Source organism: Schistocerca serialis, chromosome 2 (genome assembly GCF_023864345.2).
Source record: "Schistocerca serialis cubense isolate TAMUIC-IGC-003099 chromosome 2, iqSchSeri2.2, whole genome shotgun sequence".
Taxonomy (NCBI): domain Eukaryota; kingdom Metazoa; phylum Arthropoda; class Insecta; order Orthoptera; family Acrididae; genus Schistocerca; species Schistocerca serialis.
Window position 1 is genome coordinate 647,667,252 of NC_064639.1, and position 130,745 is coordinate 647,797,996.

The following is a 130,745-nucleotide window of genomic DNA, read 5'->3' on the forward strand; positions in this document are numbered from 1 at the left end:
TGACCTTGATGTAATGCTTTGCTGTGCTGGGTTGCACGCTAGCCTCCTAATATACCCATTGTTGTGTTGCCGGTCAACTTCACCTGTGCTGCTTCAACCGCTCTTAAGCTCATCCCACTCCCGCAAGCGCTCACATAGCTATAGAAAAGAGAAGCTGTTGAGCCCGCTATTGACATTTCCTTGCAGGACACACCACAAACACGACATACACTATTACTTGTAAACATATGAATACTCTTTGGAGTTTGAACTTTGTGCTTCTTACTGAAATGCTTATGAATTGATGAGAAATATTTTAATGTTCACACACCTGTTTATGACAAGTGTCTCTCTACAAGAGTTGGCCTGCCTCGGTACCCGAGCGCTTTTAGGCGCTTCAGTCCGGAACCACGTGACTGCTACAGTCGCAGGTTCGAATCCTGCCTCGGGCAGGGATGTATGTGATGTCCTTAGGTTAGTTAGGTTTAAGTAGTTCTAAGTTCTAGGGGACTGATGACGTCAGATGTTAAGTCCCATAGTGCTCAGAGCCATTTGAACCATTCTAGAAGACTTGAGAATATTTCTACCTTTTTCTTTGTACATATTTGCTTATTTCATCTGATATCTGGTTTATAGCTGCACTGCAGCAATAGTTTTATAAAATAAAATTCAATACACATGCTAATAAAACACTTTCTGTCAACAGATCCATTAAATAATAATTTAATGATACACATTCTTAAAAAAGAGCACTTCGAAAGGAAAGAACAATAATAAGAAGAAGGGACTGTGAGGAGAATTTTTACCTTATTGGCCAGCAGCATAATACTTGAACTTTGTGTGCATCTTCTCTATTTGCTAGTGTTAATATAAAAAATTTTAACAACTTAGTCTTGGCCACTGCCCAAAACAGTTCGTAAAATTTTTTAGGGGAGCAGGGAGGCTATGTAAGTAGCCTGTTTGTATTTTGGCAGCACTGTAGACTGTGTTAATACTGCTGACAGCGCTCTGTGCAAGAGATTGTGTGCTTGGACAGACCAGCTGTTAGCGAGAGGGTAGAGAAGTGTATGGATATGATTTTCTTAGTGGAGACTCCGTGTTGGTAGTACATGCATTCTAAAATGAGGATGGACGTTCTTGGTAAAGTTTGGGTAGTGGAATTATTGAGAACAATTTAATTTTTGGAAATGGATATCAAATGAATTAGATAAAATTTTCTAAATACATTGTTTGCTCTTCAACAAAATCTTTCTCTTGCTAACCATTTGCCTCCTAGTAGTTAGAGTCTATAGCAGTTAGAATCTTTTTATTTAGCTGGCTGCAGCTGCTGCTTGCTGTAATTGTAGTAGTTCATGTTATGAAGTATTTCTGTGAGGTAAGTCACTCATAAAAAGAAAGGGTTTCCCATTATTGTAATTCAAGATTGAAATGAGTTTAGGAGATTAACAGATTTTGAGGTAGTTTCATATTTATTTAATTTCATATTTTATGGATTTGTATTGTAGTTAGTATTTCTTGCAACTCAGGGCCATTCTTTTGTGTTAATTGTTAGAAGTCATGTTGTCAGTGCATAACAGTCAGATTTCGATGGGCTTGTATATTGCGTGTAATAAAGGAACAGGTTAAGCTTCAGTTGTCTTTGTCAGGGCAAATTCTGTAGGTCGCTGTTAAAATGATAAAAATAAGTAACGACACAGTTTCACTGTCATCAAGCAGCACCTGTGAGACAGTAGTTTGTGGACAATAACATTACTGAATTGTTAGTGAAAAACCACTCCAATGGCTGTGAACAATTTTATTTTGTCCATTACCGGTCTCGGACTTTCTATTATGCCATTTGCAACTGGTTCTAAAATTGCCATAAATACTATAATATGAAAAATAGCAGTCAGCAATAATTTCTGAAATGGACTGGCCTGCACAGGTTCCCAACGTGAATCCTATGGAACATCTTTCTGATGAGTTCAATCCAGATCCCACCGTCTATCACAACTACTTTCCCTGGTTTTGGCCCTAAAGAATAGGCTGAGATTCCTCCACATTCAGTCTGACATCCCACTGAAAGTGTTCCCAGAAGAGTTCAAGCCAACACAGAGAAGAGAGGTCGACACTCCCCATGTGAATGTCCACTAATAGGTGTGCAGATTCTTCTGATCAGATTGTGTATTGAAAAAGACGGTCTTTTTTGAACGAGTGCCATTCGTGCACCGCTGAATTATACCACACGCGCTACAAAAATGAATCACAGACATTCAGTCATGGGTCTCCTCCTTCTTCAAGAGCAAGGTAGACTGTTCTTGTTGAAACAGAAAAGTTCGGGCCCCTCTTACAAAAAACTAAGAGAGCTCTGACCAATTATAGCCAATGAACACGCTAGGCGGCAAAACCCATTTTTATTGCACTCTACTTTGCTGAACAACGACATTTCTTCCTTATGTGTGACTCAGGGGGAACAAGTTGTAGGAAACAGCTTTGTAGACCCTTTTATTATGTGATTATGAACACATTCGACTAGTAAACTTGTGTACAATGGCGAGACCGCAGCACGTCGCAAGCACTGTAATAGCTTTCAGCTGGTTGGGAACCAAGATAGTGGTCAGGTTACGTAAAGTAGTGTCTTTTCCGTGTGTCTTTTCACGTGTAAATTTGACATGCAGAATATTGGATCTTCGTTCACATTTAGAGTTGCTTTAGGGCACTTTCTGATCTGAATCTGTCTTTCTCAGATAGTGGCATCTGGAGAGTATTAGAAGCGATTTTTTCAACAACGAAATTACTTGCTTTGTGATTCTGAGATTATCTTCGGAAGTAATGTCAAATACTTGGACTCGACGTTTATTCAGGGGCTCTACTGCGCATTTTTATGACTAATCTACTGGTAAATTATCTGCTACATCTAGATTCACGATTTCATTAATTTGTACTTTTTGTTGAATTACCAATTCCCGCCGTGTCTGTTTGTCTGTATGCTAGAGATTTTTCTTCAGTTTCTTGCGGTGGCGTCTTCCTCGCATTTGAGGTGCATTTGGTTTTTGGATAGAATGCACATGCGTTCCCTACTTGAATGTCTTCTTTTGTAAAAGTTCTTCGACAATCAGTTTAAGTTGGCACTGTGGAACAGTTTTCATTAATTTAACACACAGCTGTTCAATCAGTACATCCTCCGAACATGAAGGAACTGATAATTACAGCAAAAATGTTTAATCAGCAGATGAACTCCACCCTCTTGTTTGAAGTGTTCGCTTTTACTGATAATTCTATATTAAACTCTGTTTATAGCTTTGTTTTTGTGTTGTTGATGGCATTACTTGTTTTCCATCAGTAAATGTAGTTCACATTATCTTAATCGTCTTGCTTATCACATTTTAGCCAGAGTGCCTCTTCGAATATCGTTAAAGTGGTTGCATCAGGAAAGTAACTTGTCAACGATTATAAGATGAAAGGAATTGTGCCTATAATAGTAGATATGGATCACCCTTTCGACAATTTTGTGTTCATGATGTGCAAGACTAATAGTGAGTGACTCATACCTACAAAAATATCTTCTGCAGTTTGCAGATATTTTAATATTCGGGAAGTGGGAGTGCACTTAACCAATTGTTCTAAAGAGAAACAAAATCATCTGCACATTAAGAATTAGACGAATGTTAAACGTTGCAAGTTTATGTCTATGGCACAGAAAGTGACAATAATGACAAAACTATTACAAAAAATATGGGTTGTTCGACCAGGTGCCAGTGATGTACTCTTCGAGTCAAAGGCAAAAGCAATCATTTACAACTTTCTGAGCATCTGGAGTAGACTCTAGGACTAATTGATGATCCCTTGTCATTCTAATAAAGCTGTCTACATTGAACGTAGAGCTGAATGTGGAAGCCGAGACTGCAAATTTATTTTATTGAAGACCGATCCTGGTACGCTAGTATGCTGCCTTTGTTTTCTCCTAGACTGTGTGATTCGTGTCCAAGAATTTCAGATGTATCTATGTGACGGAATTATAACCAATGTTTACCTTTTACAGTAGTATCTGTTCCTAAGACACCATCAGACTACATTGTTGTACACACTTTATAGAAGAATCAGATCTTAATAATTTAGACACAAAGGAATTACTGTCATTAGCTGCAAGTGAGGACTGATTGAAATCAATGAGGAAAGTTTAAAATTTGATCCAGACCGGAATTAGAACCAATGTCTCCTGTTTACTAATTCAGATGCTCTGACCACTAAGCAATGCCAATGTTGTCAATGCTGCGAGTCTGAGGACAATGGGCCAGAGGCATCACATTAGTAGTTTTGTTGATAAGTTGAAAATTTTGTTATGAGGGAAGGCATGCTAGGGTAGTCAGTGCAGTTGCAATGAGCACTGTGTCTGGATGGTTTAATGATGATAGCATCTGCCTAATAAGCAAGGTACTTGGGATTCACATCCTGGTCCAGCACCGTTTCCAACTTTCCCCACTGGTTTCAATCAATGACCGTTCGCAGCCACTGGGTGTAATTCCCTTGTGTCTTAATTCATAATGGCTACTGGATCAAAAATTAATAGTTGTTAATACATATCTTAATAATTTACCGAAAGTTGAGGAATGAATATATATGTTGAGTACAATAGATTTCTTGAATAAAAATGTAATAAGACAAAAGAAAGCTATCTAACACTAAAAAAAATATACAGAATCCAGATCGTATGTTTCACTCTACAGCTAACTGTGCATTGTTTGAATCATTCTGATACATTAACACCAACAAATGCATGTTTTACCTTGTTACACAAACTACTGTGAAAATTGATAATCAGTGAGTTCTTTTAGTCGATTATCGAACTTCATCAAAAATAGCAGGATGTGCTAGGTCGCAAAATTTTATTTATTTGTTGCTCCAACCGGAATATCGGTTTATATGTAGAAAATTTATGTAAATGCAGTTTCACAGCGGTTTCAGATTATCTAGTAATTTTGTTTTTCTTACAAAGCATTCGATATCTATCGTTTCTAGACAAATATCCAGGATTGACACCATTATTTCCTTGCTTATATACGTAGTAGGCCATATGCCTGTATAGTTATTTGTACGTTATACAAATAATAATAATAATAATAATGATTATAAGACATCCAATATTCCACATAACACCTTCACTTTATATTTTTTTCCTTCTTTTTCCTTTTGAGAAGTACTTACTACCAAGCTAAGCATAGTGCAATACTAACACCTTTTCCATTTTCTGAGCTCAACATCTCAGTCATTATGGAGGGATGCTGACTCTGTTTTTCAGGATAGCAAATGGGCAGTTGCGGTATAGAAAATGGCCCAGAGATCGCAAGTGTGTGTGTGTGTGTGTGTGTGTGTGTGTGTGTGTGTGTGTGTTTGTGTGTGTGCGTGTGTGTAGTGAGTGAAGTGTTGTGAAACAATGTGTGTGTTTTGAAATGTCCCCTTTTGAACAATTATACAAGACTGTGCTTAAACTGACACACAATACTTTTAGCGCAACGCAATCTGACTTTCAAAAATCCCTACGAAAGAATGGCCCTGACTAACATTAACCTATACCTTTCACAAATCACTTACCTCACAAAAATCTTCGTTACTGGAACTACTGCAATACAGCGAGCGCCACTACTGCCAGCTAAATAAAAGATTCAAACTACGGAAGGCACTAACTACTGATAGGCATAGTTAGCAAATGAAAGATTTTAATAGAGAACAAACAATGTATTTACCTTAAAAGTCATAATATATATAGCAGTTCATGACAAATTACAAAACTCCGCCATCTCTCTCCCCACATCCACCACTGCTGGCGGCTCACCTCCAATGTGCAACGCTACGTGCTGTTCACATCCAGCTGCCACTGCCCAACACTACAATGGCAGACAACAATGCAAACTAGCCACAGACTGCACACAGCACAGCCAGTGATTTTCACACAGAGCGCTACGTGGCGTTACCAATAAGAAAACCTAAACAGCCTACTTACATAGCCCCCATGCTCCCCACAAAAAATTTTACAAATTGTTTTGGGCAGTGGCCACTAATGATTTGAAAAATTTTTTCATAATTACAATAACAAAGAAATCAAATGCACAAACTTATTGATACAATGTTGGTCAAAAGCTAAAATTTTGTCACAGTCCATAAAGACAGTCCTGATCATTCATCATAATAGTAATTACAGTTTTTTTTTCACAGTCTCATTAGTAAAAGAAATTGCACACAGAAGTAGTGGATTTCAATGCAGTCTTGAAGAAGTAGTGTTGTCCTTCCAACGGAAAGACAGCAGAGCAAACCCACAGCAGAGTCAGTTGAAGTTTTGAAGAATATTGGTAGGTAGGTCATCACAGAGCAGACAACTGTAGTCCTGGTAGAGATTACGGTATTGGTGGGCCACCAGAGGTGCAGACCCACTGCAGTCCTTGTAGAAATAATGGTACTGGTGAGTCAGCAAAGGTGTAGACCCACTGTGGTTCTTGTAGAGACGGCCAGCAGCCATCCGTTGCGACTGTGCAGGTGCACAATCACCATCGAAGATTCTTGTGGAGAATATAGCAAGTCCATAACCACCACTTGTGCACTCACAAAGTGTTTGGAATTGTCCTTAGAACCAGCAATGCTGTTATCCAGTCCCTTGCTGAATTATTAACACACGTGCAAACACTAACAGTCCCTACTTCTCACATATTGTCCATATACTATGACCAACAGAAATGTGTGCAGTGAAATGGAACTTACAAGTTACTGAATTTGATGAACTGGTGTCAAGTACATTTTTATAACATAAGAACACAATAACAAAGGTACAAAACGCATCATTAAAAACATAATAATACAGATAACATTTGTAGTAATAGGGGCTTTACAAAAGAATAGAAATAAACATATAAATCAGTGTTACAGGAATTATGACATAAGTAAATACATAAAAGATTAGAATAACTTTTGAAACATCACCTTCACATATGAGCAACAAAACAGAATAAATAATGTCTCAACATCTTTACAAAGTAAATAACATAGTATTAGGAAAATTCTACAACATAGCTCTCATCAGCTAAACACATAAAGACAGGAAAAACACAAATACACAAGGGTGCACAAACATATAAAGGGATGACACAAAAGGAAAGGACAGGGTTTGTTTTACTGCAGTATTTTGCATGCAGATCTCCCTTTGTTCATCAGTATTTTTCTCCACTGTACACTACTTTTTTTTGTTGGCCAAACCATTTTCTTATATCTTCTCAATGCATTTCTTCCAATTCATCACAGTTAGTTTGTTATATAGTCTACCCCCTCTTAAGCTAACTTAAATCTACTGAGCTCAGATGCTAAACTAAGGGACGCGGCAATGCAGCAGCACAAAACAATTAACACAAACAGCAATGATAAAAAGTACAAAGCCTGGCAATCAGCAGCAGAAAATTAAATAACTTATACCTAAACATGACAAAGCTCAAGGAGAAAAAATAGTACACTAAAGACAACAATGCATATAAGGGAAATGTCTATTCACATCTTAATGACTATGTAATTAAAGTGGTGCACCACAACAACTTATTTTAAAAAAATATTACCATGTACTTGAAAAGAAAATTATGTGTCCAGTTACTGTTACTAGTCCCTTCTTATTGTACTTTCCTTTCCAAGTGCTCCTTTTTTTTAAGAATGTGGATTACAAAATTATTATTTAATAGATCTGTTGACAGAAAGTGTTCACATTAGCAAATGCATTTTATTTTATAAAAGCAATGCTGCAACACAGCTGGAAACCAGATATCAAATGAAATAAGCAACTATGTACAAAGTAAAGCATAAGAAAATCATTCAGTAGTCATGAGGCATTTCATAAGTTAGTAGAAAAATCTCTCAACTAGAGAGACAGTAGTCATAATCAGGTGTATAGACATAAAAATATTTGTCGTCATTGCATTAGGCATTTCAGTAAATATCATAAATTAAGAGCTCCACAGTGTAATCATATGTTTTCAAGTTCGACAATGTCGTTTTTGCGATGCTTTCTACAAAGGAACGTCAATAGCGAGGATAATGGCCTCCCTTTTTTTTTCTCCACCTGTACCTCTGAAAGGGGCACACGCTAATGGCTTTTTTCCAGGCAACTGTCGCCCAGCTGGGTGCCCACGACCAATTACGTGCAGGTGGTCACTTAACTTTCTTACCGAAATATTTACGACACCAGTTTCCGCTACAGTGACCGTCTCATATAAAAATATTTCACAGGTCAAGAATTTGCATTACAAATCTGTAGAAACAAAATCCTGTAAATATAACAGAGTCCAAAAAATTTTCAGTGGCATTGTAATACATTCACGCATTTACATACATTTCATAACTCTTAAAGTACGATTCTTGGTTTCCAACAACCTTTTTCACAAACCAGAGTCCCTAACCACTACTCATTATTCCTTACCTTATTCGTCGACACTTCTTCAATATTTCATCATAACAGATATGTAGCATACTCAAATAACTCAAATAGCATCAGCTTATTGATCATAAACATACCGCAACAGCATAATACACATAGTCATCGTAATAACAACATCATAACACCTCAGTCAACTCTCAAAATCGTCGTAGCTTCCTCCAATAATTAAAAAAATTCTCTGCTCATGTCAAAAGTGTCATCTGCCTCAAACGTACTTTAAAAATCGTGATCCCATACCAAATATATCATTCAAAGTTCTCATAATATCACAATGGGTCTGAAAAAATATGAACGGTTCACAAAGTACAGACAAAATACAATTTTGTAAGTGTGAAGTTATACAACGGTGTAATTATGTAAACATCTGTCACTGCCGTAGTAAAAAGGTTTGTCTCTCTCAGTTAAATGATCAAAGATAGCTGTGTAATTATGTGTTAGAGAAATATGGTACTGATGTGTAAAGTTGTGTAAGCAAATACCATATTAGCTATGGCTCCTTGTGCTTGCCAAACACATGATACACAAAGTAAGCGTGTACCCCCTGAGGATTAATGTAATTATACCCTCAGGTGTTACAGATTACAGCAATGGAATGAAATCGATCATGGAAAACTTTCTTTGTAATTCAAAAATTTTTAAAAATAAATGTTTTAAGCACAAAATTAATCACTGAAATGCGTGTCCTGTAGTGCTAAACTGTGCAGCTTGTTCTAAGATAATCTCTGTGGAAGTGTCGTAGTTATCGTCCTCCGAAAGCTAAGTTCCGCAAAAGTCAATGTACTTACCTCATGATAAACAAAAGTGAAATGCTTTGCGTATAGATATCGCAGTTATTATGTTTATTGCCGTGATGAAGAAAGAACTGTGTTGTAACGTATTGTTGTGCTACGGAAAAGGCTGTCTCATTGTAGCTACACCTCAAAAGTTACTACTAAAACATGTGTTACTTTCCACAATAATAGAGAAAAACTGTGCAGATCTAAACCAGATACACCGCAAAAGCAACATTGTAAATTGTCACTCATTAGTAGCGTCGTGATAAAATCGTGTAGCTGTCACATAAACTAACCTCTGTGTCATCTGGTATCTCTCAGAAAGCACTTTAAATTCAGAATGTATTTTAAAATTAATCAAAATGTTGCATTAAAATCTCATTAGCAGTACTGGTAAATGTTCTAAGTATGTGAGCCTTATAGTCGTTACGTAATCGTGCAACTAACAAGCAAGAATGCACACACACAATAACACTGTGTCATCTGTTCACAATAACAATGCATTCGTAATTTCATTTTAAACAAGTTCTCTTGGTTCTTGACTGGATATTTAACTTCAAACATTGTTGCATGTTAACAGTTTCTTAAGTCTGACAAAGCATACTAGAAATGTGAAGTGAAAAGTTTTATGACAAAGACAAAGTAAAAAAGCAGATTATCTTTCAATAAACGGTTTTACATGTGAAATGTGGTGTAAACCTTTACTCTTCCTAGTGCACAGAGTTTCAACTTCAAAGCAATTATCATGTTGTATACATCGGTAAAGAATGCTAAAATTTTTCTCAACGCTAGCGTCTTATGTTATTTTTCTCGGAGCCAGCGGGCGCACGCGGCTGCTGCTGTGCGAGTCATTGTCTGTCTCTTTGTTGGTGCGCGCCGTTATTAGGATTAGGAGACCTAACTTCTACAAATTCACTCTGACGAGAAGGCCCTGCCCTGTTAGAATCCCGCCAGTTCTGATGCAATTCAGGTCTGTCGTTACGAATATATCATCTGTCGTCATGTCGGTAGATTCCGTAGTTTCTTCCTTGTCCGTCACGTGGTGGAGAATTTCTCCCTGAATCGTAACTGTGCACCGAACTGTTGCGTCTGAAGTGATTCTGCCTCCCTTGATAGCAATTGTTTTGGTTCCCATATTGTCTGTTTCTCTGATTGTCTCTGTGATAGTCATTACTACGGAAATGCGATCTTTCTCTGTAACTATTATTACTCTGCCAGTGGTTGTCATATGGGTGGTGTCTGTTTTGGTCACGATTTTCGTTGTAAGAATACACTTGTCGTGTCCAGTTATTGTTTCTGTCGTCACGGAATTGTGACGGATGTGACCTGTAGTGATTGTTTTCCTGTTTTCGCATCCCGCGACTATTTGTGTCAATTTCTAATTCTTCTAACAGTCCCTGAAAAGCTTCAATGTCGTCTTTGCAACGTCCTGCCAAAATAATATGTCGTAAGTGTTCAGGCAATTTGATTAATTTGTATTTCCCGGATTTCTCTTTGGTGTTGCGTATTAATTTGATTCTGATTTTGTTTGAATTTCCTAATTTGTTTGCACTCTTCTGTGTCATTCAGATTATCATCTACCTTCGTAGATAAATTAGTGACCTGATCCGAAAGTTCGGCTACTTTCTCCGATAGTGAACACATTTCCTCAGTGTGTTTTTCTGAACCAAGTTTCAGAGTGTCCATTTGTGTTGAAATCGAATCTACTGTGTTCTTTAAGTTTTCTTGAGTTTTGCAAGTTGCGTAACCGAATCGGTAGATGCAACTGAGTCAATTTTAGCTTGCAAGGTGTCGTGATTTTCATGAACAATAGTTTGCAGTTCTTTTATGGCTGCTTCGTGATTCTGTAATGCATTTTCATGACACCAAAAAATAGGTTGGAAATGCTCACAAATTTGTGTTTTTACGTCATTACAGACTTTTTGACATTTCGATTCGATGTTATGTAACTCAGTAGTTAAATCTTCACGTGTTTGTTCAAGCGTGGTGTCTAACTTTTGAAGATTTTGTTCCATTGTGTCTAACTTTTTAAGATTTTGTTCCACTGTGTCTAACTTTTGAAGATTTTGTTCCACTGTGTCTAACTTTTGAAGCTTTTGCTGTGTTTGTCTCTGATTTTGTTCCATTGTGTCTAACTTTTGAAGATTTTGTTCCATTGTGTCTAATTTTTGTAGCCTATGTCCCATTTGTTGCATTAACTGTAATAACAATGCACTGGTGTCTGAAACATGTTCCTCAGTGCATTTCGGCAGTGAAGTTGCACCGGCAACATTCACATTTTGACAAGCAGAAAATGTTTCTTGACTCATTTGAGAAAACGGTGAGAACCCAAAACCTGAGTCTACAGTATTTGCAGTATTGTGTTCTGTCATCCTCGATTCCTGAGGCGAGCTGTTGCCGATCGATCGATCGATAATGCTTCCCTGTTCACTAATTGTTTCACTGCCTACGCCATTGTTTGCCGCCAGCTCCATTTCCCTATGCACAATTACCAAGTTACTATGTTTAACATTAGTTAATTCATTACACAGTGGCGCTAACACACTGCTTTCGTCTTCGCTGTCATTTCTCAGTTTACTTTGGAGCCTAGTGTAACGTTTTTCACACGCCTTTATTGTCACAATATTTCACACGACAACACAGAAAAACACAATTTGAAGTGCAAAAATAGGGGAAAACATTAACATAGCACTGAAAATAATATCTAGTTAATTGCAAGCGCAGTTGCGAAATACTTGCTGCAAATCTACATGCATGCCACAACTGTTTTACTGTACAACAATGAAAGACTGCAACTACAAAGGAGATACTTTCTACAATTATGTGCTAGCAATAAACAATAGCTACACTAATTACACAAACTACAAGAAAAAATCAGAAGATTCCAGTGAGGTATCCTCGGCTAACAGGGTCGCCATATGAAACGTCCCCTTTTGAACAATTATACAAGACTGTGCTTAAACTGACACACAATATTTTTAGCGCAACGCAATCTGACTTTCAAAAATCCCTACGAAAGAATGGCCCTGACTAACATTAACCTATACCTTTCACAAATCACTTACCTGACAAAAATCTTCGTTACTGGAACTACTGCAATACAGCGAGCGCCACTACTGCCAGCTAAATAAAAGATTCAAACTACGGAAGGCACTTACTACTGATAGGCATAGTTAGCAAATGAAAGATTTTAATAGAGAACAAACAATGTATTTACCTTAAAAGTCATAATATATATAGCAGTTCATGACAAATTACAAAACTCCGCCATCTCTCTCCCCACATCCACCACTGCTGGCGGCTCACCTCCAACTGCGCAACGCTACGCGCTGTTCACATCCAGCTGCCACTGCCCAACACTACAATGGCAGACAACAATGCAAACTAGCCACAGACTGCACACAGCACAGCCAGTGATTTTCACACAGAGCGCTACGTGGCGTTACCAATAAGAAAACCTAAACAGCCTACTTACAGTGTGTGTGTGTGTGTGTGTGTGTGTGTGTGTAGTGAGTGAAGTGTTATGAAACATGTGTGTATAGTGTGTGCAGTGACTAATAGTGAGATATGAGTGAAAAGTGTGGCATTACATTATTTAATAAGTTATTTGTAAAAAAGTATTTACACCAGAAGTAAATCAAATGGTTGTCTCTAGCTAGAAGTCTGTAAATACTTATGTATACGAATCAGCTCATTTTAAATTGGTCTAAACTTGTAAATACTTTGACATGTTCTATATTCTTGTAAAAGAGATCTACAGATGAATAAATCTACTACTTTTACTACTACTACTACTACTACTACTAGTAGTAGCAATTGGCATCAAAGTCATAAATTTAGGTTTAGAAATACTCATTTTTCATATATATCTTTTATAGGCTATTTGTCTCTTAATTTAATATTTAGTTCAATAGAAAATGTAATATTCGTTGTCTTATGCAGTGTTCATTGTCTACTGACGAATATTTCCCTTAAAAGATGAACGCAAAAGTCATTGTTAATTTTTCTCACAATGAAGCACACCAAGGAGGACTATCTTCAGGAACGACAATCATGTTTTTGCTCCAGTGGTGATGCAGCATTTAAATCCATTAAGCTTATGTAAATACGTGTATCTGTACACTCTGATGGTATATACACATACGAAAGAGAGCTTGTACCAATTATCACCTAACGATAGGAATATCAGCAAGTGAGGTGCAGTGCAGAAGACCTTATTAGATAAGTGGTGCTACAGGCATGATACAACTATTATGCACTTACTGGAAGAAATCGGTTATATTTCATGTATTTATAATGAACTACTTGGTGCAGCTTATAATAATACGATAAGCATGACGCTCAGAAAAAGGAAATCATATTGTTAAAGCTCTACAAAATGTCAATGTCAAATATGAGTCTACTAAGGAAAGAAAGTGTTGAGATCATTACGTGATCTTCATACGATTTACGAAGTGTGTTTATGCCTGTGAATATCTGTGGGTAACAAATATTTCTAATTTTTCTGGGTGAAGTTTTCATAGCATTTCAAACACCAATGACACTTTTCGGTATTTGTTGACAGATTAATAGAGACTTTGTATCGCAAATATACAAAAGCAAATAATGTGTGAAGAGAGCAGTGCTTGTATTAATTACGTCGTCGTCGGTTTGAAATTGTTATTACATAGTTTTAGTGCCTACAAAATTTGCACGAAAATTTGAACAGTTCTCAAATAAAATATTTTTCAGTTTCTATTGCGGGTAAGAGAACGCAAGTATGAAGAAATGAGAGGCATCAGGAGAAGACATGTCTCGTTTTACCATTTCCTTGAACAGTTAAGTGGCTGAGTCACTTAAGTGCTCTAAGCTTATCAGTCGCGCCCACTGTCTCGCCTCTCCAAAGATGATGTCGTTTCCCACATGCTATTATCACGCCTCATACTCAGACGACGGGAAATACAGATGAGATAAACCAGATTATATCTCCTTTGTTTTTATATAGTTTCGAAGTTAAATGCCTAATAATTAGTCGAATATGTTAGAGAAAAATAACAAAATATGTACTGAGATAACTGCCGATATTTACTGAACTTTTCAAATTTCATTAACTCGAAGCTTTTATTGCACTTCCTGGAAATCATTGGCTTTTGCCCATTACAATGACTGACAGTGAGAATACATTCTCAAGGAGTTCATAATTTTGTCTGACAAATTGTCTGGGAAACAAATTAAAAATAGTTTCAATCTCCCTGTTATAACCTATGTAGGAGGTTCCACTGATCGTACACTACATTTCATTCGCAAACATAGTTATCGATGGGTAACTGTCTAGGAGAGGTAGGGCTGGTTACAGTACTCTAACGTTTCCAGACTATTACAAATATACCTCTGTTTTTTCACATATTACCCATAACTTAGCTATTATTTGCGAGAGGAGATGTAAATATAGGTGGTCGTATACTAAGAGTCAACTTTCACCCAAGACATTTCAACACCACAATAAATTGTCTTCTTAGGATTTGTGGCAGTCTACTTCATTCGTACGTCATACTTCCGTTTAAGAGGTCCTAAGTTTCACTCTTACATACTGCTGCACAATACGCAACGGTATTTTAGAACACTTAGCCTGTTGATATATATTTATTTTGCATTAGAGAGCGCTAACCAGCAAAGCAAACAGTGTAAGCAGTTGAATGTTATGCCAGATGGAAGATACCTGTGATGGTATATACAGTGCATTACTACTTTAATTGGTTAGTGTTAATTTATAATAGAAATGTGTAACAGTGTCGAATACGAGTGACGTGGGTGCACTAGATTGCTCAGCTATTTACTAGTGATTTACGCCTCTTAACATTAAACTAAAATCATGTTGTTCGTACGTATATTATTGTCGGTTACTACGTTACAATGCTGACTAATGATAGCACCACAGACGTCGACACCTGAATGAGCAACCTTCTTTAAGTTACAAATGTCAATGATACGGCTCTGAAATATGAGCAACACGTTGCCCAACGCTGAATACTCTCTCTGGGCAAAATAACTCAGAGGAGTGTTCGGTTGTTGTGTGGTGTCATGAATGTGGTAACTTATGCCTGCATAGTGAGATAAAGAACATATTAGTTTTGTTGTCAACTACGTGATATGCAGCTCGGCTTCTGATTTCGCTAGCTAATACGGGAAGGAGGGGGACGTATTCCAGTTTCCCATGCATAAATCTTTTAGTATGAGTTTCTGCGGAGTTGTCATTGGGAACACAAAGTGGTATGCGAGACCAGCAATTCCCATGCGGTATACCCTTCATATAAGTGCAGTTCCGTGGTTCACGTTGTACTTGCTATTACTCTAGTGTTCATGGAATGTCGATGTAGTGAGTAAGAGCGGATTTGAGGTAATTAATTGTCTATAAAACTTGAGATGTAGTTTGCCATCGTTGCCCAAAAGTAAATATATTTCGGCATACCGAAGAAGATGAGTGAAGAACTTAATCTTTGTAATGCAATGATATGCTCTGAATACATTCCTTCCCTCATTAAACAGCTATTGTCAGTAAATGAGAGCGGTGAGAGCAATGCCCTTCTAGAGGCACTTTGTGATACTCTTATGGGCTACAGTGAACTTGAACCAGATGCTTGTTACAACACACCTTCATGATAGGCATGCTGTTGGCACTACCCATCCTCTGAAATGAAAACATCAATATTCACAAGGTTGCAGGGGTAAGTTTCAGGTCTGACCAAGACTCAGCCATGCTATTTCCTTAGAGTGGAAAACTGCCACTAAAGGCCAAAGAATCACCTTAGATCAACGGCATGAGGGTGCAAAAGTCAAAGGAAACCACTGCATTAAAGACAAAATACTTGTATCCACAAGGTATGTGGCCTGTAATTGAAGAATTCTCATGATGTCCTCTCCGTTGGTAAAATATTGTAGAATCGTCCGCCATTTGGATCTCCGGGACGGTCAGAAGCTTCAACGTCGTAGGGAAGTTAGAAAATGCGAAAGGGAAATGCTAAGGTTCAATCTAGATATAGAAGGATTTCTGGTCAGATGAGTATAGGGTAATATCAACAGCAGCAGAAAATGGTGTAACGGAGGTGGGTGCGTTATAAACAGGAAGGTAGGGCAGAGAGTGTGTTCCTTTGAACAGTTCCTTAATAGGGTTGTTCATATCAGAACTGCCAGCAAACAAAAAATGGTTCAAATGGCTCTGAGCACTATGGGACTTAACATCTATGGTCATCAGTCCCCTAGAACTTAGAACTACTTAAACCTAACTAACCTAAGCACAGCACCCAACACCCAGTCATCACGAGGCAGAGAAAATCCCTGACCCCGCCGGGAATCGAACCCGGGAACCCGGGCGTGGGAAGCGAGAACGCTACCGCACGACCACGAGATGCGGACTGCCAGCAAACCAACACCGACAACGATAATTGAGGTATTCATGCAGACGTCGCAACCTGAAGATGAGGATATAGAGAAAGTATATGAGGAAACTAAAATGAGAATACAATACTCAAAGGGAGATGCAAATCTAATAGTCATGGGAGACTGGAATGCAGTTTTAGAGGAAAGAGCTGAAGAAAAGGTTATAGGACAATATGGGTTATACACAATGAATGAGAGAGGAGAAAGACTAATTGAGTTCTGTAACAAATTTCAGCTTGTAACAGCGAATACTCTGTTCAAGAATCACAAGAGGAAGCTACATACTTGGAAAAGATTTCAATTATTACACCACGGTCAGACAGAGATTCCGAAATCAGATACTGGATTGTAAGGCGTACCCAGGAGCAGACATAGATTCAGATTACAATGTAGTAGTGATGAAGAGTAGGTTGAAGTTCAAGAGATTAGTCAGGAATATTCGATACGCAAAGAAGTGGCATACAGAGGTACTAAGGGACGACAAGCGAAATGCAGGAAGATCTGCAGCGGATAGGCACTTGGTGCAGGGAGTGGCAACATAGACAAACGTAATGTATTGCGAATTCATAGAAAGAAGGATCCTTTCTTGTATTATTATATGATAGGGGAATAAACACAGGTAGCAGTTACTTCTGCAAAACATCTTGGAGTACGCATACGGAACGATTTGAAGTGGAATGATCATATAAAATTAATTGTTGGTAAGGCGGGTGCCAGGTTGAGATTCAATGGGAGAGGCCTTAGAAAATGTAGTCCATCAACAAAGGAGGTGGCTTACAAAACAGTCGTTCGACCTGTACTTGAGTATTGCTCATCAGTGTGAGATCCATACCAGGTCGAGTTGACAGAGGAGATAGAGAAGATCCAAAGAAGAGCGGCGTGTTTCGTCACAGGAATATTTGGTAAGAGTGATAGTGTTACGGAGATGTATAGCGAACTAAAGTGGCAGACTTTGCAAGAGAGGCGCTCTGCATCGACGTGTAGCTTGCTGTCCAGGTTTCGAGAGTGTGCGTTTCTGGATGACGTATCGAATATATCGCTTCCTCCTACTTATATCTCCCGAGGAGATCACGAAAGTAAAATTAGAGAGATCCGAGCGCGAACGGAGGCTTTCCGGCAGTCGTTCTTCCGCGAACCTTGCGCGACTGGAACAGGAAAGGGAGGTAGTGACAGTGGCACGTAAAGTGCCCTCCGCCACACCCCGTTGGGTGGCTTGCGGAGTATAAATGTAGATGTAGAAGACACGCTTGAAATTCTCTAAGGCTATAGATACAGCAATAACGAATAGCTCAGCAGGCAGTACAGTTGAAGAGGAATGGACATCTCTGAAACGGGCAATCACAGGAGCAAGAAAGAAAAACATAGGTATAAAGAAGGTAACTGCAAAGAAACCGTGGGTAACAGAAGATATACTTCAACTGATCGATGAAAGAAGGAAGTACAAAATTGTTCAGGGAAATTCAGAATACAGAAATACAGGTTGCTGAGGAATGAAATAAATAGCAAAGTACAGGGAAGCCAAGACGAAATGGCTGCATGTACAATGTGAAGAAATCGAAAAAGAGATGATAGTCGGAAGGGCTGACTGAGCATATAGGAAAGTCAAAACAAACTTCGGTGAGATTAAAAGCAAGGGTGGTAACATTAAGAGTGCTACGGGAGTTCCACTCTTACATGCAGGGGAGAGAGTGGATAGGTAGAAAGAGTACATCGAAGCCCTCTTTGAAGGAGAAGATTTGTCTTACGGGATAGAAGAAGACACAGGAGTCTATTTAGAAGAGATAGGGAATCCAATGTTGGAAGCAGAATTTAGGAGAGCTTTGGAGGACTTAAGATCAAATAAGGCAGAATAGGTAGATAACATTCTATCAGATTTTCTAAAATCATTAGGGAAAGTGACAACGAAACGACTATTTACGTTTGTGTGTAGAATGTATGAGTCTGGCGACATAGCATCTGACTTAAGGAAAAATATCATCCATACAATTCCGAAGACTGCAAGAGCTGACAAGCACGAGACTTACCGCACAATCAGGTTAACAGGACGTGCATCCAAGTTGCTATGAAGAACAATATACAGAAGAATGGAAAACAAGGTTGAGGATTTGTTGGCTGACGATCAGTTTGGTTCCAGAAAAGGTAAAGGCATCCAACAGGTAATTCTGACTTTGCCGCTGATAATGGAATCTACACACACAAAAAAAACCAAGACACATTCGCAGGATTTGTCGTCCTGGAAAGAGTATTCGATAATGTTCGAAATTTTGAGAAAAATATATGTAAGCTATAGGAAGAGACGGATAATAATATACGACATGTACAAGAGCCAAGAGGGAATAATAAATGTGGACGGCAAAGAACGAAGTGCTCGGATTAAAAAGTGTGTAAAACTATAAAGTAGTCTTTCCTCCCTGATGTTCAACTTGTACATCGAAGAAGCAATGATGGAAATAAAAGAGGAGAGGAATTTAAATTCAAGGTGAAAGGATATTAATTATACCATTCGCTGATGACATTGCCAGCCTGAGAGAAAGTGAAAAAGAATTACGTGATCCGCTGAATGGAATGGACAGTCTAATGAGTACAAATATGGATTGAGAATAAATCGAATAAAGACGAAAGTAATGAGAAGTAGCAGAAATGAGAACAGCGAGAAACTTAACATCAGGATTGATGGTCATGAAGTAGATGAAGTTAAGGAATTCTGATACCTAGGCAGCAAAATAACCAATGACGGACGGATCAAGGGGGACATCAAAAGCAGACTAGGATTGGAAAAAAGGGCATTTCTGGCCAAGGGAATTCTACTTGTCAAACACAGGCCCTAAGTTGAGGAAGAAATTTCTGAGAATGTATATCTGGAGCACAGTATCGTATGATAGTGAAACATGAACTCTGGGAAAACCGGATCAGAAGAGAAGCAAAGCATTTGAAATGTGGAGCTACCGGCGAATGTTGAAAATTAGGTGGACTGATAAGGTGAGGAATGAGGAGGTTCTGCGCAGAATGGGAGAGGAAAGAATGTGTGGAATGTACTGACAGGAAGAACGGACAGGATGGTAGGAATGTGTTACGACATCTGGGATTGACTTCCATGGTACTAGAGGGATTTTGAAGACGACAAAAACTGAAGAAGAACACAGAGATTAGAATGCATCCAGCAAATAATTGAGGACGTAGGTTGCAGTGCTACTCTAATATGAAGAGGTTGGCACAGGACAGGAATTCGTGGCGGGTCGTATCAAACTAGTCAAAAGACTGATAACCCCTAAAAAAGCACTAAACAAAAGACGAATAAGCCTTCCACTGTGTGACATACCCAAACTGGCTACATAAGACTAGGTTGAAGTCCAAAAGAGGCATAAAATTCCAAATGATGTATAACACTCTCCTCTTCATTCACGAAGAAGGAGGATGTGCCCTCACTTACTTTAGCCGTTTCTCTCTGGTGTGAATATAAAATACTCAGCTCCTGCTGAGCACCAGGCCACAGAATCATCTGGGGCCTCCATACCGGATTAGTAAATCATGTGTTAACAGACAGGTCCTATTCGGAAGCGGGTCACTGTGACTTCATTCTCTGGGAGTGACCGATGTAAGGTACTGTTCGCACAAAAGAAGTTGGCACAGGCGACGCGAAATGTGGTACGGGAGGTGCAGTTCAGCGGCTGAAGCCTGAGCACAAATGCGTTTCTCGCGTTAATTAAGCTAGTCAGTCTGCGAAAGATAGTCTCAACAGGTTATGCTAGTACGATCAACAAATCTGCAAATATAGACATTGAAAGTCAATTGTTCCTCACTCGACTACAGATAAAGAAATAATGACTAAACAAAGAATCAACCGAAATAAAACATGTCGGACCCCGCATAATAATTGCGTCAAAAACACAGCGTAACATACATTGTCTAACAATACGAAACTGACTACTTAAAACAAAGAACAGGGAACACGTAGAAGTTGTCAGTCCCCTGACAATCTGTTCGGCAATATTATCTGAATATCAAATTTTCTTCCGCGACTTTTCGAAGTAGCGACGCGTTGGAAAGCACTCGCACCTCAGTTTCCCTCCCTTGTTCTCTTTGTTGTGCGATTGTAATAGATAGCGGTTCCTGTAACTCTATAAAGCAGGCATGAGCAGCCTATGGCGACAACCGGTCCTGATTCACATACTTACATACTGTAAGCTAGAGGGCCGTCTACTCACGTGACGCGATAGCAGCGTTCCTAGCGCGTCGAGTCAAAAGTATGGCGTCCGTGACATTAATGTTACGGGATAGGTCATCTAAATAAATACGTCCCCCCCTCCCTCCACCCCCGCTTTGCCGACACGCCACACCAGCAAATTATGCCTCAAAACAAGCGTTTTTGAGAGTGCATTCATTTTATGTTCACCTCATTTTCAGAATTTTATATTTATTTGCGCGTCGCGAACATCGTATTCTCACTTAATTTTGTAGGACCGTTAGCAGAGAAACAACGTCCTCGACATGTGAGTAAATATAAAAAAAACTGAAGATGCCGGGCACCTTGAAATGTCATGCCTACAGCAGGTAATTCGTTATAAATTGTCCACAATTTCAACAGTTGCAGTGTTCTAATTCGTCCACAGTGTCATTGAACAGAACTGTCTTCAGTGATGAATACCGCTTCGAAATAAACCCCAATTACCAGCGACGACGAGTCTGGAAGCGCCCCGGACTTAATAACGCCCGCCGTACACCCCGACAACCAGGAGTGATTGTCTGGAGCGCCATTTCATTTCATAGCATGACGCCTTTGGTTGTTATCCATGGTTCCCTTATAGCAAAGCGGTACGTCGACGATATTCTATGCCCTGTTTTGTTGCTCATCATGGAAAGCTATCCTGGGCTTACGTTCTAGCAACATAATGCAATGCTCATCCGCACATGGCAAGAGTTTCTGCTGCTTCGTGCTTGACAAACTATTCCTTGGCCAGCAAGGTGGTCGGTTGTCTCCGCAGTCGAGAACGTCTGGAGCATTATGGGCAGGGTCCTCCAACCAGCTTGGGATTTTGACGATCCAAAGCGGTGACTGGACAAAATTTCGCACTATATCCCATAGAAAGACATCAATGGTACGCCGAATATTTACTTGCATAAGGGCCTAAGATAGACTAACACGTGAATGACTTGCTCGATTTGTGAAGCTCTTCGTCTTGAAGATATCATCCAGTTTATTCGAAATTATACCTACATGGAGAATAATTTTTTTATCTTAGAACGTAATTCTGACGGCAGAGTAGTATGATTATGGTGGGAGAGGACGACAGCTACAGTTAAACGCTGCCTACAGAACGTTTTGGGATTGTCGCTGGTGTCAGGAGGTTGACATCGATGCTGCGTTCAGATTCCGAACTCAGATGCAGTGCGACGGTGAACAGGTGGCCTCCTGGACACCAGGAAATTTTCTCATCGAAGAAGAACTAAGCACTGTACCTAATGGTTCAGAAGCTATGGCAATAACAGACCCAAGGGATTACTACCGTCATAGACACCTACTGAGGATGGTTTTCCCACGACGAAAGTGCTTCCATTCGACGAAGAAAGGGTTCAGTGAATGTACATCATAGTTCACAGACAAAATTTTGGCACTGTATCGCGAACTGGCGTATGCAAAACAGTTCAGCTAGCATCAGTCGTACTAATACTTCGTTAAATGCTTCCTTTTATTAGCTCCGAAGATTACACATACGAAAACGTAGGACAAAGTCAAAGAACTTGTAGTAGTCGAAATTTTAAGGCTATCTCAATGTCTATCAAATTGCGAAATTTTCATATAAATTAAAATGAAGCGCGATATCTTAAATTGCTCATGAGTGCAGCATTACCCTATTAAATAAAAGTAATTAGGAGTGCCATCAGAAAGAATTGGAGGTTAGTCATAAATATTTATTTTAAATGTAAAATGCCTTTGGAATACGGTCTTTCAAATAAATTTAAAAAATTGCAATTACTCATAACACAAAAGCCATTATAGTTCGCTAATTATTTGTTATAAAATTCACTGGGTCGTTACAAGAGTGTGACCCTCCTTTGTTCGCACCTGTGCAAAAAAAGCATAGCTATAGTTTTTCAGTAGGCTCCTGTGCTTAAAGGTTGAAAATATTTTATAGAACTTAAACTAGTGGAGCTCAAGCTGCGCCATGCGGAATCCATACTAACCAGTACATTAAATAATCGCCTGCGAGAAAGCAGCAAGTTTTTAATTAAATTTACATATGCTATCTGACTCCAAACCAAAATATTTCAGATAAAAATGTCGCCCCTGCATATTAAAAATCTTTATCTTTAGTTTTGGATACAATCACAACTGTCATTGTAATTACGCATCAAACGAACATACACTACTGGCCATTAAAATTGCTACACAACAAAGATGACGTGCTACAAACGCGAAATTTAACCGACAGGAAGAAGATGCTGTGATATGCAAATGATTAGCTTTTCAGAGCATCCACACAAGTCTGGCGCCGGTGGCGACATCTACAACGTGCTCATATGAGGAAAGTTTCCAACCGATTTCTCATACACAAGCAGCAGTTGACCGGCGTTGCCTGGTGAAAAGTTCTTGTGATGCCTCGTGTAAGGAGGAGAATTGTGTACCATCACGTTTCCGACTTTAATCAAGGTCGGATTGTAGCCTATCGCGATTGCGGTTTATTGTATCGCGACATTGCTGCTCGCGTTGGTCGAGATCCAACGACTGTCAGCAGAATATGGAATCGGTGGGTTCAGGAGGGTAATACGGAACGCCGTGCTGGATCCCAACGGCCTCGTATCACTAGCAGTCGAGATGACAGGCATCTTATCCGCATGGCTGTAACGGATCGTGCAGCCACGTCTCGATCCCTGAGTCAACAGATGGGGACGTTTGCAAGATAACAACCATCTGCACGAACAGTTCGACGACGTTTGCAGCAGCATGGACTATCAGCTCGGAGACCATGTCTGCGGTTACCCTTGACGCAGCATTACAGACATGAGCGCCTGCGATGGTGTACTCAACGACGTGTTACATGTTCACTGTCTTCGAGAAACTACGCCCGGATTGACAGAAGGTACTACAAAGAACTGAAAGCGATAGATGTTGTGCCTGAGGCGGCCACATATACAGGCGTCATAAATGACACAAAACCTAAGTACGTGTCGAAATAATTGACACGACGAGCTTGCCGTAATAATCGATATCTGAAGTTTGAATCATAGCACACTGTGCTTCAGTTAAATGTATTGTAACAGCTGGTGGATGACTACGACAATTTTTTCGTGTTGTTGAATTGATACTGCAGCTTAAACAATGTTAGGGTGTTGTGTATCTGTAGTTATGTTAGTTTAGTCTGGTAGTGATTTGTAGTACCTGACCATGTCAAAGAAGTCCTATCTTTAGGTTGAAATCTAACGTAGGGAATGTCAACACAGGTATGACTAGTGAGGAGGGAACAGAGATGGAAAATAAGAAGATAGGAAACGTATTTGCTGAACAAGCGAATAGGGCAGGAGAATTAGAATCATCGAATGCGACCGGAACAGACTCGTTGTTTTCGACGGAAACGACTGAAAGTAACAACGTCGGAATGTCGATAAGCAATAGTGATTCCACTGTACGACCTAGCAGAATGGATAACCCAACAACTGAAATCAGGGTGGATGTTTCGTTGACTTTTCAATTAAATTCAAAGAGGAGATAGCACAGAATTAACAAAGACGAGATCGAAAAGACTGACAATTTATAGATGAAATATTACAAACTAGTCAAGAACGGGATCGCAAGGATCGAGAATTTAAAATGGAATTATTACGTGCTCTCGAGGAACGGGAGGTACTAATACGGAAACACAGCGAAGAACTTTAGCTGAAAGACCGAGAATTTAAGGAGGAAATAAATCAGGCGATTAAATAAGGCTCAGAACAAGGAAAGAGATGATAGGTTGGCTAACTTGAGGAAGTGAGACTGGACTTGATGTCATCAAGTAGTAAACTTGATACCTTACGGGGGTCGGTTAATACTTTGGAGAAGGATGTTAGGTACATACGTAAAGAGCGATCTAGTGTGTCGGATAGAAAGGAAAAAAACTTACAGTTAACAACCAAAAGTATATTGACGATTATCTTATGGGTCAGACGAGTAGATAGAAACCAAATCACAGTAGGTACGATCTCATGAACATAGCTCTGTAGAGTCAGTCAGTAAATCGTTCAAGATACCCAGAAACACCAAAGTCATTGAACAAATTAAAGCCGATTTCAGAATATTAAAAGAAAAGGTAATCTCAGATATTGCCGTTTATCAGAGTTAAGTCATCAATCGATTATTGCGTATGAAAGGCGAGTCAACCGAGCTAATATCGCTGGATAGGTTGTCCTGTCACCGATCGGTCCTAAGAGAAAGAAAATGAGATGTGACGGCTGCCGGGAGAAATCGGTTACCAGTAGCCAGGATTGAGATTACGGGATTCGGCATTTTGACTGTCGAAGTGTAATTTCGTCGGCGAAAGTCAAAAGTACCATATTTAAAACTGGGCTATCCCATACGTCTCCAACACAGAAAAATTCTGTCCACCCTGTGGTGTTCATAAAAGTTTTCGAAATGTGTTTCCTAAATCCTGAAATGAGCAAGATAAAGTTCGGTTTATAGTGTCGAAAATTACTGGTGAAGTCTCACTATGGGTATTTGAGGTAGTTGAGTTAAGAATTTTTGGACTAAGAGGTTTACCAACAGACAACACATAGGACGTTGAAAACCTTATTCAGAATATACACTCCTGGAAATGGAAAAAAGAACACATTGACACCGGTGTGTCAGACCCACCATACTTGCTCCGGACACTGCGAGAGGGCTGTACAAGCAATGATCACACGCACGGCACAGCGGACACACCAGGAACCGCGGTGTTGGCCGTCGAATGGCGCTAGCTGCTCAGCATTTGTGCACCGCCGCCGTCAGTGTCAGCCAGTTTGCCGTGGCATACGGAGCTCCATCGCAGTCTTTAACACTGGTAGCATGCCGCGACAGCGTGGACGTGAACCGTATGTGCAGTTGGCGGACTTTGAGCGAGGGCGTATAGTGGGCATGCGGGAGGCCGGGTGGACGTACCGCCGAATTGCTCAACACGTGGGGCGTGAGGTCTCCACAGTACATCGATGTTGTCGCCAGTGGTCGGCGGAAGGTGCACGTGCCCGTCGATCTGGAACCGGACCGCAGCGACGCACGGATGCACCCCAAGACCGTAGGATCCTACGCAGTGCCATAGGGGACCGCACCGCCACTTCCCAGCAAATTAGGGACACTGTTGCTCCTGGGGTATCGGCGAGGACCATTCGCAACCGTCTCCATGAAGCTGGGCTACGGTCCCGCACACCGTTAGGCCGTCTTCCGCTCACGCCCCAACATCGTGCAGCCCGCCTCCAGTGGTGTCGCGACAGGCGTGAATGGAGGGACGAATGGAGACGTGTCGTCTTCAGCGATGAGAGTAGCTTCTGCCTTGGTGCCAATGATGGTCGTATGCGTGTTTGGCGCCGTGCAGGTGAGCGCCACAATCAGGACTGCATATGACCGAGGCACACAGAGCCAACACCCGGCATCATGGTGTGGGGAGCGATCTCCTACACTGGCCGTACACCACTGGTGATCGTCGAGGGGACACTGAATAGTGCACGGTACATCCAAACCGTCGTCGAACCCATCGTTCAACCATTCCTAGACCGGCAAGGGAACTTGCTGTTCCAACAGGACAATGCACGGCCGCATGTATCCCGTGCCACCCAACGTGCTCTAGAAGGTGTAAGTCAACTACCCTGGCCAGCAAGATCTCCGGATCTGTCCCCCATTGAGCATGTTTGGGACTGGATGAAGCGTCGTCTCACGCGGTCTACACGTCCAGCACGAACGCTGGTCCAACTGAGGCGTCAGGTGGAAATGGCATGGCAAGCCGTTCCACAGAACTACATCCAGCATCTCTACGATCGTCTTCATGGGAGAATAGCAGCCTGCATTGCTGCGAAAGGTGGATATACACTGTACTAGTGCCGACATTGTGCATGCTCTGTTGCCTGTGTCTATGTGCCTTTGGTTCTGTCAGTGTGATCATGTGATGTATCTGACCCCAGGAATGTGTCAATAAAGTTTCCCCTTCCTGGGACAATGAATTCACGGTGTTCTTATTTCAATTTCCAGGAGTGTAGTAGTCGAATTTGAATACATTACAGAAGTATAGCGGAATAAATTAGCTAACTCGTTCAAGGAATATTTTTAAGTCTTCGACCAGAAACCTGATGTGATCAAGGGTTATGTTTATGAGATGGATGTCTATCCACATCAAACTTATTGCAAAGCCTCTTACTCCACTCAGTGGAAAATGTGTACGTATGGAAAATGTATTCCTGGTGACATCTTAGTGCTACTAAGTCTAACGATAAAGTCAAACAATATTGTTTTCTTCCTAATATAAAACGGAAAATTCAAAATATTCTTAAGGTATGCACCTATGTCAACAGGTAAAACCTATTAACTACAGCACTACGTTATTACTACACCCAATAGTTCTTCCATCAGAATCTTTAGCGACAGTGTCTTTTGATGTGCTACTGTCGCTTCAGGCTGCAGGAGGTAGATTTATATATGTAATTCCCTTTTATGGCTTGTTTTCAAAATACGTTAAAATGTACCCTATAAGGTCTACTAATGTTGCGCTTCCGTTGAAAAACCTAATTAGGGAGTACATACCTAAGGATGGTAAGCCAAGTGCAATTCTATCAGATAATGCATCATATTATACCAGCAAGGCTTGGAAGGAGCTTATCCTAAAATGAGACGTAAAGTATAACTTGGTATCATGGTATCACGCAGAAGCGTCGCCTGTTGAACGTATATTTACAGACTTTAACAGAGTTATTAGCACTTATGCTGCAATGAAACAATTGCGTGGATTGAGTACATGTCGGTCTTTGAAGAGATTCACAATAACATGCTTCACTCATCCAGCAGGCATATTAGAGTAGAGATAATATACAACACACCTGAGTCTAACGAGTGAATGAAACATTTACGGATCTTGGTTAAGCCAGACAGAGATAGGAAGTCGCTGTTGAACAACGTGCATGAGTCAATAAACTTTCTAAAGCATGCTGCGCGTCTGAGGAAGGCCAAATTCGATCGTAAATTGGGTAGAACTGTGACATATACCGTAGGTCATACTGTTTTATTAAGAAAACACCTTCGGCTCTTAGGAGTTTAAACAAGAAATGCCATCATGTTTAGCCAGACTTTACCGGATTGTTCGTATTCCGCATGAGGGAAGATATTTGTTAGTTAATAAATGTAACGGGGAGCAAACATGGGTTTGTTTCCACACAAAAATTTGAATAAATTTTTTGGATGCAAACTTTAGTGACAGTTAATGGAACACTAAACGAGAAGCTTCACCTTAGTAGTTCTTTTATAGTTCAGATGGTATTTACGTTTATTGTTTCAATAATGTTCTGATCTTAGCGGATATAAATGTATTCTTTGCTTAATAGTACAGTGGTTAAGGACATTGGAATTTGTCAATACTTGGTTCTGTAATGTATTGAGAGGCTCACATGTAGCTGTTAGTTAACAGAGGCCTTAGATTAAGAACAAGCACAATGAATTATCGAATTTAATGTTACATTGTCTCGGTGCTGGTTGCCCAGTGAATGTCAGTTATTTTAAAAGAGTTGTGAATTGGCAGAAACTTCACAGAACCTGCTGAAAGTGAAGTAACAAAGTAATTAATTCAATGGGATTGTTCCCGGTACAGAATAGGACAGAGTTTCGGTATAACCTGAGGAAATGAAAGTGATTTGAGGATTAAGAATAATTGTGAAGCAATGAAATATCGCATGTGCAACAGCTAATGTCTGACCCTAGTGGGAAAATGAATGCTATGAACTATTAAAGAGGCTAAAAGACTGCATATATTAGTGGAAAATAACAATGATTGCCGGGGATAAAATTTAACGAGCCCTAATATTTTTATATTTATTTGTCATGTCTATACGTATTCTACGAGGGCTGTCCAGAAAGTAAGTTACGATTGATCGCGAAACGAAAATCACAGTGAAAATCAGAAATGTTTCATTTGTAACAGTTAGCTACACCTTTCAGCTACTTCCCTACGTAGTCGCCGTTCTGACTCAGACATTCGTCGTGCGTTGTACCAACTTTCCAATACCCTCATCATAGAAGGCAGCCGCCAGTGCTTTCCGCCAATTCTCTACGCTGGCCTAAAGCTCGTTGTCTGTGCCAAAATGTTGTCTTCATAGCCAGCGGTTCGTTTGAGCAGAGATGAAACTCAGTGGGAGACAATTACGGGCTGTATTGTGGGTAACCAAACATTTCCAATTGAAACGATGCAGGAACATCTTCATTGCCCCTGCTGAATGAGGCTGAGAATTGTCTTGAAGAGGAAACCGCACGACAGTTATGTAATGTTGGTTGCATAGCGTCAGGGGAAAATTCTCACCAGGCCCTCGTACTTGGCAGGAGACACTACTTTCTATAACATCTTTACGCGCTCACTAAGAGCTCAGGAATGAAAAGAGCGACATAATTCTACCTAGAGTCATGCTAGAGACACTGCCCAACACATCTTAGGAAAGCTTTATCGGATTTTCATAGTCGTTTCCATTTGGCGACCGATCGTAACTTACTTTCTGGACAGCCCTCGTATATTCTTCATTCTGGAGTATGTGTGGAGACATGTTACCCGTCGCTGCGGCCTCAGTCCAAACAACCTGAGGAACTGCTTTTGTCATCTGATGGGGCTAGTCATCTCTTGGTTGCATGGTTCCAGAAACGGCCAACTACGAGCTACGAGACGTTCCATGACGCAAGCGGAGGGCGTCGACGTCGGGAAGGTTGGTCGCCTAGAGGCGGAACGAAAACAAGCAAACAGGAACCATTCGCCTGAGGTTCATCACTGGAAGACATTACACACGAAGTGAGCTGTCCGTTGATATCAACAGGAAATATGATTGTGAGTTTAGGCAAGAACGTAACAGAGGTCTACAAGAAACATCGATATTAATAAGTTGAAGAATGTGTAGAAGAAAAGAAGACCCTACAGAAGAAGTTCGGCAGCTGTAGGCAACCTGTAGAACGCATTCCGAAGCTTAACAAATAGGGACGAAGAATCGGCGAATGGAAATTGAAGAGAACGAAAAATCTAAAATTAGACGTCGTATGGCGTAATCATCCAAGAGGCTGTGCGATGTGGTGGGCAAGAAGATCCATTGTTAGGATGGTCATGTAGCAGATTATAAGAAGAGGCAACATGAGTCAAATAATGAATTGCTTAGCAATTGAAGAGCCTGCAAGACAAAAGGTGACGTAGATTACCCTTATTACGTATGTCCCGCTGTTGCAACCACACAGATGACCTGCAGAACTCAAACGATCACTCTGTGTAGCCGCACAGGGGCGGCGAGGCGAATGCGTATCGCAGACCTCGCAGGCAAAACAACAGACAAGACTACAATCAAGTCCCAAGATGGTTAATCAAATATTTAAGACTATACATAGGATGGAATGTGTAATTAGTATAAACTAACCTATTCAGTAATAAACATAAATTGAATATGTAAGTTTTATCTAGTACCTAAAACGAAATTTATACTTAATTTTAAACTGACTTATTCAGTATATATATTAAACGAATTAAATATTTGATTAATGTTAGAAAGCGAGTGACTGCGTGTGAGATCGCTCTCTAAGTTTTCATATATTTTTAGGTTTCAAATACATATTTTAACGGTTTTTGTGATAATATTTTCTATATAAGTGACGTATTAGCGGTTTCTTCATTCACCTCTGCCTTTCTTGTGTTGTGACCCGATATTTGTGACTGTTTCGTATCGAGCAACTTAACCTCTTGCCTGTGTTTACATTCCGCGCTGACCAGTTGCAGCTGTAGCGGCGCATCGAAAGCTAAGTACTTATTAATTGTTTGTGTACAGTGTTTATTTAGGAACTTTAGTAGTCTTCAACCGATGTTCTTGGTGTTTTCTGGTGAAATAATTTCAGAAGAACCTTTTGGGAACTGTTTTCAGCTTCGTTACTGTGTCATTAGACGTTTGATTCTCTTTCTGTATTAGTCTTTTGTTATATTAACATTTGTTGTTTATTAATACTGTTAATAATAGTAGTTACTTCCCTTGTAGAGTAAGTTTGTGATTATTGCAGTCAGGTTTTAACATCTTCTTATTGTAGTAGCGTAACTTAGGAAAAAGTAAAATTTTACTATGAGTTAGAAGTGTGGGCTTTGCCGTAGGTTCGTGAGTAGTGGATTGCGGTGTGAGACTTGTTCGAAGTATTTTCACTGGGGGGAATGCAGTGGGGAAGCCAGTGGGCATTCTGGTGAGATCCTCTCCTGGAACTGCAGGTTATGTAGCAAGAGTAAGTTGACAGAGGAGCAGGAGCGTAAGATCTGTGCCCTTCAGGTGCAGTTGAAAAACGCACAGGAGGAGCTAGATAGGATGAGGAGGGAGAAGGGGGTTGGAGAATGGGAACTGGCTGTTGGCATGAGATCTGCTAGGAGAAGAAGATTTTCAGATAGTTTTACTATTGGTGTTTACAATAGATATGACCAACTGTCAGAGTCTAGTGGAGAGGAATCTCTAGTAGCTGTAGATGTAGGAAGTATGCAGCAGACCTCAGTAGTTACTGTGCCTAGAACAGTTGAAAAGTCGAAGAGGAAGAAGAAGGTTCTGCTGTTAGGTAGTTCTCATGGCAGAGGTGTAGGCCAGCAGTTGCAGGAAGTGCTGGGGAGTGAGTACCAGATCACCAGCATTGTGAAGCCTAATGCAGGGTTGGCTCAGGTGACTGTTAACATAGGGGGGTTATGTAGGGAGTTTACTAAAGGGGATCAGGTAGTGATTGTGGGTGGGGCTGGTAATAGTATTGATAGGGATGGGGAGTATAACATAGATGGTGACCTGGAAAAGATAGCCACTCAGACTGGCAACACGAATGTGCATTTCGTGGAACTGTTTCAGCATCACGATCGGCCTCATGTTAATACAGCCGTCAGGCGTAATAACATGAGACTTGGGGGTGCGCTGATGACAGAAAGCATGGGTCACATATCAGTGGTGTCGGTGGAGTCTATCAGCAGAACGGGTTTCACTAGACATAGCCTGCACCTCAACAGGTATGGGAAGGGAAGGTTGCCAAAGCTTATAGGTGACAGCATAGGTGGGTTCAAATGGTTCAAATGGCTCTGAGCACTATAGGACTTAACATCGATGGTCATCAGTCCCCTAGAACTCAGAACTACTTAAACCTAACTAACCTAAGGACATCACACAACACCCAGCCAGCATAGGTGGGGTTGATGGGATCACTCATGGGAAAATTCCTGCAGTAGTGGGTGTTAGAGCTGCATCTTTTTTAGATTGAAGTCAGCTGATAGGTATTCCTGCTTAAGGGAAGTCTCTCCAACAAGGGAATCACTTTTGACAAAGCTTAGGTATCCAAGTAATGAGGGAATTAGTATACTTCATCAAAATATACAAGGTATTAGAGATAAAGTTAGTGAACTGCTTGTAGATGTTAACTCTGAAATTATTGGTATATCTGAACACTTCTTAAATAAGGAGATAATTCAGAGGCTTCCTTTACCAGGGTACAGGTTGGCTGGCAGCTTTTCGAGGAGCTCTTTGCGGTGTGGGGGAGTAGCCATGTATGTGAAAAACGGTATCCCATTTGAGTCAATTGATGTTTCAAAGCACTGCACTGAAAAGGTGTTTGAACGTTGTGCAGGTGTGGTTAAATTTAATGGAGCTAAACTTCTAACTGTTGTTATTTATAGATCCCCAGACTCCGATTTCACAACATTTTTGCTAAAGCTAGAGGAGGTTCTTGGTTCACTTTATAGGAAATACAAAAAGTTAGTTACATGTGGTGACTTCAATATTAATTGTATAAGTGACTGTGCAAGGAAGAGGATGCTGGTAGACCTCTTTAATTCATATAATCTTATGCAAACCGTATTCTTTCCAACGAGAGTGCAAGAGAACAGTAGAACAACCATAGACAACATTTTTGTTCATTCCTCATTACTAGAAGGGCATTCTGTTAGCAAAAAGGTGAATGGCCTTTCAGATCATGATGCACAAATTTTAACTTTAAAAGATTTTTGTGCTGCAACACGTGTCAAATATAGTCATCAGCTGTTCAGGAAAGCTGATCCAGTTGCTGTAGAGACCTTTGTAAACCTTATAAAGGAACAAGAGTGGCAAGACGTTTATAGCGCTGATACAGTAGACGATAAATATAATGCTTTTCTCGAGACTTTTCTCATGCTCTTTGAAAGTTGCTTTCCGTTAGAACGTTTAAAACAGGGTCCTGGCACAAACAGGCAGCCTGTGTGGCTGACTAGACAGACAAGAATATCTTGTAGATCAAAGTGGCAATTATATCAAAACGTTAGAAACAGTCAAAATCTAAATGCAGCTGCCCATTACAAACAGTATAGTAAGGTGCTCAAAAATGTTATTAGGAAGGCAAAAAGTATGTGGTATGCAGATAGAGTAGCTAAGTCTCAGGACAAAATTAAAACCATATGGTCGGTCGTAAAGGAAGTTGCTGGTCTGCAGAGACAGGTCGAGGATATAGAATCAGTGCATAGTGGGAATGTCCATGTTACTGATAAGTCGCATATATGTACAATATTTAATAATCACTTTCTGAATATAGCAGGTGAACTAAATAGAAACCTAGTCCCAACAGGGAATCATATAGCGCTCTTAGAAAAAAGTGTTCCGAGACTGTTACCTAAAATGCTCCTCCATGATACTGACAAGAGGGAGATTGAGTTAATAATTAAATCACTAAAGACCAAGAACTCTCATGGATATGACGGGGTATCTAGCAGAATACTGAAGTGTTGTTCTATGTATGTTAGCCCAGTTCTCAGCCATATCTGTAACTTTTCCTTTAGGAGTGGTCGGTTTCCTAACCGATTAAAGTACTCGGTAGTGAAGCCACTTTATAAAAAGGGAGACATTGATAATGTTGACTATTTCTAAGCCATCGGTGTTTGCTAAAGTTATCGAGAAGGTTGTATATACAAGGTTACTGGAGCATTTAAATTCACATAATTTGCTGTCAAATTTTCAGTTTGGTTTTAGAAATGGTTTAAAAACTGAAAATGCTATATTCTCTTTTCTCTGTGAGGTTTTGGACGGATTAAATAAAAGGTTGCGAACGTTAGGTGTTTTCTTCGATTTAACAAAGGCTTTTGACTGTGTTGGCCACAAAATATTACCGCAGAAGTTGGACCATTATGGAGTAAGGGGAGTAGCTTACAATTGGTTCGCCTCTTACCTTAAGAACAGAAAGCAGAGGGTAATTGTCCGCAATATTGAGAGTGGTAGTGATGTTCAGTCCCAATGGGGCACTGTTAAGTGGGGCATTCCCCAAGGGTCGGTGCTGGGGCCACTGCTGTTTCTTATTTATATAAATGATATGCCTTCTAGTATTACAGGTGGTTCAAAAATATTTCTGTTTGCTGATGACACCAGCTTGATAGTGAAGGATCTTGTGTGTAATATTGAAACAGTAACAAATAATGTAGTTAATGAAATAGTTTGATGCTAAATCACAGTAAGACTCAGTTTTTACAGTTTCTAACTCACAATTCAACAAGAACCGATATTTTGATCAGACAGAATAGGCATATTGTAAGCGAGACGGAACAGTTCAAGTTCCTAGGCGTTCGGATAGATAGTAAGCTATTGTGGAAAGCCCATGTCCAGGATCTTGTTCAGAAGCTAAATGCTGCTTTATTTACCATTAGAACAGTATCTGAAATAAGTGACACTTCAAAACGAAAAGTAGTCTACTTCGCATATTTTCATACGCTTATGTCGTATGGTATTATTTCTTGGGGTAATTCTTCTGATTCAAAAAGGGTATTTTTGGCTCAAAAACTGGCTGTTCGAGCTATAGCTGGTGTAAGTCCGAGAACCTCTTGTCGACCCCTATTCAAAAGTCTGGGAATTCTGACATTGCCCTCACAGTATATATTTTCTTTAATGTCGTTTGTTGTTAGCAATATTAGCCTATTCCCAAGAGTTAGCAGCTTTCACTCAGTTAATACTAGGCAGAAATCAAATCTGCATGTAGAATGCACTTCCTTGACTCTTGTGCAGAAAGGAGTGCAGTATTCTGCTGCATCCATTTTCAATAAGCTAACACAAGAACTCAAAAATCTTAGCAGTAGCCCAAACTCTTTTAAGTCTAAGCTGAAGAGTTTCCTCATGGCTCACTCCTTCTATTCTGTCGAGGAGCTCCTGGAAGAGCTAAAAAATTAAACAAATTCCAGTGTTACATTGTTGATTTTCTTCATTAAAACTTGCGACTTGTCACCTGAATATGTTTTTTTTGTATTTCATTTTATCCGTTTCTAATATTGTGTTATAATTTCATGTATTGACTCGTTCCATGACCATGGAGACTTCTCCTTAATTTGGTCCCACGGAACAATAAATAAATAAAAGAAATGGAAATATCTTAAGGTTTACGTGATGATGATGAGGTCCCATACTCCGAGGAGCGTAGAGGACGATGCGGGAGAGAAAAATGGTTCAAATGGCTCTGAGTACTATGGGCCTAAACATCTGAACTCATCAGTCCCCTAGAACTTAGAACAACTTAACCAACCTAAGGACATCACACACATCCATACCTGGGGCAGGATTCGAACCTGCGACCATAGCAGCATCGTAGTTCCAGACTGAAGCGCCTGGAACTGCTCGGCCACACCGGCCAGTTATGCAGGAGATCCTCACCGCTGTACTAGGCAAGGTCCTAGTGGAGGTTTGCCATTGCCTTCCTCCGACAAGGTTTATACAGTAGTTTGAAACACTTAGCTTATAATAAGGAACGTGTAAATAACCTATTGCACAATTTTTGCAATCATGTCATATCACCCATTCAAAATCGCTCCGTCATAAAAACGGAAACAACTACCATATAAGAGAAAACCATATGATGCATTATAAGGTTTCTACAGTAAACTTCAACCATACGCTTTGTTCTGACTATAAAAAGTTTACAAAAATGTAAAAAAATGGATTACGTTAAAAATTTGCGTTTTGACATTCTCCCGTGAAAAAGGGAAAGAAAAAAATACGGTCCCAAGCAAAGGTCCAAAACCATGGCCCATAAAAGAAAGTACAAACCCAAGTCAAAGTCAAGTATAGTTAACGAAGAACCCCAATCCTCTAAGAGAAAAACTGAATAGGTTTAATGTTAGCATATCTCGCGGTTACCTTAAACGATGATATCTTGGTTAAAATCAAGTAGTCATCGTTGAGGTGAGGGGGCGAGGGGGGGGAAGGGGCTGTGTAACCCCTTGTTACATACCTGATCTTTGTTAAAACTAAAATTTATACGAACCGGCCATGAACAATCACTATATTTCATATGGGATCACGAATTCCTCTCTTAAAGCAGAGAAAGTTAAATAAAAGAATAATAAGAGCCAATGGAATACAGTATTATATGCAAAGTAGCAAGAGGCTTCATAGAAAGAGTTTGTAATGAAAGTTCGTTTTGTTTCAAAACAACTACATGAACGCAACGCACATATTCATAACGTCTTTAGCGTCTTAGTGTTTTCGTCGTCTGAGAGTCGTTAGCGTTTGAGATTTTAGTGCCCGAGCTTTTAGCGTTTGAATCCTTAATATTTGCGTCTCTTAACTACATGCGCCACTGCATGAAGTAGTTAACTACATTGGAAGCGGGGCAAGTTAAAGTATATTTCGTTTCGTTTAATTTATCGTCAAAAACACGAAAATTGACTGAAGTGAGATAACGCTAATATCCAGCGATCACCTCAATCGACAAAAGATTGATATCATTAATTCCAGTTTCAGAACTTCAGTTGTTGTCGAGGCTGCTATTCAAACATCGAGTCGCAACTTGACTTTCGAATATTGACTCTGTTTGGACACTTATTTTAGGCTTTAAGTGTGACCATTCATGGTAGTGAATTGTATCAAAGAAACTGTGTTAATAAAAATCAACTTCAGGAAAAACTATAGTGTCCTACGATTTGGAACAGAGTATTATGAGAATTAAACCGCATATTGGATTATCTATGGACAATAACAAAAAATGACTCTGAGCACTATGGGACGTAACATCTATGGTCATCAGTTCCCTAGAACTTAAAACTGTTTCAACCTAACTAACCTAAGGACATCACACAACACCCAGTCATCACGAGGCAGAGAAAATCCCTGACCCCGCCGGGAATCGAAACCGGGAACCCTGGCGCGGGAAGCGAGAACACTACCGCACGACCACGAGTTGCGGACTACAATAACAATAGTAATAATAATAACAATGATAGTGATAATAATAATACTGTACTCCATATTAATATAAAATGGAATACTTTTCATCGGACAAAACATCATGCTGTATTAAATGAACCCTGTGATCTTTGCCGGGATTAATTCGGTGTCACGTGCCTACACGAATCGAAGACATCAATTCATTTTGGAACGCGAATCGGCCGTCTAGTAACTGTTAAAGACCATCATTGGCACTAAACAACCCCTCAGATAGACGATGGTAATAGTTTGAATATAAACTTATTAATCAACAAATGTTGATGACAGATAGTGTTGTTTCACCTCGCTACTTTGCTGTTAATCGTGGACGTTCCAATTGGCGCCAATAGGAGGTGCCACATGTTGGGTCACGATTGCAGAAAGTTCGTCTGCCTTTTGGGTAACTGTATTTAATTGTTTTCTGGTAGCAAATTATGTCTCTTTAGCCTTAAATGATGTGCACTGCTCTTCAAGACTTTGTATCTAGATTTCAAACTGAGAGGGAACTTTCGTCGGTTTCAGAATGTTCGATTTTTGACTTCAGACTAATTACTACGTGGTTGGTCTCTTTACGTACATCTTGCTTCATAACGTTTCTTTAATCTCTTCTCTAAGACTTTTATTGTCTTCCTTAATGCTTTTAAACTTTGATATCAGGCTTTTATTGTCTTCCTTAACGCTGTTTAACTCTGATAACACAATCTGTAAAATAGCCTTGTCTGTATCTTTGACGCTACTATCAAAAGGTGTAGAGACTGGCTTAGTTTGACTAACAGTTGTGGCTGCAAAGCCTGAATCTTTAACTACAGAACTTGACTGTTGTGACAAATTACAACTCACAGTCTCATTTCCTAAAGCAGAATCCCTCAACTCCACTTTCTTGTTCCAAGTTTGATACTGAAAAATTGTTGTTGTTGTTCAGTCCTGAGACTGGTTTGATGCAGCTCTCCATGCTACTCTATCCTGTGCAAGCTCCTTCATCTCCCAGTACCTACTGCAACCTACATCTTTCTGAGTCTGCTTAGTGTATTCATCTCTTGGTCTCCCTCAACGATTCTTACCCTCCACGCTGCCCTCCAATGCTAAATTGATGATCCCTTGATGCCTCAGGACATGTCCTACCAACCGATCTCTTCTTCTAGTCAAGTTGTGCCACAAACGTCTCTTCTCCCCAATCGTATTAAATACCTCCTCATTAGTTACGTGATCTACCCACCTAATCTTCAACATTCTTCTGTAGCACCACATTTCAAAAGCTTCTATTCTCTTCTTGTCTAAACTATTTATTGTCTATGTTTCACTTCCATACATGGCTACACTCCATACAAATACTTTCAGAAACGACTTTCTGACACTTAAATCTATACTCGATGTTAACAAATTTCTCTTCTTCAGAAACGCTTTCCTTGCCATTGCCAGCCAACATTATATATCCTCTCTACTTCGGCCATCAGCAAAACTCCTTTACTACTTTAAGTGTCTCATTTCCTAATTTAATTCCCTCAGCATCACCCGACTTAATTAGACTACATTTCATTATCCTCGTTTTGCTTTTGTTGATGTTCATCTTATATCCTCCATTCGAGATACTGTCCATCCCGTTCAACTGCTCTTCCAATTCCTTTGCTGTCTCAGACAGAATTACAATGTCATCGGCGAACCTCAAAGTTTTAATTTCTTCTCCATGGATTTTAATACCTACTCCGAACTTTTCTTTTGTTTCCTTTACTGCTTGATCAATATACAAATTGAATAGCATCGGGGACAGGCTACAACCCTGTCTCACTCCCCTCCCAACCACTGCTTCCCTTTCATGCCCCTCGACTCTTATAACTGCCATCTGGTTTCTGTACAAATTATAAATAGCCTGTCGCTCTCTGTATTTTACCCCTGCCGCCTTTAGAATTTGAAAGAGAGTATTCCAGTCAACATTGTCAAAAGCTTTCTCTAAGTCTACAAATGCTAGAACCGTAGGTTTGCCTTTCCTTAATCTATTTTCTAAAATAAGTCGTAGGGTCAGTATTGCCTCCCGTGTTCAAACATTTCTACGAAATCCAGACTGATCTTCCCCGCGGTCGGCTTCTACTGAAAAATTACCCTGATCAATTCTATCAAGCGTTGTCCTACCTGCCTCAGTTAAATGAGTATTGTTAGAGGGTCCCTGCTCATTCGTCCCTTCTCTGTCTGTAGAATTACCAAAAGTTACATCACCTGCTTATGACATTTTAATGCGATTACAGTAAAACAGCAAACAATAAGGAAATCCCTCACACACAGAAGATCAACATTACAGAAATAGCTGCTAAAAATTACTTGATATAAACGTTACTTAAAACAGAAAAATATTTAAATTACCGCTGACAGAATTCACTGTATAAAGGAAAACCCAAGTTTCTCATATAACTGTGCAATTAAATACGTACACCTCAGTAAAAGACACAAAGTAGCATATACCGTATGTTGCCACATAACACTTCAAGGTATAATAAACAAGAATTCTTCCAACTGGGAATATATAATTAGCAGTAGCAAAATCAGTAGCAAAATCAATGATTCTAAGCACAACATAAAACTATAAATGCATAAAATGAAAGAATCTGACTTTCACTACCCTCTGCACTATTTCAGAAGTTCACAGTTGAGAATGAAACACTTTTCACAAAATCGGAATTGAAAGTTGCAGACAGTACACAGTAGTTCTGTTCCTGGTCCAGCAATTTTAACTGTTCTCCATAAAATTTGTATATAGTGTTCATGGGTAATGTTGTTGTAATGTGCTACAGTGTCTAATTACTTCACTTGTAGCTTCACAGATCCTGAAAGTAACTGCTGACTTGAAGCCTGAAACTGAGATTTAAATTTGTGGATGATAAACAAGTATCTCCCGCCTCTCGGCAAGACGTCTCCCCTTTTTCCGTCTTGGCTGCAAGTGTCTTCTTTGCCGGCTCGATAACAAGTGTGTCTATTTTCCTGTAATATGTATCCTGGCAGATCAGTTTGTTAGGTGAAAGTATTTTGTAGAACTCAAGCTCGTGTTCATAAGACTCACTTTAGTACCTGAAAAATCTGTATAACTTATTTTGATGTCTAAATGTGTAAAGGTCGGTGCAGAGCAACAGTGCTATGTAAAAATTTAATTTTGAACGGAAATCTGTGAAGCTCACGCTAAACGATGCGAAATCCAGACTAGCCAGTACATCAGACAATTAGGAGGTCCTGCAGACAATCAGAATTGTTAGTATAATTACACATGAGACGAACATAAAAATTAGCGCATCTGTCTTTTCCATAAAACTGCATGAATATTCACACGTTAACACTTCACTGAAATATTGCAGTGGTATTAAACCTCTGAACTGGTATAATGTTACACTCTGACAATCACTGTGCCTTACAATGGACATGAACTTTGATGACATTTATGTTTATTGGTATACCTTGTTAAGGGAACTCTTGTGTGCTCTGCATCCTATCACTACTAGGAGTGCTGATGAGACAGTCAGAAATCAAATTTCACTTGCCGTAGTTGCGATGTATAATGCAAGACGGTATCTTACCATTTGTAATAAAAATACTCGCGATGTGCAATGCGAGTATGCAAACGAAGTCATGAAAGTAAAATGGGATGCTAATCTTAACGACTGATAAGTAAGAACAAAGACTCCAAGTTTAATTACGCTTCATTAAGCCATGACAACAATACATCTTTTCATAAAGTTCTCACACCTAGAAAAGTCGGCAAAACACTTCTTAAAATCTGTGTACAATTACATTCCTTGACACTTGCTTGAACTATAAGAGGAAACCATATGTTGCATTAGAAGATGTCTATAGTAAACTTCAACCATACGCTTTGTTCTGACGATAAGAAGTTATACAAAAATGTAAAAAAAAAAAATTGGATTCTGTTCAAAATTAGCCTTTTGAAATTCTCCCATGAATATAATCTCTTTTTCTTTCCTCAAAACATATTAGTACAAAATTCTTTTTAAATAATGCTGCCTCCACTATGTGGCAGGTCAGCTTCCATCATTTTCAAGCTAAGGACATAGCCAAACTGTCCAACACACACTGCTACTCTATTCCAAAGAAGTAACCTCTCTGAACAAAGAATATAATATTACAGAGGCTGAGTATATTTATCAATTCGCAATTGCGGCCAAAACTACCTGAAAATCGCCATGGCAAGTAGGACAGTCCACTTTCAAGTAGACAGGTGCAGCCCCCCTTCCCTGTACTCACCAAGCTCGGAGAGGTCTTTGCGACCTCTCACCACAGTTGCTCGCTACTTCGTCACAGGGAGCGGAGTCAGCGCAAGTGCTTTCATCCTTATTGGTTATATTTCAAGAAAATTTTGTCGAATTTCTAGAAAAGAAGGGTGCTTTCTGGAGGTGTACATAATTAATACATTGCGAGTGAACTTATTATGGTGAAACTAATTTACTTCGTTTGTCTTTTGTTCCAGGTTTTTGGATAATATGGCGAAGAGGACGCTCGGTTTGAGTAATGAGAAGGTTGTCGAGGAGGTAGTAATATTATTGACAGCTGATGATAATGAGGATTCAGTGCTACCAGAAGATTTAGGTGAAGAAAGCGATATTGTGTCAGAACATGGGGCTGAAGGAAAACTAGCGTATACTGAAGATTCTGACGATGAAGGGGATTTTGACACTGAAGACAAAGATGGGTCGTAGTAACAGCCACACTAGTCATAAACCCAGCTGTTTGAATCACTTTTTTTTATTGAAACCATAAATGAAATGATGGTGAAATAAAGCAGTCAATATATGGAGAGCATTAAGGGGAATTTTGCTCGAGCGAGGGACATGAGGCCAACAAATGGGACTGAAATTCTGGCATGTATTGGTTTACTGTACCTTGCATGGGCCTGTAAAGGAAATCATTGAAGTTGAGAAGATGTCTGGGCTCATGCAAACGACAAAATTGAGAAATGTGGAGTGGTTACGAGCCTAAGACGCTTTAAAAACTTGATCAGGTGCCTTCGCTTCGACGATAACAATTCCAGAGAGCATAGGAAAAAGTATGACAGGCTCGGACCAATTTCGTGAAATCTGTGAACTATTTGTGGAGAATTATCAAAAGAACTATTATTTTAGAGAGAATGTAACCATCAACGAAATGCTCCCAGATTTCAGAAGGAGAAGCCTTTCCTGTCAATATATTCCCTGAAAACCAAACTAGTATGGGATCAAAGTGTTCGCCCTCGTGGTTGCAAAGATGACCTACACATACGACATGGAAGAGTATGCTGGCACACAGCCTGAAGGTCATTCCAGAGAGAGCAACAAACCACCTGACCTAGTCAAATTAATGGTTCAGCCCATATTAGAAAGTGGACGAAATATGACATCAGACAACTGCTTTAGCGACTTTGTGCTTGTTGAAGATCTCAAAAAGTATAAACTTACCAAAGTTGGTAGGGAAAGGAAAAACAAGAGACAGTTATCTTCAGCCTTTATCAGCACGAAGCAAGCAGTACAACAGTATTTTTCGTTCCAACGCTGGGAGCCGAGAGAGCAAAAACATATGATCCTCGTTTCTTCCCATCATCATGATGATGCTATTGATCCTTCACCTGGACAGGCAAGGAGGCCAGAGATCATAACATTCTACAGCTCCACAAAAGAAGCAGTGTATATAGAGACAAAGTGTACTGAACTTATCATGTATTCAGAAACAACAAGCGTTGGCCAATGGTAATCGTTTATGAGATGATGAATGGAGCTCGGATCATGTCTGTTTTCAAAATCTTGTTTGGTTTGTAAAAAGCTGTATCCCTTCATTTGTTGTGACATCCATTACTCTAGGCCGTAAAGAAGGTAAGACATATTCTCCAGATCCAAAAGGGGATGGGAGTTATAAGAATTTGGAGTTGTCTTTTTTTTGGCACATTGCGACCGAACGAAGTTACGGAAGGTTTGAAACCGATGGAAGGTTATGTCGAAGTTGCTAGGTTGCTAGGAGACAAACGGAACTCTCATGCGGACTAAGATGAGGGGTGAGACCTGTAGCGCGTTTTACTGGGCGGCCATCAGGCTGTTGCCGGCTCGGAGTTCCTGCGCTGCAGGCAGCAGGCGGCGTTTCGTTAGTGGTGGGCGTGGCGAATGGCTGTGGCAGGAGGTGGGTGTCCCACACAGGCTGCGCGACGGAAGGCGCTCAGCATCTCCCGCCTCTCGGCAAGACGTTTCCCCTTTCCCGTCTTGGCTACAAGTGTCTTCTTTCCCGGTTCGATAACAAGTGTGTCTTTTTTCCTTACTTGCCAATGAGTGTGCGTCCAAGGCGATCTCTTTGCGTCCACCATTGCTATTACCCCCATTCGATTGGCTGGCTCATATTCTTCTTTTGGCAAATCAACATATTATTCACTGATATTGTTAAATACTTTTGTACTAGCTACAATTTCCAAATTCTCGCAGTAAGAATAGATTTTCTGTCTTCCGTCTATTTGTCACCTTCAGCTCCTCCTCCGCTAAAACACTTTTCCATAACAGTGTGCTCATTCCTACACTTGCGCTCGGAAAGAGAGCACACGAAGATACTAAAAGGGCGTTTTATAATAGTAATTATTTCCCTTACTAAAGTGGATAACGCCCATTTCACATTAGTGTTTCACGCCCGGTAGGGTAATCCACTTCTCCCCTCATCTTGCACACTGCAAACTTCTTACCTGCAGTTTTATAAAGCATTTCAGTCTGCGTCTCAACAGCACAGAAAAACAATCTGGCAAACGTGAGAATGGATTTACCGGTAGGGGTAGGGGAGAAGGGGGGGGGGGGGTTGAGGGGAGTACTTCTCTTTCGTCTGTCGGCAGCCTGCCTTGCCTCTCAGACAGGCGGGGATGGATGTGGCTAGGCTGCTATCTCCGGATCCATTACAAGCTACATCATAATACAGATATAGACACGGTAGACATAGTTTCATGGAAATGAAAGAGTATGAGAAACATTTTACTTTGATGATATCTCAGCTGCTTCAGCGACTTCAGGTTCGCGTGCAGCTCAGTACAAAAAACATAAACTGATCAGGGAATACAAGAAGACTTGGTCGGAAAACTACTGAACATGCAATGATACCCCTTGTCTTGAGCTTTCTTTGCAGTTCCCAAAGTTTCTTGAACGTAACTGGAACGCCACATCGCTTTTAGCCAAGCATGGCACTTCCAGTCACAGCGACTAGTGCTTGATGCTGGCCTTGTACGATCGAATCAACTCTATCTCTTTGGAAATGGGACTTCGTTTTGAGATTTTCTGTAGCCCTCCAGTATCTCTACAGTTCCACCGATCGGGTAAACCCATGAATCTGGTGACCCGACTTCTGGCAATTCCATGAACTACATCAATATTTTCTTCCTGTAATTTACTAATTATCTTAGGAAGAAACAAACATTCAACTTCAAAGGTAAACTCACTAATACATGAGACCACTTACACAGAAACAATACACCTTGTTTTTGAAATGGTTGACCATATTCCTGGGACTGGTACACTGCTGTGCCTGTTTCGATGTTGCACTCGCTGAGCACGTGATTCTGAAATGAATCAGAAGTGTGAACCAGAATCTAGGATAAAATGTTTACCTCTGGCCACTACTATGAGTTACATTGATTCTAAGCGTTGGAACAGAATGTAACTACCTAGGTAGACGCACAGCGTGCAATAACTCGATATGCCCAGCTTGTGGCACTGAATTCCCTACCGACATTATTTGGACATTAATAAAATGCCTGCACCAGTTGCACTTTCCTTTTTACTTTAAAAATAACGACCCGTTTTGGACTCAACCGTTATCCAGTGGTATACGTCAGGTCTTCTAGGAGGTGAGCAATCAGTCTCTGTGCTTCACCAGCCAAAGAGCTCTACTAGCGATATTCAACCAACACCTATATCTTTCCGTGCCAGCTCCGATTTTTCTTATTTTATCATGATGATCGTTTCTTCCTATATAGGTCGGCGTCAACAAAATATTTTCGCATTTGGAGGAGAAAGTTGGTGACTGAAATATCCAGTGGTATACGTCAGGCTTTCTAGGAGGCGAGCAATCAGTCTCTGTGCTTCACCAGACAAAGAGCTCAGCTAGCAATATTCAACAAATACCTATATCTTTCCGTGCCAGCTCCGACTTCCCTTATTTTATCATGATGATCGTTTCGTCCTACATAGGTCGGCGTCAACAAAATACTTTCGCATTTGGAGGAGAAAGTTGGTGACTGAAATATCGTGAGAAAATTCCGCTGCAACGAAAAACGCCTTTGTTTTAAAAATGCCCACCCCAAATCCTGTATCATTTCGGTGACACTCTCTCCCCTATTTAGCAATAATACAAAACGTGCTGCCCTCCTTTGAACTTTTTCAGTGCACTCCGTTAATCCTATCTGGTAAGGATCCCACACGGCGCAACAGTATTCTAAACGAGCACGGGTAAGCGTAGTGTAGGCAGTCTCTTTAGTATACATGTTACATTTTCCAAGTGTCCTGCCAATAAAACGCAGAGTTTGGTTAGTCTTCCGCACAACATTTTCTATGTGTTCCCCCCAATTTAAGTTGTTCGCAATTGCAACCCATAGGTATTTAGTTGAATTTACGGCCTTTAGATTGGACTGTTATATCGTGTAACCTTAGTTTAACGGATTCCTTTTGACACTCAAGAGGATGGGCTCACACTTTTCAGTATTTAGGGTCAATTGCCAATTTTCAAATCATACAAATATCTTTTCTAAATCGTTTTGCAATTTGCTTTGATCTTCTGATGAATTTATTAGTCGATAAACGACAGCGTCGTCTGCGAAGTACTAAGACGGCTGCTTAGATTGTCTCCCAAATCGTTTATGTAGATAACGAGCAGCAAAGGACATATAACACTACTTTGGGGAACGCCAGGAATCAAGTCTGTTTTACTCGATGACTTTCCGTTTATTGTTACGAACTGTGACCTCTCTGACAGGTAATCATGAATCCAGTTATATAACTGAGACGATATTCCACATGCAAGTAATTTCACTATAGATAGCTTATGTCAAAAGCCTTCCAGAAATCCAGAAATACAGAATCAATTTGTCATCCCTTGTCAATAGCACTCAACGCAACGTACGAGTTAAGAGCTAGTTGTGTTTCACAAGAACGATGTCCGACTATGCGCCAACAGGCCGTTTTCTTCGAGGTAATTCATGATGTTAGGACACAATGTACGTTCCAAAATCCTGGTGCATATCGACGTTAAAGATATGTGATTTTTATATAGTGGATTACTCCTACTACCTTTCGTAAATGTTGGTGTGACCTGTGCAACTTTCCTGTCTTTGGGTACGGATCTTCCGTCGAGCGAACGGTTGTGTATGATTGTTAACTGTGGAGCTATTGCATCAGCAAGGAACCTAATTAGTATACAGTCTGGACCAGAAGACTTGCTTTTGTTAAGTGATTTTAGTAGCTTCTCTACTCCGAGGATATCTACTTCTACGTTACTCATGTTGCCAGTTGTTCTTGATTCGAATTCTGGAATATTTTCTTCGTCATCTTTGTTGAAGGAATTTCGGAAGACTGTGTTTAGTAACTCTGATTTTTCAGCACTGTCTTCGATAGTATCTCCACTGCTATCTCTCAGAGAAGGCATTGATTCACATACGACCGGAAGACAGAGAATGACTGCGTTTCGTAGATGAGAAATATTACTATTTTCTGACGTTGTCACCTTTCATGTAAATTTAATTACTCAAATTCATGCAACTTCACTTACTCTAATTTTCTTTTCATTCCTGGAAGAACGGTACTGTTTATACGAAATATTGAAACTGCGATTTCTTATTTCTACTCAAAATGTTATCCAAGTATCTTTTGCAAATTTTGAATATATGCAAGCAATCGGGGACCGACAGGAGTACATCAATATAAAATACGTAGGGCGGTTCTGGGCGCTACAGTCTGGAGCCGAGCGACCGCTACTGTCGCAGGTTCGAATCCTGCCTCGGGCATGGATGTGTGTGATGTCCTTAGGTTAGTTAGGTTTAATTAGTTCTAAGTTCTAGGCGACTGATGACCTCAGAAGTTAAGTCGCATAGTGCTCAGAGCCAAAATACGTAGGAATGAAGTAACTAAGAAATGCAGGGAAGCCAAAGCGAAATGGCTGCAGGAAGAATGTGAAGATACTGAGAAAGAAATAAACGTCGGAAGGACTGGTTCATCATACAAAAAACTTGAAACAACAGTTGGTGAAAGTAAAAGCAAAAGTGGCAACTTTAATGGTGCAATGAGAATTCCACTGTTAAACGCATGGGAAACAGAGGAGAGGTGGAATGAGGATGTCGGTGGGACAGTCTAATATAACAGAAAAAGAAGTTCTAATCGATATGGAAGAGATATGATACAGTACTGGAGTCAGAATTAGAGGATCTTTGGAAGCCTTGAGATCATTTAAGGAATAGAGATTTATAAAATTTCTTCGGATTTCTAAAACCATTAGGGGAATTGACAACGAAATGACTATCCATATTGGTGTGTAAAAAGTACGAGAATAGCAACGCACTTCCAGAAAAATATCAGCTACACAATTGCGAAGATAGCAAGGGCAGATAACTGCGAGAACTGTCGCCCAGTCCGATTAATATCTCACTCATCCTAGTTGCTGCCATAAGAATGGAAAAGAAAATGTGGGATTGGACTGATGTTGGTAAGTTTGGCTTGAAAAAAAAGGTAAAGGTGCCAGACAGGCAGTCATGGTGCTGCACTTGATAATGGAAGCAACACTCAACAAACATGAAGAGATGTTCATGGATTTGTAGACATGGAAAAGCGTTCGACACTGCAAAATGATATAAGATGCTCGAAATTCGGAAAAAAAGGAGTTAGCTGTAGAGGATGAGAAAACAGAAAGTCTGGAGGACCAACAAAAACGTGCTCGGATTAAAAAGAGTGTAAGCATGGGATACAATCTTTCGCCCCTAATGTTTAGTCTATATAACGAAGTAACAACAACGGCAGGAAAGGTTCAAAGATAGAGATTAAAATTCGTGGCAAAATGACATAAATGATAAGATTCTCCGATGACGTCACAATCCTTAGTGGTTATTAAAAAAATTACAGGATATGCTGAATGAAATGAACAGACAAATGTGTACAGAATATGGACTGAGCGTAAACTGACAGATGAATGTAATTAGTAGTTACAGACATTAGAATAGCGAGAAACTTTATTTGATACTTAGTGATCACCAAGTACCCGAAGTAAAGGAGTTCATCTAGCTTGGAAGCAGAATAACCCTGGACGGACGAACAAACGAGACCTGAAAAAGCAGACTAGTACAAGCAAAGGGCATTCCTGGCCAAAGGAAGATGATATTGCGCCATGTACTGGGACAGAATTGCTCGCGACTGGTTTGAAGAACATTGTGGATAATTCGAGTGAATGATTTAGCCACCCAGATCATCCGACATGAATCCCAGCGAATGTTTATGGGACGTAATCGAGAGATCAGTTCGTGCACAAAATCCTGCACCGGCAACACTTTCGCAATTATACACGGCTGTAGAGGCAGAATTGCTTAGTATTTCCGCACGGGACTTGGAACGATTTGTTAAGTCCATACCACGTCAAGTTGCTGCGCTACGCCGGGGAAAAGGAAGTCCGACACGATATTAGAAGGTATCCTACGACTTCCGTTACCTCAATGTATAGGCCTTACTTTGAGAAAGAAATTTATGAGAATGTGCGTTTGGGTCACAGCATTGTATGGTAGTGAATCACGTGTAATGAGAAAAGAGAGAAGGAAGACAATCGAAGAATTTGAGGTACGGTGCTACAGAAAAATGTTGAAAATCAGGTGGACTGAAAAGTAAGGAATGAAGAGGCTCTCCGCAGAATCGGTGAAGATAAGAACGTACGGGAAATACTCATAAGCAGAAGCGACAAGATGTTAGGACATGGGTTAAGACATCAGGGAATAAGTTCTGTGGTACTAGAGGGAGGTATAGAGGAAAAAACAATAGAGGGATACGGAGACTGGAGTAATCCAACAGACAATAGGGGACGAAGGAAGCAAGCAGTGCTCTGAGATGAAGAGCTTGGCACGTGAGGGGTCTGCATGAAATAAGTCAGTCAGTCATAAGATCGGTGACACAGGAGAAAAGAAAAATATCAAAGCTATCGCGTAACAAATCTGTACAGTGAGGTGGATGTTACTACAATTATTCCTTCAGATCTATAGGTCTCACACTTAAAAAGAGTCTTGGTGGAACGTGTTGCCTTGATTTCTTTTTCTTTTTTTGAGTCATTATTCTCTTGACTGGTCTGATGCGGCCGCCGCGAATTCCTCTCTTCTGCCAACCTCTTCATCATAGAGTAGCACTTGCACTCTACGTCCTCGATTACTTTGTGGATATATTCCAATCTCAGTTTTCCTCTATGGTTTTTACTCTCTACAGTTCCCTCTAGTTTCATGGAAGATACTCCGTGATGTTTTAAAAGATGTCATACTATCCTGTCCATTTTTCTTGTCAGTGTTTTCCACATGTTCCTTTCCTGACCGAATCTGTAGAGAACCCTTTCGTTCCTTCTCAGTCCACGTAACTGTCAACATTCTTCTGTAGTACCACATCTCAAAGGCTTCGATTCTGTTCTGTTCCTGTTTCCCCACTGTACGTGTCTCAGTACCATACAATGCTGTCTCCAAACGTACATTCTCAAAAATTTCTTCTTCGGATTAAGATCTTTGTTTGATACTAGCAGAATTCTTTTGACTGGGAGTACCATTTTAATCACTGCTAGTCTGCTTTTTATCACATCAATGTTCAGTCCGTCATGGGTTATTTTGCTGCCTAGGTAGGAGAATTTCTTAATTTCTCCATACGTGATCCCCAATTCTGGTGTTAAGTTTCTCGCTCTTCTCATTTCTGCTACTTATCATTACTTTCGTCATTCCTCGACTTACTCTCAGCCTACATTCTGTACTCATCAGACTTTTCATTATAATCAAGACATTCTGTAATTCTTCTTCTCTTTCAGGGAGAATGGCAATGTCATCAGCGAATCTTGTCGCTGATATCCTTTCACCCTGAATTTTATTCCCATCTTCAAGCTTTCTTTCATTTCCCTTACTGATTCTTCGATAGGGGTGAAAGACTGCACACCTGCTATACACCCTTTTTTAATCTGAGCACGTCGTTCTTGGTCTTCCGGTCTTATTGTTCCACCTTGGTTGTTGTACATGTTGTCTTACGTGTCTTTCTCTATAGCTTCTCAGAATTTCGAACAACGTGCAGCATTTTACATTGTCGAACGCCTTTGCCCGGCCCACAAATCCTATGAACGTGTACTGATCTTTATTTAGTCTTGCTTTCATTATTAACGGCAACATCAGAATTGCCTCTCTTATGCCTTTACCCTAAGCTTAATTAGCTAACATATCCTTAACTTTCCTTTCCATTGTTGTGTATATAATTCTTGTCACCAACTGGTATCCATGACCTATTAAGCTGATTGTGCGATAATTGTCGCACTTATTGGCTCTTGCAATCTTCGGAACTCTGTGGATGATATTTTTTCCGAATGACTGATGGAATATCACACACTCTAAACACCAAGGCACATTGTCGTGTCATTGTCACTACCCGCAATGGTTTTAGTAATTTCGGTTGTATGTTATCTATCCCCTCTGCCTATTTAGTTTTCCAAAGTCCTTTTAAATTCTGATTCTAATACTGGATCCCATAGCTCTTCCCTGTCGGGTCCATTTTCATCTTCTATCATGTCGTCAAAGCTATTGGGTACGATCTCCGTTCGGCAATACTCAGAGCTGCCAGGACCAGATTAAATACGAGTTCTGAGAAGGGGTAAAACAACAGATACTCCAAAAGATGCCAGTGAAACAAATCCTGGTTCGGATAACTTGTACTATTCGGCACACTCTTAACTTAAAAGGTCATAGCACCTAGCCTCGCTATAAACCATGAACACGATTTCAGATTTCAAGAGGAAGCAGTAAACCGCATTTAAAACAACTTCAGGGTCTACACAAGGAAACGTGTTCAAATAAAACGACAACAACACAAGGAATCTAACTTAAAACGTTTCGAAAATTACACGTCTGACAGCATAAACTATCCATTTGGCAGATAAGCGATCCAGGTCCACAACAGCAACAGCCGTCACCGGTCCCGAAGCACCTAGGCTCCACAAGACACTGCCAAGTACTGCCGACGCCGGCCAAATCGGCGATCACTTCGTGAGACAATTGGTAGGCTCGTACTGCCCTCACCTGTCTCCAGTGACCACTTTTCTCTACGCCAGAGCGCTCCACCTCGCTCTCGAGTCGGAGCTGACGATCAAAGATCGAAACAGATGGCAAAAGTCGATATGCTGAGAGCCACCACGGCTCGGACTTGACAAACGTAAAAGGGTGGATCAACAAAGCTTTCAACTCGCCTTCATACTTCACAGTTTCGACGTCAGTTTTGATGGAAGGAACGAAGGAGTTTTAGGGTTTAGTTTGCCGTCAGCTGAGGAGCGGCGAGGAAAATTCACGATTTTTCCAAAAGGACCATCCCGCAATTCATCCTATGTGACTTACTGTGAACATGGAATAAATACAACTGGATGAAAGGATGGTAATCCGAAACGTGCTACTCCCAGAAGAGGGTCCACTGCATTAACCTACACACCAACTCCATCTGTGTATTCGGCTGAATAAAATGTTGGATCAGAAATACTCAGAATTTTCTGTTTCAGTTATTAACTAGCCAAATTGCTATATCCTTTATAACTGCTTCTGTAGCTGCAGCAAATATTGCCCCCAATCCCATTGTTTTCTCGCAATTAGAAACTTCTCAGCCAGACTTCATTCAAATAGGATCGCTGGGAGAAACTCTCTAAGAATGAAATTATAATGAAATCTAGACCCCTTAGCTGCTTACAGGCGTTGATAATTATCAAGGGGGACAATTGAAAAACGTGTGCCCCGATCGGGACTAAACACCGGGACCTCCTGCTTACAAGGCAGAGGCTCTATTCGACTGAGCCACCGAAGACACAATCGCTAGTGCAACTATCAAAGCCTGTAAGCAGCTAAAGATATAGATTTCATTATAATTTTATCCTCCGAGAGCTGCAAGATCACCAATGATATCTGTACAGATACCAGTTTCAAACTGTCTAAGAGCCAGGCAGAGTGGCGTGGCCAATGGGTTCAAACAGTCCGCGTGTGGAGGAAGAAAGTGCGTTGGAGAGGATAGTACGAAACCCATCGTATTCTGTTCAGAATCCATATAAGTACTTGAAAAGAGTCCTCAAAACGTGGTTACACTTGTTATAGATGTTGAATCGGTCACAATGCAGTGCTAGCGGATCTCAGTGGAGGAAGAGTGACTTTAACCTGCTGGAATTAGAGACTACGTAAAATCGTAAGTATGACACAGAGAGCCGCTGATACTTGCAGGCATTTACCTGGGCTGATTTATGGAATCACTGAAATTTTTCAATCTCTTTGGTCCGAAGGGAATTTGAAACCCTTTTCTTATCGAATTCGAGGCCAGTGGCCCGTCATCCGCCTCTTGTGAACTGAAAGGGACGTAGTGTATTTTTGTATGTGATTTTTCCTGCAATACCTCCTGTCTTATGAGATCGGTTCTATCTCTGCTCTTGTCGACATGTATATACTTGGTTATTCTGTGTGCCACGGAACATTTTCTGTGTCAAATGGCCTAACACTTTCGAGACGATCTAATGATAAGTTTCTACGGTATAGTACTAGCCACACATTCTGCGAAGAGATAAAATTCGATCCACTTTAGTGCCCAAGTCATGCAAAGGCGGCGCCATCTAACCCATCATCACAGCAGCGTCAAGGGTAAGGAATATTACCATTGCAGTTAGAATACCTTACGAACAACTATAGATTTGCATCACAATCTAGAAATGATGAAGAGTAGGCTGAAGCTAAAGAGAACTTTATGTAAGAATAAATATGGAAGAAGATGGATACGGAAGTGCTAAGGAATGGTGAAGAACATGTGTGGTTCTATAAAATTGTCGGCACAGTTATGAAGAATATCACATGGGTCAGTTCAGTGGAAGGCTAATCACCCAAGTTAGACAGACAAATATAGGTACAAGGTGGGTAACGGCGAAGAAATCTTGAGTAACAAAAGAAAAATTCCTACTCATCGATGAGAAGGGAGTCTAAAATGTTTAGGAAAAAACAAGAACTCAGCAATATAACTCACTTGGGAATTCAATGAAAGGAAAATACATGTAAATCAAGACGAAAAGCCTGCGAGAAATAGACATCGGAAAATAAAAGGTAGACGAAGGGCAGATTCAGGATACAGAAAAGTCGAACTATACTTCTGTGACATTTAAAGCATAGTCATCAATACTAAAAGTAAAAGAGAAATTTCACAGATGAATGCAGAGGAGCAAGCGAATATTTGGAAAGATAACTTTGAAGGCCTTTACGAAGGGAAGGACTTGTCTGATAATGTGCTGGAAGAAGAAATGTGGGTCAATATTGAAGTCATAGGTGAACCAATATATGAGTCAGAGTGTAAAAGAACTATTGAAGATCTACGATCAAATAACACGAAAAGCGTAAACGACATTTCTTCGTAACATATAAAATTATTGATGGAAGTGGTAACCAAACGATTATTCGAATTAGTTTGTGCAAGGAAAAGACAGCTAGGGACGATAACAATTAGGACTACTGCATAATCTTCTTAACTCGTGTTTTCAAGTTACTGACAAGAATAATATGCAGAAAAACTGAAGAGAAAATTGAAGATCTATTAGATGACGATCAGTTTGGCTGCAGCAAAAAGAACTGTACCAGAGGGGCAGTTATGACGTCGATAGTGATAGTAGAAGTTATCTTTTAGAAAAACCAAGACGTGTTCATAGGATTTGTCGACTTACAAAATTGTTTGGCAATGTAAAACGGTTCAAATGTTCGAAATTCTCAGGAAAATAAGTGTACGCTAGAGGGAACGACAGGTAATGTTCCGTATGTACAATAAGTGTAGAAGACCATGAACAAATTGTTTAGACGCGAAAATGAGTAAGACATGAATCTAGCCTTTCGCCTCTATACCATTCCATCAATGCAGCGAAGAAAAATTGACGAAAATAAAAGATAGGTTGAGCAATGGGATTAAAATTGAGTGTGAAGGGATATCAATGATGAGATTCGCTAACGACATTTCTATCCTCAGCGAAGTGTGAAAGAGTTAAAGAAAGTTTTAAATAGAACGAAGTCTTGGAAAAAAACTGTCAATAGCCAATATCGCAAAAATTCATCTTTGTTACTGAGAACGTGTTTCGACAGTTGTAACTGTCATCTTCTGGTCTCTAACAGACTGTATGTACATGGGAAATGTCTCCTGTCATGATTTATGAAAAAATATTTCACATTTGTTTTGTTTCACATTATAAATAAGAAATTGAAAAATGCATTTACATACCTATAAGACAAAATTTGTTATAAAACGTGTTAGTACTTCATATATTCTTTTCATTATAGTGGACAAAATACATCACATTTTACACAGGTTTCACTAGAATAAAACCACTTACAGTAAAAAAGCAGCTTGTGCACATGGGCATGTTCATATACGCTACACCCACAGAGTTAATAATCTACTACATAGTAACAATTAAAAAACTGTGCTGTTTTCTGTACACCATTTTTTACATATTCACTAATAAAGGATTTTGTGAAAATGTAAAAAAATATTTCGTGTCCGTAAAACAGCACAGTTTTGTAATCGTTAAAATGTTGAAAGATTTTTCACAGAAGTTTGAAGGTTTAAATGTAAAAAGAGAATACTTTACGCCCCGATTTTACAATACCTCTAGTGGATGTAACTATCTACACGCTTTATATTTGCTTGCTGTCATTCAGTTTCACTGTGTGACGCAGGCCTCTAGAGGAACGGAAGTTTCCAAAAGACTGGAAAGGAGCGCAGGTAGTCCCAGTTCTCAAGAAGGTTCGTCGAGCAGATGTGCAAAACTATAGACCTATATCTCTGACGTCGATCTGTTGTAGAATTTTAGAACATGTTTTTTGCTCGCGTATCATTTCAGGAAATCCAGAATCTACTCTGTAGGAATCAACATGGATTCCGGAAACAGCTCTCGTGTGAGACCCAACACGCTCTATTTGTTCGTGAGACCCAGGAAATATTAGATATAGGCTCCCAGGTAGATGCCATTTTCCTTGACTTCCGGAAGGCGTTCGATACAGTTCCGCACTGTCGCCTGATACACAAAGTAAGAGCCTACGGAATATCAGACGTGCTGTGTGGCTGGATTGAAGAGTTTTTAGCAAGCAGAACACACCATGTAGTTCTCAATGGAGTGTCGTCTACAGACGTTAAAGTAACCTCTGACGTGCCACAGGGAAGTTGCATGCGGCTTTTCGCGGATGATGCTGTAGTATACAGAGAAGTTGCAGCATTAGAACATTGCAGCGAAATGTAGGAAGATCTGCAGCGGATAGGCACTTGGTGCAGTGAGTGGCAACTGACCCTCAACATGTTGTTGTTGTTGTAGTCTTCAGTCCTGAGACTGGTTTGATGCAGCTCTCCATGCTATCCTATCCTGTGCAAGCTTCTTCATCTCCCAGTACTTACTGCAACCCACATCCTTCTGAATCTGCTTAGTGTATTCATCTCTTGGTCTCCCTCTACGATTTTTACCCTCCACGCTGCCCCCCAATACTAAACTGGTGATCCCTTGATGCCTCAGAACATGTCCTACCAACCGGTCCCTTCTTTTTGTCAAGTTATGCCGCAAACTTCTCTTCTCCCCAATTCTATTCAATACTTCATCATTAGTTATGTGATCTACCCGTCTAATCTTCAGCATTCTTCCGTAGCACCACATTTCGAAAGGTTCTATTCTCTTCTTGTCCAAACTATATATCGTCCATGTTTCACTACCATACATGGCTACACTCCATACAAGTACTTTCAGAAATGACTTCCTGACTCTTAAATCTATACTCGATGTTAACAAATTTCTCTTCTTCAGAAACGCTTTCCTTGCCATTGCCAGTCTGCATTTTATATCTTCTCTACTTCGACCATCATCAGTTATTTTGCTCCCTCAACATAGACAAATGTAATGTAATGCGAATACATAGAAAGAAGGATCCTTTATTGTATGATTATATGATAGCGGAACAAACACTGGTTGCAGTTACTTCTGTAAAATATCTTGGAGTATGCATACGGAACGGTTTGAAGTGGAATGATCATATAAAATTAATTGTTGGTAAGGCGGGTGCCAGGTTGAGATTCTTTGGGAGAGTCCTTAGAAAATGTAGTCCATCAACAAAGGAGGTGGCTTACAAAACACTCGTTCGACCTATACTTGAGTATTGCTCATCAGTGTGGGATCCATACTAGGTCGGGTTGACAGAGGAGATAGAAAAGGTCCAAAGAAGAGCGGCGTGTTTCGTCACAGAGTTATTTGGTAAGTGTGATAGCGTTACGGAGATGTATAGCGAACTCAAGTGGCAGATTCTGCAAGAGAGGCGCTCTACATCACGGTGTAGCTTGCTGTCCAGGTTTCGAGAGGGCGCTTTTCTGGATGAGGTATCGAATATATTGCTTCCCCCTACTTATACCTCCCGAGGAGATCACGAATGTAAAATTAGAGAAATTCGAGCGCGCACGGAGGCTTTCCGGCAGTCGTTCTTCATGCGAACCATACACGGCCGGAACAGGAAAGGAAGGTAATGACAGTGGCACGTAAAGTGCCCTCCGGCACACACCGTTGGGTGGCTTGTGGAGTATATGATTAGATTAGATTAGATTTACTTTCATTCCAATTGATCCGTAGATAGGAGGTCCTCCAGGATGTAGAACATGTCAGAAAAACAACAATACATGACAAATATTTACAACCAAAACAAATAAGCTAATGTACCATTCCACAGGTCCCCAGTGGAATGATCGTCATTTTTAATGAACACTTTATGAAAGAGTCATTTTAGAAATACTAATGCACTGAATTTAAAATAAAAATGTTTATTTATTTATTTATAAGGTAATAAACTTGTAACACAACTACTATTATACTTATTTATAATGAACACATTACTGCACTGAAATAGTGCAGAAGTTATATTATACTTTTATATACACAAATCAGTTGGTGTTACTGAGAAATTCATCAATGGAGTAGAAGGAATTGGCCACCAATAAATCCTTTAGGCTTCTCTTAAACTGAATTTCATTGGTTGTTAAGCTTTTTATGGCTGCTGGCAAGTTACTGAAAATGTGTGTTCCTGAATAATGCACACCTTTTTGTACAAGACTAAGTGACTTTAAATCCTTATAAAGATTATTCTTATTTCTAGTATTGATTCCATGAATTGAGCTGTTGATTTCAAAAAGTGATATATTTTTAATGACAAATTTCATTAAGAAATAAATATATTGGGAAGCAGTAGTTACTATCCCAAGTTCCCTAAACAGGCTTCTGCAGGATGTTCGTGACTTCACACCACATATAACTCTTACTGCACGTTTTCGTGCCCGGAAAACTTTAGCTTGGTGTCCACTTCTTCTATCTGCTTGTCATCGATGTTAGGCGTATACTTGTGGGACACCCCTTACAAGTTCTGAACTGCATGGAGTGAGTTTTTTCAAAGTTTAGTGACAAAGAATTGGCTAGGAACCAGTGATTAATGTCCACAAATATTTTATTAGTTGGTCTTTCTAAGATTAAACTTGATTTGGTATTTATTTCAATGTTTGTATCATCAGCAAACAAAACGAACTTGACATCTGGTAATGTTACTTATGGAAGGTCATTGATATATACGAGAAAAAGTAAGGGCCCCAAAATGGAACCTTGTGCGACCCCACATGTAATTAGTTGCCAGTTGGATGATGCCTGGTAGCTTGATACATGTCTCTTTCCTGATTACACCCTTTGTTTCCTGCCAGAGATATATGATTGGAACCGTTTTGCAGCAAAAAAATGGTTCAAATGGCTCTGAGCACTATGTGACTTAACTTCTGAGGTCATCAGTTGCCTAGAACATAGAACTAATTAAACCTAACTAACCTAAAGACATTACACACATCCATGCCCGAGGCCGGATTCGAACCTGCGACAGTAGCTGTCGCTCGGCTGCAGACTGTAGCGCCTAAATTTATTGCCATACCTTGTTAAGGGAACACCTGTCTGCTCTGCATCCTATGACTATTAGGAATGCTGATGAGACAGTCAGAAATCAAATTTCACTTGCTGTAGTTGCGATGTGTAATGCAAGACGGTATCTTGCGATTTGTAATAAAAATGCGTCTCAGTACACAACTCGTGATGTTCAATGAGAGTGTGTAAACAAAGTCATGACAGTAAAATAAAAATGGGAAGTTAATCTTAACGACTGATATGTAAGAACTCCGAGGATATCTACTTCTATGTTGCTCATGTTGCCAGCTGTTCTTGATTCGAATTCTGGAATATTTTCTTGGTCTTCTTTGGTGGAGGAATTTCGGAAGGCTGTGTTTAGTAACTCTAATTTTTCAGCACTGTCTTCGATAGTATCTTTATTGCTATCGCTCAGAGAAGGCATTGATTGTGTCTTGCCGCTAGCACACTTCACATACGACCAGAAGACAGAGAATGACTGTTGCACTATAATATTATAATTTATTTAAAGGGATATTGTGATTTACACAGTCAAATGCCTTTGACAGATCACAAAATATACCAGTTGCCTGCAACTTTTTGTCTAATGAATGAAGCACATTTTCTCTGTAAGTGTAGATAGCCTTCTCAATATCAGAACCCTTTAGAAATTCAAACTGTGACTTTGACAGTATCTTATTTGAGATAAGATTGTTATAAAGCCGATTGTAGATTACTTTTTCTAAAATTTTTGAGAATGCTGGCAACAGTGAAATTGGACAGAATTTTGATGCTATTTCTTTATCTTCCTACTTAAACAGTGGCTTAACTTCAGCATATTTCAACCATTCAGGAAATATTCCACTGATAAAGGACTGGTTACACAGGTAGCTTAATATGTTACTTAGCTCTGAATCACATTCTTTAATTAACTTTGTTGATATTTCATCATACCCACTAAATGTTTTTGATTTTAAAGATTTTATGATGGACATAATTTCTGGTAGCGTAGTGAGGGTCAAATTCATATTATGGAAGTTACTTGAAATGTCTGGTCTGAGGTATTCCATAGCAGCAGCTGCCGAACCTGACAACCCATCTTTTCAGTAACAGTTATAAAATGTTTGTTAAAAAGTTCTGCAACACTATACACATCCGTCATCAATGTATCATTTACTCTTAATGCTATTTGTTCCTCTTCATGTCTGGTTCTACTGGTCTCCTCCTTCACAATATCCCATATTGTCTTTATTTTGTTATCTGATATGACTATCTTTTTCTGGTAATATATTTGTTTTGATGTCCGTATTACAGTCTTTAACATTCTGCAGTATTTCTTGTAATGTGCTATAGCATCAACATCGGAACTGTTTCGGATTGACAGATACAGTTTCCTTTTTGTTTTACAATTTACCCCTATTCCTTGAGTAATCCATGGCTTCTTTGTAGACTTTGCTGTAACCTTGGTAAATTTTGGGGGAAAACAGTGTTCATGTAAGGTAAGCACTTTATTAGCAAAAGTGTTATAATTTTCATTCATGCCATGATCACTGTAAACATGTCTCTGTTTAATGTCCTAAAGTAATCAATTTTTTGCTTATTGATTACCCTCTTGAGCTCAGATTTAACAGATTTTATATCCTGTTCAGTATTAACATTTAACAGAAGGAACTGCATTTCATGGTCTGAGAGGCCATTGACTATTGGTTTTGTAATATAATTTTGTTCATTGGACTTTTCTATAAAGATATTATCAATGGCTGTTTGTGTGCCTTTGGCTACCCTAGATGGGAACTTTACAGTGGGAATTAAGTTGAATGGTAGTGATACTAACACAAATAAGTTCTTATTGGGAGAGTCTTTAAGGGAATCTACATTGAAATCACCAGCAAACACTATTTCTTGGTTTTTGGTTGTTAAATGGGCCAGTACAGCTTCAAGGTGGTTTACGAAAAGATTAAAGTTACCTGCAGGTGCTCGATATACACTTAATATTATGAAGAATTTTTTGTGAAATTCTACTTCTGTTGCACATGCTTCCATATGCTGTTCTAGGCAGCATTATTTCATAAATCATGATAGGAGATATATTCTATGTATATGCATTATGTTACAGACCAGAAGAAGACATTTATAACAATTGAAACACTGACTTTGGTATCTTGGCTATTGAATTTTTTTCCAAGTAAAACGTAGATCGCTTTTTCTATGTTCTCTGTATGAGAATCTCGTGAAAACCATTAACAAGAAGAATGGAAGAAGTGATAGAACGTGTATTGAGACATCAAGAAATAATTTCCACGGTATTTGAGGGTACCGTAGAGGGTAAAAGCGATAGGGGAACTCCAAGATTGGAATATATGAAAGTCGTTGTGTCCAATAGGTATTCTGAGATGGAAAGGTTGGTGTAGGAGAGGAATTCACGGCGGGCAGCATGAAGCTAGTCAGAGGACTGATGAAACAAACCACCCCCTTCGTTGACACATGATATTTCAAAGGTGTTGTCCTTTGTATCGAAATTTACATTATGTGCATAGAAAGAACCGGTCAGTGCTTGCATCTAGGAGCAAAATGATTCCGTGTCTTTCATTATTAGATAATCAGCAGGGATTACAGTCATAAATTTGTAGTTATCTCGAAGGCCACAGCTCAAATCATACAGAGTAATGGATGCGACCGATGTTCGTGCCTAAGTCAATTCGTCTGCCTGTCAACATGTCACGTAATCTCCAGATCTTCACGCGAGAGCAGGCTTTGTACAAACATAACCGAAGCTATCGTAATGTATTTATAATCTCTGAAAACTCTTCTCCTGGGTTTTCTCGATACGGTAGACATAACAAGACTATTATCGCCCCTCCACTGTGTACTTTATCAGTTTAATGCGCTTTTATGTTTGCTAATTTGTACTTGTATAAAAGGAGCCACATTCAGTGAAGCGTCGCACTGCTCCCGACAAACTGCCGACAATGCGAGCTACGCTGTGCCTTCTGGCCGCCCTGCTGGGTGCCGTCAGCGCCCAGTGGGACCCCAACGTGGTGGACGGCCGCAGCGCCATGGTCCACCTGTTCGAGTGGAAGTGGTCGGACATCGCTGCCGAGTGCGAGCGCTTCCTGGCACCCAAGGGCTACGGCGGAGTACAGGTCAGCACTGCGGTTACCTAATAGCCTAATGTCAGTTTGGCATCTGGTGTTAAAGCAGACTCCTTTTGGTCCCAGATGCATACAGCTACTGCCCTGAAGTAATGTTTGGCTACCGTCGACGTCGATTTCGTTGGTGTAAAGTCTATTACTAATCTCATTGTCCATAAAACAGAAATCTATACTATTTCACCAAACCCTTCAGAACATCTATTATTATTGGACATTAGAGATGGTAGTAATTTTGGACGCTCCAATTCACCTAAAAAGCGTTTCGCCCCTTTTCAGTTCGGACTCTGGGCAAGCCACTCCATTTCAGGAATGTAAATGTCCGCAAACCATTGCCTTAAAGGTTGCTGCTTTATAAAAGGCTGCATTGTCATGTTGATGTAAACAATCATCGTCTGCAGATGTTCCTCTACAGTACATAGTAGACTATGCTGTAAAACGCATTTAAGTTCTTCCATATTTAGCGTCTTCGTAAGAGCAGTAAGAAGACCAAATAGTAACCACGAAAGTCACTACCATACTGTAACACCACTGCCTCTCTACTTGGCCGTTGCTACTACATATGCTGACAGATAACGTTCTGCGGCCATTTGCCAGGCGCAAATCCTTCCCTCGAAAGTCTGAGTCATGACTCCGGATCACTCGTTCCTGTCGTCCACCGTCAAGCGGCGTCGCTGTTTCCGCCATCTCGAGCGCCAAATGGTTCAAAAGGCTCTGAGCACTATGGAACTTTAACATCTTAGGTCATCAGTCCCCTAGAACTTAGAACTACTTAAACCTAACTAACCTAAGGACATCACGCACATCCCTGTCCGGAGCAGGATTCGAACCTGCGACCGTAGCAGTCCCGCAGTTCCGGACTGAGGCGCCTAGAACCGCACGGCCACTGCGGCCGGCTTCTCGAGCATCGCTTAGCACTGACTACATAAATGTGCACTTGTCAACAGCCATGTAAATTTATTTTATTTGGAAGGCTACCACTGTCAGCATTTCCTATGCCGTCTTCAGGCCCCATAGCCGGCCAAGGTGGCCGAGCGGTTCTAGGCGCTACAGTCTGGAACCGCACGACCGCTACTGTCGAAGGTTCGAATCCTACCTCGGGCATGGATGTGTGTGATGTCCTTAGGTTAGTTAGGTTTAAGTAGTTCTAAGTTCTAGGGGACTGATCACCTCAGAAGATAAGTCCCATTGTGCTCAGAGCCATTTGAACCATTTGAACCAGGCCCCATATACGTCTCTCCAAATAAACGAAAATATATAGAGCGATAAATCTCTGGATATCGTGAATTCAATCCTTACACTAGTGCTTCATTCGACGATTTGCTATCAAGTTATCGAAGGGGGCGCTAGAGTTAAGGCTGAATTAACGACATCCGGAGATCTCTATATAAAATTTTCGTTTATTTGGAGAGATGCATATGGGGCCTGAAGATAGCATAGTAAAACGCTGAAACTGGTAGATGTCCCCTGTCCACTATGGATCAATAGAGATAGAAGTGTGTGGCTTATAAGCAGCTGCTGACCATTTTACTCCATTCTTTAAACTTCCTATGCACATTATTTTTTCCTGCCGGTCTGCTGATAGTACTTTGGGACTCATGAATCATTCCTTCCGTTGAGATTTTTACTCTGCAGCGGAGTGTGCGCTGATATGAAACTTCCTGGCAGATTAAAACTGTGTGCCGGACCGAAAGTCGAACTCGGGACCTTCGCATTTCGCGGGCAAGTGCTCTACCATCTGAGCTACCCAAGCATGACTCACGCCCCGTCCTCACAGCTTTACTTCTGTCAGTACCTCCTCTCCTATTTTCGAAACCTTACACAAGCTCTCCTGCAAACCTTGTAGAACTAGCACTCCTGAAAGAAAATATATTGCGGATACATGGCTTAGCCGCAGCCTGGAGGATGTTTCCAGAATGAGATTTTCGCTTTGTCATCAGACAAGTCATGCATCATCTCATAGACTCCTTCAGTGTACTCTTTCCTCCTACTCCCTCCCTCCTCTGCTTTTAACAGTATAATTCTCATTGCAACCAACTCTCTGCCCTACCTTCCTACTCATAGCGAATCTGACTCCAGTTATATCATTTTATTTTGCTGTTGCTCTATACTCGTCTGCTCAGTATTCCTTGCCTTCTTTCCATTTTACTTCACTGACTCCTCACCCCCCCCCCCCCCCTCCCTTCTATAATATTTAGTAGACTGGGCCGCAGCATTTCCCGATTCAGATTTTCTAGCTTCCCTACCATGTTCAGACATCTGATATTCCACACCTCGACTTGTAGAATATTATCCTTTCGTTGGTTAATCCATCTTTCTCTCATGGTCATCCGACACTTGTCTGTTCTCTCCTGGAGATTCGGATAGGGAACTAGTCTAGAATCTTTTACCATTGGAGAGATTATTGTCACATTTTTTCAATTGCAGGCCACATGTTCTGTGGGTGCGCATTATATGTTTTAATGCAGTGGTTTCTTATTGTCTTCTTTAGCGTCATTCCGCTGATGATTGGTGATTCTTCCTCTCTGTAGGGGCGATTCCACATTGCAAGGCAAGAGAGTGCCCTGGACCTCTTTCCGCTCCTCAGCTCTATTTGACCATTGGAAGAATGAGAGTGACTTCTTATGCTAAAAGTCGTCGGCCGCCATTGCTGTTAATTTTTATTCAAAATTTAACTAGAATTCACTTATTCCGTTGTTCTTTCATCTCTAACGCCTACATTCGGTAGTACCTTTTTCGGAGTTAGTTAAGAAACTCGTTTCATTTATCCAAAAAATAAATTTTGATAGAGGACAGTATGAAAGAAAAGATATTGAAAAAATAGCAGTGTGCTCCCTGATGACACTATACCAGTAAAAATATAACATGTATCAAATCTCATCCACCAATTTTGCAGCTTTATTCGATTTTGGCAAACTTGTAGTGTTCAGTGTTAAATTACTTTTCTCAGAGTGCACGAAAGCCCTTCAAAACAGTTTTAAAAGCTGGTTTGTAAGACTACACTTAATATTATTCCAATTTTCTCTCTCATTTCACCGTAATATAGCCGTTGCTTGTATTTGTGTTCATTTTCAAAACGGATTACGTATGTCTGTCACAAATGTTTGAACTAATTACGGACTGAAAGAGACGGACCCATGGGATTTCGTTAATTAGTTTGTATATTAGTCGAACAGAAATTTTTTCTTCGTAATTGCGAATTAGACTCGTTTTTTTTTAGCTTGTCCGGAGCATTAACTTCGCTCCAGCAACAAGAGGCTAAATTGTCAACTGAATTTTAAGGACGGAGGAATAAGCCTCGACTTTCACCCGCTCCTTGTTGAGAGTCAGTAGACTTTAACACGGTTTTACGTCAACAGAAAGTATCGTTCTGATATACGAAATTATAGAGTATAACGATAAGCCTTATCCATATTACAGTGGAGAAAGACATGAACATGTTGCAGAATGAAATTACAGCGGGTAAAGAGACAGCTGTGGCGCAAAGGTTAAACGTGTGGGGTTGTGACTATTGTTCATTCTTGATATGAAATGACTGATAAGAGATGGAAATTTCGGATGCAAAGCACATGATGTATGTAGGTGACGAAACGCCCTATAACTTGTGAAGTATAACGAATCTTTACTATAGCTACCATTCATTAAGGCTCCTTGTTTACTCTAGGTATTCTCATTTGAAAGCGACATCATTTTTACTGGATATTTAACGAAGGGTGAATCATAAGCTTTACACAGCACGATACTGATTAACTTGAAGTCGGTTACTGATGCGGGTCAATTGGGGAAATATAACATCATTTCGGCCAGGAATATTTTTAATCTTTGAGTCACATTGTGGCTTGTCAGTAGCTCTTAAAGGTCCATTCTCCTCAGTTAGCTTATAAAATACGCAATTTTACAAATTTCTTGAATAAACTAATGAATGATATCTGTTTTACAATGGTACTTATAATCCGCCTTGATTGCAAAATGTTTATTCATATGACAGGTTTCGGTTCATCTAGAACCATCTTCAGATCTGATATTTCGGTTACAGGAGTAATCCGTCCAAATACAGCAACGTTCACATGACACGCAGCATGTGAAAGTTGCTGTATTTGGCCGTGTTACTTTTGTAACCGAAATATCAGATCTGAAGATGGTTCTAGATGAACCGAAACCGGTCATATGAATAAACATTTTGCAATCAGGACTGATTATGAGTAACACTGTAAAATCACTAATTGGGGCTATCCTATCAGACATTATGTCTGTTTTTGGTTCAAATGGCTCTGAGCACTATGGGACTTAACATCTATGGTCATCAGTCCCCTAGAACTTAGAACTACTCAGGCTTAACTAGCCTAGGGACAGCACACAACACCCAGTCATCACGAGGCACAGAAAATCTCTGACCCCACCGGGAATCGAACCTGGGAACCCGGGCGTGGGAAGCGAGAACGCTACCGCACGACCACGAGCTGCGGACTGTCTGTTTTCGCAAAGATACCTGTTTTCTTTTACTACTGAAAGGTTCTCATAAAGCTGCTACTCAAAATATCTAGTTAGTGATTCTCCAACTCCCAATAATGACTCTGCAAGTAGAGGCTACGTTTGCTTACCTGCAACAGGTACCAGACAAAATTTCTGATTAATGGGCCAAATTTATTTAAATGTTAATTAAACTGATAAAAAGTCGCTACCTCACAGATCATTTGATGATTTAATAAAACACAAATTCATATATTGGATATGTAATAATCAGGATAAATTTCATTGAAACATTGCTAAGTGGAGGTGCAAAATGACTGATTTTAAGGATCCTGACTAGGGAGCGGAATGGCGCTGTGAGATGTAATAATAAAAAATTCAGAAACAATTCACATTTATTTCCTCATCAACAGTAACACACATACAAAAGTTAAAACGCAGTTACTTGGGATGCCAGCGCCTGCATCGACACATAGCACAATATACAGCGCAGCATCTGGACCGACACATATGAGGCTAGACTGCTAAATTACCGGACACTATTTGTCAAGATCACACACACACGCACACACACACACACACACACACACACACACACACACACACACACACACCACTGGTCACTAACACAAGGAAAGATTGAATTTAGAAAAAAAGCTTCCCCATTCCACATGTAAGCTCACTGGGTCATAGTGCGAGTGCCTTTAGCGCTGAATTTCAGTGAAAAAAGTACACTTCTGAAATTCCGTACAGCTTAGTAATTTTGTAAATAAGTTTACCAAATAAGAACACATCTGTTTCGTCAGGAAACCGAGGTTTCAATTCGAACACGAGTGGTGTTTACGTCGAAATGGAGCTTCATGGCGTACACGGAAACACACGTGGGGCACCAGAGTACGGGCTACTAAGTTCTTGGGAATGAAACACAAATTGGACGGTAAATTAAATAAAATTTAGCACAAGCATTCCACAAAGCACAGAATACGCTAAATAACTAAAGTTGTACATCACGTGGGGGCACCGCTCGTCCAGGCCAAGTTACATTTGCACAAAAGGTCTCATCGAATAAACTGAATACTGCTGAAATTATCACCGTTCCCTGATTGACTTATTTGTTGCGGCATGATTATCAATAGCACCCACCTATGTGACTACCGGAAAATCAAACAAAGCTCTCACACATTGCAACTCAGCAAACATAGCTGCTACTCAGAACAGTTGTACTCACCGGCGTCCTAGGGAAGAGTAACCGAATCGTCTCTTCCGCCCGGGGTCCACACACGGTGGCCGGAGTGGCTCAGAGAGCGTAAGCGGTTTCTACCTGTACCAGCCTCTCAATGGGTGCCGAACAGTGGCCACTAATGCCTCTCTGATCCAACATAGCCATATTAGAAGCTCTACAAAATGGTTGACTACACTGCTCTTAACATTTATAGATTCACGCCCGAGGAGTTAAAGTTGCCCTGTTCTAACCGAGGCTTGTCAGTGACGGAAGTCCTGCAGTTTGCAAATCTTATCTGAAAAAAAGGAAAAAGGATGTTCTTAATCAATAGGATTTTGCGCACAGAGTAAAAGCACAGTTTCTTGAATTAGCGAAGGTCTGGAAGAAAGATGTAGTTTTGTCGTGCAAATCTTATCCGAAAAAATAAAAAAAGGTGTTCTTAATCAATAGGATTTCGCGCACAGAGTAAAAGTACAGTTTCTTGAAGTACCGAAGGTCTGTAACAAAGATGTAATTTTGCCGTGTGTTTTTGGTCACATTTCTTGTAATAACTAACTAAGAAATTAAACTTAAAAAATTGTCCTATTACTCCTTGTGTACATGCCCGAGGAGTAATTTAGCCAAATATTAGGAAAATCCCTTCTTAATGTGTCAAAAACTCGTCAAAATAGCTTGTGTTATAGGCTGATAGAGGAGAAGGAACTCCTAAATTTCTTAACCCTCGTTAATACTCTGGGACTTGCTACCCTGTGATTTGTGTGCTCTGTCAGGTGCTGTTGCGCACTTGTTTGTTATTATTGTTAAAAACACCGTTTTGATAGCTTGCAAATGTGGTGGAACAAGCAGAACACCAATGCATCATAGTTAGATAACTACAAATAAAAACGTGTCTGTAACAGATAGATACAGACGTCATCTGGGTCAAAGGTTTGTGTTTGGCGTAAGTATCTGTGATGGATGTGAGGGAGACCTGAGAAGTCGATCCTCATGAATTACGGAGCATAATGTCCTTGTTGTGAGGCTCATGTTGCAATTTGGGAAGTGAGACAGTACACATGACGGGATGAAATAAAAGAGACTTTGTTTCCATGAGGAAATACACTTTACGAACCCAGAGCTACCCTTTATCAGCTGAGAGACTAACGTTTGTAGATATTGTAATACTCAGACAGAATTACGCAAATGAATCTGATCTCACTGAATACAACCTGTACGAGTAAGAAGTCATTTTGACTAATAAGAATCGGTAAGCATGTAAACCCTGCTGCGCTCTCTCTTATGGAATAGAATAGGAAAAATTTTCCCAAGATCTTTTAGTCAAATAAAGTGCGAATATGACAGCAGAGGTCACTGTATGTTCAGTATCAGAGGGTGCAATTTCAGTATATGAGATCAAAGAAGGCAGAACCGATAATCTCAGGGAAACGGGTTTTTGTCGTACCAGGTCGTCTTTGATGCTGTTGCAACAGCAATGCGTGTTTGGAACCTGTCGACAGGAGAACTGGAGTACTTGTAGACATTGCATCAAGGACGAGTATTGGATGACTAAATCTGGATGAATTACTTCTCGTCTGCTAGGTCCTAACGATCGATCCCAAAGTCGATCCCTTGTCGTCATGAAATTATGTCATAAATTTCTGTTCTCCCCAATTCCATTCGGTACCTTCCCATTAGTTACGAAGTACATGGGTTGGATAACAAGTAGCGGCAACACTGCCGTCACACTATGGATGTGCGTCACATGGCATTCCCGCTGTCTGTAGCTGATAGCAAAAGGTCAGTTGCAGGAGTACAGCCGGCCGTTGTGACCGAGCGGTCCTAGGCGATTCAGTCTGGAACAGCGCGACCGCTACGGTCTCAGGTTCGAATTTTGCCTCGGTCATGGATGTGTGTGATGGCCTTAGGTTAGTTAGGATTAAGCAGTTCTAAGTTCTAGAGGACTGATGACCTCAGATGTTAAGTACCATAGTGCTCAGAGCCATTTGAACCATTTGAAGGAGTACAGTGAGAGGCGACTCCTGTTTTTGAATCAGTGAAAGTGCTGAAAGCCAGTTCGAGGGCCCTGACGATATGTTTAGGAAACACAAACAGTGTGCACGGCTCAGTGTTGAAGTGGCACGTAGTCGGAGCACACAACGGTGTTTCCTTCTGGCACTGTATCCCATCATCCCTCATGACAATACACGAAGCTACACGGTGAACCCCGTGTAGGAACTCCTGCGTACTTGGTGTGTGGGAGTTACTCGAACATCCACCGTTTTCACCAGATATGAGTCAGTGTCATTACAACCTGTTCGCCAAAACGAAAGAACCTCTTCGTGGCACATGCTACAACACAAGAGAAGACATCAACTGTGCCATAGAGCAGTGCTTCCAAGACGTCGACCGAGAGAATGCGTTGACATCGTAGGTGCCTTCCATCTCTGTGGTGGAAGTTGACCGACGAGCATGACGATTACATTGAGAGCTTGTATTAGACTGAACGTCTGTCAGTAACGTTTAGTATGAAGTAAAATCGTGTTGCAACTGCTTTTTATTCGACTCTTGTACACACTCGACTTCCCTGTAGTGACGACAGTCTGATTAGCAACCCATAAGATAACACGAGGTACCGCTTCTCCTAAAGCCAGCCTACTATTTCATGCGTTGAGGGCCATACAATCCTTCTTCGACGAAAGACGGGTACCACTGATTCCTTGGCCTTTACATTCGGCTGATCCGCTACCAGTCAAACATGTTATGAATATCTTCGATCGGAAACTTGCTTGTCACGCTCTTCCAGGAGCGATTGTTAATGCTTTGTGCTCTAATATACATTCTTCGTGTTGGAAATATATTCAGTCCACATTAGATTCCATGCAGTCATATTTAGGTATTTGGTTAGAACCGTGTGTTGATTTGGAACAATACAGAACAATACAGAAGTCAGGGGACACGTATACTCTATAATCCTAACCATATCTGTTTTATAATGCACCTCGTTTTTTGATATAAAAATTATTTCACTCACGGTTATTATTTTTGATAACACAATAATCAGGACGTTAATTTTCATCAAGATCAAGAGCAGTTCACTCAGTAACGAAATTTGAAACTCGGTCGAAAGGTGGTAACAGAGGTGAAGGAGCGATTACTATGAATAAGAAATATGAACATTTCTTGTAATATGTAATATAAAACGCCAGATCCAAACACAACACGTGGAACTATAGATTTCTGAGAGTTCGAGGCAGCTGGGACGACCCATGATAACATATAATGCCTCATACTCTTACGACTGCGGTTAATCACCCAGGTAGAAAACCTCACCGGTGGCTTACAAGTACTCCGTCATCTCTAGTACACAAGTTACCTCTTCCGAAAGAAATATTTTTGTTTGCTGGTACGCCACGCAGCGTCTCGAACTCACACCCATTGTGACAAGGGGCGTCTTGGTTTGGTGCAGTACAATGTGTAGTACACGCCGTCGAGCCAGGAGCAAAAATAATGCGACGTTCTCGTAAGGAGTTCCTACGAGTAGCAACATCGATTAGGAGCTTCGCAGTTTGCCTCTGGCACGTTTTGAGCTCCACAACAAAAAGCATAACCCGAACAGTTCTCGTCCGTCGTGTCTCCCACTTTCGATGGCTTTATCTGCGATACACTTGTCAGTTTTACAAAACATTAAAACAGTTTTACGATTATCAGTAATTTGCTGTCTTTCAGGCTCTATATCGCGGTCATGTAACCGTGTTTCATCTCGTAGAGTGATTTGGCAGGAGACGATTTCCGATGCCAGATGCTATGTCATTTCTGTGTTCATCGTCCAGCTATAAAATGTAAAATAATGTTTCGTTTATGTAACTAATACAGGTTCAGAATTGATAATACAAACTGAATAAATGAAATAGCAGTATATTGCGTGATGTAGCAACTACGTTTAAAAACGTATCTTCAATGACTGCCTTCACAGTCTCCATGTTCCCTGCTGGAAAGTCCAACAAGGGATACTTTTCTCCATTTTACTTTTTTCTGTCTCCAGTAGAATAAACTTGTACGTGAATCCAACACATTCCACCCGACAAACTCACTACCCAGTTACATTTATGCGAGAACCTCTCAGAAATCTGAATAACCATCTTCCACAACAGCTACGAGACGTGCAGGAAGCGAGTCAATGAGGTTCTGGATGGTAGCGATGGGGATGTGGCGGCATGCCAATTCCACTTCCGTGGACAGCTGCGATGGGTTTCTCGGTTGAGGACACATGTTGAGAACAGCCCGATCGAAATTATCCCACAGACTTCGATTGGGTTTAAGTCCAGGGAGTCTGGTGGCCAGGGGAACACGCTATATTGATCCTGGTGCTCTTCGAATCACACACGTACACTGCGAGCTGTGTAATATGTTGTATTGTCCTGCTGGTAGGTGCCATCGTGACAAATAAAAGCAAATTGCATGTGGTGTGGATATGGCCTCTAGGACAGATGCATTGTGCCTTCCAGAATGATGATACCACCCAGGGAATGTCCTCCGGTCTGGACCCTTCAAACGTTTACTGCAGTGTGCTCACTTTCAGGCGTGTCCCACCGTATACAACGACGCCCATTGGTTCGAAAGAGCATAAAACGAGATCTTCTGAAAAGGCCACGTGTCGCCACTCAGTGGTCGTCAAGTTGGTGCACTGGCGTGCAAATTGTAGCGTGAGTCACCGATGAACAGCAGTTAGCATGGGTGCAAAAACCAGGCTACTGTAGCGTAGATCCAAACGTCGCGACTTTCACTGAACGGTCCTTTAGGAGACACTGTTGGTACTCCCTTGGTTCATATGAACGGTCAACTCCTCATCAGTTGCACGTATATTCCCCCGTACACATCACCGCAGCCGTCGTTCACCGCAGTCATCTGTGGCCCTTGGTGAACACAGATGTCTCGGCGCCGGCTTTGGATGGCGTAATTTCGCCATGTGCGGCATACTTTAGCCAGGGATCTCGCGAACAGTTTATCAGATTAGTAGTTCCGATAATTCTTCTACCCTTGGTCCGAAAGCCAATGATCTGTCCCATTTCGACGTCAGACAAATCTCTCGGCTGCTGCATTATGTCAAAGACTGCATTTTTTTTCCATACCACTCCGGCACTCTTTATGTACTCTCCATTTCCAATGCTGCCACTTGTTGTCTGTGATTGCACGTTGACGTCGAACTTAGAATGCAGTCACACTAATGTGACTGGACCTCGTATTTATAACAAATCAGGTAAATTAGCAGACTCCGATTAATAAGCCCACAATGTGCCATGTTTCAGGTGTCCCCACCGAACGAATACCTGGCCATCACCACCAGCAACAGACCGTGGTGGGAGCGCTACCAGCCGGTCTCCTACAGGATCATCAGTCGCTCTGGAGACGAAGCCGCCTTCACCGACATGGTGAACCGCTGCAACAACGTAGGAGTACGGTACGTTCCACACCGTCATCTTTGCAGCTCTTTCTTCTCACAGAGAACCAATTATTAGCTTCTTTGCAGACAAACAGGATGTTTCACATTAATCTAGTTTCATTCAAATTACCACGCAGGTCTAAGTCATGGCACACGTTTAGAAGTCAGTGATAATACTGTCACACATGTGGCTTGAAATTCAGCTGGAAATATGTCAGATTCTTTGATCGAGATACGTTTCTATTTCTTTACTTGTCTAATCGATAGGGACGTTGCCACAAACGGATATCGACCGCAGTACGCTAGGAGAGAGGGTATTGTTGATGGAATTCTCCCGCCATTACCGTTCAACGATTTTTGGAAATTGTGAAAATCTAATATCAGGATGTCCAACCCATTACTTGGACGGGCCTGAGCTACGATGAGTAATGATGAATTTCAGCGTGCTGCACTCCCTGACCAAAATCGATTTGCAGGAAGTATCAGTGGTATGGCCAACATTGTAATACTTCACGTAAATATCAAATTGATGTCCAGATGAATCACCCATGACGCACGTGTTTACGTGTATTCGCTACAGCTGGTCAGACGATTGTGGAACCTCTGCGGCTGAGGGCGAGCAGTTGTTTTGAGCACTGTTATCTTACTGGTAACACAATTAAAGGGTCATTTTTTCCAAACCTCTCAACTGTTTCCCATTGCATCGCGTGGCTTTGGAATTCGACTCAAAGCTGTCTATGACCTTTCTCTGTATATTGCAAAAGCGCGGCGCCCTACGACGTCCCCCTGAGGCTCGGCGACGCTTCAGACAGGAAGGTGTCGGCACACGCGAAAAACAGGCCTCAGTTCAGAAGTGCGTGTGAGTTATAAGGTGAGTTAATGATATCACATTAGCACCAAATTTCACCATAACTCTGCTGAGCGACTCCGTGGCGCACCCCTTGTTCCCGAATTTAACGCCTTCTTTTGACGCCTCTGCGCTGGAAATCTAAACGGCAACGCCCAGCGGTGAATTCAAGCGGTTTCCTTACAGGTGGTCGAGAATAACATTTTTGACACAGCGCCGTTAAGTGTTAACACGAAAAGGTCACTCATTACGAGGCGCCTGTACGACAGACATCCCTTTCGACACCCCTTAGATGTCGCATGTGGCCAGCAGGCGATAGTTCAGCGGCTCTTAACGGAGTAAGTAATGGAAGTTCAAAGAAGAGCAGCACGTTTTGTATAATTGCGAGATAGGAGAGGGAGTGTCACTGGAATGTTACAGGATTTGGGTTGGACACCATTAAAATAAAAGCGTTTCTCGTTGCGGCTTAATCTTGTCACGAAATTTCAATCACCAACTTTCTCCCCTGATCGTGAAAATATTTTGTTGACGGTGACCTTCGTAGGGAGAAACGATCATCATAACAAAATAATTGAAATAAGAGCTCACACGAAAGGATATAGGTTTTCGTTTTTTCCGCGCGCTGTTCGAGAGCGGAATAATAGAGAATTATTGTGAAGGTGGTTCGATAAACCGTCTGCCGCGGACCTGAATGTGCTTTGCAGAGTATGCATTAGTGGCAGAACAACTGAGAGAAAATTTGGAATACATTTCACATAAATTTTCTCAGCATGTTATAGTCTTAGGTGGAGATTTCAATTTACCAGATATAGACTGGGACACTCAGATGTTTAGGACGGGTGGTAGGGACAGAGCATCGAGTGACATTATACTGAGTGCACTATCCGAAAATTACCTCGAGCAATTAAACAGAGAACCGACTCGTGGAGATAACATCTTGGACCTACTGATAACAAACAGACCCGAACTTTTCAACTCTGTATGTACAGAACAGGGAATCAGTGATCATAAGGCCGTTGCAGCATCCCTGAATATGGAAGTTAATAGGAATATAAAAAAAGGGAGGAAGGTTTATCTGTTTAGCAAGAGTAATAGAAGGAAGATTTCAGACTACCTAACAGATCAAAACGAAAATTTCTGTTCCGACACTGACAATGTTGAGTGTTTATGGAAAAAGTTCAAGGCAATCGTAAAATGCGTTTTAGACATGTACGTGCCGAGTAAAACTGTGAGGGACGGGAAAAACCCACCGTGGTACAACAACAAAGTTAGGAAACTACTGCGAAAGCAAAGAGAGCTCCACTCCAAGTTTAAACGCAGCCAAAACCTCTCAGACAAACAGAAGCTAAACGATGTTAAAGTTAGCGTAAGGAGGGCTATGCGTGAAGCGTTCATTGAATTCAAAAAAATTCTATGTACCGACTTGACAGAAAATCCTAGGAAGTTCTGGTCTTACGTTAAATCAGTAAGTGGCTCGAAACAGCATATCCAGACACTACGGGATGATGATGGCATTGAAACAGAGGATGACACGCGTAAAGCTGAAATACTAAACACCTTTTTCCAAAGCTGTTTCACAGAGGAAGACCGCACTGCAGTTCCTTCTCTAAATCCTCGCACAAACGAAAAAATGGCTGACATCGAAATAAGTGTCCAAGGAATAGAAAAGCAACTGGAATCACTCAATAGAGGAAAGTCCACTGGACCTGACGGGATACCAATTCGATTCTACACAGAGTACGCGAAAGAACTTGCCCCCCTTCTAACAGCCGTGTACCGCAAGTCTCTAGAGGAACGGAGGGTTCCAAATGATTGGAAAAGAGCACAGATAGTCCCAGTCTTCAAGAAGGGTCGTCGAGCAGATGCGCAAAACTATAGACCTATATCTCTGACGTCGATCTCTTGTAGAATTTTAGAACATGTTTTCTGCTCGCGTATCATGTCATTTCTGGAAACCCAGAATCTACTATGTAGGAATCATCATGGATTCCGGAAACAGCGATCGTGTGAGACCCAACTCGCTTTATTTGTTCATGAGACCCAGAAAATATTAGATACAGGCTCCCAGGTAGATGCTATTTTTCTTGACTTCCGGAAGGCGTTCGATACAGTTCCGCACTGTCGCCTGATAAACAAAGTAAGAGCCTACGGAATATCAGACCAGCTGTGTGGCTGGATTGAACAGTTTTTATCAAACAGAACACAGCATGTTGTTATCAATGGAGAGACGTCTACAGACGTTAAAGTAACCTCTGGCGTGCCACAGGGGAGTGTTATGGGACCATTGCTTTTCACAATATATATAAATGACCTAGTAGATAGTGTCGGAAGTTCCATGCAGCTTTTCGCGGATGATGCTGTAGTATACAGAGAAGTTGCAGTATTAGAAAATTGTAGCGAAATTCAGGAAGATCTGCAGCGGATAGGCACTTGGTGCAGGGAGTGGCAACTGACCCTTAACATAGACAAATGTAATGTATTGCGAATACATAGAAAGAAGGATCCTTTATTGTATGATTATATGATAGCGGAACAAACACTGGTAGCAGTTACTTCTGTAAAATATCTGGGAGTATGCGTGCGGAACGATTTGAAGTGGAATGATCATATAAAATTAATTGTTGGTAAGGCGGGTATCAGGTTGAGATTCATTGGGAGAGTGCTTAGAAAATGTAGTCCATCAACAAAGGAGGTGGCTTACAAAACACTCGTTCGACCTATACTTGAGTATTGCTCATCAGTGTGGGATCCGTACCAGATCGGTATGACGGAGGAGATAGAGAAGATCCAAAGAAGAGCGGCGCGTTTCGTCACAGGGTTATGTGGTAACCGTGATAGCGCTACGGAGATGTTTAATAAACTCAAGTGGCAGACTCTGCAAGAGAGGCGCTCTGCATCGCGGTGTAGCTTGCTCGCCAGGTTTCGAGAGGGTGCGTTTCTGGATGAGGTATCGAATATATTGCTTCCCCCTACTTATACCTCCCGAGGAGATCACGAATATAAAATTAGAGAGATTAGAGCGCGCACGGAGGCTTTCAGACAGTCGTTCTTCCCACGAACCATACGCGACTGGAACAGGAAAGGGAGGTAATGACAGTGGCACGTAAAGTGCCCTCCGCCACACACCGTTGGGTGGCTTGCGGAGTATCAATGTATATGTAGATGTAGATGTAGATGTAGACTTCGCCGCTCCCAAGAGGACCGTCAGACCTGTCAATCACAGATTTTGATGGATCTTAGGTACGTTGTAAAGAGATCTGTCCTCATTACCTGGCTAGCGGCTTTTCATGCGACAGCTCCTAGTTTCCGATATAATCGATTTTGAAGTTTTATGCGTTCCCCTTATATCAGTTAATTAGACAGCTAATTAAGCGCAAGGGCTAAGGTTTACAGCTGCTACGCTGGGAGTTTGTGTTCAGTCCCTGCCTATATTCCTTTTCTTCGATGTCTAGAAAGAGAATATATTTTAACAGTACATGTTACAGAAAATTATTCAAAATTAGTAATTTCCGCCGTGATAATTTCATTAAGAAAGCAGCCATTTCAGCATATTTTCCGTTTGAGGTTCGTAGTTAAAATTTCAAATACCTAGACAGCTCCAAGGAGTTTGCAACGATGGACGAAGTACTAGATGCTGCAGAAGGATTCCGTATGCAGACTAAAGTTCTCAGCCCCAATTTTGTCCTCGGTTATATAATTAATATCGAACAAATTAGCTGCCGACACCAATCGACATATAACAGAGGCCTTGCGGAACAAACAGCGAAAACCTATCTGCGTAAGATTAGATATTTATTCACAGGACAGTATACTAAACTGCGCCAAGAAAGATATTCCGTTACGTTTTCTTACGTATTCAAGAACCATCTGGGATATTTGATCAGGTTATTCAAAAAAGAGTTGACGATTTGACTCACAAATTTTAAACTGTAATTGTGGTCTGCACGAAATCAGGGAAGTTTACGAAGGTGCTGTATCAAGAGTTTTTAAAATCTGTTTTCCTTCACATTATTGATGCGTTGGAGGGGGGGGGGGGGGTGCAGACTGATCAGACTTTTTACGATCAAATATTTGTAGGCGAGAGAGAAGCATGCACTTGTGCCGCAAAAATTCTCTCACCCAAATTTACTCCATTTTGCCGACCCTGTCATGTTCGTTTTTACAGGTGGATTAAAAGGTTCACGAAAAAATTTCAAAATACTTCCGAATGGCTTAAGACTAAAACAATAGGGAAATCACTTTGTTCGTAGATTCCATAGTGGTAAACTCTTCAATACTGTGTCCTGATTTGACATAAATGATCAGATATGAGTGGTTCGCACCTAATTTTTGATCGAAGAATGGACAATCATTCTGAATCCAAACAAGCTGTGTTTTCCAGTATCGCTTCTGTAAAATGTGTGTACCTGCAAGGCAGCAGCTTTTATTAAATATGCGTGGTGCTTTAAGAATTTGTGTTTCAGTTGCATCTACGACAAATACTATCCAGAATTCTATTCTAGCACGGCAAGTGCTGCAGGCGGTTGCAAGTAAGACTATTCTGTAATTTATTCCATAACAAGCGGAATACACATTTGAAGTAAGTTTTTCTGTACCGATTGCTTTATTGGTTAAATAACTATGGTGAAAGTTACTATTTTAAAATAATTTTACATGAGATGTACTATTTAATGACATCCTGCACGAAGTAATAGGAAAAAGAAAAAGTGGTACAAAGGCTGGGTTGCAATCTATACCGCAAATATGGTGGCTGTGAAGTTTAGCCGCAGCCGTAGGCACCTCAGTGTTACAGGTGTAGAGGCTACGCATAACATTTCAACATCGATTTTCGCGGAAACTAGGGGTCGTCGTGTGAAAAGTCACTAGCACTGCACTGAGAACTGTAATTTTCGACCGCTAAATGTGTGGGAATCAATGAAACGGGGGAAGTGATAGTTTCATTGATGCGCATTATGCCACACGTAAGGCCTTTTCGTGTCCATTCTCGTTGTTGTTGTTGTGGTCTTCAGTCCTGAGACTGGTTTGACGCAGCTCTCCATGCTACTCTATCCTGTGCAATCTTTTTCATCTCCCAGTATCTACTGCAACCTACATCCTTCTGAATCTGCTTAATGTATTCATCTCTTGGTCTCCCTCTACGATTTTTACCCTCCACGCTGCCCTCCAATACTAAATTGGTGATCCCTTGATGCCTCAGAACATGTCCTACCAACCGATCCCTTCTTCTGGTCAAGTTGTGCCACAAACTTCTCTTCTCCCAAACTTCTCTTCTCCCCAATTCTATTCAATACTTCCTCATTAGTTATGTGATCAACCCAGCATTCTTCTGTAGCACCACATTTCGAAAGCTTCTATTCTCTTCTTGTCCAAACTATTTATCGTCCATGTTTCTCTTCCATACAAGGCTACACTCCATACGAATACTTTCAGAAATGACTTCCTGACACTTAAATCAATACTGGATGTTAACAAATTTCTCTTCTTCAGAAATGCTTTCCTTGCCATTGCCAGCCTACATTTTATATCCTCTTTACTTCGACCATCATCAGTTATTTTGCTCCCCATATAGCAAAACTCCTTTACTACTTTAAGTGCCTCATTTCCTAATCTAATTCCCTCAGCATCACCCGACTTAATTAGACTACATTCCATTATCCTTGTTTTGCTTTTGTTGATGTTTATCTTATATCCTCCTTTCAAGACGCTGTCCATTCCATTCAACTGCTCTTCCAAGTCCTTTGCTGTCTCTGACAGAATTACAATGTCATCGGCGAACCTCAAAGTTTTTATTTCTACTCCATGAATTTTAATACCTACTCCGAATTTTTCTTTTGTTTCCTTTATTGCTTGCTCAATATACAGATTGAACAACGTCGGGGAGAGGCTACAACCCTGTCTTACTCCCTTCCCAACCACTGCTTCCCTTTCATGTCCCTCGACTCTTATAACTGCCATCTGGTTTCTGTACAAATTGTAAATAGCCTTTCGCTCCCTGTATTTTACCACTGCCACCTTTAGAATTTGAAAGAGAGTATTCCAGTCAACATTGTCAAAAGCTTTCTCTAAGTCTACAAATGCTAGAAACGTAGGTTTGCCTTTCCTTAATCTTTCTTCTAAGATAAGTCGTAAGGTCAGTATTGCCTCACGTGTTCCAGTGTTTCTACGGAATCCAAACTGTTCTTCCCCGAGGTTGGCTTCTACTAGTTTTTCCATTCGTCTGTAAAGAATTCGTGTTAGTATTTTGCAGCTGTGACTTATTAAGCTGATAGTTCGGTAATTTTCACATCTGTCAACACCTGCTTTCTTTGGGATTGGAATTATTATACTCTTCTTGAAGTCTGTGGGTATTTCGCCTGTTTCATACATCTTGCTCACCAGATGGTAGAGTTTTGTCACGACTGGCTCTCCCACGGCCGTCAGTAGTTCCAATGGAATATTGTCTACTCCGGGGGCCTTGTTTCGACTCAGGTCTTTCAGTGCTCTGTCAAACTCTTCACGCAGTATCATATCTCCCATTTCATCTTCATCTACATCCTCTTCCATTTCCATAATATTGTCCTCAAGTACATCGCCCTTGTATAGACCCTCTATATACTCCTTCCACCTTTCTGCTTTTCCTTCTTTACTTAGAACTGGGTTTCCATCTGAGCTCTTGATATTCATACAAGTCGTTCTCTTATCTCCAAAGGTCTCTTTAATTTTCCTGTAGGCGGTATCTATCTTACCCGTAGCGAGATAGGCCTCTACATCCTTACATTTGTCCTCTAGCACTTCCTGTCGATCTCATTTTTGAGACGTTTGTATTCCTTTTTGCCTGTTTCACTTACTGCATTTTTATATTTTCTCCTTTCATCAATTAAATTCAATATTTCTTCTGTTACCCAAGGATTTCTACTAGCCCTCGTCTTTTTACCTACTTGATCCACTGCTGCCTTCAATACTTCATCCCTCAAAGCTACCCATTCTTCTTCTACTGTATTTATTTCCCCCATTCCTGTCAATTGCTCCCTTATGCTCTCCCTGAATCTCTGTACAACCTCTGGTTCTTTTAGTTTATCCAGGTCCCATCTCCTTAAATTCCCATCTTTTTGCAGTTTCTTCAGTTTTAATCTACAGGTCATAATCAATAGATTGTGGTCAGAGTCCACATCTGCCTCTGGAAATGTCTTACAATTTAAAACCTGGTTCCTAAATCTCTGTCTTACCATTATATAATCTATCTGATACCTTTTAGTATCTCCAGGTTTCTTCCATGTATACAACCTTCTTTCATGATTCTTAAACCAAGTGTTAGTTATGATTATGTTGTGCTCTGTGCAAAATTCTACCAGGCGGCTTCCTCTATCATTTCTGTCCCCCAATCCATATTCACCTACTATGTTTCCTTCTCTCCCTTTTCCTACACTCGAATTCCAGTCACCCATGACTATTAAATTTTCGTCTCCCTTCACAATCTGAATAATTTCTTTTATTTCATCATACATTTCTTCAATTTCTTCGTCATCTGCAGAGCTAGTTGGCATATAAACTTGTACTACTGTAGTAGGTGTGGGCTTCGTATCTATCTTGGCCACAATAATGCGTTCACTATGCTGTTTGTAGTAGCTTACCCGCATTCCTATTTTCCTATTCATTATTAAACCTACTCCTGCATTACCCCTATTTGATTTTGTGTTTATAACCCTGTAGTCACCTGACCAGAAGTCTTGTTCCTCCTGCCACCGAACTTCACTAATTCCCACTATATCTAACTTCAACCTATCCATTTCCCTTTTTAAATTTTCTAACCTACCTGCCCGATTAAGGGATCTGACATTCCACGCTCCGATCCGTAGAACGCCAGTTTTCTTTCTCCTGATAACGACATCCTCTTGAGTAGTCCCCGCCCGGAGATCCGAATGGGGGACTATTTTACCTCCGGAATATTTTACCCAAGAGGACGCCATCATCATGTAATCATACAGTAAAGCTGCATGCCCTCGGGAAAAATTACGGCTGTAGTTTCCCCTTGCTTTCAGCCGTTCGCAGTACCAGCACAGCAAGGCCGTTTTGGTTAATGTTACAAGGCCAGATCAGTCAATCATCCAGACTGTTGCCCTTGCAACTACTGAAAAGGCTGCTGCCCCTCTTCAGGAACCACACGTTTGTCTGGCCTCTCAACAGATACCCCTCCGTTGTGGTGGCACCTACGGTACGGCTATCTGTATCGCTGAGGCACGCAAGCCTCCCCACCGACGGCAAGGTCCATAGTTCATGAGGGGGTGTCCATTCTCAGTGGCGGTAATTCTGAAATGTCTTTCTTTGCCATAGAAGTGTATGGTTTCGAAAGAAGAAGAAGTTTCAGTTTTATGTGACACTTATTGCTGAGGAAGTTATATACAACAGGAATGCACACATGAAGCTATCAGAATCAAGGATGTCAAAAAATGGTTTTAAGTGCATTAAGTTGATAATTGAGTTAATATCTGTTTCCATTTTGTACGTAATGCAAGTCAATCTCAAGGAAAGAAGGGAAAATGTTATTTCGTATATCCAATTTATAGACAGTGCACTGAGTGTGAGTCTTTCAAATTAATTAAAGAAATTAATATGTTTGTACGGCTTTGATGTACCATTTGTGTTTTCTGATCACAACGGGAAGTACATAAGTTATTCAGTACAGTCCCAAAGAAAGTCAGCATCATCAGACCGTGTTCTTTTGCGGCAACTATTATGATTAGTTGGTTCAAATGGCTCTGAGCACTATGGGACTCAACTGCTGATGCCATTAGTCCCCTAGAACATAGAACTAGTTAAACCTAACTAACCTAAGGACATTACAAACATCCATGCCCGAGGCAGGATTCGAACCTGCGACCGTAGCGGTCTTGCGGTTCCAGACTGCAGCGCCTTTAACCGCACGGCCACTTCGGCCGCCTCTATTATGATTAGTTGTCCTTATACTACTTGTCCCACGTGCTCTACAGAAAACCATTAACCTTTCATTACAAATTTTCAAGAAACGCATAACGATTTTTAGACGCTACTTTAGGCAGAAACTAATTAAAATTTTTTACAGTTATGGTCATTACATTAATTGCTTTCGTGATTATCTGTGCATTGCTGTAAAAGAGTCTGCATAGTGAACTCACGACCACGTTCTTTTGATTTGCAGCATCTACGTGGACGCTGTGATCAACCACATGAGCGCCACGCAGGGCGGTCTGAGCGGCGTCGGGGGCAGCAACCCCACGGCCTACAACTACCCAGACGTTCCGTACGGACAGAACGACTTCCACTATCCACCTTGCAGCATTACCAACTACAACGACGCCACCAACGTATGATTACACGAGTTTTCTCTTATTTAAATATCTTATCTACAAGGAGTAATTGTGTTACGTTTATTCACCAAACTTCTCCCTCTTTTATTAAGATACATATGATATGTGCTATGATTGTCGTAGAAATCCATTTTTTTATCCTAACATGAGAATACAGTTTCACGATCTACTGCCTTAAGTCCAAAATTTACATTTGAATCCCGATAGGGAAGACATAAGTACTCCATTCTCTAAGCTGCTCGCCGCTCTCAAGACTCGTAAATTATTAGAGTCTCTGGCCGAAGCGCTGAAAAATTCAATTTGGATTCGAGCTACTACTAATATGTTAAAGCATTGTTTTTAGCTGGCAAAGTTCATTCAGCCCCTGCCGCTTGCCTCGAGTACCTTTCTCTAGTTGAGCAAAAATGGTCCACAAATGTGTAATAACCTGAAGAAGCTGTAGGAAATGGAGGCCACTGCATTCAGGATGCAATGTGTATACGATTTTTACATTTTCTGCTGCATAGCATGTTTCAGTATTTCGGTGACAAGCTTTGAGGCACAGACATCATACACAGAGGGACATTGCCTATCAGGAACATATCTTTTTTAAAGCACCATATATGAGCTAAATTCATACTTGAGTGATGTAGAGGACTGTAGGAGTACAATTTTAAGAGTTTCACGACGTTTAGGCCCTATACATACCCGATTTCATACCTAGTATGTAAATTATACAACAGTCTCTTTATGAAAATACTCACTTTGCTGTCATCCAGACGTATTTCTCTTTATCTGGTGCAGTCTGCCCATCTAATAATGTTTAGTGTGCATAGAATACCACAAAATTACGTATTCTGACGAAGAAAGCGTTGTACCTATTCCACCTGGTACTACGAGAACCCAAATGCGATTGCTCTTAGTTTTCAACAGCGTTTCCGTGAACGTTTCGTCCGAATGGTTGCAGTCGTTTTCTCAGACTTGTGCGTCTACCAGCACACATAACTGAAGCAATTTACCACAGATTCATGTATGTAGAAAATTCGGATCTGTTGAACACAGTACTGCTTGCTGCTTCGAGTTCCAGTGTGATAGAGCTGCAGTGCAACCAGTATTGAAACCCAAACATAACTATGTACTTTGGTACGTTACGAGGAGGGATAAATGGACCCAAGACCATTTGCGGGGTGGGTGGAGAGATTAATTGCACGTGCTGGACGTTTCATGTGGACAGCGGTTTCCCCTGATTCAACATCGTATTCATTTTTTTTTCTTTTCACAGCTATTGCGATGTCATAATAGCTATGATTTTAGTTGTTATCGTAAATGGGAAAACACTCTCTGGATCAGAGTTACATCTATTGTCGGCTACCGTTTTCGATCTGCCTTCCAGATCACCCTCAGATCTGACCTGATTCACCTTGCGGTGCCAGTCGTCGACTTGATCTGCGGCGCACACTGAAAGATAGTTCTCAATAAAAGGGAGCTTGACTTTTTGGTTTTCTTTGCGGCGTATCAAAATTGTTTTTTCTCTTCTCCATCACTGCTGAAAAGGTGCAATCACCTGACGAGAATTACGGCAGACTGTTGCAACACCAGTCCCAAATCTGTCACAAAAAGTCTATAACGGGATGGAAGATGTGCACAGTTGTCGTTATCCTTTCTCTGAATCTCTGGAAATGTCAAGCGTTCAACTAAAAAGAAATTCTTTATGCTGTATATGTTACGATTCTCGAGGTCAGTTCATTATGTTCGGAAACATCAACATGTGCCACTTTACTTAAACATCATTTCGAAAAAAAAAACAGCTTCGTACATGTGTATATTATCATTATTATTATTAGTAGTAGTAAGTCCTACTTCCCACCAAACTCACAGTCAAGTTGTGCCATAATATTCTCTTTCCTAGCTCGGTTCAGTACCTCTTCATTAGACACCGGATCTACTCTTATAATTTTCAGCTTTCTTCTTTAGCACCACATCTAAAACATTTTGATTCCTTTCCAATTTCACTTCCGTTCAAGGCTGCACTTCGAAAAATACTTTTAGAAAACACTTAATTTTTTTTTGTCGACGCTAGCGAACTTCTCTTTTCAAAAGCCCTTTCCTTGCTATTGCCACTCTGCATTTGATATTCTACTCGTACTTATTTCACCCATCGTCGATCATTTTGCTGTCCCAGTTGTAAATTTCATCTATTATTTTTAGTGTCTCGCTTCCTAATTTAATTCTCCCAGCATTGCCTGATTTAGTTCAAATACTACATACTACAACTACTGCATACTAGTACATACATACACGTTATAAGTTTTTTCAAGGCATTGTCCATTCCGTCCAACTGCTCTTACAAGCCCTTTCCTTCTTACAGAACAGCAATGTCACTATCCAACCTTAAGGCTTTGATCCGTTCTCCCTGAACTCCGGTTCCCTTTCTAATGTCTCCTTTACTGTTTTCAGTGTTATCTTCAATTAGACATTTCATAGTTGCATGCTCCATTATTCCGTTTGGTTTTCTTTCAACAATTTGTGTGTTAAACGTGACCTATGTTTGTTTCAATACAATTTTAAATAAAATTAATTAGCTAACTTTACTCTGTAAACTGAACTTTATGTAAACTAATCATGATTGTGCAGTCGTGTAGACATTGGTTCATATAACTTTTTAGTGATTTCCCAGAATAATTTGAGTAAGATGAGCATATCTTGATCTCTAATGAATCGATGTACGTGTGACATCTAGTAGCAGTTACATGCTTTTCTTTTACGAGGAAGGAATTTAATTTTTTGTTACAATTGTAATACGATAACTGCCGGAATGTTGTTACACGGCTCCGATCGTCAAAAAGCCTGACATTTTCCATTTTATGTATTCATCAGTCAATAATACAATGCGTTACATATAAATACCTCTTAAGATGGCTGTACATGAAACGTTAATTTGCTCCTCCGGGTAGTGGCACAACCTTCATAATTGTAAAACTTCGGGGTTCTTGACGAATAGGATCGTCGATATAAAGATGGCGAATACTCAAAGCGGGTTAGTGGACCTATGACAACTACAGTTCTCTTGACTTGCCGTAGTATAACAAACGGAGACTTTGATTGACATAACATGAAAAAGATGACGACAAATAATTTAATACTGAGATAAGTACATGCGGTAGTACATAAACAGGAAAAAGTTTTGCATCACCTCGGTTTCGAGAGTTCCGGGACCTGTACAGAAAGTTGGAATACAGATCAACATAAATATCATTGCCGACCTTTTTATTGCTAATGAAAACCACACATTGCATGTTGTACCACCATACAGCGAGACCTTCAGAGGCGGTGGTCCAGATTGCTGTACACGTCGGTACCTCTAATACTCAGTAGCACGTCCTCTTGCATTGATGCATGTCTGTATTCGTCGTGGCATACTATCCACAAGCTTATCAAGACACTATTGGTCCTGAGTGTCCCACTCCTCAATGACGATTCGGCGTAGATCCCTCAGAGTGGTTGGTGGTTCACGTCGTCCATAAGGAGTCCTCTTCAGCCTGCCCCAGGCGAAATCAATAGGGTTCATGTCTGGAGAACATGCTGGCTACTCTAGTCGAGCGATGTCGCTATCCTGAAGGAATTTATTTACAAGATGCGCTCGATGGGAGAGCGAACTGTCGTCCAGAAAGACGAATACCTCGACAATATGCTGCCGATAGTGTTGCACCATCGGTCGCAGGACGGCATTCACGTATCGGTCAGCCATTACGGTGCCTTCCATGACCACCAGTGGCGTACATCGATCCCAAATAATGCCACCCCAAAACATCAGTGAACGTCCACCTAGCTGCACTCGATGGACACTGTGTCTAAGGCGTTCAGCCTGACCGGGTTGTTTCCAAACACGTCTCCTACGATTTTCTGGTCGAAGGCATATGCGACACTCATCGGTGAAGCGAAAGTGATGCCAATTCTTAGCTGTCCATTCGGCATGCTGTTGGACCCATCTGTATCGCGCTGCATGGTGTCGTGGTTGCAAAGAAGGACTTCGCCATGGACGTGGGGAGAGAAGTTGCGCATCACGAAGCCTATTAAGTCGTAACACGACGATCTGTGGTTGCACGAAAAGCATTATTCAACATGTCGGCGTTGTTGTCAGGGTTCCTCCGAGCCATAATCCGTAGGTATCCATCATCCATTGCTGTAGTGTAGTAGCCCTAGGGAGGCCTGAGCGAGGCATGTCATTGACTGTTCCTGTCTCTCTATATCTCCTCCATGTCCGAACGACATAGCTTTGGTTCACTCCGAGACGCCTGGACAATTCCCTTGTTGAGGGCCTTTCCTGGTGCAAAGTACCATTGCGGACGCGATCGAACCGCGGTATTGACCGTCTAGGCATGATTGAATTACAGACAACATGAGCCGTGTACCGTGGTGGAATGACTGGCGGACCCCCTCCCTCTAATAGGCGCTATGCAGTCATGGGTGATTACATGTTTCGGCGGGTTTAGTGACATCTCTGAACAGTCAATGGGACTATGTCTGTAATACAATGTCCTCAGTCAACGCCTATCTTCAAGAGTTCTGGGAACCGGGGTGGTGCAAAACTTTTTTTTGATGTATATATTTCGAGCATTGAGCTTGATGGGTTTGTAGATAGTAGTCATTGGGAATACGTTTGGCTGCAAGTTGAGAAATACTAGTTACTATCAGTGCTACACTTCCCTTCCTTCACCCTTCACTAAGCTGCAGCGAAATCGCACTTATTCGGTACAGCGCAAGGATATCGTACAATGTAATCTTCAACATACAAGTCGTTTTGTTACAGCAAGAACGTTCTTCAGCAACAACAGTTTCTACAAAATGTCTTTTGAAAATATTCCTTCTCTCAATATGAAAGATAAGAGAGAGAGAGAGAGAGAGAGAGTGAGAGAGAGAGAGAGAAATTTTCCAAACTCAGTGACAATACAGTATTGAAGGAATGGAAACATAATAGCAAATAAGTTTCATTTAAATCTTTTGCAGGTTCGCAATTGTGAACTGTCTGGACTTCAGGATCTGAATGATGGGTCAGAATACGTACGTGGGAAGATTGCGGACTACATGAACAGCCTGATAAATATTGGCGTCGCTGGTTTTAGGTAATTTAAAAACTGACATAGCACAAGAAATTTTCTACGTGATTCTATTCGAAATTCCGGCTGCTGCAGCTTACTAGAATATTTCCAAGTTCCACTAACAACGATGTAATGTAGATATCTATGTACGAAGATGATCACCAAAAAATTACATTTTTGTCGTCCTGATTATAGCAGAAAGAACAAAAAATGTTCGTTCAAAGGGAAGACAATTCAGTTTCAGCGCCCACAGTTAAGCGAACGAGTTACGAAAAACTAGAAAATGTTATATTTTTTTCTATAATCATATTACGTTTTTTCTACTGTTCCGTTTAACCATCTCCTGTCACTAACTTAGAACTTCATTACTTTCTAATGCTCAATAGATTTTCCCGTAAGAATATATTACTTCTGAAAAACCAGTAGTGGAGTGCCACGTCAAATATTTTGAATGCGTAGTTGTTATATTACAACCGAAGAAATCAGTTTCGCGGTAGGATTTTACTTCTTTAATGGTACGTGAAATATCTACTCGCTCTGGTTACACGTAGTTGGTCAATAAAATATTTGTTACTCCCTTGCAGGATTGATGCAGCGAAGCACATGTGGCCGGACAACCTCGCATTGATCTATGGCGCTTTGAACGATCTCAACAGCAACTACTTTGGTAGCGGCAAGAGGCCACTCATCTTCCAGGAAGTTATTGACCCAGGTGGGTAGATAAGCGTTATTTAAGGCTTTTTTCCTCGGTTTAGCAAAGTGTAATGTTTCGATACTTATCAGTACTCTTACTTTCTAGGAACCGAAGCTGTGAAGAAAACTGAATATATCGGCATGGGAAGAGTGTGTGAATTTACGTATGGATCGTCGCTCTCAAACTGCTTTAGGAGGAACAACCAAATGAAGTGGCTTGTCAACTTTGGTAATTAAGAAAGCGCTAAAATCTCAGTTGTTCAGCAGTTTTTATTAGAACTTCGTAACTTTAGTCTCTGAGAAAGAAACGCGTCCAGACAGTTGAAGATCAATCATTGAAATTTTCTCCTAGTTAGTAAGCGTTTTATCTAAATTAGGTGCAAGTCTTGGGTAAAAAAAAAAAAAAAAAAGTCTCTGAGCACTATGGGACTTAACTGCTGAGGTCATCAGTCCCCTAGAACTTAGAACTACTGAAACCTAACTAACCTAAGGACGTCACACAAATCCATCGCCGAGGCAGGATTCGAACCTGCGACCGTAGCGGCAGCGCGGTTCCAGAGTGTAGCGTCTAGAACCGCTCAGTCACTCCAGCCGGCAAAATCAGTATATTACCGAAAAATAATTTCATCAGTGTGAAAAACACTAAATGAGCTACCATGACGCTGTGAGATACTGAGTTTGATAGTTGGGTGCAGTGAGGCTGAGTAAAAAGACACATTTTAGCATTTTTGAAACTGTTTTTACCCACTGAGCACAAATCTGGAATAGCGTAAAACTTAAGTTTTACAAAAAGGGAGGATACCAGTTTCATGTCACGCAGAAACGATGCAGGAGTGGTTGGAGTCAGGAAAACAAATATATTTATACTGAGTGCTCTGGATTATAGCGTTAAGCTACCTGACGGCCCAGCATAAAGGTCATGTTAACCTGCCATATAACGTAGTACGGTGATATTACGAGAAAAGTAGCTCGTCTCGATTAGGCACTGAGCAACATTTATTTCGTATTACCACAAATCAGACGCAATTATAATTAAATTTTGATACTGCTGAGGACTCCAATTAAAAACGAATGATTGTAGGATAATGAAACTTTGTGCAAACTTCTGTGAGCACATGCTGAAGAGAATTAACAAATAAAGCGTGCTCCATCACTCCAAAGTGTTCCAAGGCCAAATGTCGTCTACTTCAAGTCCGGGAAAAAACATAAGACCAAAGTCTACTCGAACGTCCGCATCACGTGACAACAGTTGATGATGAATGTGAAACTTGTACGGTCACCAGTTTGCAATTGTTCGCAGTACTTTTCGAACGTTGGACCATGGAACGTCCAGCTGTCGTGACACAGCTAGTGCACTGCTTGGAGATGGCTCATTGCGTCCAGCATTCTCGGCCGTGGCAACACTAATTTCTTCAACACTGTGTGGCGCAATTGGCCGTCGGCCTCTCCCACGAGCAATTCCCAAATTGCCAGTTAATTCGAAGTACCGAACCGTGTTCTTCCACCTAATTGAGGAGAGAGGACTTCTGCGTTTTCCTTTAATACGTCAGTACTCACGAAGAGAATCAGCACTGATGATACTGCTTTCCGAACAAAGCCCTGCTGACCCTGCGCAGACGCATGTTGACCGTCTGCAACTGCAATGCACACTGATGCTCGTGTTTCATTACTACGCCATACCAGTGGCGGTACCTCACGGCAAGTCATGCCACTACCATCACTAACAATGCAATTCATGCAGCGCTCAGTCTGAACATCATTCATACAAAGTTGGCTACCCATGCGGTAATTAGTTTTCCGTTTGCAATGGCTCAAGTAGCGGAAGTTTAACTAAACCATTCTATTTACATTGCATAGCTAACTGCATGATAAATATTAAAGTTGTATCCTAATTTATCTGAAAGTTTAAAAAGATGAAATAGATCTTCATTGTGTTTTCCTACACTCTCTGCATTTAGAGTCCGTGCATAGCACCTACAGTACAGTTGTATCCCTACAAGAAATAATCACTCTTGATGCCAAAAATATTTTTTTTAACTATTTTACTCTAATGGTAACCCGTTCAGTCTTGATTGCTCGTTCGACAAATGTGTCTCTTGACATACGTTCTTGCTGCACTTTGCTTCTCTACACACACCTAAGTAACATGTAATGCTATGATGATGAGCGTCAAGACTGAAACCGGTACTGTTGAAATTAATATTTGAAAAAGTATTTCGTCTATCAAGACTTGTTACCTCTTGTTAATTTCGTGTAGACCTTTACGCTTCCAATAATGTTGTCTAAAATCATTAGTTCATTCTCTGTCTGATTGTTGAAAGAGGAGTATACATATTTCAGGTGAGGAATGGGGCATGGTCAACGGGAACAACGCACTGGTTTTCATTGACAACCACGACAACCAGAGGGGCCACGGAGGCGGTGGTAACGTCCTTACTTTCCAGGAGCCGAAGCTTTACAAGGTAAGACATTCCGCTCACTCCTAACTGAACTTTCTTCGGTATTATCGCTGTGATCTTTCAATGTGTCTAACTGTTCATAAGTTTGCTTGCATCTGATTAAAATCGCGTACGGCTGGTGGCACCTTATAATAACTTCTCTGTAATTGTTGCAATCCCGATCTCTGTTTTACCTTAAGTGATTTCGTGCAAAAGCTCATTCTTTCGCAAAAGTGGACATCGCTGACTGATTTAGTAAAGCCTTCTGTTCCATTATACAGGGTGATTCAAAAAGAATACCACAACTTTAGGAATTTAAAACTCTGCAACGACAAAAGGCAGAGCTAAGCACTATCTGTCGGCGAATTAAGGGAGCTATAAAGTTTCATTTAGTTGTACATTTGTTCGCCATTTCAGCCAATAAAGTTTTTGGTCCCTTTTTCTTCGAAGGTGCTACTGTAACTGGACTACAGTATCTGGAGATGTTAGAGAATTGGCTGTTCCCTTAGCTCGAACAAGAAGCACAACAATTCATATTTCAGCAGGGTGGAGCGCCACCACATTGGCACTTATCTGTCCGTAACTACCTGAACGTCAACTACCCGAGGCGATGGATCGGCCGCCAGGCAGCCCGTGACAGAGCACGTCATCACTGGCCTCCAAGAAGCCCTGATCTTACCCCCTGCGATTTTTTCTTATGGGGGTATGTTAAGGATATGGTGTTTCGGCCACCTCTCCCACCCACCATTTCTGATTTGAAACGAGAAATAACAGCAGCTATCCAAACTGTTACGCCTGATATGCTACAGAGAGTGTGGAACGAGTTGGAGTATCGGGTTGATATTGTTCGTGTGTCTGGAGGGGGCCATATTGAACATCTCTGAACTTGTTTTTGAGTGAAAAAAAAACCTTTTTAAATACTCTTTGTAATGATGTATAACAGAAGGTTATATTATGTTTCTTTCATTAAATACACATTTTTAAAGTTGTGGTATTCTTTTTGAATCACCCTGTATTTAACACTTTCAAAATAGTGTGACGTATAGAACTAGGAATGTGTTTCCATGCGTGTGTGAGGCACTGATACATAATTCGACTGAAGTCATAACTGGCTTTTGGAGCAGGGTTGATTTGTTCAACTAGTACCATAGATTACGACCAACCGATTACTTCGGTTTTATTGGTGGTTAATTAGACGAATGATCACGACTCGGGATCTACAGTTGCTGAAAAATTCTATTTGCACATCTACATATACACTTTTCAGTCATATTAATGTCACCACCTGTCAAAAGTCTGAATAACCACATTTTGCAGCACGGATCGCTGCGACACAAAAAGGATGGGAGTCAATAAGGTTGTGGGAGGTAACCACAGGGATGTGGAGTCGTGGCCAGCTGCGCTATGTTTCTCCGTTGAGGATCAATGGCTCCAACATCCCGATAGAGGTAGTTCACAGATTCTCCATTGGGTTTAAATCCGGGGAGTTTGGTCGCCAGGAGAGTTCAGTAAAATCATCTCGGTGCTCTTCGAACCACGCACATGCAATGCGAGTTGTGTGACACTTTTCGTTGTCCTGCTGCTACATACCACAGAGCCGAAGAAAAAAGAACTCCATGTAAGGATGTCCATGGTCTCCTACAACAGATGCATACTTGTGTTGATCCATTGTGCCTTCTAGAATATATTGCCCAGAGAATGCCACTAAAGCATTCCCCAGACCATACCGTTCTTTCCTCCGGACTGCACGGTGCCGACGGTTGTCGCAGGGTGTTTGCATGCAGTTTCACGACGTACACACTATCCGTCTGATGAAGCAAAAAACGAGAATCATCTGTAAAAGCCACCTGCCGCCATTCAGTCGTTGTCCTGTTGCTGTACTGCAGTGTAAATTTCAGCCTTCGTCGCTAATGAAAAACATTCAGTATGGATGTCTGAACCAGGCGCTTGCAGTAGAGACCCATACGCAGCAACGCTCGCTGAATGCTCGTTAAGGGACACCGTTGCTAGTTCCTTGCTTCACATTGGTGGTACTGCTCGACAGTTGCACATCTATTCGCCCATACACATCTACTAAGCCATCGTTCATCCCATTATATGTGGCCGGTATTGTCTCGGTGCCGGTTTTGGGTAGGTAACAGTTTACAAACTTAACAGCTTCGGAAGTTCTTTCATCCTCGGCCCGAAAGCCAATTATCATGAACTTTTGGAAGTCAGATAAATAGCTCCGTTTCCGAGTGACAACTGTATTATTTCCCGCATCCCCCAGAGACGTCTTATATACCCTCCACTGCTAGTGCTACAACTTGCTGTCTGTGTGTGGTTATTGCACGTTGACGTCGAACATAGACAGTGGTCACATTAACGTGACTGGATCTTGTATAATCTTCAAGCCGCTTCACGGTGTGTGGCAGATGATACTTCCGATACCTCACGTAGGCGCTTCCCTACATTGTTCGCAAGTGGTGTTCAATTGAAGACAAGCACGGAAAAACGGGCTAACCCTGAAACGAGGGCCGGCCGCTGTGGCCGAGCGGTTCTAGGCGCTTCAGTCCGGAAACGCGCTGCTGCTGCAGTGCAGGTTCGAATCCTAGCTCGGGCATGGATGTGTGTGATGTTCGTAGGACAGCTTGGTTTAAGTAGTTCTAAGTCTAGGGGACTGATGACCTCAGATGTTAAGTCCCGTAGTGCTTAGAGCCATTTGAACCATATGAACCCTGAAACGTAAAAGCTCTGTTACTGGGTACGGGAACTATCAAAATTGACATTGGTCTCACCCGTAAATATCCTAATGTGCTTTTTAGGGGGTAGACTAATGTCAATTTCGATAGTTCCCGTTCCCAGCGACAGATAGCAACACTTATCTCTGAGATTTTACATTAGAGTGTTAGCCAGGTTTTCCGCACAATCCCCAATTACTCTTTGATCTCTAGTTTCCCTGATTTTCTTGTCCTCTCGGGAGACACATGTGGAAGGAAGTAACATCTTGCATGACTCTTCCTTGAATGCACGATCTTGAAATTTCAACAGCAAACCATTTCGCGATACACAATACCTCTCATGAAGCGCCTCTCACCGGAGTCTGATGAGCATCTCCGTAACTCCTGCCCGCTTTTTAAACAAGTGAGGAAATGTGACACTTTGTGCGTATCTCCTCTAACTCATCCCTGAATCCGACGTTGTGTGCATCCCAGACTGATGAGCAGAGCTCAATAATCGTTCCTAGATTGAGGAATTGGTGCAAAAACCAGATAAGTCACGTTTACACACTTTCGAGTAAAGCACGAAAAAACTGTTCACAAATTGGAAAACGTGTATTAATCGGTCTTGCCTTTTCCCAACCTTTATTGAGGCCAGCAACACACCGTAATAGCTTATTAAATAACCAAACAAAGACTATAAAAAACAGTGTCGGTCACAAAACGCTTTGTTGCTAATGATACACCTCGCACGTTTGCCGCATTTCAGATTATCATGAGGTAATAACGAAACAATTTTTGTTACATGAATGTATGCGAATGTATCTGATACTGACACTCAGTGATATTAAGCTAACGGTGCGGTATAAAAATTATTATACAGTGAAAGCCGCATTAGTCAGTCGATGCAGGCCTCAGTAACATAAGGTTAAAACGAAATACGAAATAGTCAAGACTGGGCCAGGAAGACGTCCAGGAAAGTTATACTAAAACGTTAATAATGTCAATTATTCTTGGAATAAACATTAAATCCTCTTGAGCTAAGGAAGCATAAAAAATGAACGTAAACTCTCACCGAGCTTAAGTGGAAAGTGATGCAAAGACGGGAATCATTTATCGAATTAAAAAAAAAAAAAAAAGATTTTCTCTCGCTTTTTCACCAAACACCTAAGTTATTTGAATATGATGTGTAAAAACAATAAATATAATGAGGGATCTGAGAGTTACAGAAAATGGATTCCGTAATAAGAGTCATACGCGTCGAAAGATTATAAGTTCATAGCGCTTTCCCTTCTGATGAACCATACGTGGCATTCGTAACAGTTCTCTCACATTCGACCTTACGATTAAATTACGTGTCTGATGTCAGCACATACTTGATGGCCAACCTCATGGCGCCTTTATATTTATCATATTTATCTAGCAGAGGAAATTTATAGCTTTTCCTCACGATAAGACGATGTGATTGAGGATTTCTGAATGACAAAATATAATAAGTTTTGGTAATGACGCCGTACAGCGAACGACATGCTTTTGTGAAGTGGACTACTCAAAGAAACTGTACTTTGGGACGGTAAACACCAGCACTCTTAATATTAGACCGAAACAGCTGTTTTGGGCGGCAGAAGAACTTGAAAAATACATTTTGTGTAATATCGACCACAGTGAACTTCTTCCATGCAAATCACATTCCAGAATCCGACTACTGTTTGGTGCACTAACTAAGCAAGCCCTGGACATGTCTGGTTCTTGCTCCAAACACTCGACGTCGACAAGTCCATTCACTGTGTTATTCTGAATTGGTCGTTTTGATAGCTCTCCTTCTTGCACCACACCATAGAGAAATTTTCAAACGAAAATTTGGCCGAAACTGGTATATCTCGTAATTCCAACAACGTCTTCTCACAATCGTGACGGGCTGGCAGAACACCATGCGTCGAATAGCGACGTCAAAATATGTACGTACGGGAAACATCTACATACGTATTAGAAGATTACATGTTAATTACCGTACTCTTACTTTAAATATGCACAATAAGGAAAGGTGACCTGGGTACTAGAGGGAATGACATTAGGTGGGTTGTAAAGAGAGGACGAATGTAAATGGCGGCATTACGTCTTCCCACATTTCGCCATTTAACCATACAAGAGAATATTGACCATAATCTTTGAACACGATACGCTCACTGGTCAATGCCGTTGTTACTGTACTCCTTCCCCATGGGCATTATTTCCTGAGAGAATTCTGCCGTAAAAGCATTTTTATGGATGACTGTGTCCGACAGCGCAGTTGGAGGATATACCGTGAATGCATTGGCCGTCCAGTTCCACCGACTTAAATCCTCGAGCACTTGTGGGATGTGTTGGGGTGACACACTACACGTACCAACGACCGCGCAATAGATGTCAACCACTCTAATGGGGAAATGGAACGTGCTTCCACAAAAGCAACAGAAGGCCAGCATGGCAGCACTTTGCAGAATACGCATTGCTGTCCATCGTGATCACATATCTAGAAATAAAAATATCGAGAAACTTAACGTCATGAAATCAAAGTCGTTTAACTAATTGTGCTACATTGGAAGCAAAACAACTATGTAGGAAGAGCAAGAAGGACGTAAAGCAGATTAGCACAGGCATAAAGGGCGATCCAGGTCAAGAGAAGTCTGCTAGTATCAAATATTGACCTTAATTTGAGGAAGAAGTTTTTGAGAATGTACGTATACAATACAGAATTGTATGGTACAGTATCATGAACAGAGGAAAAACCAGAACAGAAGACAGTAGAGGCATTCGAGAAGTGGTGCTGCAGAAAAATGTTGAAAATTAAGTGCACTGATAAGAAATGACGAGGTTCTTCGCAGAATCAGCAAGGCGAGGAGCACGTAGAAAGCATTGACAAGAAAAAGAGACAGTATGTTAAGATAAGTGTTAAGGCACTAAGGAATAATTCCGTGATACTAGGGGGAGGTGAGGAGGGTAAGAACTGTAGAGAAATACAGAGACTGTAGTATACGCAATATATTACAATTGATACTCTAAGATGAAAAGGTTAGAACAGGAGAGGAATTCGTGTTGGGCTACATGAAACCAGTCTGAAGACTGATGACTCAAAAAAGGATGCTGAAAATACTTGACTTAAAGAAGGGATCTTTTGACAGGACGCGTCCTGAGGAATCAAGCAAGCGTCAGTTTCATAACTGAAGGAAGTATGCGTATGTCTGTGTGAGTCTGTGTGTGTCTGTGTGCGTGTGTGTGGGAGAGGGGCGCTACTAATTACCCGATGGAGGCGAACGCTTCAAATCAGAAAGCACCCTGAATTGTAAATAGACTGCGATAATGTTGAGGTGGAGATGATTGCACAGGATAGACTATCATATAACGAAATAATAAGCAACCAGTTGCATGAAAGAAATTTAATTTCTTTATTGGCACTTGTTGTTTCACTTCTTTACACTGATTTTGTACTGACGCTATGAAGCACATGACCATAGCATTTTGCTGTATGCATCTTATCGTTAACATTTGCAAATAATGAGACAGATATAACCTTCTGAAGAGGAGCACTAAGTGCCCGAAACCGATAAATAAATTAAATTTCCTTTCTGCAACTGGTTGCAGAAAGGATTACAATTGCTGAGGGTCGATAAAATACTATATAGACTAAAATATGAACCTGTATCAAAGCAAGTCTTCGAATTGCAGGCAACAACTGCAATAACAGAAAAGCACCTTACTTATTACGTGCTAGTTTGATGGAATCTAACATTTTTCTCCAACACATATTGCTACATTACCAAAACGAGTAAGCTTATACAGCAATGATCAGTCTCTGCACCCATAAATGAAAACCAAAATAATACTGCCTACTGGAAGAAATGAATTTTAATTTACTATCTAAACGAGAAACTGTGAACCAACGAAGTTCAATCAAAGAAGTGTCTCGAGAAACCACGTGTGATTTCTGCTATGGCCTGTAATATTGTTTTGAGCTCATATTTCGATCGATTGTTTCTCCGGATTCTCATTGTTATTAATTTCACTGGGCCCAATCCATTTCAAGTGTATACAGAGTAAAATGAAACTTCTCAATTGGTCTGTGCATACTTTGTTATTTATAGTGCTTTCTCTCCTTTTTTAGATGGCCGTCGCATTTATGCTGGCATGGCCTTTCGGCTACCCGCGAGTGATGTCCAGCTACGAATTCAGCAGCTCCGACGACGGACCTCCACAGGACAGCAGCAACAACATCATCTCTCCCACCATCAACTCTGATGACTCCTGCGCGAGACCGTGGGTGTGCGAACACCGCTGGAGGCAGATCTACAACATGGTCGGCTTCAGGAACGTTGCTGGAAGTGAGTGAAACTTTCTTTACGACTGAAAATAGGTTTATTCTGTCTGCTTAAATTCCTGAAAATGGTAGTCGAGGATGCTAAGACTTGACCATGAACCCAAGGGTACATCTTACAGTCGAATAAAAGTTGAGAAGAAACGGGCTTCTTTAGAGAGCCATTGGTAAGTGTAGTGACTCTCGAAATTAAGAGTCACCAAACGGAAGTACAGTGATATCTGGCTCTGCTATTTCTTGTAACTGGCGTCAGAGCTATTTACCTACTCTCCCATTAAACTCTCAGTTCTGAATACAAAAGTGACTGTGAAATGTATTGGTTCTGAAGCCAGGTATTTGTGTTGACTCCTTTATTACTGGTTGCTTCAGTAAAGCAACATAATCTGGATTGTTTTTTCTCTCCATCCACCTCCCCATATAAGTGGTCATCATGTCTGGCTACTATGCGGAGGAGCCAGGTCTGATTCTTGGTGCTAAGAAGGATTTTTCCTTAGTGGTAGGACTGGCACTGGATGCACTCAGCCTCGTGAAGCCAATGAAGGACCTAGCTGAGTGAGAACTAACGGCTTCAGGGGCAAGAAAGCCGACAAGTGGCGGAAGATGGGTGTCCTGACTACACCTCCCTCCATGGTGCATCCAGTAACGCCTTTGACGGATGACACGGCGGTCGGTCGGTACCAATTTTCCTGTCAGGGCCGGCATTGTTTTGCTTTGCTTGTCTCTCCATTGAGTCTATTTTTCAGTAAAATGAACTACACAATTTATATTCAGTCACAATTATATTATAGACACATCGGCCGAAAAATTTATGTTAGCTAGAGTCTATAGCATTTGAGACAGCGCTGGAATGCCACTCTCTTGTACTGCAGAGCGTCCTTGCAGGTATAGCTTGCCGTTGCCTTCCTCCGAGTTATGGTTGTTTATCACATTCTGAAGTCCCAATGATGTCCATTTGTATTAGCATAGATGTATACGGAAATGAAGGCGAGGATGAAACCAGTGACTTCATTAGGGTTATTCCATGAAAAGGTGCTGTTGAATTAATGTCCCCCTCCAACAAGTGTACCTCCGTCTCACTGGCCACTAGGAATCGAACATGCTACATAGTGGTCGAGCGACCTTTCCTGTGGTAATGGGTTCCTCGTCTGCAACGAGAAATTTATTATGTCTGGTTCGTAATTCCATCAAATTTTTCGCTGTGTCTGCTATTAATTACAGGTAAATCTCATTTCCTGAACTTTGATACTTTTTCTAAAGGCATTCACTTAACTCTGTGTATCTCTCTGTGAGTTTGTGAGGTTTAGATGTCAAATATAGGTTGAAATTTCTCATATTGAGAAGTGAAAGCAGAAATCTGTTTTACTTGGTAAAAGACTTTTTAAAGTCTAGGTCGCCTGAATATTTCTTTATTTTCAGCAACAGGTTTCAACAGACTTCGCTTTGATCTTCAGGTGCCATATACATCATCTAAGGTGGATCGTCACTGAATGGATGTCAAGCTACCGTAAACAGTTGTGCTGCTGTACATTTGTATGTTGTGACATTTATGACGTAACTATCACATGTGAGCGCTACATATAGGGACATGGCCATGTGCACTAGGTACCTTTTGACTGTAAATGTTTCATTTCCGACAAAGTTTTGTACAATGTGCTATCTTTTGTCTACTAACATGACAACTTACTGCGAGGTCCCAGCTCAGGATGAACACATTTTGAAACAAAATATTTAAGACCTGAAGATGACAGCAAAGTCTTTCGAAACCGGTTGTCGAAAACCAAGAAATATTTATGCGGTCTTGTCTTTAGAAAGTTATTTATCAAAGATAGGTGACTCAAAGTTCTGCTGGCTTCCCTTTTTTTCTGTCATCTGTGCCCCTATTCGTAACCCGAATATTGTCAGAGGTATTTATTCTGACTAGTTTTGTTCTACTAATAAAAACATCATCTTTTTACGGAAGTACCACGTGCACATATTTTGTGTTCATTAAAGTGAGTGTCGTATCAAGTGAATGATTTTGTCAGCACGTTAATCCTCAACAGATGGAATTTAAAAATATGTTAAGGACGTGGTTATTATTTTTTGATCATTTTGTTCTTCATGAAACATATTTGTTTCAGTATACGATCACTTCTTTGATAACAAATTCTGTAATATTTTTGATTAAGTTATTATTATTCAGTTCGTGATGTGCAAACATAATGCACTGAACTGCTGTTATGGTTATTCAAAAATTTTAGACAGCTGTAAGTCCACATTATATCATGAAAGTTTTCAAAGCCGTACAGATGTTTAATCGATTTTAAATAATTTTATTGCTAATACTATTTTACCTAACCTTTCTCACATTTACATCATTATCACACCATGTTCCGTTGATATGGATGATCAGTGATATATGTGTCGTTTAACTCCACTCACATTCACAACAAATTTCCCACCAAATCTACATCACTTATATGCCAGTTGTCATACAAGCTAATTACTATAATGACGTCCACAGCCACCGCCATGGCCAACTGGTGGGACAATGGCAACTACCAGATCGCCTTCTCGAGAGGAAACGTTGGTTTCATCGCGATCAACAACGAAGCTAGCGCCGATCTGAAGCAGACCTTACAGGTGAGTTCTACATTTCCCTTGTAGTGTTTTGAGACTGCAATACGCAAAAGGAAAACAAGGATTACGTAAGTTCTCTTTCGGCAGACTGGTCTACCAGGTGGCACGTACTGTGACGTTATTTCTGGTAACGTGAACGGCAACAGCTGCACCGGCTCCACCATCACTGTCAACAGCGACGGCACGGCCTACATCGAGATCCTCACGTCTGCCGATGACGGCATGGTCGCTATTCACACCGGGGTAAGTGCGACAACCTGCAGCGGACAAATTCCAAATCATATGCGGACCAAGTAAACTTCACCGGTAAAATTTATGGAACCCATAAGGTGAAAACACGTCTTACAGAGATGTGTTGAGGCACATAAATTTGAAGGCTTTCATGACCAGATGACATAGCTGTTGGTAAACCTTTCGGGATGTGAGGTCGTGGTCCAAGAAACTTTTCTGTTCCTGAAGTTTCGTCCAGGATTGCGCTGGACATCCTCAGAGGCGCTCCTCCGCTGAATCTTGCCAACTCTGAGGATGTCCAGCGCACTCATGGACGAAACGTCAGGAACAGAAGAGTTTCTTGGACCATGACCTCACATTCCGATAGCCGAGCGGTCTCAGGCGCTACAGTCATGGACTGTGCGGCTGGTCGCGGCGGAGGTTCGAGTCCTCCCTCGGGTATGGGAGTGTGTGTTTGTCCTTGGAATACTTTAGGTTAAGTAGTGTGTAAGCTTAGGGACTGATGACCATAACAGTTAAGTCCCATAAGATTTCACACGCGTTTGAACATTTTTTTGTTCACATCCCGAAAGATTTACCAGCAGCTATGCACATAAATTTACCTACATTTTCAACATTTCTTCTTTAATTATTTGGGTGATATGTAAGCAAAAGAAATATGTTTGCTAAAAGACCTCAGCCTTAATTAACGCTGCTGCTGCTTTTTTTTGTTAAGTATCAATTGCATAAGCCACCAAAGTAGCACAATAGTTCATAGTAGTCGTGTATTTGCTTCCATCATATTCTTTGTTACATTCCATGTATCTCTATAACGCTTCTTCATACACGGTGTTTTATTTCTGATTTAAGCGGAGATACTCGTCTACCAACATCATTAATTACTGATGCTGTCATGTTTCTACTTTTCAAGACAAATGTTGGTATTAAATCTGTATATAAAGTCTATGTAGTACCCGTGGAATTCAAAATTGTCTGAATACTACAATCAGAAAAATAATATTTAAGTAAGAAAAAGAAGCCGAGTTATAGCTTGTTGGTAGAAGGCACAAAAATCACGATCAACTAACTATGGTCATGTTTAAATATATGTTGTTTATCTTACAGGGCAGGTTCGGAGCTTTCGGGCCCTCCCATAGATCCTCTTTAGAAATGCCGTTCACGTCTAATATTACACTGTACACAGACAAGATTGGTCATTAATGTCAGCGAAATAAACACTCAAATAATAGTAATTATTTTAGACAATGAAATAAAATGTAACGTAGCCTGTGGCGATGGAAAGCTGATCGTATAAAGGTAAAACATGTTATTGGTATTCCGTTATGAAAATGGCAAACAGTCAGTAGACGTTGTCGCTGGCGAAGAAACAGAGCCACCTAAGGGGAGAAACCGTGGCTTGTAATCCGTTAAAGATATTGTCGACAAATATTATACATTTTCTCTCTATCTAAAAAACTTAAAGAATACAAACGGTTCAACAAATTCTAAAGCTGCTTCTAAATGAATGTAATGTGTAAAGTAAATAATTAATATTACCATTATGTGTGAGAACACTTAAAATACTTTATAAAATGATATGGCGACCGAAACAGATTACAGATCACCTTAATTTTATGCGATATAGGCTGTTATAATAGTCGGATTTCAGCGTGGACACTTAATGAACTTACAATGAAAAGGTACTAGAACAATCAATAACGCGTTAGAAAGAAAAATCTATATCAGTACTGCTGATAATAAATTACCAACGGAAAACCCTTCCAGAAGCGATTGTTGGTGCATTAATGGAACTCTCGTAAAACCTATAACAACGGTGCAGTACAAGTACATGTGGGTTATGAAAAAGCCACAGTTTGTTTCATTGTAACCACGTAAAATGTACGTAACACAGCTTCCAAGCTCGTAAGTTGCAGTCATTTAACCAATCACATAACGGAGTTTAGAGCTGTTAGATCATTCCCGTTTGATGGAAAATAAGTAGGCCGCCCTGTGGATAAGTTACACTTGCCGGTTTCACACATAACTGGAGATTTTTGGATATTATGCATGACACAAAGTTTATTAGGCGTTGTAAATAATTTATTTACGTATGCAAAATAATTATTTAATATATTTTGGTAACATTTTATAAAACTAATAAATATTTTCCTCTTTACAGGCGAAGATCGGTTGAGCACAGTTGTATACTGGGGACTTCAAAAATCAGCACCACCAATGACATCACTCTATCTTCTGGATTCATTCCATCTCTTTTTGATAAATGTTGTGAATCTTCGTTGTGAAAAATGATGGCAAATAGACAACTCTGTAATGAACAGTTTTTCTATTTTCAAACTATCCAAATTAAAGTTTCTTACCACCAATCATTTTAATTTCTATTTCTCCTTACATGTTTGTCAGTGGTCATTTACCTAAATACTGAATAATGCAGATCGGGTTTTGAAAGCTTGAAACTGCAGTCTTGGAAACACATGTAATACTTCCCCTTGTTGGCAGCGATATGGGACCTGTGACGGTGTTAAATATCTACGTTCACTTACTATCTACGTTCACTTACCCAAATTCACAGTTAAGCAAGAATATGATCGATTCACCAACCACCATCAGCAAATTCATTTCTTGAAACAAAAATCAATATTTAGTTTCTTCGTTAATACGGCTTACCTCTTATTTACAGTAGTCAATAGGTAATTGCAAAGATCTTAATATTACCGTCTGTTCCACTGCAGTCGTATCGGTGTAGTTGAGTACCTAACAATGTTCAAAATGTTATACAATAATCCTTATCTCTTTAAAATAAAAAGGTAAATCTGGACAACATACTGTTGTGTACATAGTTCCGCGTAGTCAGCGCGTACACAACTTTCCCACTAGAGCGCGCCCCGCTAAGCATAATAGCGCAGGCGCAGCGCTCATCCGTCTCCGCACTATGAGATGGCACTGCCATAGAGACAGGCCAAATTCTGCTTCCGCCGATCCGCGTATTAATATGTAACGCAGCCAATGAGATTGCTGCTAACGTAGAACCTTTTCTCCTCGCGGATTACACTCGCGCAGTGATGCATGAACGCGCGAGGTATTATAACGAGTGTACAGACCTCCGATTAGTCAGTCAGCATTTGTCTGCACCAGTCTGTACCAGTCTGCATTAGTGTACCAGTCTATAGTCAAGTTTCAGTCTGCGCCTAGTCAGATTACCATATTCCTGTACATAGCCATGAAGATAAATGTATAGACACTTTTGTCAAGTATCAGAGATATGTGAGAATAAGATTAACATACCAATACTAAGGGAACTTCAGATTGTCAATTTTAAATAGCATCCAGAACCAAGTTAAGTAATTTTTATGCTTGTTATTATTTTAATACATGTGTGTGAAAATTAATCAAGTTCTGTTTAAAGTTGGTCACCGTCAATCTGCTACTCTAAGCGTGCAGGTGGCATTTCTATCGTCTGACCTAACGGCAGAAGATAAACACGCCATGATAAGACACATTGCTGACACTCGCCTACTTCGTTAGAGCGACAAGTCAAATAATCTGTTGGTGTGTGTACTGAAGGTCTTACAGTACGCACACCACACATACATACTGCCAAAAAATAGAAACATTACAACACAGTTAAAAGAAAGTTATCTTTTATGTCTTTCGCTCTATCATTTGCAGTTTGCGTTAACACTAATGAAGTAGAATTTGTCACTGAAGACCTTAGGATTTTATCAAAAGACTGTTGCATATAACACACAGTTTCGAGTTCGAAATCCAGAAGGACACGACCCTGGTCACTTAGATTTCTTTTGAATTTTTCCTTTTAAAAATTGCACAAATAATCTATTGAAGTCAGGTAGGAGAACAAACCGCTATGAATGATATGAATTCATGAGAAAGAAAATATTTTGAGCAGAAAAGCAGATAACTATGCTTTTTTAAAATATGCGAGAATTTAGTGTTACGAAACCGAGATGACTCAAAAAACAATGAATTCCCTTACGAAGGACGATGATGTACATAATCTATCCTCAAAAATCCCCCATCAGCGAACCAGATTTAAGTTTTTACTGACTCGCCCGCATATCTCATGACAAACGCCGAGATGCTACCTGTGAAAAGTATACTGTCCCAAAACAATTCGACTTTGTGCTCCTTTTCTATCGACTTCATCGTCCTCTGGACGTCAAACAATTTCTTCCTTCCTTTCAAAGTGCAGAGGAAAATAAAGCCTTTCGTCATCGATAACTTTCTCTTTACCTGAGTAAATGGCGAATAATTATCTTGTACTTAAAATTATCTGACTTAGCCTTGACCGTTGTGCAGTAGGAGATCAGGACGGCTTGTACCACGCCACCAATAGCGATATTTTTCTCAGATTTTCCTTGTATCTTACACTTCCGTAAGATGCAGGGGTGGTAAATGGAGGGGAGTGTGGTATTGAGGTAAAGGACGAAAAATAATGGGAGAGGAAACGGAGTGGAAAATGACCTAATTATTCAGATGTATGTGAAACCGTAAGGGCTATGACATAGGCATATGCATCTTCATACACACTCTGAAAATCAGTGTGACATGCTTGGCGGAGTGTACTTAGGATGGTACCACATGTCATGGTTTCCTTCCGTTCCAGTTGCGTATAGAGTGCAGTAAAAAAAAAACTTAAATGTCTGTATGCGTGCTGTAATTAGTCTAATTTTGTCGTCACAAACCCTGCGCTAGCGATACGTATGGGGCTGGAAAACATCTCCAGTTCTTCATATTTTGTTAGAAGGCTTTCGTGGGACAGTCAGAGCCCATCTTCAAGAATCTACAACTTCAGGTTTTCCATTATCTCAGTCACATTCTCCCGCGATCATTCAAATCTGTCACCGCTCGTGCTATCCTTCTTTGCACACTCAAAATGTCTCTGGTTAGTCCTATTTGATATGGGTTCCATACCGCTTCAAAAATATTCTACAGTCTCTCAGTATCCTGGAATCGAGGCGACGTCAGCCGACTGTCTTATAGACAACTGACCATATGTAGCGTAAAATCGAGTTACTTGGGCACGTCATGAACACATACACACACTCACTCACCCACACACACACACACACACACACACACACACACACACACACACACACTAACGCACACACACGCACGCACGCACACATTCCCCGTGCACATGCACTGCGCCCACGTTCACAAATGGTCGTCCATTCAAGTTAAAATGGAAGCAAATGCTGAAATGCATTATTTTGGTGTTCATATAGCTGCTCCGTGCCATGACTTATGCGTTCCCCTTGGTAAGGTTTCAAAAAAAGTTAACAAAAAGCGCGAAGTTAAAATGCCGACAGAACGGTGATATATTGGAATTGATGACCTCGCCCACTGCCCATCGTCAACCCCCCTCCCGCCACCCTCTTCTACTGCGTTTGTCCTTCATCTTCCATCTATGCATACGCCTCTGCCACTGAATTGGTGTATGTTGCTGACATTATTTCACTGTAATAAAAATCAGACCATTCAAATGTAAATTTTTGCAGGAACTTCATCATTGATTACATTCGTATAAATAATATGCTTATCAGCAGTTAAAAGTAGAGCTGTTTTACGTTATGGAATTGGCTCTGTAGCACTTGAAATATGAATTAACGAAATATTTAAAAGTAAACCAGTAAAAGGTATGCTAGATGTTCACAGCAGATTTTCTGTACTAAAACACAGATCCAAAAGGAAAGGAAAGGGCGCTTTGTGGTGTCTACCATACAGTTCAATCATGAAATTTACTTGTCCTTGTACCAGTATACATCACAGGAGGCTGCTCATTGAAATCCACAGAATTGAAGCCGCAGAGAAATGCGTTCAGTATTCTCAATATGACATGTTCATGAGCACATAAGAAAGTATGGCTTTCAAAAGGGTACAGTACGCTGCACAATTTTTAAGAATATGTCTTATAGCACAAATTTGAGGACAGGCAACTATAAATTAGAGGGAACCTATACCATGCCATCGTTGATCGCAAGTGGTTTAATTTCACTGGAGAAGAAACTTTTAATGAATATTTAAGTGATTTCTGAATTCAGTCGTGCGAGACGTGTGAGAAAAGTAACTTGAAGGCGCGCCTTCTCCAGATGAACCCGCTCAGCAAATAAACGACAAAGGCCGGTGTGCCGGCCAGCCTGGATGTGGTTTCTAGGCTGTTACTGAGATTCGACCAGGTGAATACCAGGCTGGTACCCACGTGCCACCTCAGTTACCCCAGCGGCCAATATTTAAAAACGTTGTCACACTTTCATATGGGATAACACTGGACACAGATGGGGTACACAAATTCTGTCCCACGGGACAGGAAGGGCTGGTGACAGGAAGGACATTAGGCCACCATCTACCGCTAAAACTGCCTTGTCCAATAATTGCTGTGCCGACCCCAAGATGATATGGAGTGAGGATCAGAAAATATAAGAAGTTAATAACAGGCTAAGTTTCACAATACCCAACGAAAAAAGGAAAAGAGAGCGCGTCATTTTGTACGGTCCCTAAATCCTCTCATAAAACACATACCACATACCACACACACCCAAACTCACACCCTCACCCACCCATCCACTCACTCACACACAAACACACACACACACACACACACACACATATATATATATATATATATATATATATATATATATATATATATATATATATATATATATACCGGGTGACCAAAAAGTCAGTATAAATTTGAAAACGTAATAAACCACGCAATAATGTAGATAGTGAGATAAAAATTGACACACATGCTTGGAATGACATGGGGTTTTATTAGAACGAAAAAAATGTTCAAAAAATGTCCGACAGATGGCGCTGGACAGCAAAACGTCAGTGACTGCTACCGTCACGGGTGAGCGGTACGTCGATATGTTACAGAATCGCATCATCGCCAGCCTGGCTGTGTGTGTGTGTGTGTGTGTGTGTGTGTGTGTGTGTGTGAGAGAGAGAGAGAGAGAGAGAGAGAGAGAGACGGACAGAAATTATGTCCTTATGTCACTTATTGACATATTTCGACATTACATAATAGTAATAGTTTTTATTCCACAATATATGAATAATTATGATCTCCTTCGGTACAATAGAAAAATTTTGTAATATCTCTAAATCGCAGTCTTGCAGTGCGAATGGGAGCTAAGCCAAGCGGTAACATTACGCTTGCTAGTGGTAACCAGTAGTACACGCACATGTTTTAGTCTTGACATCATGGCTCACGGTGAAGATGATACTGCGCCTAGTAGTTGTGAGAAATCTAGAAAAATTGCAAGATGGCAGGAAGAAGAGATAGGCAAAAGTACGAAGCAACTCAGGACAAGACTACATGATTGAAAATGCTAACAAATTTCTTGTAGCGAGGGAAGGTAGCGGTCGCGATTGTGCTGTGAGGTCTTTAATAGCAACCTCAGTTGGTGTGAATGTCACACACTTACGTTGAATGATACAGTCACGCTCTTTACTGTGTTTTTTAAATTAGTAAACTATAATCTGCAAAATAGTTTTGTGTGATGTCTTGTGGTGCACGGTAAAGTGTGTATAGAAACCGTACAGAATTTCATAGCGGAAATAAAAGGAAGTTATCGTATTCTTATAGCATAACGAATGTGAATGATGTTTCAGTAAGGGTTTGTGCTAAAGCATTTTGTGATATATTTGCGATATCCTGGAAGCTAGAGGAGACCGAAGTTCACAGTCACCTGACATTGATCCTGTAACGCCAAATGATATTATTCTTTTGACAAGTCACTCGGAGCATAAACGTTAGAAAATGAACCCTGAAAATCTTCTCATAATGTTAACAGGCAAACGAAAGTCAGTGTTTATAGATTTGGAGGCTGGAGTAAGTAATCATTTAAGGGGATTACCTTTGTATACTTAATACTGTAGAAAGAGATCGACAAGGATCTACACATTCTGAGAACCCTGTAGCTGAAATCAATCGATGGAAGGAATGGTCTGAGGAATGTCGGATAGAATAGATATAGAATAGATACAGAATAATATCCATTTAATATAGGTTTCAAGATATCTTATACTCATAAATGTAAAGCATGTGATGTATGGCTATCCAAACATAAGATACAGTACCTCTGAATAGTCTCCTACATCAAACTCGAGCCACAGCGGCCTGTAGATTTCTGGCCCAGTGTCGGGCTGAATGCCGCAACGAAGAATCAGACTTCCGTTTAATAAATTATTATTTGTGAGAAGCTCTTCAGACACCGTAGGTACCTAATGAAGTCACGTTCTGTATGCGGCAACTGTGGCTGTACAGTTCCTGCATTCACACAGGAAACTATGATAGTGATATTCTGTACATGTCTCCTGCAAACGTAGCATCAACAGTTGCAGCCAACATCGCGTCTTGTTTGTTTAGATTTCGAAGTGTCCAGCAAAAAACAATGAAAAAATAAATTTGCGTTCGTTTTAGGACTGCTATTCAGCATAGAACAACTGTACGTGATGTACTGCGCCCTCACAACGGCTGTAGATCTTGATTCAATTGAACATTATTACTAAGTTCCTGCACATACATTTTGGCTGTGACGTTGGTGTTATTGACAAGGATATTTAGAAGATGCCTGTACTCCAGAGGATTGGTACAGACTAGCAGAATATGCTCGAGTGAAGAATCTTTTTCCTGTTCCGAGGATGAACAGGGAAGATTTTCAAGATTTGCAAGAAGCAACTTCGAATTTAGCTAAGAAACGGACATGTAGTAGATGAAATTTCAAAACATTTACGTCATGAAAATCGAAGCCAGGAAGTCTGACGTTATCTGTTTTAAACAAAATACCTTCCATAGGCTATTTATGAGGATGCTGATGTTTTCACAAGAATACTGTATGACATCGGAAACAAAGGTCATCAACACATTTCGGCCCCATAACATTTTATTCACGCTTACGTAATGCAACACGCTTGTATTTTGCTGCAAAACACGAAGACTTGATGCCGCCGCTCCCTTTTTCTTTTTTTGAGTCATCAGTCTTCGGACTAGTTTGATGCGGTCCGCCACGAATTCCTCTCCTGTGCCAACCTCTTCATCTCAGAGTAGCACTTGCAACCTAAGTCCTCAATTGTCTGCTGTATGTTTTCCAGTGTCTCTGTCTTCCTCTACAGTTTTTGCTCTCTGCATCTCCCTCCAGTACCATGGAAGTCATTCCCTGATGTCTTAACAGATGTCCTCTCATTCCTGAAAACCATACTGCTGTGTGTCGCGCTCTCCAACCAAACACTCCAGGTGCAAAAAGCGAAGAGGATGATGATGATGATGATGAGAGTAAGTACAGGTTTCCGAACAGACTGCTGCTTGGGGTCAGTGTGACTTCAGCCTCACACAGTGTTAGTACACCCTTAATGTAACAAGAAATTCATGTTGAAGTAGATCTGAATTTAACTGAATTTTAAAACAAACAGTAGATGAAAAATGGATTGCAAAATTAACAAATTTTTTAAAGTCTATATTTTTCGATTTGAAGGTGACATTTTTTTAGATCAGTACTAAATATCAGGAGACGATCTTAAATGGCCTACATTTTTACACCATAAATGATCGTTTTATGTACCAAAAAGGTGACTGTTGATATGCAAAAAAGACGAGCGCAGAATTCAAAAATCTGAGTTACATGTAAGCGAGGATAAGCTTTCCTTGCATTCTAGCAATTAGTTTCAGTTCCACATTGTTCTAAGAAGCAAACACATGACTTCACACAACGCGGTAGGAGGTGTTTCTCTAGCTGGCGTTGGCTGTTCTCTCATCAAACAAATTGTCATCTAGTAACGTCACACCTGAAACTGTAGTTCTGACGAACTACCTGAGTTACTTTGAGTCAGAATAGAGCCCTTTCCTTTTTTTTTCTTTCACCGGGCATTCGACATACCCACACCCTGCTATCGTATTGCCACATTGTGTACCGTGATTCGTCACTCTACACAACGTTTTTCTACTGTTTTCCAATGTTTATGCTCCTTAGACCAAGCATTTACTGGCTTCATGCGTGGCTTACGAGTTGCTGCAAGTTTTCTTATCTCCCGCCTAACTGTCATAGTACTTGCAGTGGACCCTGATGCAGTTTGGAACTCCTGTGTGATGGTCTGGATAGATGTCTGCCTATTACACATTACGACCCTCTTCAACAGTCGGCGGTCTCTGTCAGTCAAAATACGAGGTCGGCCTGTTTGCTTTCGTGCTGTACGTGTCCCTTCATGTTTGCACTTCACTGTCGCATCGGGAACTGTGGACCTAATTATGTTTAGGAGTGTGGAAATCTCGCGTAAAGACGTATGATACAAGTGAAACCCTGTCACCTAACCACGTTCGTGAGTTTCGTGGAGCACCCCATTCTGCTCTCGCACGATGTCTAATGACTACTGAGATCGCTGATATGGAGTACCTGGCAGTAGGTGGCAGCACAATGCACTTAATATGAAAAACTTTTTTTTTGTGGGGGGGGGGGGGGGGTGTCCGGATACTTTTGATCACATAGTGTATCACATCAGTATTAAAGCAGTTGGGAGAGTCAAAAAGAAGATCATGTCTTAGTAAACAAACTTAATACACAAACAGATGTAATATTGCATTTCATGATTCAAGTTAGGGAGAACTGTTAGGTGGACATTGCTCAATACTTCCATGGAAATATACCAAGAAAGAAGCAGAAACAAATGACAACAGAGATAACGAGAGGAAGGCTATCGCAGCAGCCCCTGCTCTAGTTACTAAAAAATAAAAATAGAAAAAAATACGTGTGAAAACACTTATTGTGTGTAGCGTAAGATTTTGGAGAGTTTGATGCGACCGGCCACAAATTTCTCTCCTGTGTCAACCTCTTCATCTCAGAGTAGAACTTGCAACCTACGTCCTCAAGTACTTCCTGGATGTATTCCAATCTCTGTGTTCCTCTACGTATTCACCCTCTACACCCTTTTCTAGTACCATGGAAATTATTCGCCGATGTCTTAAAAGATGTCCTATCGTTCTGTCTCTTCTCCTTTTCAGTATTTTCCACATATTCCTTTCCTCTCCGATTCTGTAATTCCTTACCTTGCGAGTCCACCTGACTCTGAACATTCGTCTGTAACATCACTCCTCAAATGCTTCGATTCTCTTCTGTTCTGATTTTCCAGCAGCCCATGTTTCACATCCATACAATGCTGTGCTCCAAACTTACATTCTCAGAAATTTCTTCCTCAAATCAAGACCTACGTTTGACTCTAGTAGACTTCTCTTGACTAGGAATGCCCTTTTTGCCATTGCTAGTCTGCTTTTGATGTCCTCCTTTCTCCTTCCGTCATTGGTTATTTTGCAGTCTAACTAGCGGAATTTCCTAACTTCATCTACTTCGTGACTATCAATCCTTATAGTAAGTACCTAGCTGTTCTCGTTTCTGCTACTTCTCAATACTTTCGCCTTTCTTCTATTTACTCTCAATGTAGCCTTTGGATCAAGGAACTGGCAATGGTAGTAGTTAACGGTCAAAATTCAAAATGGATGATCTATGCACAGGTCATACCGTGAATTCGACACACTTCAGGCAGTACCTCGCCATACGAAAATCTGATGCAGTTATTATTCCGGAAGAATAATGGTAAAAAACGCAATAACCGTAAGAAAACGTAAGAAACTATTTTTCTCTCATAGAGGCAGTTATGACGTCGCGATTGATAGTGGAAGCTAAAATGAAGAAAAATCAAGACTCGTTCGTAGGAGTTTTCGACCAGGAAAAAGCGTTCGACAGTGTCACATGATATATACGTAATTAAGGCGAGAACGACCAATGATTTCCTTAACTCAGATGCACATCAGGCTGAGGATAAGGGGCAATGGTCGCTACGTCACGAGTGTGTGGATGAAGTTTAGAACTTGGATATGACGGTATTCGTGCAAGGGTAGAGCATGCAGCTGCGATGACCACTGTGTCGGGATGTCGCACTGATCAGCGCATCCGCCTGGTAAGCAAGAGACCCATGTTCTAATTCCGGTACGGCACAAATTTTCAACTTTCCCCATGGATTTAAATCAATACCCACTTGCAGTCAGTGTCTGTAATTCCGTTGTGCCTTAATGTGAAATGATGCAAGATGTTGAAAATTCTGAGAAAAATAGGAGTAAACTTTAGAGAAAGCCGAGTTGTTCACAACCTGTGCAAGAATCAAGAGGAAACAATAAAAATGAAAGACAAAGAAATAAGCGCTGGATTTAAAAAGGGTATACGACATTGATGTAATCTTCGGCCTCTACTATATAAACTAGACATCGAAGAAGTAATGACGAAAGTAAAAGGGAGGTACAAGAGTGGGGTTAACATTCCAGATGAAGGGATATTAAAGATAAAACGGGCTGCTGACATTGCCATCCTCACTGAAGGTGAAGAAAAGTTACAGGATCTGTTGAATGGAATGAACAGTCTAATGAGTACAGAATATGGACGGAGAGTAAATCGAAGGAAGACGTAAGTAATGAGAAGTAGAAGAAAAGAGAACAGCGAGAAACTTGACATCAGAATTGGACATAACGAAGTTAAGGAATTCTGTTTCAAAGGCAGCAAAATAACCCTTACCGGCTGCGAAAGGAGGACATAAAAGTCAGACTGGCAGTGTCAAAAACAGCATTACGGGCCAAGATAAGTCTACTACTAGCAAATATAGGTTTTAATCTGAGGAATAAATGTCCGAAAATGTACTTTTGGAGGACAGCATTGTATGGTAGTGAGACTTGGGCTGTTGGGAAACCAGAAGTGAAAAGAAGCATCTGAGATTAGTTATTACAAAAGAATGTTGACAGTTGGATGGACTGACAAAGCAAGGAATTAGGAGTTTGTCCGCAGAATCGACAAGAAAAGAAATGTATGGATCACGGTAAATGATGACAACCAAAACAGTTGCAGGATAAAGATTTATTAAAATTCTTGACCATGAAATAGGCGAAGTACTGATGCTAAGCTATGTTCGCATCGACCTGCTGTCCATAATCATATTGTATAAATGGAGATGATGTTTTAACTACTGACGACGCCTTTGGCACAATTGTTTTATTAACCTCAATTGCAGGATGTTATTTTAGATATTTTACTTCTGATAAAGGTATATTTATATATACCGAAATCGTGGTCAAGAATTTTAATAAATCTTTGTCCTGCAACTGTTTTGTCTGTCATGATTTACATGAAGAATTTCAACAGTTGCTGTTTCAACCATGTTTAAAATCTTGAAAAGTATGGATATCACTTTCAAGGAAGACGGACTGGATGGTGGGACATCTGTTAAGACCAAGGAATAACTTCAACGGTAATACAGAGAGCTGCAGAGGATAAAAACTGTAGAGGAAGACAGAGATTCGAATACAGACACAATATAATCCAGGACGTAGGTTGCAGTTGTTACTCTGAGGTGAAAAGGTTGCCACAGGAATTCATGGGGGGTCGCATCTACCCAGTCAGAAGACTGATGACACACACAAACGCACACACACACACACACACACACACACACACACACTCACACACACACGCTCACGTAGACACACAGAAGGGGTAAAAAAATGTGGATGGATTTATCACCGTTCAAGCTGTTTCCGAGGAGACAAATTTCACCGCGAGTATTTATGTTCTTATTTAATCGCAGTTTAAGCTTTTTCTTTGGTTACATTAGTTTAAAACCTGATCAGTATCATACTTTAAGATACCGAGTCCCTTTCATTGGAGACAGGAAAAATATCAGGTACTTCACAATATATCGGAAAAGCAGGGTAAGCAATAAAAGACAAAGACGATGCAAAAAAGCAGCAACCACCACTGTGCCACGAGTAAGACAGGATTAAGAAAGACTAGATCGCTACATGACGCCACAGTTCCGTGAACGTCTACATTTTCCTACAGAGAATCGCTGGTGTGATGTGACGTTGACTTCCGTGAAATCCGCTTTCCAAGTGTGAATACAGGCGTTTGAAACTAATTGCAGGATGTTCTGGCGTAACATTTCGTGGCGTGATGCAGCTTGATGCGCAAAATGATTCAGCTTGTAGAAGTCTGTCCATTGTGATGATTACACTGAGGTGACAAAAGTCATGTCATAGCGATGTGCACGTATTCTTATGGCGGTGGTATTGTGTACACAGGGTGTAACATGGCAGTGCATTGGCGAAACAGTCATTGGTACTCAGATTGTTCATGTGAAAATCTGTCCGACGTGAATGTGGCCCCACTAAGGCAATTAACGTACTTTGAGTGAGGAGTGGTAGTTGGAGCTAGGCGGATGGGACATTCCCTTTCGGAAGTCGTTAGGGAATTCTATATTCTGAGATCTACGGCGTACCGTGAATACGCAGTTTCTGGCGGTACCTCTCACCATGGGCAACGCAATGGCCGATGGTCTTCATTTAACAAACGAGAGGAGCGTCGTTGGTGTTTTGTGGTCAGTGTTAGCAACACGTAACAGTGCGCGAAATAACCGCAGAAATCAATGTGGGACCTACGACCAACGTATGCGTTAACGGCAGTGCGACGAAATTTGACGTTAATGGGCTGTGGCAACAGACGATCGAAACGAGTGCCTTTGCGAACCGCACGACATTGCTTGTAGCAGAGATTGTTGCCATATTGTTTGTACTCTAGATGACTGTAAAACCGTGGCCTGGTCAGACGAGTCCCAATTTCGGCTGATAAGAGCTGATAACAGGATTCGAATGTGGTGGAGACCCAACGACTCCATGGACTCAAGTTGTCAACAAGGCACTGTGAAATTTGGTGATGGCTCCATAGTGCTGTGGGCTGTATTTACATGGAATGAAATGATTATTTTCGGTACGTGGAGACCAATTGCAGATATTCGTGGACTTCATATTCCCAAATAACTAAGGAATTTTTATGAATGACAATGCGACGTGTCACTGGGTCACGGTTGTTCTCTACTCGTTTGAAGAACGTTCTGGACAATTCAAACGAGTGGTTTTTCACTTTTACGTGACATAATCTGGAGGTCAGTTCGTGCACAAAATTCAGCACCGCCAACACTTTCGAAGTGATGCGCGGCTATAGAGGCCACATAGTTCAATATTTTTGGAGAAGACTTCCGACGATTTATAGAGTCCATACCACGTCTAGTTATCGCTCACGTATGTGTATGTCCAGCACGATATTAGGAAGTATCCTATGACTTTTGTCACTTTAGTGTAAAGTACAAATCTGTTTTCCAATGAAATTGGTAACATTTGGTTTGCCTAGACTGGCTATTGCCACTGGTATCGTTATATTAAATTCGTAAAAACATCCACGAAGTTAGAAAATGCGCAGGAATTTGGAAATGAGTTCATAGGATTCACGCTGCAAGAAGAATCTCATGTATCTCGTGAGTATGGAAACAGTATAGAATTGTGACACTGGAATAACAGCATGTTACGTAGTCTGATGCAGTTGTGAGGACTGCACAGAAACTCTCAGAAACAGAGTATGGAAAATTGCTGAAAAGTGATTATGTCTGTCTAACGGATCTTCTGTTCAATCACAAGCTTCCGTTTAGGGAATTTCAGTTGCAACAACTTCCTGCGTGTGTAACGATTCTGGGCTGATATTCGAATTATTTGTTCTTCGTCATCAAGTGAAGCACACAGTTCCGTACCTACAACAGATGTCGAAAACATCGGTTAATACTCCGTCATTAATTGGATGATATGAAACATACACAACGTTTATATTAGTTTATGTATGCTCATTCGTGGCAACGCATCCCAAGACAGAACTAATGATAAACTCTTCTTTGTGGCGAACAAAGGTATGATATTTCTTTTCCTTAAGTAAAGGTTTAAGATAAATACAATAATTCGGCAGGCATCGTTTACAACGTCTCCTTTGGCGGCAGACGGCTGTCTCGCAGTTTTCACAAAGAGCTGCCTTGGCGCCGTCCGAGTAAGACGGTCCATAGAATACTTTTACTAATCACTTTATTCAGCAACTTTCGCTTTATATGCTTAAATCTCTCTGCATGCCAGTTTTATCTTCTGCGTAACATCTCTGAGTTGCTTTTATGAAGTCCCATTCCAGTGAAATACCGTTTCCGACATTCTCTTTCGTGACACTCTAAATTTCACTTTCATATAGCGATGCTGGGTCAGCAGCTGTATCATTTAGCTTTGTCGTCGTATTCTTTCACATTTTGTTCTGTAATAATTTTTGTTTTTATCCTCGTGAGGCATGGCGTTTTGGCTTTTGTCTCAGCGTTCACATTCAGGTCACTTCATAATGTAAACTACATTTTTTTAAAAAAAAAGTGTAAATCACATTCTCAACAGTTTAGTGTTAACGCTTCCCCAAGGGTCTGATCACAGCGAGTAAAAAATGCTGTATGTATTGCTGTAAGAGCAGTAACGGGCTGTTCCTTGCTTGGGCAGAGAACGGCCAGGGCCGATATACTGCCTTCCAGTCTTACGTCTTTAGTACAACAATAAGAAAATTTACAAATAATTATAGCCTAAGACATCACAATGCGACTGGATTTGATATTACTCAGCGACACATCGCGTTATAGATTTAGAGACTTCAGTTTAGGAATAGCCACTAGTGTAAACATTTAATAAGTAGTGGATAGTGTGCAGCATCAGCAGCACCCACATAACAAGAACAACAAACGTGCGAGTACCCTTAACTATACGCAGTATCCTCCACCTAATAGATGAACTCAAAATCCAAAGAACAGAGAAGAAATTAATGTTTCGTCTCGTCATTTCAGTTAAAACATCTAGCTACTGCCGATAAAATCCGATATGTCACAGTTGATTGTGCTTCGATGACAATCCAATTAGGTTCTGGGTTTGAATCCCTGTCCAACACAAAGCTTTACCTCACGGCATTTCAAGTAAGTTACTTGTGAAGAAGCAATATTTAACATCTCTCGTACTTCGTTAACAAGGACAATAGATGCTGGGTAGGAATTCGCGTCCGTTAACAATGTTTACGTTATGTAGTTTAAAGTTGATATTTGCTAACTGATACTGTCTAAAATCGAGGTATATCACTCTCTGTATGCCTAGTCAGGAATGACTGTTAGTTTCCGTCAGTCACGAAGTCTTTGCTTAGTCTGCATGACCTGGGTTTGAATCCATATGCAGAACGAGACGGTTCGAAGTGTCATTTGAAGTTCACACATATTGTCAACTAGCTGCTCGTGAATAACTTAAATTTTTAATGTCATTTTGTGTTAAATAATAAGTAGGGTATATTATTTTGAAGAGGAAATCATGAATACGACGAACTTACTACGTGAATTACCTATCTGACGTAATAATGAGTGGTAACATTTCGTGTATATCATTTATTGTAATAAATGTGAACTTACAAGCTTGAAGAACCATATTATCTGTGAGAAGATGTTCCCTGATATTTGTAGTACCTTGGTATTACTTTACATCTTGAGTTATTGCGATACAGAGCAGTGTTTCTAATGGTGACTTGTTGGAACCATTTTCAATAGTCAAACGACTGTACCGAGGGGCGATTAGAGGACCTGCTAGACAGCTGCGATATGTGGGTTGCATTCGAATCAGGCGAAATGCATTTCAGGTCGTTCGGATACTTTTGAGCACGACTGTATCTTTGAAAGCAAACTAATAGACATGAACAGTTAATTACACTTCCTTTTAAGTCACCTTTGACACTATTAAATGTCAGTTTTAAACATGGCTGTTACTCAGCGACCGTACACTAGTTTAAACATGGGATTACGCAGCCAACTGGTTGTACGCAATTGATAGGTACATTAACCCAGATTTCGTCACCTGTTGGGGGTGTCTTCATCAGAATAAAATTACATTGCTAAAAAGCAATTTTCAAAATTTATAGCAGTCAAAAGTCAAATAAGTTGTCGTAGACTTTGCCCAGCTGGGTGCAACACCAGAGTCTGATCTTCAAGTCAAATTTGAAATAAAACGTTCTAGCCTTTGTCAGTGTGTCCAACCTGGAACAACATCAGAGTCTGATGTTCTTCCCAGCTGGGCACACGTGACAAAGGCTAGAACGTTTTATTATACTTTTGACTTGAGCATAGCTGCTCTAAATTCTGACCATTGCTTTTTAACAATGCAGTTTTACGATTTATCATAATTTTGTTCTGACGAAGACACCTCTAGTAGATGTCGAAACCAATGTACCTACCAATTACGTGCAACCGTTTGGCTGTGTATTCATATGTTGAAACTATTAACGGTATCAATACTAAACTGCTACTTCAGTGAAGTCAATATACTCGTAGTTATACTTTACAAACAATAATAGACCGTGTTTTCTACAGCAGTTTTTCATTCACCTATGATTTGACGTTCTTCCTCATTCATGATCACACCAAACTTTACTAGTTTTCGGCAGTGTACTGCCTTAGTGTCGAATAAAATAAAGTTTCCTTTGATACGATGAAAAAGTTCTGTGTTAGTGACTACAAAGTAATACAATGAGTTGCCTTTCCAAGCAGAACATTAAATTTAGTTTCTCAAAGAACCTTCCTGAAGAGCAGAACTGTCGATTTACCGACAGATATTTGTATTTGATATCACTGTTTGTAACTATTGCACGACCGGCAAATCTCAAACTTAGAACGATGTTTCACATGTACTAGATCAAAATCTGTTTCTACTGGCGACTTCTAAATTAATAATCTGAGCTCTTGCAATTATAGCCTTGAGGTGTTGTCTAGGCTATCTTCCTTAACACAGTTCAGGTAAACAAAACAGTACAGCTCAGAGTTTACGTCTTTATCAGTGTCCATCTCTTTAAGACGTCTTAATACATCTTCACTTAATGCATCCCCGCACCAGTTCTGGGCGTTTCTCACTCGAAATTTAATTATCTGAGCTCTTGCAATTATAGCCTTGAGGTGTTGTCTAGGCTATCTTCCTTAACACAGTTCAGGTAAACAAAACAGTACAGCTCAGAGTTTACGTCTTTATCAGTGTCCATCTCTTTAAGACGTCTTAATACATCTTCACTTAATGCATCCCCGCACCAGTTCTGGGCGTTTCTCACTCGAAATTTAATTATCTGAGCTCTTGCAATTATAGCCTTGAGGTGTTGTCTAGGCTATTTCCTTAACACCGTTCAGGTAAACAAAACAGTACAGCTCAGAGTTTACGTCTCTATCAGTGTCCATCTCTTTAACACGTCTTAATACATTTCACTTAATGCATCTCCGCACCAGTTCTGGGCGTTTATCACTCGAAAAACTTCTTTCCAAGCTTTTAATACTATGAAGAGAAGGGGTGGCAACGAATAAAACCATTCCTCAGCTAAACGTTATACAGCAATAGAAAATACGGTTTTCAAATACACAAAAACGGATGACAATAAACGATAAAAATATGAAAACATTTGCTGCACATTACTTACGGTTTGTACATACGAACAGAAGATGATAAATCAAGATTTAAAAAACCCACAGTGGTGGACAATAATTGACGAGTTTTTAAAACATTGTCTATTATTTTACATTACATTTAAAGTGAAGTCACTAAAAATATTGTCAATGGTGCTCTCGTGTAATGGTGGAGCTGGTGATACATAAAAAAAGATCATGGATATTGTGGATGTGGAATGATGAGCGCGACTGTGGGTCTATGTGGAACCACAGCCAGTGATTGAAGGCGAGGAAGGTGGAGAAGGGGGCGAGGAGGAATGGAAAGGATGGTGAGAAATGGTGCTATGTGATTAAGGTTGGAAAGAGTGGTGTACATCGGGACATATTTCATTGTTGAGGAACGAGAGTTGATTGAAATTCCACCAGGACAGAATGGATAAGGAATGGGGGTATATGGAAGAAGGGCTGCAGCAGGATACCTGGAAAGGTGATTAATGATTGGGATATTGGGTGACTGGGCGGAGGTTATCGATTAACGTATTGGATGCGATGGTGCTCTAGGAAGAGAAGAATATGTTGAAACTAGATGAGCTGGTATAGGATAAGAATTGGGGAACGTAGACGCATTTTGGAGGCGAGACGGAGTGCATGTCTTCCCGAGATTTATAAGGGACTTGTAGAATTTAGGATAGTTGGAATGTTAGGACTGGGCGGATGATAATTTTATAAGTGAAGATATCGGTAGAAGGGAGCAGACGGAAATTTTTTTTTTTCATTGTGATTTCGTATCTCTCTTGCCCATATGGGAGGACCGGAGGAGGAATGTCTGCAGGTATGTGTCGCCACCTTGTAGCCATGTGACAATAAAGATTTTAAAAGATGTTATAAAATTGGTAATGGTGGTAGAAACTAAAGAATGGTACAACGAAAACACAGATCGTCAGTTGCATGAGTTAAAATGTAAAAGGCTGATTCGTTGATCAATTAAAATATTGACAGGGATGAAATGGTAAATGAATGTTCCACAAAATATAAAAGACAGATGGACAGTTGCATAAGTTAAAAGTTAAAAAGCAAAAGTGTTGACTGGTCAAGATAGAGACATACACGAGTGAAGTGATGATTGAATGTAGACTGGCAGGGATAGGAGTATCATCGCAACCTATCAGTCGGCTGTAATGTGTAAAACGGTATTCTGTAGATGGGTGTTTGGAGGAGATATTTGAGAGAGAGAAGAGGAATGCTGTTCTGGGCCGAGCCTTAGGATGTTGGTTGAGAGGAGAGGCAGGGAGTCCTGACCAGGGGAGAGGGGATGGGCTCTGTTAGATCTGGCAGGATGGGTAGAAGCCAGGGGGGATTTTATGGTCGGGTAAAGGAAGACGATGATAGTATCATGGGGGTGGGGAGTGAGGAGGGGAGAACGCGGAGAAGGTGGAGGTGTGGTTTTAGGAGAATTTGGTACCAGAATCGGTAAACAAGTGGGGAACTAGCTGGTGGGTAGTGTCAGGTTTATAGGTAACGTAGAACACTCGAATGTGCTCAAAAATGAATATCAGGGGGGAGGGGGGTTTTATAAGCTGGTAGCGGATTCGGATGAGGGAGAGTAAGCGGATGCGAAATGTTAGGTGGATTGCACGGCGTTTGAGGATCTGTGGGGCTCAAGAAAAGAAAAGAGGAGCGAAAGGTCAAGTCACATTTTGGTATCGGAGGGTTGGTTGAATCAGGGTTTTATAGGTATGGAGGATTGTGGAAGGGTGCAATTTCCAACTTCCGCCGGTTAGTAATTTTAGTGTGTTTTGGGCTTCGTGTTCAATGGTTCGTAGATATTTCTTCCATGATAGTCGGCGTTCAAGTGTTAGCCTGAGGTATTTCAGTGTGTTATTTTGCTGGATAGGATCATCGTAATCGGTAAGGTAAAAGTTGTGTGGGCTGAAGCTGCCTAGAGTGGAGGAGCAACTTGTCACTCCTGGATGTGAACTGAACGAAATGAAACTGGAGGGATAGATGGGACCAAAATGATAGATCTGTCTATGATTTAAAACAAAGGTTTTCCCAAGTTCTCCCAGTCATAACACAAATGTCTTATCACAAACAACAAAATTTGCAACTATAACCACATTGTATGTTTTACAGGTCAAATATAATACCGACTGTAAGCTTTCACCTTACCAGACCGTTAGTAGCCATTGGTGCAAATGCCACTTTGCGATACTCAGCAGATCAGATAGTTATGGGACTGATGGCCCAGTAGTTTAGTCCTTTTAAACTCATAATCATCAAATTATCCTCTAACGGTTGCACCAAGTTAGCCAGAGAAGGCTTGTGCATCTGGTCTCAGATGTCTCACACAAATAAGTGCCATGGTATGTAACATGGAGATAAAAACTCGGGGAAATGCGCTCCAGACTTCTGCTGTAAGTTGTTTTGATGCTGATGGGCAGATCCTGCGGCCATCTTAGAGTTCTGTGATTTTGGGTACCCCTAAATATTGGCAGACAACTTCTTCCGGTTGATTCCTCTTCTTAATTTCTCTCGTGTACACGCAACAGTTGCTTCAGATATAAATATTACAGTGCTTAGGTGAACAACACAATGTCAGGAAGGCAATTTCAAACGTTTTTTCTGCTCTTAAATGTGTATTTGACCCAGTAGTATGACACATTTGGCCTCATTAATGTACCTGTTTCTATTTACAATAACCAAGAACAGTGGTACATGATGTGAAAAGGATGCTTCCGTAATCCTTTTCAGCCCTCTTTTACTCTATTTGCGTAAGTAGTTGATGAAGCTAGTGCCCTGAAATTAATCTTCTTTGTTTCCTGTTACTGATTCTTACTAGTTGCATGTTCAACATCTAACTCATACCGTATGCACAACATTATTAAACTTCACGTTTACCAAAAACTTACCTATATTTTCTTTGCCAGCCCATAAATCTGTGCCATGAGGATAGAAACAAAGCATCTATCATCTCTTGTGGATGGCAACAAGGTGAAAGACGTTTGAAATGACAAAGGAACAGAACTCCACGTAAATATAACTCAATGAAAAATACAGTTCTTCTTTTACTAGGTCGTCAGTGCAACAGTCTCACTGTAGTTTACACATTTTCTCAGTTTGAATCTCACCAGTGATGTGTGTGGCCAATAACAGCAATATACAAAGTAAATATAAGAAAAATTCTTTCTTTAAAACATGTAATAGCATTTTTCAATGCTCTTATTGTAACCAGTTGACGGTTCTGAGAGCAATAATGTACTTTCAAACTAATACCTTCTGTATTAGTTAGTGCGACAGACAACATTATGAATAAAGGAATAACCTCAATAGCCTAAACCCTCGAAAATGGATGTTTTACTTCAACAAGTATGTGAGAATTTATTTAGTAAAGACAGAATAACATCTATTACGTATATATGTTTCTTAAACACACGTTTCACATATACACTGACGAAAACAAAAATCGCAAGACCGAGAAGGAGCTGTGTGCCATAAACAAAGGTTGGTAGGCGTGTTTCTACATCTGAAAGATTATGTCTATTCAAATTTTGCACCAGTTGCATCAGAGTGGGGCTAATACCGCCACTATGAGGATATAAGTCAGGTTTGCTATAAATACGGTCTTGAGCGTTAGGTGCCTCTGAAACTGGACGTGGTGAGTTGATGTTAGTTAAGAAAGCCTATAGGGTGACAAAGAAGCCATTATCAGTTTGAACGAGGTCGTGTTGTAGGATTACGATAAGCTGAATGTTCCTTGTGCGATACTGCAGAAAGACGTGGCAGAAATGTGACCACTGCACACGATTTCAGGCGGCAGCGGTGGTGACGAGAATGTAGGGTAGCAAGAACACCGGGCTCCGGACGGTACTACCGAGAGGGAAACCATGGTGTAAGGCGATGGCTCTGACGCCTCGCACTCTATCTGCAGCAGCAACATGAGCAGCAGTCGGCACCACAGTGACACAACGAACTGTTACACAACGGTTACTTTGAGGGCAGCTCCGATCCAAACGCCCCGTAGCTTGCAGTCCATTGGGTCCAAACCACCACCATTTGCGACTTTACTTGTGTCAAGCAAAAGCTCACTGGAGGGCAGAGCGGAGATCTGTTGTGTTTTCCGATGAAAGCTGGTTCGGTGTCGACGACAGTGATGGCCGCGTGCTGGTTAACAGGAGCCAGTTGACGGTGTGCAACCAACTGGTCTGCAAGCTAGACATGCTGGACTGACAGTTGCCGTTATGGTCTGGCCGGCCGCGCTAGTCTAGCGGTTCTGGCGCTGCAGTCCGGAACCGCGGGACTGCTACGGTCGCAGGTTCGAATCCTGCCTCGGGCATGGGTGTGTGTGATGTCCTTAGGTTAGTTAGGTTTAAGTAGTTCTAAGTTCTAGGGGACTTATGACCTAAGATGTTGAGTCCCATAGTGCTCAGAGCCATTTGAACCCATTTGAACCCGTTATGGTCTGGGGTGCGATTTCACATGACAGCTGGAAAACTGTCGTTATTCCACACACCACGACCCCAAAGTAGTTGCTCAGTCTGGTGGTTCGACCTGTTGTGCTACCATTCATACATAACATTCCAGGTGTTGTTTTCCAACAGGATAACGCTCGCCGACTTACCGCTCTTGCAATCCAGAACGCTCTACATCGTGTCGACAAGTGGCCTTAGCCTGCTCGATCACCATATCCGTCTCCAATCGATCACATGTGCGACATCACCATACGCGCTAGCGCCTTTGACGAACAATATCAACCGTTCTTTTATTGACCGAATAAATGCAACAGGCATGGAACCCTATCCCACAAACTGACATGTACAACACAATGCATGCACGTTTGCAAGCTTGCGTTCAACGTTCTTCTGGTCACACCGGCTATTAATGTAGCAGCACTTCACATTTGCAATGACGTATCTTGAGTTTACATTAACCTGTGATCCTGCGATGTCAACCACTTAAATACGCATTCCCAAAATTTCATTACTCTTCGTTAATTAATTTCAGGTGCTGCGACTTTTTTGCGTCAGTGTGTTTTAACAAAGATTTCGTTAACAGAATGTAGTTTCACACAGGGGTTTCATCATAATTTACTGTTTCTTCCGAACAGTAGCCTATTTGCTTCATTTCCCAGAAATTTCTTGCCAGGATCTCTGTCAGATTTTCAATAGTACCGGTAATCAAACGTAGCCCAAATAGAATGTGCAGCTGCTATGCTCATATGCTTGCTGTTACTTCCGAATTTGATTTTGTCAAAGAACATAACAGTATATCACACTTTGTGATCAACCTACAATATTACTAGAATGCCAGCCAAATACTGATTTTGTTTGTTCATTTAACCACAATCATCTAGGACATCACATTTGATTCAATGTACTTCACACATTTAATAAAGAAGTATGCGAAGTAATAAAAATAATGTCAAGTTGAGAAATGTTGACATCCCAAAATGTTCATTAACCGTCAGTCGGAATATAACGTTACAGACTAAATAAAAAAAGAAACATTTACAAGATATAGAAAATTGGTTTATTTGTTACAACCACAAGGTCATAAACAGATAATCATTTGCACAACAACATGTCTCTAAGAGATAGTTTTTCATTTTTGTTTTATTTAACAGAGCTTATTGTTTTATTAACAAATTTGAAATTATTAATGCTTTGCGTGCATTCTATAGAAAGGGATTACAGTTCAGACGACATTCATTGTCAATTATCCTGCATAACTGAGTACAAAGGCAAGGGTATTTTTACTAACCCCTATCATAGAATTAAATAAATCCAAAGAAAAGTAAATCAGGAGAGAGAAGACAAGGAAATGACATAGCATTTATGACAGTATGTGAAAAATGAGCTCATGTTTAAGCAGAAGTAATGTCAATTCAAATTCCGAGCTGGAAAGACAGCTGTCCTGTACGCATCAAAACCGAAGGCACTGTAAAATCCAGGGTGCTGTTGTGTAGATAGCAAAGTCGAAAACACTGTAAAATCCAGAAAGAAATATTAATAAACAGGCAGGGTGCAGCCAGTGTGGTACTGGACACCCCTGAAAACTTTGTTGTGTTGACAGACTCCTCTTTAATGTTGACCGAATTCTAGGTTAAGCTGAAGGTGGTAATTTGGTTGTGAGCGACAAGAGAGAGAAGAGAAATAGATGGAAATGAATCATAACTTTTACCATTATTTGTTTATGTATTATTTTTATACATTCAAAAATATGTTCGTGTATGAGAGTGAGAGAGAAATTAAAAAAAAACTGGCCTTTTAAAAGCACCACTTTGGTGTAATCTGATCTCAATTTGTTTTTAGCATGTAATGTATCTGTTGTACATTTTGCAGACTGTTTCTGCTCTTTCAATAGGTACCTTATGGCAGTCGCCCTGGTCAGCAACAGCAAATAGTTGTTTAATTGGTGCTGAGCCTTTTTGTGTTCAGCCAGGTCAATGAACTCTGGTCTGAACTCAATAGAACTAAGTACCTCTGACACACACTTGGAAAAATATACATTTTTGGGATTTGCTATTTTCGGCATTGTACTTCCTGAATGTATTTTCTCTTGACAGACTAATTTTCACAATATCATTTGAGGGTGAAACTAAACTACCTCTACTCTTCCTGTGTATGAGAGAATAAACAATATGAGTGGCATCCCCTCACAACACTAATAAGCATGATTCGCAGTGCGACGTATGTTCTAATTGACGAAGGACATATTTGAGCATCCACAGATAGACACACGCCAGCTTCAACATAGGCATAATAATAAGTCGCTAAATTGCTTCTCGCAACTACTATGTGCGAATGATACTAGGTGAGATTGATGTGTTTTTCAGTGCTTTTGTCTGCCGTTAAGTCGGAATAGGGATTTCTTCCAGTATCACACAATTGCCTCTCTCAGACTCACAACCTCATTGTGTACTAATATTCTCCTTCAGACAGACATGAACTGACGTGTAGTTGGGTTTTTTTTCCACCCACCATGACTACGACTGTCAGTGAAAAACATTACTAGAGGGTCCTGCGAGCACTTGTTTTAAGGTGTCCGGATTTTACGGACCTTACGTGAGCTTGATCCATAACGACAGGATGATACAATATGAGATCCTCAGATAATATTAATTACATTATATCAACGAAAGGCAATTGCAGTTCAGTTAATCTCATGTACCGAAAACTAACAAGACAATAGTTACCATTATATGGACTGGCATGAACAAATAAGTTGAAGTGAAACGCAGTTTAGAGACGAACCGAGCAGGTGGTTAATGATATAGTAAAACTCTCATTTAGCAAGAAAACGGAGAGCTTCAGCGCAGCTACCAGAACAATAAATTATTCCTTTTAACGTAAATACGGCCAGGACTGAGGGTAAGTGGCTGCACATCATTAACAGGGCTAGGCTACGACCCAGCAAGAAAAATAAAAATGTAATCACCTCTAGCGAGACGTTGATTGGCTGAAGTCATACTTGGCAACGCAGACGCGACACGATGGGGAGATCCCCATTACATAAAAGTATTGTGAGACCTAAATTTTTTCTCTCTCTCTCGTCTTGTGGCGGACCGCACAAGTGTGTGGAAATATGGGAAGGCATTGAGAGTTTGCTTTCTGCAAAGTGAGGACGATACGCTTCATGTATCATGGCGACAGATAGCAAACTGGTAGTTAGTTATTCCTGCGGGAATTTTTGCGGGCGAAGAAATTGAGCACGTTCCTCCAAGCCATAGCGAGTGTGGAATAGCCATTATTTGAAAAAGGGAATGATTAAGGTTCTACGGAACGCAGGAAAGTTGCGACTGAGTAAATTCAGTCAAGGCCAGAGTGGGGAATTAGCGTTTCAGATCCAGAATGGAGACAATGCTGTTGAAAATGCTGCTTGGTAAAGTACCATCGCGCATTATGTCACAGTAAATGTGGAGTCTGGATTTTGCTCACTCCAACTTGCGTATGCTTTGACCATTGAACATTAAAAGCTAGGATATTAACCTGCCGGCCTGTGTGGCCCAGCGGTTCTAGGCGCTACAGTCTGGAACCGCGCGACTGCTACGGTCGCAGTCCTGACTCGGGCATGGGTGTGTGATGTCGTTAGGTTAGTTAGGTTTAAGTAGTCCAAAGTTGTAGGGGACTGATGACCTCAGATTTTAAGTCCCATAGTGCTCAGAGCCATTTGAACCATTTTTGATACTAACCTACCCTCACATTGAGTACATGAGAGGCTTCTTTATTGGTTCAAAAAGTAAATTTATTCTCCACCAACTCAGAGCATTGACCAGCTATGAAAATGTAGATTTGAATGAGCTGATAAGAATTTTTAATAATCATTCTTTCCGGTGATAAAAAAATTTCATTTGTAGAGATAACGATTTTAATAATCGTCATTTCAATATCTCCAGGAATTAAATATTTTGTTTTTGAGTGTCGAAAGTAATTGAAAATGATTGTTGTTTATCGCTTGACTCCTGTAAGCAACAGTTGATAAATTATATGCCGAATAAAAAGGGAATAGCTGTTTTGTCTTTCTAGGATAGACCCCAAACTTTCACTTATATTAATTCATGCATTCTAGGTACGTGACAGCAGCATTTCTTATGATTTTTGTTATGGTCCACACCTGATATTAGCTGCCTTACAGGGCCAAGGTCATATTTATCTAGAATGTCTTTTTGAACACTGGGCTTATGAACACAGTTCAGATGTTTCATCCAATTGCACGCTAAGTGGTAAGCTAAGTTTGCACACATTTGTACACTCGCTGTGCAGAAACAAAGGTCGGATGTACGACATTGTAAGTGAGAAGGAATTTTAGAAAGGGTGCATAAGACTGTCTATGTATAAAGGTGTAAAACACAGGAAATACATACAAGAATACTAGCAAATCCTGTCTTTTTCTTTAGAGCACAAAACACTTATGCCACGAGGTATTTGAGACATTGCGAGCGATGCACTTCAGCACATCCAACGAAAGTCTTTCCACAGTTCTAAAATTCTGGGCTGTCATAGGCTGCTTGCATTGATGCTCCTGGAATCTAGCACATTGAAAAGGCAGTTGAATATGGGAATAAATCTGGCTTTTGTAAATGCAATGTCAAAGTCAGGTATCTTCATGTCAAAGCAATACTCATAACATCCGCTGCAGAGTTGCTTAGCAGCTTACTTACTAACCTCATGTTCATTTTATAATTTAGAAAAGTAATGTGGCTGTTTGTAATACTCTTGGCTTTATGGAATCCTTCTACTTGCTCCTTGTGAAGTCATTCAAAAAGATACCATGAAGTGTCTACGCCCTGCTCATACCAGAAATGTTTCTTTTCTCTTAAAGCACCACAAGGTTCAACTTGTGTGAAGAATCTAACAGAAATTCCACTTAATAGCTGATAGTTTCAAAAGAAAGACATAGTTTTTAGCTCACAATGGTCAAAACTGCACCCCGAGCATTTCGCTGTGGACTAATTTCGAGGCGCAACCGTCACAAAATATACACACTATCAAAATGCCACTAGCACTGGCAAGGCTGGTGCATTGTTGAACTAGGTGGGCTTCCGGCTGCCCAGTTATCCCACAAGTCAAAAAGTACCCCACTCAAAGCCTCCAAGAGCCATTAATAGCAACCAGCATCTGTAAAAACGCCTCGTTAGCTACAGGTAATTCATCCATTATATACGGGCCTGTTCAACATAGCCTTATTATTAGCTGCTAATTAGGTCATTGTGGTGCCTGATCTTGATCTCATCAAATAATTGACTGCAGAGAATAACATTAGTTCATCTCTGAAGGAAAGCTTTGGATATGATTATGGTAAAAGACTCGGAGATAAATCCAGGGGCACGATCCACACACTGTTACCATTTTGCTAATGTTCTAGAATATGGCAGGCAAGTGTTAAAGAGCCATCTAACATAGTATTATGCTCTTGGTGAGTAAAAACTTAAGGCGAGCACAAATGAACATAGTTCTGGCTTGTATGTTACAGGCATGCTCTGACACTTAACAGTTGAAGCTTGCTGTTGCTATAACTCCATGTTCATTCCAGCTATGCTTTCAAGTACAATAAAACCGCTTTCATAAACAAGATGCGGTTACGTAAGTTTATCAATAACTGTGTTCGGAGACGTACCTTCTGGCTTGGGCTTCGATTTGACAGTTGATGAAGTTTAATTTTATTATTGAATTCTCAATTTTTTGCCAACGCAACACTCACATAACTCTTAAGATTTTTCACTGAATGCTCATCGAGGTATTCACTCAAATACTGAGAGTCGTTGTCGGCAGCAAGGAAAGAAACAATTTGTTGCTAGTTGATAGATCCACAATACTTTTGCAGCCTTCTGGTCCTTTGGTGACGGAGATAGCGTTGGTGGCCTCTTCTACGCTTTCTAAAGAAAATTATGAACTTACTGCAAATTAATGTTATAAATTACTTTGTGCTCCATTACAAACTACAGCCTAGCTTTAACACTTCTCATTCTTCCAGGAGATATCAAATGTTTGCAATAATTATAAATCTTTGATTATACTTATTTACATGTATTTACATCACTTTCCTTTACAGTGATTATATATACGAACAAACCATCGGGGGATGATGATGATGTTTGGTTTGTGGGGTTCTCAACTGCGAGATTATCAGCACCCGTACAAATTCCCAACCTTTGCTCAGTCCAATCTCGCCACTTTCATGAATGATGATGAAATGATGTGGACAACA

General features: G+C 40.6%; 1 protein-coding gene across 1 annotated transcript; it reads left to right on the forward strand.

Moving 5' to 3' along the window:
• The first annotated feature begins 61,114 nt into the window (after positions 1–61,114).
• LOC126457722 (alpha-amylase-like) lies at positions 61,115–102,971 on the forward strand. The gene is made up of 11 exons (XM_050094258.1): positions 61,115–61,289; positions 72,273–72,424; positions 82,408–82,573; positions 87,563–87,678; positions 88,239–88,366; positions 88,454–88,576; positions 90,688–90,809; positions 97,626–97,842; positions 100,339–100,457; positions 100,542–100,697; positions 102,844–102,971. The coding sequence occupies exons 1-11, from the start codon at positions 61,116–61,118 to the stop codon at positions 102,856–102,858; spliced, it is 1,488 nt and encodes a 495-aa protein (XP_049950215.1). The 5' UTR covers position 61,115; the 3' UTR covers positions 102,859–102,971.
• Positions 102,972–130,745: the final 27,774 nt, after the last annotated feature.

Coding starts and splice junctions, on each gene's coding strand:
- LOC126457722 (XM_050094258.1), top strand. CDS start 61,116: ATGCGAGCTACGCTGTGCCTTCTGGCCGCCCTGCTGGGTGCCGTCAGC. Junction 82,574..87,562: donor ACTACAACGACGCCACCAAC/GTATGATTACAC, acceptor AATCTTTTGCAG/GTTCGCAATTGTGAACTGTC. Junction 100,458..100,541: donor ATCTGAAGCAGACCTTACAG/GTGAGTTCTACA, acceptor CTCTTTCGGCAG/ACTGGTCTACCAGGTGGCAC.